This window comes from Solea senegalensis, linkage group LG3, assembly GCF_019176455.1.
Source record: "Solea senegalensis isolate Sse05_10M linkage group LG3, IFAPA_SoseM_1, whole genome shotgun sequence".
NCBI classification, from domain to species: domain Eukaryota; kingdom Metazoa; phylum Chordata; class Actinopteri; order Pleuronectiformes; family Soleidae; genus Solea; species Solea senegalensis.
In genome coordinates, this window is record NC_058023.1 from 27,687,009 (window position 1) to 27,820,654 (window position 133,646).

The window sequence follows — 133,646 nt, forward strand, 5'->3', positions numbered from 1 at the left end:
TCACTTCATGACTTGGAGTCATTTGAAGTCTCAAAGGGGACAGTTTCGATTAAATGTGTGGCTTTATATTTTATATGCATGTTGTTAAAGCAAACAGTATGAGTAATCCTATACTTTAAAAAATGAATCAGCAGATACTTTCAGGAACAAGGGTCTACAGCGGGAATCACCAACCTTTTTGAGAATAATATGGACACGTTTTATGCGATTTTAACATTTATTATGCATTAAATTGCATACACATTAATTCCAGCGCTTACTCCTAACGATTATCACAGTTTTTCTAAACGATATCAATGGTATGGTGTGATCATATGGAGACATGCACAATTTTTGTTTTATTCAACCAATGGTCTACAGCTATGCTAATGGTTCTTTGGAGCAGTTCGCACAAAAAAGAGTAGATTCTCATTCGTCCACGTCATAATTATCCAAAACACAGTGAATTGGTGGCAACTCTCATTCAAGAGGCTTCTAAGTTTTGGATCAGGATTGGTGGATTGGTGCCAGAGTAATGGTACAATACTGTATGGGTGGAGCTAGACCCACGACAGTCAGCTGATACAATACATTCTCATACAAAGCTAGACGTCTTGTTGAGAAGAACGGCCAACAAATCGAGCAGAGAAAAAAAAAAAAGAGCTGCTGGATTCCCTCCTTTGTTGTCTGTTGTGACACGTTCAACGTCATCGCAGCAGTATCACGCCGCGCTACGTGTCTCGCCTTACCCCGCCTACCAAGTAAAGGTACTGTTCCCTGTCGAAACGCAAGCCTGACCGAGGGCTTTACCCCTCCAAACCGTACCAAACCGATCTGTACCATGATAGAAATGAGGCTAAATGGCCAGAAGTCCAAATAACTAAAGCAACTGGTATGACTGGTATTTGCCAGCAGCAAAACAACAACATTATTTCATGAATGCGTCAGGTTTCACAGCAAAGCTTTCTGATTCATGCTTTACAGAATAATATAATCGTACTGCTGCGCTAAGGTTTCTTGAGAAATATCCATAGACAATGATTATAGGCAACCTGAGGTTTGTGTGTGTTGTTTTGTTTTAAATGAATCCACTAAGGAGCAGTGAATTAGCAGTAACATATTAGCAGTAACCAGTTTGCAGTTTGTTTAAGTCAGTATCGATACGTAAATACATGTTTATCTTTAGCTGTTGTTATGATAATGCTCATTTTTTTAAAGGTCGTCAGAAATAATAAACCAAACCTTATCTAACCCTTTCATTTACCGCTGTGTGGACCGGACTGTCACCGGATTTATCATTCCCTTACATTCACATTCTCCTGCAGTGGTGGGGGGAATTATATACTTGACGGAACACTCCGTGATGTGCTGGGTCGGGGACCTGAAGAGTCTCGGGTGTAAGAAGCCCGTCGTGTTTTTGTGATTAAAGATTTGTTGGGCTGCAGATTTTTTTTCTTCCCGAACCTGTGTCCTTACGTTCGGTTCCTGAAACCCTTTTACTTCTTCTTCCTCTCCGACACGCCCTCCCATGTCTCCCCGGACAGTGCGAATCAATCTTTTGAGCGAGATAATCACGAGTTTTCCCCAATTATATCCTTTCCCCCGTGTTCCTTTCGTTAGGACACCTCGTTAGTCCCGATGCTATCAGTGATTGATCGCAACCCATCAGCCTCATATCCTGCCTCACATCCTCCACCCGGACCATCAGGAGCACTGAGCCAGATAAACGTCACTGATGAACTCCGAATGCGTCGGAGACTCGGTCCTCTGCCTTGATGGATCACCATTTAATTGCTGTACATTTGCCTCACTGACATAATTCGGCGACAGCGGCTCATCCTCTGTATTGTCTGTTCGGATTTTACCTGGGGAAACACTGACGCTATAAATAGATTGTGAGACAATGAGGTTTTCCACTTCATAATCACCGTGTTTGTGTTTGTTTTGTTTTGTGTGTGTGTGTGTGTGTGTGCCCCTTTGGCAATTTTCACACTTTAACCTGTCCATCACGCGACATCACCGGCGCGTAAAAGGGGGCTTTAATTAACAGCGTCGATCTTTATTGTCATGGGAACAGATGTGATAGCGTGTTACTGATGTGTTCCGCCACCGTGAGAGGTTTGAGAATTACACGGTGTGAAACGGGCACGTGTACGTGCACACACACCCGCGCACGTGCACATGCACACTCCCATCAATTTGTAGCAGACATTTTGCCGTGTCTTAACAGAGCTTTAGAGCCTAACATACAGTATGTGTCCAGGCAGATCAATAGGAGCTCACTAGAAAATGGACGCAGGCGTAAATGAACACACCAGGGAGCTTCCAGAAAAAGACATACGGTACGTTATTGTGTGGGTGTTGTTCTATTTTCACGTTAAAGAGAGGCAGTCAATATTTAGTTGCTATTTACTGTTTTTCCTGCCACACTATTATATTTTTTTGTTATACATTAAGTTATTTAGAGTTATCAGCGAGGCTGCTGCTCTATGCTGTTGGTCAGAAGTGAAGCACCGGGACATTTCCCGGTGGCCTGGGGGTCGTTTCGGGGCGGTGCACATGTCAAGTAACTGGTTATTATTTGACATGTGCCCGATCCCGGTGAACTGCTACAGCTCGCAGGCTTCACACGTGTCCGCATCGCCCCCCCCCGCGCTGCTGCTAGAGAATGGCAATCGATAATAAAAGTGTACTGTGGCTGCAAAGCAGTCATGTGATGTGTTTTTAAATTAATTTGATGGTCGTAGGAAAACCTGAGACAAAACCAATCCGAGTTGAATGAGAAAGGAAAAATTCACACACACACACACACACAACTCTGATGTCCCACTGGCATTCAATAGATACCATCCACACACACTGGCAATAGAAGACAGATATTATGATGATAAACATGAATTCAAATAAAAAGCAACCTTATAAAAACTCCCTCCATCACTGTCACTGAATATGAATGTGTGATATTGCTCGATATTATTACTTGCTTGATATTAAAAATGCCACACACACACACACATAGGTGCTCTTGCATTTCATACAAACACACACACACGCTGAGCACACGGTACACAAACACACATCACGCTTTCAGACAATAGCCTGCAACTCCCCTGCAGCCTTGACAGCCAACTGCTGGAAGTGAGGGGACAGAAACTTGTACAATACACAGTGGTACACTGTGCCGGCGTCCAGACAGGCTCTATTCACCGCCATTGTAATTATCTAATTGAAAAACTCGGAGTAACAGAGTGTGGGAGAGCGAGAGAGAGAGTGGAATAAAAGAGGGAACGAGGGGAAAGATAAGCTCTAGGCCTTTTGGAATATGATAAAGCGACACTGAACCCTCACATGACGGCACGTATACTCACATTCTCTCTCTCTCTCGAGCAATTTTTGCCCTCAAGCACACCCAAAATACACGACCATTGGGACCACACACACACACACACACACACACATGATTGAAGGATGGAGTGAAAGAGAGCAAAGTAATGGGAAATCTATTGTTGTGCGATGAGGATGGGACACAGAAAAGAGGAGGAGGGTCAGAGTGAGTTCGGACATAAAGGCAGCAGGGTCACTCCCATTTCTGATGTCAGAGCCCGCTCCGCTCCAGCCTCAAGTATTATGTGGGATCTATAGGAGAGGAGAGGAGAGGAGATTGGGTGTGCGCACGTGCATGCATTTCCTATATGAATGCTAATATTGAGCCCGTGTGCATAGCTGTGTTCATGTCCCATCCAATATTCTGTGGAGGAAATGTACTAGGAAGTGTATAATAAATAGTATAATAGAAAATATAACATGCCGGGAACAACATTTTGCCGTGCATGAAGTTCACTTGTGTTAAAGTTTATTCTGCTTTGTCATATTTTAATCTAATGCCATGGTTCTCAAACTGTGGAGTGTGTACCACCAGTGGTACGCAAGCTTCCTCAGGTGGTACTTGGACATGCTGTTCTACTGAGTGGTGGTGGAGCGGAGGAATTCTGACCGTGGGTGCGTACAATTTCACTTTTATGGTCCTATTTTCTGTTATTATCCACTGTATAGAATCGTTTTATTATATTTTTGCAATCTTCATTGTTTTCCCCTGTCGCCATTTTACCTTCACATGTCGCCGCGTCTCCACTGCTACAATACACAGGACTCCAATTAAAAGTGCCCTTTATGTGTTGGATAGTCATGAATGACATGATGATGATTTATTTTCCTAATCTGTCACTTTTCTGTCATGGTTTTGCCCTGACTTGATCATCAAAATAGGAAAAAAGTGTATTTTGAATAATTCAAAGACGAAAAAAAGCCCTATTTAACCCGGCGTTTGCGGCACGATCGAGAGCTGTCGTATGCGCTTGCAACCCACTGACGAGCAGCGTCACTTAGGGACCGTGGACAAGTTACATAAATATCTTTTAACAAATATGTCGATATCACGCAAAGTTACACTACAAATGGAACAAATTATTTTTTTAATGTTTTAAGACTTATTTAAATATGTTGGGTTGCGTGCGGAGAAAACAGTAATTTGTCGATGGTCCCTAAGTAAGCAGCTATGTTGGAGGTGGAGCGAATGTCTGTTAGCGAATATCAGACTTGAAACTAATTCCACCGCAGTGTATAAATCTCGTATTCAGTGTTTTCGATAGATCCCTCCCTCAACGCTTAAAGAAAAAAAGTATACATCCACCAAAACGTCAAACTTTGACAATGAACCAGAAATCAGAAGACAAAGTAATCTCTCCGCGGAGAAGCACGGAGCCGTTGGCGCAGCTTTTATTGAGCAAATCCCATGTGCTCAAACCAATAAAACCCCCACAGAACAAACCAATTTGTTGCGCGCAGCCGCTGCTGTAGACGTCGAAGACGGTATCTCCTTACTGTCCTTGGACGTGTTCGTCTTACTGTAGACGGCCTTGTTTTTGCTCTTATGTGTGTCTGCACTCTAGCACAAAGGAAAGCTCATATTCCCAAGGTTGGAACATGCTCATATATGCCAACACATGAACTTTGGTGAGGTGAGAACTTCCAAGTACACTTGGGTGTTTACGTATTCACACTGGGGTTTGTTTTTTTTTAGAAGATAATGTGCCATTGGAAGAGAGCAGGGAATTATAACTGGGTCACAAGCTGACGTGAATTCAGGAATTCTCTTTGAAAACAGGGATGGGTAAAAATGAAAACATGAAATGGAAGAAGGAAACAAAGTGATGAGGAGGGAAAAACAAGGTCGATTTGAAGGCCACATTTGGCAGACAGCCTGAAAATGGTGTATTCCTGAGTGCGATCTCCTTTCAAAGTAGAGCGGTTCGTGCCCTTTTATGGCGTTTCGCGCGCGTTCAGTCTGGAAAATGTGGCGGACAGAAAACATACAACAATTCGCCCGAAAAAGTACAATATCGACGACAGACACGCGCTGTCTCTTGTTGCTTGAACTCCGGTGTCAGTCTGAGGGGGAAGAAGTCATATTCCATCTCATTGGACATCAAACACACCCCGGAGTCACATGCATATAAATAAAAAGAACATGACATTCTGTTTGTGGGGAACATTCAGGCCTGTACGTGTCTCTCTCTCTGTCTCTCTCTCATCCTCCACCAGTGACATGTTAACCCTATTACAACATGTAAATGACCCCCCCGCTGTGCAATCTGGGAGTGCGACGTGACATATAGCCCGCGCTCAAATGTGCAGAGCAACAAGTCACATATAGCATTAAATATGTGAGTGTGTGTGTGTGTGGTGCCACTGGCTGTGGATATACTGTATCCCTTTGAACATATGTGTGCATTACACATCCATATGCTGCATGTGTGTTAGATTGAAGCTGTCAAAACAGACGTGGCAGCATCTGAGGCAAACCTTACAGACGAGTGTGCCTTTAGATCAAAGTGTACTCGCTATAAATGGCACAAATAAAGCCCCATGTACTGTAGAACAGAGCCTAATATAATAAGACATCCTCATGGAGGGGTTTTTTGTTTTTATTCATACTGCAAGGAGTAAGTAAAGTAGTAGTTTTACAGGCCAATTTTTGTCAATAGAAGCTACAATTCATCCTGAGCACAATTCCTTTTTCAAAGCAACAGTAATCAATATGTCAATATGACCATGAGGTTATTGTCCAGCTCTGCAGTTTGACTGAGGATGTATTCATGTTTAAGTGTCCTTAAGCTTGCTTGGACAAGTGGAAAGGGAATTTGGCTAGTAATCGGAGGGTTGCCGTTCGCTAGCTAGGTCAATGGCTGGGTTACCCCTAAGCAAGGTACACAATCTTAATTGACCCCACATGGGAGGGCCACATCCAGTGTACTAGACATACACATCCAGACCCAGGGTATGCCGTAAAACTCCCTGCCAAATCGAATATGTGGATCATCCACTGTGGTGACCCCTAGAAAGGGAGAAGCTGAAAGACCTGGGGGCCAATGAGTATCTACTCTGGCCTGTAGGGGGTCGGTCAAGTGAAAATAAATCAAAACTTTTGGGGGGAAAAACTGTTCAGGAGCAGTGGTTTTTGCGTGTGGACCGATATGTAGTTCAAAATAAAAATGTTTCTATGATGCAAAATGAATATATTACAAAGAAAGCACACAGAAATAAGTTATTATAACTTGATATTAAGGGGTGGGCCGCATGAAATTGTTTGGAGGGCCGCATATGGCCCTAGGGCCATGAGTTTGAGACCTCTGATCGAGACTAGCAAACGGGGGACTCCTCAGGACTAGCTTTCCCAAGTGGTTTGGGGAACCATTGAATACCCGAAACCCTGTGTTTACATGCATGTTAAAAGTCCGATTTTAGTCAGACTAAGACAATAATTTGGTTTTCTTAATGTAAACACATTAGTCTAGACTAACATATCCGGATAATGCGATTCATAGTCCGTTTACTCCCGTATGTAGACGCTTAGTCGGACTGGAGTTGGACTGGAATCGGACTTGGCGTATGCACCAACATTTCCAAGAAACTGCAGTACTGTTGCCGGGAAAAAAGAAACGACACGATGGCATTACGATGAAGGAGACGGAGGAGACCTACTTTTGGGCGGATGTACAGCAGGTACCACACAGCACGATCCATCTTGCCGCTCGCTGTCAGACGTACGTGTACGTACAAGTAATCGATTTCCTCCATAAATGATTTAATACCTGCAAATAAGCCCTCCTCCTATGCATGTCTCACACTGAAGTTTTAAATCCACCCCACTTCATCTGCAGAGGAATAGCAGCTAAAGACGGCTGCTGCCACTCATATAACGAGGACTCTCAACCAGCTAACAGCTGTCAGCGGGAGTGTGGCGTGCGTAGGTGCCATATTTTGACAAAGAAAAGGAATATGTGGTCACGAATCAGTGGGTATAACAAACTATCTAACCTTTTTTTCTTTTTTTTTTACATTTAACACACTTAATGCTGCGGCATTTAGAGTATCGGTGCCAGTGTTACATTAGCACGAACTGACACGTCGTGATAAACAATATTTATCCTGTAAAAGGTGGCGTTCACATGCCGCACTTAACAGGTTTAGGTTCTTCTAAAGCGTCAGTGTATGAATTTTTTTTATATATGACGGCGCTTATACCAGGTATGCTTGTTTTAGTAAAAAAAAAAAACTCTGTTTGCTTTTAGTGGGACAGTCTTGAGTGCAACACTGTTTTCAGGCAAGCAATATTCCAAAAGAGAGAGCTCTGAAGCCGCACAGTGCCTTAATTGCTATACCGCCTGTGACAGCCTTGTTCTTTTCTTTCATCACTAACGCACTCCATCAGCCTTTTCTCTGTCCTCCCACTTTGCACTCATCTCTCCTCTTCAACATTTTGTCCTGTTAGAATGGGAGGGGAAAATGGCCAACCTCACCTCGGTATTTCTTTTTACCCGCGTTATTGTCCATCAAATATACCGTCTCTCACACTGAAGTACACTTAATTATTCGTTGATGTCCCTATTTTCACTCAGCCACTCAAAATGCTAGGGGATGTAGGGGGTTGGGTCACATATCTATTTTAAATAGTTTCTCTTTTACAGACGTGTTGGCACAAAAGGAATAAAATCCCCGAGTTATTTATGACAACATAAAAACATTTCATTTCGGAAAGATGAAACCACGGAGGATGGACGATATTGAATTTTCGACATGGTGCTCAATTCAAAGCCGTTGTGTGTCTCGCTCTCCCCCACCGGGGACCCTGGTCTGTTGCATGTTGCATTTAAGGCACACAGGTCAATAAAGTTAATTGATAAGCTCTCATAACGATATATGGTGATGAATGAAGGCTATTTCTGGCACGGTAAATCAACCTTGCTTCAGAGCCATAAATGGACAGTTATATCCACCATCTAATGGGGATAAGCATAAACTCATTCTCCGCAGTCAATGCCGCAACAACCCCACAGACGGGCATGTGCACGGCAGCGTTATTGGTCCATCACTTACACTTTATGAGCACGCGGGGCCGAGGCAGAGATGGCGCAGCATCTCGGGTGACGTGGTCATAGATTATTGGCAAGTTCATTGATCTGCCCCTGTGTGCGTGATAGAAACATGGCATCAGTCTTTTAAGTTGGATGCTTCTAGAAGAAGCTCACAAAACAAATGAGAGAAAAAAAAAAAGCTTTCTATTGTTTAAAAAGAACAACAATAGTATGCATTTTAAACGGCCCACATTTATTGGTTCCTCCAAGTACTTTTCCTTCCTCAAAACAGTCACATAAAAGAGAAAGACGAGCGGTCACATGAAAAAATGCTACCCTCTAGTGGTTAGACAGGACTCACTGCTGGAGAAAACACTACATAAATGAAATGATCTTTAATATATATATGTATAAAAATTCAGCACTGACAAGTAAACAGCATAGAAATGTGATAATGGACGTCCTCGCTTAACACCCACGCCACTGACACTCGTAACATTCACAACATTCAAAATACATTCACCGGTGCCCGTAATTACAGTAATAAAACAAAGACTTTGGCATCAAGAGGGAACTTGTAGCTTATTCATATGTGCAAAAGCATTTTAGATGCTAATGTATTCCCGTTATAGAACTTTTGTCATTTCTGCATTTACCTTTTAAAAATTCGGCAGCAAAGTGAATCAAACATGAGAAAAAGATAGAAAACAAAACAAATAAACAACTATGCGGAATCACAATCGTAAAAAAGAGAGACTGCAAAACATTTGCATTGTACCACAAGAAAACCTTCCTTTTTTTTGCTACTCATTCCACTCGATTACTTTCCTCTACAGAGTGGTTTTTGGAGGCTACAAAAGTGGTCCAGTGCGTCCCTTAAAAAAATATAAAACAGGTCCAGCAAAAAAAGCCTTTTAACAGTTCTGATATGGTCCCTTTTTTTTTACAAAAGGCTGAATAAATTCTCCAATATGGAAAGTCAAGAAATCATCTTCTGAATACAGATATCTCCAATCTTCACTCACGTCGCCAAAGGCCGTGTTTTTTTTGCTCTCACGCTACATTTACAGTAGATTTCACATATTTACATAACGCTCTTATCCAGAGCAACATACGCAACAGTTCACTCCAACTGTCACCCATTCAATGTGCAGTTTCACGTTTTCACAACGCGCAGGGGTCCACTAACTCCACACTTCCACCGTGAAAGAGGTATGTCGGGGTTTTTTCAGTGTAATGGCTAAAAAAATAGTGGTAGCAACTAAAAAAGCACTCCGTCACTCAATCGGCTTCAAAAAAATCAATAACGGAAAGTTCAACTTCCTGTTCAAGAACACCACATTTAGGTTGTTAGCCTCAGTGAGCATTGTTGCTTATCTTAGCGCCTTAACGTGGCATCTGTCCAACGTTGGATTTCATTCTGTCACCGTCCACCGGGAGACTTCCTGTTGGCGTTTGCCAGGCTGCTTGCCAGGTTCTTTGTGAAGAGTGCGTGGGATTTACCACAATAAGTGTGCGTCGTCTTCAACAGTTCCTCTTCTAGAGGATCCAACAGAGAAGTCACTGGGTCTGTACCGAAGGAGAACTGCAAAGACACGACAATGCAGGTGGTTAGATTTGACGAGATTGTGGACACGGTCGAAAGGTGGGAGCACACACGCAATTACAACGTCTGTTGGATGCACATTCTGGCTCATTTGTGTTTTCTGGCTGTGAAAGAAAAAATAAAGCAAAGCCCTTGCCTAAAAAGACTTGTTATAAGTCTTTTTACAGCTTTTATTTTAAAGCCAATACTTTTAAGACCTTTTAAAGCTAAGTTTTATGTGATAAATGCTTGGCTTTAAACAGATTTGATTTGGACGTTTATTTTTACGACAAACTGATGACAAGCTCCAAAAAGCAGCGCTGTCACGAGCCTTTTCATGTGGAGTTACAAAGGTTTGATGGATTAAAGTGTTGCTCAGGCCATTGTCCTTGCTGCAAAGAAACATTTAAACCTCCATTACCGCTCACAGTTTCTCGGTCACCTCCTTGACCAAGGCTATTGTTGCCCGTTTGTTCAGTGTGGCCAGCTCATGTGAAAGACTTCCTGGCGGTGTCACACTTCTTCGCTGACACGTACTGAGACAGCTGTGTTTGTGGGAACGCGCGGAAACCTCCAAAACAATTCTTTATTATATATATATATATATATATATATATATATATATATATATATATATATCTATACATATATATATGTGTGTATATATATATATATATACACATTAATAACCCATTAATATTATATTATATTATATTATATTATATTATATATATATATATAAATATATATATATACATATATATATATATACATACATATATATATATATACATATATATATATATATATATACATACATATATATATATACATATATATATATATATATATACATACATATATATATATATACATATATATATATATATACATACATATATATATATATAAACAAGTCTTTATTGTTGCCTTTAGTCTGTCTTACGTCACAGTTGTATTGCAGTGGCCTGTGCGTGACCTTCTGAACACAGGTGTGTGTCATTGTGTGCAATCATGGTTCTGCAGGTTAACACATCAAGGACACTTCTGTGGCGTGCCACAGGGGGAAAAAAAGGGTCTTCATTCGGTTGTAAATTAGATATTTCAGCTTTTACAGAACCCACTTTTATTTGTGTTTCTATAAATGAAAGCTTAAAAAAGCATGAGGAAGTCTGTTTGGGTTCATGGTTCCAGGTATAATGTGCCACTAAAGAAATGACAGTTCCTGAAGAAAGCTGGAAAAATAGTGTAGTAGAGCAGTGGTGACTTAAGAGTGACAATAATATGATTCCTGGAAATGAACATGTCCCCAAACTACACTACTGTCAAAACTCCCCTCCTGCAGACGTCCAGAAGTGGAATTGATCAGAAGTGCTGCTCTGGGCGGGGCAGCGTTTGACCTCGGACGAGCCCCTTCCTTGGATAAATTAAAAACTTAATCCACGAGGCACTCTACTCTGAACGTGGATGACGCCCTGAATCTAATCTGATCACTCAGCCTCGTGAAACGTTTATTGCTGGAGTCTGTTTTTTACGCTATAGGCTTATCGTCCGATAACCGGGGATTATGGGCGAAATTTCATGTCTTCCCAGTAATGAAGGAGCCTTTACAATGCTCCGAGGAAATCAAAGGGGAATTATCATTTTTTATGCCGGCTCATTTGCTTGTGGTTCGGTCCCTGATATTGGGTCACAAAGAGAGTGTTTTTATGAGCACAAACACACACACACACGCGCCCCCCGCCAGTCATAAAGCTGCATTTACAGTTGCCGTATTGATTTTGTGCGGCTGATGGGGCGCTGTGTGGTGTGCAGACTCTGACTCTAAATGTACCGTCGGCTGTAAAATTTAACTGCTGCTTCCTGGGCTCCGTGTTTTGTAGCGGAGGGAGGGGATGCCTCATAATGGACAGACTGCTGTGGTCGGATTGAGACGGACAGGCGGACAGACAGGGAGGAGTCCTCTCACCCGTTTCTTTGTGTGAGGACACAGAACAATAGCGGTGATTTACGTTAGTCGCCACTTTTAAAAAAAAAAGTTACAACTTTGCCATAAACAACAGTTACTTATTTTCTATTTTGTGAGTTTGGTGTTCAATTTGAACGACAGTAATAAAGTCTAAGGCTAAAGCCTGACCCACATTAGAGGATTTTCTAATCTGACTTGATTTAAAAACATGGGAGACCACAGATTAGGCTTTTGATCAAACGACTCCAGGGAGGAGATTCTGGGGATTTTTGGATCTCACATTTAACGTGACGTCAGAATACAAAACAGATACGGAGGTGGACTGGAGAAGACGGAATCAACTTGGCTTGTACAAGTTATGACATCTAAACAAAAGTACGGAACATCTGTTTCCCCAGTTTCCCTCGCTCTCGTTGGTTATTGAGGAGTTCTTGTTCAGTCGATTGGGACCAAAATGAGGCTATTTATGCTCTAGCGTGGGCCAGGCTTAGGTCTAAAAACTCGATAAATTACTCTGAATCACAAATGTTTGCTTGCTGAATATTTTTTTGTAACAAAAGAAGCAAACTGATAACACGACTTAGCGTTGTTGTAGTCAAAAGGTGGCCACTACCAGCTCAAAGAATACAAGGTAACACAAATGAAGGTGATTTCCTGGTGAGAACTCGCCACCACTGGGATGGAATATGAGATTGATTAAGCACGCGAGGGACGCTAGACTCTGCCCCTCCTTAGAGCTATGGCAAACGGCTACTTTGTTCTTTAGTAATGAAATCTTCAATCAAAAATGTGTAGAAAATCACTTACATACAAAATGAGTTTATTGTGTTGTCTTGCTCTCGATATTTTTGATAAAACTCAGTTAAATGTTTTTCCATTGACAGTAGGTTGGTGTTAACTTCGATATAACTTAGCTAAAGTAACTCATAGAACAACACGTGTAAACATGAGAAAACAGACTAAACTGATTGTTTAATGTTGCGTAGATGCACTCGAAATGCTTCGGGATAAGAGGATGAAACAATAAAAACTAGCGGGGAGAACAAAATACACTTCCTGCTCCCGACTGACACAGTGGTGGCTTACTCACACTCAACACTTTCAGCGACACCTGTGCAAAAACAATCAAGACAAGTCAAAACACCTGCTGTCAGTCCCCGCCTCTGCTAGAGCGGCCACACCCGATTGGTCACCTGACAGCACACCTGCTCTGCATTCACCAGCCTCAGTATAAGTGTGCTTTCCAGGCAGCAGTCGCACTTTTGCCAGGCTGTCAGAGCGAACACAGCTCTGCAGAAGCCTCCAATTTTAGCATGTGTGACCTTTTTGTACTTGTCTGTGTTCTTGGGGGACGTTTCACATTAAGTAGAAGGGTACGAAACAGCTCTTTAACGCCGGTGTGTGAATTCCCCACTTGATTTCTGAGCCATTTTCCTGAGCTGCCAGTGCAGTGCAGTGCTGTGCTGTGTTGTTAGGTATTCACACCATTACACTTCACAGATAGCCTGAGGTTCTGCTGCAGATGAACACGCTCAAATAGATGAAATGGTCTGGCCAGTGAGATTAAACACATGGAAATCAATCTTTACTCCTGCCTCCTACAGGCAAACCAGACTTAATCACACATGTATGAAAGAATAAATGCATATAAACAGTGTTTGTATGCATGCTGTTGCTATTATAATGGGATTTAATGGTCTTTGTGCCAGCCTATTCAGTTATGGGCACGTGCGTTGACTGCCGTAATTGACATTGGCAAATAAAACCCAATCTAAACTGCGGGCCAGTAGATACAGTATGGATCGGCCATCGCTGTGATCTATGCTCAATAGTTTGTTAATAGGAAAGCAATGAGACAGTCAGCGTTGATGGCTTCATTAAGCAAATGCCACTCCTGCCGTCAATATCATTACACTGCTGGTAAACAACACATAAAGATCCTCACGGGGGAAATTAGCGCTCACTCCCAATTGTCTGCCAGCGGATTGAGATTTGTGTCTTTCCACAGCGAGACAATCTGATGTTCTCAAAATCTCATCTGGGAGGGTAAAGAAATGGGGGGCCACGGAGGTCATAAGAGGTCGACTCCCATCAGATGTCCCATCAGACTCAACATACCCAATTTAACCCGCGTGCACCAGAGAGACATTCAGACGAGCCAGAGTGTTTCTTCCATTTGCTGCTCTTGAAGTGTCGGGGGAAACGCGCAAACTTAAAACTTGTGAGGCAAAGTGAAATCATAGTTAAAAAGTCACGTCCTCTATTCGTGATGGATTGCACGATTAAATTTCCTTTGCTCTTTCATTTCCGCCATCAATATCGCCGTGTTTTAACTGCTGTGGGTTGTTAAAGCATAAAAGTCAGGGTCAAAGCCTCCTGAGGGCGTAAATCCAGAGAGGCCGACAGTAAAAGCGGACTTTTAATTCTTCCAGTTAATATTTTAGGCAATTGACATCTGTGGTCATTAAGTTTAAACAGACACGCTGTACATTTCATCGTATAATGTCTTCATTTCGTCTCTCATAATAATACCCCAAATGATGGGAAACACAAGCATATTAACAGCTACTCTTTTGACAGTGTGGACAAACATGTGACCTGAGTTGAACTGCAGTTAATTATATAACCAGAGGGGAACATATGAGCCAATGTACTGCAGAGTTCTGTCGTTTAGTGTTAATTTGTGTAGCACACTCAGTGTTAAATCTATAACATGATAGAATGTATGGGAGGAAATGAAGACGAGGCTTATTAGGTGTGTCGAACACTCTTAAATGTGGAATTGAGGACCGCCACAAACGCCACAAAGCACACCCACCTTTTGTATGGCCTCGTAAACGGCTCTGAAGGCCGGCTGCTTGTGGTCGTGGTAAACTCCTCGGTTTCCGTGCAGTATGTAAACACCGTCCTCCTCGGCTGAGGCGCAGTTGCTGCCGTAGATGCAGTGATCTGGGCGATAATTCCACCGGCACGGAAACTCCAGCAACGTCTCTGACAATGACAATGAACACGGAAGAAAATGAGAAAAATCTATACTTGTTGCTGCTTTTTAAAATGTTGAAGAATACGTGATCCAGACCTGGGTTGTGGTGGAAAATAATATTCAGGAGGTCTTGGTCGCCCCAGGTTATGTTAAGTTTGTATTTCTGCAATAACGGCATCAGCAGCTCCTCCCAACGCAGCCCCACAGACGTCATGTCATTCTGTAAACACACGTTTATGTTCGTCATCATAAAAGTGGTTGATATTAGTGTGTGTTCATCAGAAGATTCACTTTACAACTGCTCTACTGACTTCTTATCAGCTGTAGCAGAAGGAGGCCATCTTGTGGCCATTAACGGTGGTACAGTAACAACACTAAACCAACACATCAACTCTCATCTCTCTCTAGTGGGCGTCGTGTTTTCGCTGTTCAGACCGACCTTAAAGAACACGCTCCTCATCCTTGTCATGTTCATGAGCATGACGCCCGAGTTGATGCCCGTCCTGCCGTAGAAGGGGTGGCGGGCGAAGCGGTTGTACCAGGCGATGCGGGGCTCCTCGTGCTCGGGGGCCATGGCCGCCAGCTGAGAGGAATTAAACCGAGACAGGAACGCCCACAGGCGGTCGACGGGCTGCAGGAACAGGATGTCTGAATCCACGTAAACGAGCGAATCCACGTCCTTCAGGATTAGCTGCGTTGATTAAAAGAGAAAAAGGCACATTTGTCACTTTAATGGAGTAAATACGTGATTTGGAAATGGTTTAACGAGTATTTTTAATATAATTTGCAGTGACTAATGTCAATTTTATGTGAACCATCCAAAAACGTAATTATAATTATGCAAAGCTCAATGGGTTTCATGGTATACCATGTAGTAATAGAAACAAACATATTATTCTATTATGATGTGTCAGATTATGTTATTTCCTCGTTGGTTTATCTCAAACTCACAGGTAAAAAGAGTCTTTGAGATGCACAGGGTTTGAAGAGTTTCTTCCACTCGGCCGCGTTCTCACTGGGGAAGCTGATGGGGTAGACTGTGTACTTGAACCGGGAGCGAATAAAGCCAGGCCACGACTCCAACTGAAACAAAAACTAGCATGTTTAATTCCTACAAGGGAAACACAATAATAAAAGACACAGTCAAGACAAACGTGGGGTAATTCGCAGTCGAGAGTAATCGACATGCAGATGAGTTGTGATGGAGAATTTATTGACAAAAAGTGACTCAACTAAAATGAACACAGCGTGCGTTTACGCAACAAGAAGAATGACATCCTTTTTGGTATGTACAGGCCACTGTAGTTCGCTGAGGCACACGGGAAGGGGAGGGATGAGTGGAGTCTTCCATTTGTAACGATCTACACTCTCACCATTAGATGTGACTAATTCTTACACACTGGACCTCAACTATGATGGCAAAACAGAACTGAACACGTGCAATAACAACACCACACAACATCACGTTATTTATGTGTAATTGATGGTGTATCACCATCTGTGAAACAGATTTATTTATGTTACACAACCCTCAGATTCATGTGCAATACTCACAAAACCCCCTTGTTTTTAGTGCTTTAAAAACTGAGTATGTATCCAACCTCTCTGTATAGTGTTTTGTATTCTATATCTCTTGTACTCTTTTTATTGTAATATTGTTTATTATACTGTTCTTTGCTTTTCCTTTAAAAACATGTGCCTGTACTGTAAGTTTATGCACAAATGGCATATAAAAAACCTTGAACTACTGTATATCAAATATCTCATACTCACAGCCTCAATGAAGCTGGCGTGCAGCTGATCTTCAGCAAAGATGTGCAAGTCGAGGCGTTTAACGCTGAAGAGCACAGCAGACTTGATCATAACGAGAGTCTCCTCCAGCCGGTCACCGCAGGCCACCACGGCCAGGTGCATGGGAGGCTCGGGTCCACTCTGAACGCTGCCACCTCCACCACCAGCCTCCGCCTGACCCCGCTGGCGCATGATGTACCTGTGTAGGGAAGACGGAGATGCAGTGTCACACAGATCGCAAAGGAGATGCTTAACAACAATGTTTTCAACCCTAACCAAGTCCAAGATAATAGGAGTGCTGAACACAATACACTTGTAATACTTGTGACACTTTGTATTAAGAAGAAAAGTTCCCTTTTTCTACTGGCAATGTAATGAATCATGCTGCATGTTTAAACCCAGCATTGTCACTGTAAGTAAAACAAAAAACAAAAGGTTTCTTACTAGTCTGTTAAACTTTGCTATATTAACTTTTGCTCTAAAAGTTCAGCTGTGACACAAATATCATCATCCACGATGAGGCAATATTATACATTCCTTTATCTTATGTCCTGTAAATTGATTGTTTATGACATCATTTCAGACAAAGTATACAGGACATTAAGTATTAATTCTGCTTTTGCTTGATTTTCAGATTGTAACAATTAAAATTGTGCTATATAAATGTTATAACCTCTGAAACATTGTTGATACCAGTGTTAATCTGACTCTGAGTGGAATTATGGCAAATCAGAATTAAATTGTGGACAATCATAATTTAGCTGCTGTAGACATTCACATCTACATTATTATGACACCTACTATTGAAATAAAGGTGTATGTGTAATGAGAAACCCCATACACATGAATAGGAAAGCGTGACATCATTCTTCCGAAGACGTGTGTCATTGTGGATATCTGAAACACTCTTTTTGAAAAGGAAGAATCAAATTACAGATATTAAATGGGTTGCCATACACGTAAACTCGCACTCGTTTCCGAGTTGTATCATTAAAAACCTACAGCTAACTGACTTGTAGTCACGTACACTTACAGTTTACGTCCCGACCGTTTCACTGCAGACCTGAATATCCAGATTTACCTGTTGTACCAGCGAATGTTTTTGGGCCCCGTTTTGTCCGCGGCCCCTCGGCTGGCTCCGGCCGGAATGAAACTCCTCTTCGGTCCGTGGTTCCCTCCGAGCGACGCGTCCGAGTTCAGCAGTTTACTGTAAACATAAAAGCCGGAAAACACGGCAAACACCGTGCACAACATTAGTGCACGACTGTAACGCCGCATTCTCGTGTTTGAAAACGCAACTCGGGGCTACAGTCATGACACAGAAACCAGTGTTTAATAATAACTCGGAGCAGGAGCAGTGGGGACGCACTTCCGGTACGGTTTAGAAAATAAAAGTCCGGTGCAGGATGAGCAACTACGCCCTCTGGCGAGCAAATAATGGTTCTACAATCCTTTTTATTAAAATTATGTGCTTGTTTAATTCGCTGTGTTATTAGACTAACAGTTTATTTTTGTTTGTCTCTTTTTTAACAAACTCAATAGAATTCGTTTTATTTGCACACACACCATTTAGTGATTAGTCTGTGGGCTGCACTTATCTCCATGAGGGAAGCAATAGTGGTTGGGTACCTTGCTCAGGGACACCCCAGCCGTTGATCTTTCCTGGGATTTGAACCTACGACCCTCCAATTAGAAGCCCATTTCCATTCTACTTGTTCATGGGCTGCCATAACACTGTGTTAACACCTGCTTGAAATGTGCTTTATTGTCAATACAATTACTACTACTGTTACTATATTGATGATTTCATACATTTAAATCTTGTTTTAGTATCTTAGATGTCACATAGCACAGTTTGTGATATTGATAGTTGTATTCACTGTCAACATATTTGACTTTACTATTATTGTCCATGACGATTTTTCTCAGCCTTTTCTCTGTGCACCCACTTCCCCTCATCCCAGGTTCACGTGCTTTTATGTTGAAGGCAAGAACAAACATCCGGTTCTTGTCTTTCTTTAAAGCGTTTCTCTTGACACTCTTCATGCAACAGAGGCAGGAGGTCGAGACCCCTTAACATGGGGGAAGGGTGGGATCCATCAGCAAAGTTTGACCCCTCACCCCGTCCCCCCCAAGTCTCTCTCAGCAACAACTTTGCTTTGAATTGATTCCACCTCTGAAAAGACTCATTCAGCCTGGCTTCAAGTGACTGGTCGTCTTTATTGAGGTGGCTGCATTAGACAAACAGCAGAACGTCAATTGTATTTTCATTTAGTGAGGGGGGAAAACAAGGTTATTAACTGATGTTGTGGTTAATCCATTCATGTGTAAACCATACCCTATATGTTAATAGCTACTCCTTCATATATATGTAAGTCGTGAATATTTATGCCTCAACTATTGCATGGCTAAGCAAAAAAACTGTAAAAAAAAATTAAATGAAAAGGTGGGCATGCTGAGCTGCCTGATGGGCCCCATCTGTTATGTAAACTCTGAACATTCATGCACAGCTGAAGATGAGCAGCAAGTTATGAGTCATTCACCAGGTGGAGCTATAATGCACAATAAAATAAAAAGTACCCTGCTTTAAAAGGGGGGCAAACAGACATTTAAAGAGTGTGTGTGCGCATCTGCGTGTAAAGAAAAGTGACAAAAAATAAAATAAAAATAAAACCGTGAGCATAAGAACAGGACTTTTTTTTTTTCGTATTTTCTTATTCAGACAACAAACAGTTCACACATTGAGCATGGCAAAGCAAACCAAACCAAAAGAAAAGAAAAAAAAACATATCAATGCATGACACTCACACACATTTTTAGTGTCCTCCATTTTCGGTGACAACCAAATAACAAATGTCTGTCTGAACAATTCTCACAAGCCCACACACCTAGTCCCAGCTAGTGTAGTGCACCTACGAGAGTACATCTGACACATTAAACGATAACTAACAAACTAAGAGACATTACCTGTCCCACAATATACAGAGACTGTAGTATTATCATGCTTTGACAGCTCTCCCCATGTGTGCTAAAGTGTTTTTTTAAGGGAAAAAAAACAAAAGTCAATAACACTGATATGATGGATAATACAGCCACGTCAAGACATTGTAGTACAATATTTTTTTTAATTTTTTTTTTTAGAAATATTCATTTTATTTGTGTAGTTAATCTACAGGTTTTTATAAGTTATTGTGACGTTAGGTTGATCTATAGTTCTGCTGGGAGTTTAGTATACTCTAAAGTTTCCTCTACTTTGTATCATCAAAACGGAGGAAGTCAAAACAGTTTGTGACGTCCCATCACACCATAGGATGTCCTCTATATAGCTCATAAATATGTCCAGAGCTCAAAGAACCCCTTTTCAGTTGTACAAGCACCCTCCTGGGTCCAAAACTGGGTCCTCCGTGGCAGCAGAACAGTGTGAGCGCACTGTGGTTTTTCCACTGGGACAGTGAGCAGCTGCAGTTCCATTTGTGCAGCAGAGATTAAAGGGACAATACCGGTGCCATTCGCAGCTTCCACGTCTTCCGCAGTTAGCCGACGGTTGCTCCTTCACCGTTTCTTAGACAAAATTTACAGCAGTGAACGGAAAATGGACTCAAAAATTGGCTCCTATTTATAGAAAATAAAAGCAGGGATCCAATGGTGTGAATTTGGAAGGCTGTGAAAATGCTGAAATCATGCCATCAACAATAAACGTGGTTGGTAAAAGGTTCTGTGGACATAGTGTATTTTCAGTAAAATGGGTAAAAGCATGACCCAAGTCCTTATATGTAAGTCTCTTTATGAAGCAGCCATCTTGGCAATACCCCTGGGTGGTTATTACAGGCTAACTAGACCAGGCTCCCATCTAAGGGAATGGGAAGAAAGCCAAAAGTGCACTTTCAGAAGTCACTAGGGCTTAAAAAGTGTGTATAGAATGTATTGAATTTGGCCCAAAACAGGATACAAGTTACAGAGTTGTGTACTTGCCATCAAGGGATTCCTCAAGAGGGGTCACACAGTTGCCTCACAGCAAGAAGCCAGTTCAAATCCTGGTTTTACCATGGGCCTCTGGGTGGAGTTTGCATGTTTTTTCCCATGTGTGCGGGGGTTCTCTCCGGCTACATCCTACAGTTGGGTTACATGGACACTCTAAATTGACCGTAGGTGTGAATGTGAGGGTGAAAGGTTGTTTGTCTCTGTGTGTGCTTGCCCTGCGAGGAATGACTGGCGACCTGTCCAGGCTGTATCCCACCTTGGATGTCTTTTTAACTGTAAACCAGTTAAGAAGACTTAAAAAATATGCGTTAATCTCCAACATTTAGCAAGGAAATTTCTAAAATCTCATTATTTAACAGAGGATTCTGGTGTATTTAGCGACAGCGCTGCTGAAAACTGGCGATTCTTTGAGTGGTTTGTCTCTTTGTTGGCTCGGCCACATAAGTTGTTCACATTGAGTTGTTCTATGTTGGGCAGCATTGGTTTATAGGCAGAATAACAGCTTGACAAAATACCTTGCTAGTTATCTAGTATCTGGTAAAGACTTTCTCTATTAGCTGCTCGCTAATTGCAATTGTGCCGTTTCATGCTAGACAGGAAGTAAAAGCAGACTCTCTGAAATGGTTTGCCGGACATGAAGGATCGAGCTACAAGTACGTGGAGGTCTGGAAACTAAAAACAATTAGCTAGCCAGTTCTCTGTTATGTCTTGGCCACATCAGTTGTCCACATGGAGTGTAATGCGCTGCAACTCTTTCTAGTTCTATGTTGGGCAGAATAACAGCTTGACAAAATACCTTGCTAGTTATCTAATATCTGGTAAAGACTTTCTCTATTAGCTGCTCGCTAATTGCAAATGTGCCGTTTCATGCTAGACAGGAAGTAAAAGCCTCTAAGGCTGCTTTTTTTGATATATTTTTTTCCAAAATCGCAATTTCTTCCTATGTTTTATATCAAAAATATCACCTAACGCAGGAATGCGGGCCTTGCACATAAATGAATGGTCAGAACATTCAAGCCCTTGCTAAGGTAACGCAAACTATGAGCTCCAGATTAATGTGATTTTGAAATATAAGGTGACAGCCTTAGCGATATGGAATTCTATAGCTACTAGCGGTAGCATCCAAGATACGTTTCTGCTGCTCTGTTTTAAAAAAACAAAAAGAAGAAAAGAAATTCAGCATTCAGAGAGAACTTGATCAAAGGCATGGGCATGCTGTACAGCTTAAGAGCACAACAGTGTTTGTGTCATTACCTTAACTGCGAGAGGAGGTGATTAAAGTTCCGCACTGCGAGTTTGCTAGTGATCGTAAAGATAATGAACACATCGAATGGCGGCCAAGTTAGAAAAATAACCGTCTCGCAGTGACCGTGGCACAAATTTGAACAAGAAAAATGAGACCGGTATTAACCTTTTAAAAATCATCTGCTGTACTTTATCTGTCCCATTACGTACGACATAAGCATGACTGAACGAAACGAGCTGCTCCAAACATGACGTGAATCAACGACTGGTGCCGGAGGTGTGGCAACTACGCCGTGTTGGGAAAAAAAGTCACTCATCGGGAGACACAGTTCAGAAGTAAAAGCTTGGGAGCATCAAGATCAGGAGTGGAGGTACACTGTCGGAGTGAAAGTTCAGTGAAAGGACACTGTGTACTGGAGGCTTCAGGTTTGTGACAGGTAGGTAAAGAATCCAGACAGAGGCTGAGAATTCCACAGGGGGGAGAAAAGGTCATTCTGCCTGCCACTGAAGATGATACCATGGGTGGGGGCTGCACATTTGGTCTGACAAAATATGGAAAAACGATGAAATCTCAGAAAGGCAGGTGCAGCTGGAGTCGAACCGAGCGTCCCCAGCACACGGTCGAAACGCTGACTTGTGATGTCGGCTACTGCAACTTTTTAAGATGAAGCTTGGGACATTTCATATTGCTTTCTAAATGTGGAGAATCTATTTCAAATGATTTAAACCTGTGGAATCTGACGGGTTGGCACCTCCCTCTGTCACAAATCCAGAAGGAAGTGAACATAAAAAGTGTTGTGCAGCTCAAACATGAAAGTAAGGATTCCTTTCCAGTGACTTGCGGATGAGACTGTGGATGGGGGGAGGGGGGGATTTGAAGGGGGGGTGACTCAGTGGGATTCGCCGTTGACTGAGCTCCCCTCGCCCCGGGGTGAGGAAGAACGGGAAAGCCCCTTCTCTGTGTTTTCTGAGCTGGAGCCATTTTGGCTGTGGTGATCGACCACCGACGACGCGGCACTGGAGGAAGTTGCCGAGGTGGACGAGGGCTTGACCTTCTCCTTAAAGTCTGTTATGATGACCGTCAGGTCCCCAACTGTCACCTCCAGGTGCTGGGCGCTGCTCCTGTCAATGTTTTTTAATCTTGGCCTGATGAGAGACAATAAAAAAAGGTGTTTAAAGTGTTTTCAATTTAACATATATAGGTTCTAGTGTTTTACCCCTTCATCCCTTTTGGTATCAGGTTCCTGCTGATGCCCCAAAATGGTGTCAGTTTGCTTACCTCATCTTCTTGTGACTGTTCTTCTTGAGCGCCGGCTCTCTGTCGCTCTTTTCCCTCTCCACCCGTTCCTTTTTTTCCTTCTTGGGCTGCGAGGGTAACACAAACTGCTGCGTTACCTGCTGCTGCGAGACAAGCTGGGAGACGGGACGAGGTTTCCTGATCCGGGGGGGGAGAGAGAGGAAGGGAGGGTAAAGCGAGAGAGAGACATAAAGAGGAGGACAGACAGAGTGTGGCAGATTAATGAGAGGGAAAATCACAGTGAACACATGGCTTCATGCTAACGTTCCACCATCATCAAGACCAATAATTGCTGCCAGTGCTGGTTAGGCTGGCGTGGCTGAAGTGTTCTTCACACTGGCAGCAAGTGGCACCGCACACAGGGTGCATCCACAATAAACCTCAGGATTCAGCCATCTGAGAGATATGTAGACCTGCAGAGGCTTGCGTTTGCACCCACAGGGATGCACGTTGACAAGAACGAGATCTGCTCCGCTGAGAACAAAGATGTGATCGGAATTTCAAATGTGATGAATAATACACTGATCTCAGAATACATAACAAGTACGCGCCATTTCACGGCTGCATGCTCCTTCTTCTTCTTTCTTCCAAAAACCAAAGGCAAACTGGCCAAGAAATGCATAAAACTGAGGATGGGAGGTCAGCCTTCACTGTCACATTTTGACTGAAGGTCACATCCTAGGCCGTTCTTTTCAAATGGGAAACATTAAAGTCCAAGTGCAGACAGCCTCGACTGGTATCTCCTGACACGTTTGTTCATTACTGCTGCAACAATCCCCACTTCCTGCTTTTCAACAATGGCTCGTGTTGTGTTCATGGCTTCAGTCCACTTACGCACTTGCCAAGTGAGGAGGATGTGCCTTCAAATAGAGGCTCCACACAACATTGATCTGATATCAAGTAATAGCGATTCGGAACATACCGAACTCAATGTTCCCCCTTCCAGTCATATTTCCATTCTCCAGGAGTATCGGTGTCAAAAAAAAATTATACATTATTCAATTGCTCTTGCAATAGTTTGCACGAGTTGTGCGATCGTGTTGCTGTGAGAGTGAGTGTGTGTGTGTGCTTTGAATCCCAGCCAAAAGGTGAGGGTGTTGACAAAGGATATCTGTAGAGTGAGTCAAGGCAACCTGGGGCCAACCTTTGCATGCACACACACTCAGTTATGTCGTTCTGCACCTTTGCACGTCACAGCATGCAAATACTGACCGAAAAAACAAGTGTGCATACAAAAGAAGAAAAAAAAACCATGTGCAACCAGCACACATGTGCACGAAAGCACATTGAGGCACATGACTGTGCACAGACACACACGGCCGTGTGATCGTCACAGGGAATGATGAGTTTCCATGTTCTAAGCTCTGAGCTGTTATTTCATGCAGGGCTGCATGCTAACGATTCTTTTTTGTTGTTGTTTAATCTGCCTTTCTTTGTTATATGAAGTAAATAAAGCAGGAAATATTCACTTTTAAGATTTTAATAGTTAATAAAATAGTTAACCTATTGCCGAGAAGACATCAACAGTTGGTATTAATGGTAAGAGGTCGACTGTGCGGCCTCCGCTGATGAAATAACAGTTTATTAATAACAAATGACATTGACTGGCACAACACTTAAAGTCTTTCTCTCCAAACTGCATTTCGTATCTGCACGTGCAGTATTTTAAATAAAAGTACTATATAACATTATCATAACGTCAAATGCATGATCTGCTTATGAAGTAAATGGTACTTGACGGATGCCAAAATAATACTGGAATTCTAAAAACACTCGCGGTCGCTCCGTGAAAAAACCTCTCTGCACTTGCCTGAAGCAATTCGAGGAGTGTAACACAGCACAAGTACACGCTGTACAAATGTACTGGACTTAACAGGATCCATTCAGAGAATTAGTCTGAACACTTAGCCAAGTGTTGCAGACACTGCGGCACATTTCTGCCCAAATAAGAGTCTCTTGGCCAACATGACTGTCTGTCTGATGTGGAGGAGATGTAGAGATCCTCTTATATGTCAGTCCCGTCAGCAGAAAGAGGCAGAACTGCTGACGAGCCTTTTTCTTTAAATATAAAAAAGCATCACTAAGTCCTTGTTTTCAGCGCAAGTAATTTGCCGCTCTCCTTGACATCCTTTACACCGCGGCACTCCTCCTGCAGCAACACTGTCTGGGGTTTGTGAATTCTGCCGGAGCTCGTACACAGAGCAGCGGCTGTCTCAACACAATCGACCGTCCTGCCCTCGGGACAAATGTTAGCAGCTTCCAAAAAAACAAAAAACAAAAAAAAAAAAACCAAGCCTGCGTCTGCCTCATTCATAACCATGCGTTTGGTCTGGGATTGTTTTGGTGACTCCAGCTGAAGACGTGGCGCCTGTGTGATGTTCCTGTCATGAATTAGTGCTGCCTATTAACGCAACAGATGAGCACTGTATCTTTTTGGAGGTAATGTCATCTGAACCTAATAATCTTTTTTTATGTGAAACTGAAAGGCCGTGCCTCGGAGCAAACGGCGGGCCAAATATAAACATATTTGGGTACATCCTATCCTCCCAGTGCATAACAATGAAGTCGATTCTCACCAACGGAGCCAGTTCAATAACCCGGAGGTTAAAGAGGAGACAAACTAATATTACGGCCAAGGCAGCAGCAGACCTAAACAGAGCTGCCTCTGTTAACCCAATCAAACAGTTATTAGCTTAGCACTTAGGCCTTCACTGCATGCCTCACAAGCGGACTGCCTGCGTTTTTGTGTGAGTCCGTCTATTGATTCCAACAGGAATTTCTGTGCCTAATGTAACGGCCTATTCCCTCTGACGTTTATAGTGCGCGTTGGAGCCGTTGTGCCAAATCGATACTTGCTCCACTCATGCCATCTGTTTTACAGCAGCTAATGGAGTCCCACGCTGAGAAATTAGGACATTATGAGGACGGCTTGAAGGCATCCGAAAAAGGCGAGGTTGAAGGCAACAATGGACGTCTGTCAGCCAATCTTTTCTTTTCCATGGAATGTGATCAGGAAATCAGATATATAGGTATTGTCGGTATCGGTCTAATACTAATCAGAATCACTGGATTGGATATTGGAAAATGCAAAAATGTAAAATCCAATAATATTGGAAAACCCTACATTTCATATAACTGCTTCACTGAGCACAATCTATACAAATGTGGGCCGTTTATTTCTTCTCTAAGATTACGACTTCCACTAAAATACGAGCCAACTCCAACTTTGGGTCTTGGACTTGGACTGGTAATGTTGGTTGTTTAAATAAAATTGGATGCGGTCTTTGAGTAGCTGGGATTCCACATGGCCTAAAATGAAACTGTAAATTGATAATGTTTAATTTTCAGCGTCTTGAGGGGGGGGGATCTGTGCACAACAAACGATTATTTTCATTGAGTACTCGTTTGGTCCGAAAAATGTCACAAAAGTTTGAAAAAAGTCATGAATGGACCAAACCTATTCAGTTTGAATGATTTCTTTGTTTTATGGAGCAAAGAAAAAACCCAGAAAATTCACATTAAAGAAGCTGGGAAATCAGTGAGTTTGTCTTGGTTAATGAAAAACACTCAAAATAGTTGACTGTTAATTTGGTAATCAAATAATCGTCGCAGCGCTACTCTTAGTAACCTCTGCAGGCGCTGACGGCGTACTGGAATGAGGCAGGCGCATTATGTTTTTAAAATGGCTGGTTATGGTTTCAAAAAAATGTGAAACTGTCCTTTTCCGGCTTTAAACCTAAAGCTAAAGATGAACTCGTCTCACCCCGTGAGCTGGAAAGGCTGGCAAGTACAAGCGCTGTCACTGATCCCTCAGCGTTTTCTCCAACGAGGAAACTCTGGCTGACTCTTTCCCGAGCACATCACACACGGACCTATCTCCCTTCTTTATCCTTTTGGAACTCGTCTCCTTGCGACGCACCCGCTGACCTTACATTTCTCTCTTCCTCTGGCCTGTGCTTGTGAACAGACAAATAACCGCAGCTCCCTGTGGTCCAACAGTGCAAGAAAATATTAATAACCTCTCCAGTTTTTGAATGTGTCACAGATGGAAAATGTTTCTCCGAGACAGATTTTCCGGAGGAGTTCAAGTGATGAGATATGTCCTGTTTCTGCCACAGTGGACACACGGGGTCAACACCACTGCTTGATGCAATTCAGCAATTTGAACAGATGGGATGCCGACCGCTGTACGAGCCAATGTTCCTTTTTTTAATCTAAACAAACAGGATTATAATGGACTACATATTAAAAAACGAGTCCGCAAACTTCCTGCCGCTTCAGATTTGATCCCTGTGCAACGCGGACGCGACACCAAAGTGCATCTGCCAAATGATTTATCGAGTTTTATTACACATGCTGGCGGATGGGCCACAATAAACCTGAACACATGTGCTGTAATAACTCCACCGTCTCCACTGCAAGGGCTGCATCAGCAGGTGAAACGTCCGTACAAGGACATCAAGGTCTACAGACGAGGTGCGCCGAAGTGGGTGCGGTGTTGGCGCTACAAATCAAGCTTAATTTGCTTTGAAGGTTGGAGCCAGTTTGGAATTTCACTTAAAATAAAGTTGTTATTTGGAGCATTTGCTCTATAAACTGTTTAAAAAAAGTCACGCGTTACATCCAAGAGCTTTCCGCAAAGATGAAATGCGCCGTGGCCACAACTGGTTGTGACTATTCTATGATAAACGCTTTGCTTAATTTAATTCTTGCATAGTTAATGGATTTTCTGACCCAATTACAAACATGAAAATGATTACTGTAAAGGTAAATTAGACCTTGTGTGTTTTAGTGCACCGTCTGTAAAACAACTATTAAAATATGTAGAAAAAAACGGTAGTAAGTGCTGGAAATCCTTGAAAAGTGCTTGAATTTGATGTTGGGAAAAGGTACATGAACCATGTAAGGAATTATTTACATTCTAAAACGCGTTTCTGTCCAAATTTCAGAGTGATTTATTTGATCTAATAAACAAACTGTTAAGCCAAATAGTTTGTGCCAATTTGTTGTGAAAGAAATACAGTTGCAATTTCAGCCTTTTTTTTTAGCACTTGCAAATTCTGAGAATTTGTGCAGTACATGTGGACATGAATGAATTATTTAGCTAATATTTGGAAGTATCCATTCTGCAGCACAGGACATAACCTCTCAACTAACTGAGAGAGGCGCTGGGCAAATCGTCATGCTCGTATTTCAGTTTACGCACACAGCAAACATTTAATCAAAGCGATTGTTATGAGAATGAAGACCAAACAGACACAAGATGGCCGACCGAAAGAAAGCTCTGATTACTGCATCCAAAGTCAGCAGCACGGGACTCTGCCGATGTTTGTACTGCCTGCTAACATTTGTCAAGTACATTGTGTGATGAGCAAACAGACTACACGACACCTGATGGACTGCAAATACACACTCGTGTGTGTGTGTGTGTGTGTGTGCGCCCGATGCGATAAACAAACCTTCCTGCTCTGTGATGATTATAAGATCGTTGTGAAATAGCTGATTTTATGCCCTGTTGAACAGTCTCCATTCAGGTGGAGGTGCTTTGTGTGTGTAAGGTTTTCTATCAGCGGGTTGTAGGACCGCTCCTGGGAGCTCCTCCAGCCCAGTGATTAATGTCTTTCCCTGCCCATACATGCTTTCGTGTGTGTGTGTGTGTGTGTGTGTGTGTAAAAGACAGAGAGACAGATGGCTCTCCACGTCCTGTGGTTTATGACACCTTCTACAGCCTGCTAGCCACACTCTACCACACCGACACTCTAACACAAACGCCCACCTGCCCTGACACACACACACACACATACATACAGGGTAGTATGTCATGCATCAGTGTCACCATAGTAATTACAGGCTTATCATGTCGCCATAATCTCGAGCCGCACTGACGTGATAACAGGCAGCTTCATTGTCCCCGGTGTACTCTCGGTTTTGTAGGCTGCGTGAGCGAGCGCCAACACTAGTAACCCACACATCCCACATGCACTGTGCGTGCGACATACAGAGGATGTAATAATTCAGATGGGATAATAAAAACGCAGTTCGCTTCTTCTTCTTTTCTTTTTTTTTTTTCACATGCAGCACACTTGTTTATAGTGCTGTTATTTTACCCTTTTCTTTTTTTTTAATTGGTTGCGATAATAATCCGAGTTTATCGCTGCTGCAATTTGTAAAAAAAACCAAAACAAAACAAAACATTGCTGCACTCTTCCCTCCCCACGCACACATCCTGTGTAGCTGCAATAAAAATGCTCCTGCAACAAATGCAAAATTAACTCTACCATTAAAAAAAAACAGGCAGCAAAACACCAGCAATGTCTGGTAAATTGGCTTTTTCCCCACACAGTTACGCTACAACGTGCATTACCAAGTCGCCACTGAGGGCCCATTTATACTAATATTATATACAACACCATCAAGTAAAATTCCCAGACTTAAATTTAGTGTTATTGCATTCCACCGACACGGAAATCGCTTGCGTTTCAGTCTATTCCGAATTAAAAAACAATAAAAATTAACCCATTTTACTGGACGCTATGTTGCTGCCTGGCCTGCAACTTGGTGCTCGGAACTGCCCTCTATAGGAAGTATTGTGCAAACGCTCATAGCAGTGCAAAAGACGCAGGTATGTAGGGAAGTGATGGAGATCATGTTTGTAACAAACGGATGTAAGACAGCTAAAAATGGAGTATAAATGGACCTTAATATAGAGGGCACGATGCGATAGAGTGTTATTTTGTATCCTCGGGGGTGTTTACGTTTCAAGACTACCATCAAAGCATTTGCTGCCACATCCAAAGTGGATATTCTGCCCATATCACAGCCCTGATTTTAAAACATCCGCCATTCACATCGTAATCTCAAATTATTGCTGAGATTGAAGGAGTGACTGAAGGGAAGATGTAAATTCAAGTCATTAAACACGACTTGAATGTTTTCAAAAACCTGCATGTTCATCTGCTTTGTTGTTAAAGCGGGAAAACGGATGGAGTAACTGCTTTTTATTGCCAAATAAACCTCTTCATTCCAGTATTCACGTCTCGTGTACACATGGTTCTGGAACAATGCAGCACACACGCAGACTTTCCTTCTATAAATTTCAATTGCAGAAATGTTTCTCCAGGCAGCGTTTAATGGCATGCACATACAGCGGCATTGTAGCGTGCATTACTTTTCACCGCAATCGCGCTTTTCTCCGGTAATGCAGCTCTTCTGGGAACAGAATATTAAACGTTACGCAAAGATAATTACTCCTCTCTGCATTTGAAGCGAGTCTAATGCCAAATTTCACAACCCTCTGTCTGATACGGCTCCAAACCGTCATTTGACATGAGTCAGGCAACACCAGCAGGCTGATCACTATCTTATGTTTATGATGATATCTACTAAAACTAATCACTGGCTAGTTTCATGGGGGGAAAAGGCTTTGAGAAGGCATTAGTTTTATTGTCAGTATCTGTGTGCGATTCTTCTACTGTGCTTTTTTAAGATAGGCAATAAAATTGAATTCAACTTATCTCGTTCACAAGCATACGGTGATATTTTTGAGCTGTGCTGAGACGTTTACCGACGACGGACACATAAATGCGTCATATCTCATATAACGATTGCTCAGAACTACTTTTATGTTATCACAACCGTGTTATCGTAACGTGACTGCTCATTAAACCCTTGTGCCGACGCAGCGATAACCAGCCATTTCAAAAACATAATGTTCCAGACATTTGTAGCTCCTCCCTCACGTCATAGTTGATGGACATCTCTCTTAACAGCAGGTCCCTGACCCAGTACTTTTAGTGAGTATCAACCCCAGGTTTCAATCGTTTCGTTGCCATTTCCTGTGTTGCCTTTAATATTTTGGACTGTCGAGGCGACACAACAAGACATTTGAGGACATAACCTTGGACATTGGCATACGTATACATTTGTTTTCTACTTTCAGTCTAATTCATGCTGCTAAAAGGACATCCTCGAAGCCCTTTGATTAGACATTGGCTCAAATCCATTGCTTAAATAACATTTTTTATTCATATGTTACACCACTATTTCAGACTGTCGCACGAAAACCGGCTGGTGTTGAGCCAAATGCACAGTTACAGGTCAATTCTGGGTGTGTACACTGCATATGAGCTTGTGCAGAGGATGATTTTTTAAAAAAAAAAAACATCTTTGCAAGCCAAATGCTCCCAGCCAGTCAGAGAAAAGGGGTCTGTGCTTGTTTGTTTTAGGTGGAGCCGATGAAGCCGTTGCACATCAGTCAATCTGTCACCGAGTGGACTGTCTGTAAGTTAAGTTCGGTGCTCGAAGGCGGAGGGGGTGAGATGGAGAGATTGCAGAGGGGAAGGGTTCAGGCTCGGGAGAAAGAGGTTCAAACATAAACACGAGGAGACGGAGGCGAGAAAACACAGTAGAAACATGATCGAGCTCGCTGTTCTGAGATGTGGAAATATAATGCTGCTAAACAAGTTCTCCACTGGAGATTGCGCACACACAAACACACACACACACACATGCACAAGCACGTGTTTCCCTGGTGGACCTGACCTGTCACAGCTCGGCTCAGTGAACAGATACAGAGGGTGGAGGTGAGAGAGACACACACACACACACACACACACACGCACAGAGATTAGATTTGGATTTAACTGTGCGTCTGTCAGCGCCGCTTCACTTGGCATTCTCGCCAGTTGCATTCACATCTTTGTCTTTAATCATCAGCATGACACCCTAATCCGGGACGCGCAGTAATGGCCGAACCATGTTTTGCTCAAGGGCAGTTCCTGTCCGCGGATGATGCAGGGAATCAAACCTGTGACCTTGCGCTGATCAAACTGCCACTTTTTTTTTAAGTACCACACACACATTTTGATCTACCGCGCCCGGATTGCAAAAGCTGGGACTGGGGCCAAAGAGTCACTGAAGATCAAATAGGAAAGTCTTAAGGTAATGAGGCTGGAGTGTGTGTGTGTGTGTGTGTGCGATCGCCGAGCTCATCTCCGGTGGTTTTTTAATTCAACACTCGCAGCTCAATGTCACAGAGCAAAAACTATTTCTTCACATGAATCGGCACAAACGACTCGAGTGTAGAGAGAATATTAAAACCTTGTTTCTCTTTCATGCCGTGCTCCACTTGTGTTTTGGTTTCCCGGCTGCAGAAGTTTCCCGAAGCCGCGCACAGAATTAGCAGGACATTGGCCAGTTCCCTCTTTGTCTCAAATCTCTTCCATTACACCTCACACCTCAGCTTCACGAAGCATTCATCTTCATATACTGGTGGCTACACACACACACACATACAAACTCTCTTCCTCTTCAAAGCCCTCTCTACTCTGTCCTAAAAATGTCCCCGTTTTTTTAGCTTCCATCGCGTCTCGCACTTGCTCGGAACACACCGATCCTGACAGGAAAGGAGACATTTTATGCGTTCGATTAATTCTCGACGAGCATTTCATTGACTTTTAAGCCACTTCCCACTGAAGCCAACCTCGCCGTCCGACCTGTGACCTTCAGGACATCCCCGCTGGTCAACCAAGCCGTTAAAATCTGTGTTTTAACAGCTTTTTGACCGGTGAGAATGTTTTTAATTGACATTCACTCCCGGGTCAAATGACTGCAATAAAAAAGCAGGTTTTTATTGGCGCTAGCTCCCGGAGGTATTAATGGAACTGCAAGACCTGTGTGAGCATGTGTGTTTCTTCATTGTCTGCTTTATTTTTTTTTTGATGTGGCGTCGTTTCTGGCACAGCGTTAAAGATGCAAACTCATCTTCTAGCTGTTTCCAGTCAATCTTACTTTTTTTTTTTTACATCTTAACTCAACTCATTAGAGCCGCAAGTAACGATTATTTTCATAATCGATTCATCGTTTGGTCCATAAAATACCAGAAAACCTTAAAAAATGTTGATCGATTTCTTTCTTTGATTTCTTTGTTATCCAGAGCAAAGAAATGAAGAAAATACTCACATTTAAGAAGCTTAAAGAATAGGAAATCTTGTTCTAATCATGACAAAAGCTTCAAACCGATTCATCAATTACCAAAATAGCTGTCAATTAATTTAGTAATCGATTAATTGTTTCAGGGCAACGGTGTTTAAGGGATAGAGTGAGTCGTCTTTCAAATGTAAAGGTCAGGGGTTCTAATTCCAGCTAGTGCTTCTCATGTACATGCCGTTTGTGTCTCCAGGCAAGACACTTAACCTCAAGTTGCTCGTGACGGCGTGTGGATGAGTATGAAAGGAAACGCTGTACACGATGCAATTAGTGTAGTGTAGTGTAGTGTAGTGTAAAGCAGTTTTGAGTGGTACACTTTTACTTTCTGTTCAGTTTGACTGAAACTGAACACAAGACACAAAATAGTGCCGGTGTTCTTCCAACTTGTTATGTTTCCATTGCTTTTGCTACATGACATTTCATGCAAAAGTGACACAGAGATGATGGGGGACGGGGGGGGACTAGAGACCACAGGGCAGACCAACCACTGGAAATAGGAATGACAACTATTCCCACTTTTTAGTGGGCTGACCCAGGTTCAACAACCCCTGCGTGTACACACTGGTGTTAGTGTGAGCGAGGCTTCACTCTGTCCAGCGGATGCTCCTAATGGCAGCACTGGGCCGTGTATGAATACATTACTTCACAGTTCCAGTTTAGTCATGCTTGTTTACTCGGCGGCGAGAAAATGTTGCCATGTCCCCGCATTAATATTCTGCATGTTCTTTTGCCCTTTGGCGCTTTCACCTCGCCCACTGAGAAAACCCACTTGTCTGTTGTGTTTGCTCATTAACAGCAGCGACCACCTGTGTGGCCATTTTGCTGCCGCAGCATTAGCCCCCGTGTTTGAGTGCTTGCGTAGGATCTGTACAACTGTACTACCTTCTCCTACTACTACTACTACTACTACTACTACTTCACTTCTGTGGCACTGCAGCAGGAAAGATGGGGGAGCTATTAACATTAAATAAGACTTCCTCATGCACACTGGCACCGGGTGTCAAGGGTGTAGCGGGGAAATTCATGGGCCTCCCCGTGTCCTTGCAGTTTTACCTCCCCGAGAAAAATGTCCAGATGGGGAGGACAAAGCTTTCGGTGGATGTTTGGACAGTTTGTTGGCAAAGCTGCCGGCTGCTTGTTTGTTATGGAAACACAGCACGGCGCAAGCGAGTGAAGCATCGTCGGCAATCACCACTCGCAAACGCAAGAAAGCCAGACCCGGTGACAACAGTTTGTCTGAAGCGCTTTCTCTTTTGTCAGCGTGTGCAGCAACTCCGCTCGAGTGTTTTTATGTGTAAAATATGCATGTTCAGTGCATCCGTACATCTGTGTGTGTGTGTGTGTGTGAGTCACAGAGGGCTGATTAAGCTGTTGCATAGTAATGAGCTATGGCTGTCTGTCTGGCAGCTGCTGTGACAACCTCTTTTCACAACTTGGCCCTCCCACACACACACACACGCACAAACACACACACACACACTGTGCAGTTTGCACTTGTGCCGACATGACGCAACAGTCCTGAAAACCGACGTGTTGTGGTTGTTGTTGTCTTTTTTGTAGAGTTAAATCACTGGGAAAGGGAAGTTGTGCTAATGCGGAAGAGGGTCATTAGTGGAGCATTAAAGGCGGAGATCATATAACAACACAACAGTTCGTTAATAACAGGAGGAAACGGCCTTGATCCTTCTACGTCTGCTTGTTTTTTCATCCTGATCTTGAACTCCTCTCAGGAATAGGTCATTTCCTGCTCAAAAAAGACACCTCATGTGCAGAGGGCACCGTGTGTGTGTGTGTGTGTGTGTGTGTGTGAGCACATAGATTCTGTGTATTTGTATGCTTGAGTACCCGTGTAGCCCCCACACACACACACACACACACTCTCCCCACGGCGCCACCTCCCTCTTGCGAATATCTCCAGGGCAACAAGATTGATGTGTGTGCTTAAAGAGAGCACCACGCCTGTCCCTCATCTCACTGAGGTCAGTGTTAGCACTTGGGCACGGCACATGGAGACTAATGCGCAGCCGAGAGGAGATGTGAGCCGACAAGGACTAACAAATAAACATGTTGCCTGTAAGAGGGGAAACATCAATATAGGAGAAATAAATGTAGAAAAACACAGTCACCATGGTTATGTTTATGTTTGAACTGCATTTGGAGCATTCGAATATATGACGATACACTCACTGGCCAATTTACACTTGCTGACCTACTTGTCATTGCAAATATCTAATTAGCCAATCATTTAGGCATGTAGGCAGCGTGAAGAAGACCTGCTGCTGTTAGGTATTTCATAAACTGCCGATCTACTGGGATTCTCACACACACACAAGCCACTCTTGAGTTTACAGAAAATGAAAAATATAAAAAAAATATCCAGGAAGTGACAGTTTCGCAAGGAATAAAATACCTTGTTTGAGGCCAGAGGTCAGAGGAGAATGAACAGACTGGTGAAAATGGTAGAAAGTAGGGATGAGGCAATGCAATATTAAGTATCTGTATCAGTCCTAAATATTACATAAATGCTTCCCTGAGCACAGGCTATAAAGAGACATGTGCCACCATTATCATGAGACCTGAATGCAAGATAGAAATGCACATTTCTGCAGCGATCATGTGTTTTTATGTGGACTTATTTTGGGAAAGAATGAAAAAAGCTAAACAAGTGAGTTCTTTAAAAAAAGCACAGTACCACATTGGTATCAGTAGATACGCAATCATTCGTCTCCTCACCCATGGAACTCTGAACTCAAGTTTGAGGCCTCAAGCTTCGCGGTTCGGTTAGCATCGTATTGATGATCTACAACCAGAAATTCGGACATTACCTGCAACCAGGCTCCTATTGGACAATACCAGCTGTCAATCACACATGATGTCCACTCAGTGGTGCAGTCCTCATCTATTGTCTTCTAAATGGGAACACAACTTACAAAATCGACACCGCGTTCTACTGAAGAAGACCTGAAACTCACAGTTGAGACCATAAACTCCCCAGGAAAATGTCTACTGACGTTATAAATTGAGTGGGAAGTAGGATCACTTCCATATAGACTTCCATTCAAAGGAGTTCTTTGTGCAAACAGCAGAGTCGCCCCCTAGCGGCTGTTCAATAATTCGTATTTCCTGGTTAGCTTCAAGGAGGAAACCAACCATCAGTCAGTACGTTTACAAGCGCAGTTTAAGTGGGCTAAGGCGGTAGTCCGACTAAGACAGGCAACCGGACAACATGCCGAGTCCGAGTATACATGCGGAGTAGAAGTAGTAGGTGGCGCTGTATCTCTCTACAAGCTAGAGCGATTTGAAACAGTCACAGAAAAACAAACGGCAAACGGTGAGCTGGACCGTGCTGTGGTTCTGTAGATTTTGTACCTGCTGTATTAATCGTGATACAAATTAGATCGAGCATGGCTCTCGTGGTTGCTGTGTTGTCCGAAAGAAAGATGCCGCTGTATGATTTCCAGCAACAGTACTGTTGTTTATACGAACATCATCTCCTTTTACTTCCTGGCAGAACATTTCGGTGCATGTACAGAACACCAAGTCCGACTCCAGTCCGACTAAGATTATACGTGCAAGAGTAATCGGACTGTGAATCGCGTCATCCAAGTATGTTAGTTCTACTAAGACGAGCTCGATTTTAGTCGGATTAACGTGTTAAAATGACATTAACAGAAAAAAACATTTTATTGTTATAGTCCCGGTCAAATCTGACTTTTAATAGGGCTGAATAAATATCAATAATTGCGATTGATTTGACTGAAAATGCTATTGCGATATGAGAGGGACTGGCACTATTCTCATTTTCATTTGAATAACACATTTAAAACGATTACCGTGCGATATCTTGGCAAATGTGTAAGAAACAACAGTGTCCTCTTTCTACCGTGTTGCGGTTTCGATAACATTTTGACTAATTGTTCAGCCCTAACTTTTAACATGCACGTAAGCGCACTGAGTGTTTTATATATGGTCTGTGGTACTGAGCCATCTCTAAGAGAGAGTCAGCAGTAACTCAACTAACCACTCATAAGCACTAAGGTATGCAGAAGACCATTTCTGACCAACACACAACACCTCAAACCTTAAAGCAGATGTGTTACAACAGCAGTAGACACTGGTCACTTTATTAGGTACACACAATTTCTTAAAGAAGTGGCCGGTGAGTGCATACATGTGCTACGTTAAGCCCATTTTCTTAAGGAACAGGTAGAACAGTTTGTTTAAGTGGAGTTATAAGAGGAGCAACTCGGTCCCCGAGGACCCCTCCCACCCAAACATACACAACTGGAAGTCACTAAAAATGCGAGGAAGCTCAGAGGTAATTTCCATCCATCGTCTTACCTTGTTGAAGTGCCCTTCCTCACATCACACATCATGCACTTGAAAGCCTCGGCCGTGTTCTTGTATGTGCACACGCTGCAGTCCCAAAACCCCTCGTCGGAGGAGGGCTTCGGTTGACGCTTCGGCCTTTAAAACAGTAAAATGTAAATAAGATTAATGAGGAGGAGGAGGAGGAGTAAGATTAGAATGTTGTAGGGGAGAAATGGAGACAAGAGGAGTGAGTTGAGATCGCTTCCATGTCAGACAATCGATAGAAAACATCTGGGTAAATCAGCCTTGTAGGATTTAGGAAATCATCTGCGAGCGCGCTGAGATCCGACACTGTAATTGGCGATGAGGTTTTAACACCCCCGCGCGTGCATCTCGCACGCGCGCACACACTCAAAAGCAGAGAGCGAGCGAGGGAGAGAGAGAGACACGGTGAAGAAAAACCCTTTTTTTTCCAGTGCGCTCGCCGATTACCGCTCCCTCTCCTAGCTTGAATATTCGGGACACAGCGAGTGGGTGTTTCATTTTTTTTTACCTTGTGGGACTCCTCTTGTCGCCCATGCCAGACCAGGGTTCCTGAGAAGGCGCTGAGACGAGCACAAAGTCGCGTTATTTCCGACAATTTCAGCAAAAGAAGACGCGATGCGCCTGTGCCGCTCGGCTTCCAGCTGTCGTGGAAACTCCGCTTGGGAAATGGTCACGTGACGCACCGCGGCCAATCAGAGGCCGGGTTACTTCCCGAGGCTGACGTTCATCTTGATGAATCGTTGTTGCCTTCACGTTCCCTCTGTGAGCTGGTATTTTTGTGTTATTGGGCTCATAACCGTGTTGTTATTTGGTAATAACCAGTAATTCTCTGTTATTCCATCAAAGCTCCACGAAGGAGGGGCTGTGCTCCACATCTGCATATATGTTAATACAACTGCAGCTGTATATACATTCTAATCCATTACTGCAGCACTGTTTTAATATAATATATTAATGACTTTCATCGCGAAAGTAAAAAGACAAAAGGCATGTAGGTAACGATAATGACCGACAATAACATGCTCAAAATGTAAATAAAATGTATTATTATATTTAAACAGGCATACTGATAAGGACAACGACCTGTTTAATGTAAACGTTTAACGTTTTTAAACATTATTGACTCACTTTGGGTACTTAATTATCCCGGAAGTGAAAAATACGGGAATGAAAATGACACGAATGTAACCGCAGCAGTTGACAATAACAAATGCATTTCATTAATAATAATGAGTACTAGTCGTCGCTTTCTTTTATTTATGTGTTATACATTTTATTTGCATGTCATTCTTTTCTTTTCTATGTGTGTGTGCGTGTGTTTGCACACGTTTCTACTGGCAATAAAAAGCAATCTTTGAATCATGAATTGTCATTGCCACGAGCTCCAAACCTTTTAATGTCCATTTCCGACAGCGTCTGCAGCAGCAGCAGCCTGGCGTGAACACGAGCCCACTCACATCCGTTCACTGTGCTTTCATCATCACACCCCTCCATCTTTGTGTTGGCCTCGCTCACTGCAGACATGCCGCACAGACGCGTTAAAGACATCAGGGAATCCCTCGCTTTGTCTGCGGGTTGACGCAAGCCGACTCCAAAGACCATGATCCCAAGCGAACATGGAGAGACGGGGAGAGCAGGAAGCTCGGGGTTCCCGCAACTCTTCATTTCAAGGACAGCACAGCACTAATGCCTGGATTGTGGCATGATGGCTGTTCCAATATGTTGGTCTTTATTACAGGAGTAATTCGTTTACACTCCTATTAGAATGTTTATATCATGCATGCGAGGAAAGCGATGCACAATTCAGTCAAATGTACTATAATCATCATTTGGCTTTCTATATACAGACGTATTCATAACCTAATAAGTCAGTAATTAACAAATGCACATCCTTCTCTGCAGTGATTGACAGATTAACTGCGATTTGCTTATTTAGTTTTTATTAATTTATTCTAGTGTTGGTACAGTGGCCCTAACATGTATTTATTATGTATTTTAAATGTTAATATTCAGTGTAGCCTGGACCACTTTTATTTCACATATTATGTTTGTCATAAGATGTCAAAGGATGCCACTGTTCTACAACTAAAACACTACATCTACTACACTGAACTAAAAGTAGTGACCTTTTCTTAACGATTTTTGCATGAGTAACCAAGAGTGGTTTGTCATAATAAAGACTCATTGTTTTAATAAATGTTATTATTTTTAAAATCTCACACACAATCACCATTCTTACAGTACAACAAATGTCTCAGCGCTCGAAGGACAAATAATGTAACACAACAAACCACAAAAAACCGAACCCATATTTACAAAACAATTAGGTGCTGATTAGATGTTAGTCATCATAATTATTAGTCACTGAGCTCCTCTTCATCACTGAAGTATGCGCTCTTCTTAATCCTTGGTTTTTTAGAATCTGGGTCTGTTGAAGCGTGTGCTTCTTGAGACAAAGCAGGTGCCGGCTTCCTTTGTGTCTCCTCTTCCTCAATACGAGCTTGCTGGAAGGAAACAAAGAAAAGAGGACATATTACCTTTTTCCATAGGTCACTGTCTCGTGCAAAAACCTTGAATCACATGTCAACACTGTCTTTCTTTGGTACCTGCACACTCACCTGAAAAGCTATAGCTTGACTCAGACTATCTAACGCTGGGTCCTCTCCCTCTTCTTCACTTTCTTCTTCTTCTTCTTCCTCACTACAAGGGGAAAGATGCAGGAATTACAAAAGCAACACACCATTATACAACACCTCACAATGGGAGCCATTAAAAACGTACACATGCTCAGGTTTTTTAGGCTTTTTCTTTTTCTTTTCTTTCTTCTTCGGGGGTTCCCTTTCTCCGAGCATGTTACTGGGGCAAGCGTAGCTCAGATGACCTGTATCCTGTAATTTTTAATGAAAAACAAACCATTTCTTTAAGACCTCATACAAATATGCCAGGTTTTTTCCTGCACATTAGAATTTAAAACAGAAAACTGATTTGGAATTAATATTTAACAAGGATAAAAATGCCACAACATTTTCACTAACCCCACATTCATAACATTTAGTCTTGTCTGTGTAGTTACGCCTTCTTATAAACTCAGTTGCCCGTCCGTTGTCGATTGCAATGCTCGCCTTGACTGTCCTGCCAAACAACTGAGAGACAAACACATTTATAAATCTGACAAGTGACTAACCAACGCTAACAAGGAGACGACAACACCATCAGTACTTAACATGTTAAAACCAATAGTTTCCATATGAAATAGTCTCACCTGCTTGTTGTTCACTGCTCGTGCACAGTTATGAGCTGATTCTCTGTCGAGGAAGAGAACAAACGCCACCCCTTTACTCTGTCGAGAGACCTTATCTTTGACAATTGTGACCCTGGAAAAGATTTCAATAACCATCAATGCATATTTTAAAATGTTGAAAGGTATTAAAGAGACACGTGTAGGATTTCAACCTCCAAATACTGTCAAGATTATTTTGAGAATACATGAACTCATGAACAGGGTGAATGTCACCTCTGTCAAAGCCTGAGCAGGTCTGCATTGCTTGAGTGATGGTGACCTGGTCCTGTTACTGTTGGACTAGAAAGTGTAAATAGTTTGCTTGTCCTCTGTATCTAGAGCAGTTCAGCCTGCTGTGTGTGAGGACTTGTTATTGAAGTAATCTCGCCCTGTTGTCCATCTCATTCATAAATCAAGTTATTCAAACAATGTGCATACAATGAGCAAAAGGTTATACAAGCCAAGCTGAAAATGTAAAATAAAGTACTATTGTTGTTTTGTGGGGAGTTAGTTTTTGTGTCTATCTTGAAAAATAAAACAATGTAATCATCTTTGTATAAAATATCATAACATAGGCAACTGTACTTGGTCTGAAGACAAGGTTGTTTGTACATTTGAAAAAACTGGCACCTCCATTCTGTTTATTTTGCACAATGTGCAAACATTTTGTTTCTATTCTTAACATGTTTATGTATCCCTTATAAGACATTACTACTACCATTTGTGCTGTGGTGTCAATTTGAATTAGTGGAGAAGCATCTTATTTTATCATATTATCTTATTTATCCATAATAACATAAAGTGGCAGAGCCATGACTTACTTGACAACTTTTCCATACTTGGTGAAGAGCTAAAATGAGACGGTGATCTTTTTTAGTATGCAAGTTGACTAATTAAAAAAAAGAAACATCTTTCTTTCACTTTCACATGGAAACAAACTACCTTGTGAAGATCGTTGTTGGTAAGAGAGAAAGGCAGGTTAGACACATACACTGTGCTTTTGCTTGGTGCTAAACCCCCGCTCATACTGGACGCATAAGACGGACTGTATGGACAAAGAATAGGACAGGACAAAGTCAGTGTTCCAAAATATCTACTAAATGAACTGTTAACTATTAGCTAACCGCTTTCATATTAAGAGTATCGTTAAACGTTTAGTCACCTGAGTACTAGTAATTTGAAATAGTTAGTACCAATTGTATTAACTAAACTACTCACCAACACCACCTCCAACAATATCACAATTCGTCCAAAACGCAGTATATCGTGTATTTACTTGTGGCAGACGAAAACAAACACATCACATTTGCACGTCGCAATGTGATGACGTACAAATAGCTCTCGTCCAATCGAAAATGTCGATGTCCCACCGGGAGAGGCTATGCTAGGCTAACTAGCCGAGAGAAGAAGGCAAGATTGTTTTGCTATTCTGTGTGGACTACCGTGCGTTTTGGCCGGAGGTTATTCCACGTTTATTTATCACACAAGACCGTAATTTATCCCACATATTTATCTGTCATTTTTGTTTTGCAGTAACGCTAAGCTAACCTCATAATACATTGAACGTGCAAAGTGTTGCTATAGACATGGATGATAGCTAGTTAGCCAGGCTAGTTGTTCGCTGCCACTGTAGATAGCGGTTCAATCAGCCACAGAAAATGTTGTATTGGTTTTTGTGACTCGTCGGTGTAGTGTTGTGTCCTTAAATATAAGCGCCGTTGGTTAAAAGGATGTTAGTCTATCGGTCAATGTAGTTTGCAGGGATGAACCACATCCGGCTCTCAGTCATACACTGCTACCTATGTTATGTTTTTTCCCCCAATGTACTTTTTACACGATGCATTCATGTACTTTTTTGAGTAGAGCACTTTTCAAATTATGCACACGATTTGGAAAATACTTTTGCTAAAGACCACAGTCTCTCATTTTATGCCTAAACTGAGTCTGCAAATACTATATTGTGTGGTCAGTATTTACAAGACTACTACTACTACATAACACATTTCTGTGTATCCACTGTCCTATATGTTAGCCAAGTCCTATTTACTTTTCTGCTTCCTGTTTGCTTAGAGCTCATCCAATTGTTGTTGAAATTGTCACATCACTATTGGCTAGAGTGCGCTTATCTCAAACCTTTTCCCCTGTCTGTGTTCCAGGTTGTGCCTAAAATCCTAAATAACGCACAGAAACATCCTCCTTAAATCAAAAAGTGAGTTTCTAATTTATTTATTTTTTGGGGGGGAGTCAGCATTGTGAAATTGTAAATAGTTGTCCTGGTTTTATTTTATCATTATGATATCACTGTCTCCACCTACAGCGGGGTAATGGTGGAGAAACCTGTCAAGGATGCCCCATCATACATGACTTTATGCACATTGTTCTCTGTTGTGAATATTTAGATTGATATCGTGATGTATTGCGATATCATTGTCTTGCAATATAGTGATTATCACAGGATCGTTGTATCACATATCATATTGTGAGGTACCCTGTGATTCCCACTCCTGCACATCTTTCACTCTGCTTTTTTCAGTGACATACAGGAGAGACCGCAACATACGGGAGGTGTATGAGGACCGGTTCTTAAATGAGAGACCAGTGAGTGTGAACCGAGTCCATTATCCTGATAACACTTTTGACCGTCGCTTATCATATTCTAGTGCATGCACATGAGAAAACAATAAGGATCTGTATCTGTTTTTCAAGAAGCCAGTATGTGTCATTAAGAGGAGGTTCACAATGTCCTAAACTATTAGAACAGTTAAAGTTTAAGTCGACCAAGTTAAAGTTTAAGTACATGATGACGGTATTTTAAGAGCCTTTTGGCCAATAGGTTTATAATCCTAATGCAATTAAATTCACTTGAACAGTGGTCAACAATAATAAGTCAAATCCATTGTTCTAGGGGCCATCATATCCACGAGCTGGTGGAGCAGTGGACAGGAGGGGCCCCTTTGGCAGGCCAGAAGATGACTACAACCGATACGATTACGAAGGAGGGCCCCGCTTTTTCCCTAATGGTGGTGGCCCCCGAAATTACCATGAAGATCAGAGGGGCTTCCACGGCGACAACGCTCATTTCCCTGGCGAACGCCGAGCCGCCCCTCCACCTTCAAGAAGGGTGAGGGCAATATATGACTCGCATACAGCTTCTTATAAGCAATTGTGAAGATGGCAAAACAATTAACATTTGATTGACTTGTTAACTGAAGAGGTTGTTAAACTGTATTCCGTTCATTGTCATTCTGTTGCATTTGTTTTTATAACTGAAGATTTAAAGTAACTTAAAGCTGACATGGATTGATGTAAGTTAAATGTTAGTTTTTACTTAAGGACGCATCAACTCATGTAGAAAAACCTGCACTTTAAAGCACCTTGGACATATTTGTTGCAGGAGGAGTTTCCTTACAGAGGACCCAGGGAGGAGCCTCACACAGGAGGAAGGCCTATGGAGTTTAGGTAAACTTCTCCTTCTCCCAATGTTTGCCACAAATCCCCTGCTTCAGCTGAGGAGGCAGGATCTCTGCAGGAGTCTTGTTTTCACACCACCCCTGTTTTTAAATGCATGTTTACATAGCAGCAGCCATAAATCACTGTCTGCTCGAACCCATATTCGCCCGTCGCACCTTATACACATTTCTTTCAGTCTCGTGTCTCGCCCAGCCCATTAGACAAGTGTTCAGACGAGCAATGTCAGGGTGTTTAGAAATTCAGGCAAGAGATTTAAGTTGACAGATTTACAGGCGTCTTTTCGCCAGGGTTGAACCTTCAGTGCCAGTAAATCATGCTTTGCATGACCTGTTAAATCTAAAAATATACATAGAATAGACCAGCAAGTGCATACTTTTGATGGTGACTTCTTGACTTTCTTTTCATAACTTACTGGCCTTCAGTTATTAGCAAGCTAATAACTCATTTTCACACGTGATATCGGTGTTTTCATTTGTGAGTTTGGTATAAGTAGAGGTCCTTTTGACACTCTGGTCCAAGTGTAACTTATGTTATTATGTTATGTTAGTTAGTTTCTCTCTTTCTTCAGCATGAATGACATGAGAAAAAGGCCCTCTTTAACTTTGGCTGCATGCATGTTTCAAGTTTGCTTAAAACTTCACAAACAGAGACTAAAGAGATTTAATCTCTGTTGCTGAGGGCGTTGGGGATGAGTTCCACCAACACGTGTGGACATAAATTCTGTTTTCGGTCATAAATGTTCATATTTAAATGATTTATCACTGCACGAGATGGCACTTGTTTGATGTGTTTTTATCTCCTTAGTGCCCGAGCTCCACCTCCTCATAACATACGAAATCAGGGCATCTACCCAGCACCTAGATCGCTTCCAGAGAGCGGAGAAGACACACTAGTGCAGGCCATTCTCAACCTGGATAGAGGGTATGAGTGAATACATCTACACATGTGTAATCCATGTGCCATAATTGTTAACAGCATTTTGTTCATTTCAGCGAATGTCTGTAACTGGTTTATTATTTGGATGAAATGAAAAACTTGCAATGTTTTTCATGCATGTAACAGTATAGGGGCAGAAATGTTATTTATATACAGTAGAATATACTGAATCTGATGCTTGATGTGTTTTGTGCAGTGAACATTATAAACACTAGAGGGCAGCATTGTTCTTTGTCAGCACAGAAAGGGCTCAGGTTGAAAGTCACAGAACAATATCAGTAGTGGTGGATAGGGGGGAAATACATGTTGTCATCAACTGAAACACTAGATGTAATTCAGATTATGTCAGATTACATGTTCCTGTGCATTTGCAGAGAGGAGAGAGACCATTACAGAAGAAAAGCTGCTCCCTTCCCTCCACTCAGAGAACGCTCTCCGGTTCGCCGTGAGGCGGCCCGCTCCCCTCACAGCCGCTCAGGCTCCAGCGTCAGTAGCAGAGGCTACTCACCCGACAGAGCCAAGGGCCTGCCATTTCCCTCACAGCAAGGCAAGAGTATGTAGAATTGTTAGTTTCCCCATCGTCCTATGGAGCCTTTTCAGTTCAGTACAACCACCCGCATAAGTGTCTGCCCCACTCCCTGATTCCCCCACCTTTCATTTATTTGTTTCTTACTTCACTGTCTGTCCGTAACTGATGATTTGGCTCACTGGCTTTTTAGGTTCAGATGGTCCAGAGGGTCACGCGGGTGCTACTGAGCACCTCTGGGGGTCGCTCTTTACTCAACAGAGTGGACATGACACTTTGGGTCTGTACATGAAGCCATGAGCACATGATCTTAGACCTGGGTGAAGAGGAGATTGTCTCTCGCATGCTTTTTTTCGGCTTTCTAAATTTTAAAGCTGCAAAGACAGAGGACAAAATGTCTGAAGATACTTAATGACTAACTACGTTCAAATTGAATCCTATATAAAATATTAAAGCAAAAATAATAATGTCCTACAATTATTTCACCCAGGTCTGAAGTTAGTTGCTTCACCAATTTTGTTTTAATTTGAAAAATGTGGTACTTTTGCTGTTGTGTGTTCTATTTAGGAAACGTTTTCTACTTCCTGTTAGGGAGATACATTAGCACTTTTTACGATTATTCTCCGTTCACTTAACAACGCACTAAATCATTTATAATCTGATCTGATCTGAAAATTACTGTCTCCCAGTATGTTTTACAGTCGATATAAAAGCGGTCAAAGTATTTGGAAAAGTGGGAAATATCTAATTAGCAGTATTGATCAGTGGCAGACTGATATACGTATATTATTGATCTGACTGACACTGGACTGTAAAGTATAAAAGTGCTTAAGTATCTCCCTGTTCACTGCATGTTCTTTGTACATTGTGTTGCTTCATCTTCCAACCTCCTCGTTTCCACAAGCGTTGAAACCTTCTCCCATCTTCAGTGTTAGCCATTTCTTCTTTTTAACTTTCCATTTGTTTGGTTTCGTTTTGCCTGTGAAGTGTAGTCGACCATGGAACAGATTCCCGCTAGATGACCGGTGTTTTAAAACGCTTTGGAATGCTCTACTCTTGGAGGTCCATCCATCGATCATATTTTTTTTTACCGGTCTGTCCGAGCAGTTGGCATGATTGCAAGTTTGCTGTGGGATCAATGAGTGTAGTTGTCATGTGCACAGGCAGTGACCTGTTATGGTTTGGTCTTCCTACAGGATATGAAGAGTCTTATTCTCAGAGCAAGATGACCGGTGAGTACAGTCGAGTGGTTGGGGTGGAAAAGCTGCATCAGTCACAGTCCTGCAGTCGTCTACCATTTTCTGGCCTTTTTTCTGTTTTTTTTTTCTTTTCAATAGAAAGTCATGACGACAGTATGAGAGGACACGCAGAGGATTTGTTGTGCAAAAAAAAATATACAAAGGTTAAAATCGTTAAACTTAACCTAGTCTCGCTCTGCGTAACCTGAGCGAGACGGAGAGCGTTTCTAATCTGTCCAGCAGCCGTCCTTCCTCTCCGTTCTGTCTGTCACTTTGTCAAGCCTAATAAAGATGCCACCGGGTCGTGTGTGGATGAGGAGAGGAGAGAGGGTATAGGGTGACTGATGGATATTCCTGAAGTCATCCTTTCCACCCCGGGGGTTTTTGGTTTTATTGCTAGGTGCTAGGAGTTCATGTTTGCTGGAAGGACTCGGCTATCAAAATTACTCTTCTTTGTTGGTACTGGAGTGACTAGAGAGGAGGCAGTGTCCATAATGTTTTACAGTGAATCCACCACTTTATTCTTCCAGATGTTCTAGCCGTAGGTGCTTGTCTGGATCCCGAAACCAAACTTCAGCATGTTTACAGACCGTGCCGCCAAAAAGTCCTAACCCCGTCACTTTCTAGACTCACTAATCTTCCACTTTATTTCGCTAATTTCTGCCTCTTGCTGGTATCTTTTTAGTTTTTTTTGTCATCCACTCTCGTCTCACCCTAATAAACCTTTTCGTGTCACTCTCATTTTCCTCAGACAAAATTCCTGGTCTGTCAAGAGAAGGCTCGCCACACAGTGCGGTATCAATCAAGGTGAGATGATGATCTTTTACTCACAAGTATTGGTTTCTCGACAGTGCGGTACGGGTGTTATTGTACTTGCAATGTTACGTTTACTTGACTGAACAAAAAAAAGACAAGAACGCTTTGTTTCTTTTCATGAATATAAATCTCTGAACTCCACACTATAAATTACAGCTGTCACGTACTCCGACAACTGAGTTGAAACAAATATTACGTGACATTGTTTTCCTCTGAAGACGTATGGATATTTCCCCCCGGCCACATGTGACTTCATTATTTATCATTAATCTTACCGTTGATTGATCTCTTGTTATGTTGCCTCCGCTGCCTCGCTTAGGTGGCTAAGTGAAAGCTAAGTGAGCATGCGAGTCCACAGATTTGTTCGTTACTTTAGTTTTCATGTTCAAAGTGGATCTAAGACCACTTTTCACAGCCCCTGCTGGACAATGTGGTAATTACTTCATATGGTCTGGTGTGGTTCTGTGCTTTATAATTTTAACTGACCAAGGTCTAAAGGGTCAACTTTTAACGTAGTCCCTCAAGTTCAAACGGCTATCTGAATTTCAGATAAAAAGTGACAGCCCTACTATAAATCCAGCCAACTACTTTTTGGTGTGTGTGTGTACCACCGACTCTGTCTGTCGATGTACAGCAGGATGCACCTGGAACTTCTTAAATTCCATCCCTTTAATAAACATGGAGTCCCATTGAAGTGTGTTAATGGGTTTTAAAGTGGTACTCGCACCGAGCATGAAAGCCAAGTCCCCGAGCTTTGTTTACCTGTGGTGTAAGCAGACCTCAATCACACAAAGAAAGTAATGGCGGCGGGAAAGAGGGCTCGCGTGACGACGACATTTTGTTCCTCTTCTGCTATTAGAAAGAAAAGACTTTCACTGTTTGGGCGAAAGTGTTGAGTGCAGGTATCCACTGCTTGTTTGTTGATAACCAATGCCGAGGAGTAAATAGTATCAGATGTGATTAGGCTTAGCGTGGTGCATCTGGCACTGGCCACCCAGAAGTGACGAGGCTAGTAACTTACTAGCCCAAGTAAAACTTTATCACATGATCTTAGTCCCAGAGGAACTCATTGAGATGTGTTTTGGCTAACTGCGCGTCTCAGACCGTATTCTTGTCACACGTGATGGATGGATGGAAGAGAAGAGAAAGTATAGATGGCAAGCATTTGCATCATCTGACGACTTTTAAAAAGGTTGTGTGTGATTACAGGGTTCTTTTTCAGAGACAGTATTAAGTGCTCAATTGGATCACTTGAATCCTTTGCAGTCGACTTTTAAACGTTGTGAATTAAGCCCAAGACAAGCAATCCAAAATCTATCTTAAAACCAAACACTCTTGACTAATTATGACCAAATATGTGCATTTATCTCCCTCTTGATATAACACACAGTTTTGTTCAAGCAGAAATTCCATGAGTTTGATGAACAAACCTGATTAGTCAGTGCATTCTATGTTGCTGTTAGAATATCAAATGATATTACAAAGAAAGGTGAAGCTTAGCAGAATTGTATTTAATACTGTATACTAAATAACAAGGTAAACAAGGTAATTTCTTGAACTACTGACAATATAAACTAGACTTTTTTGCATTTTCACAATATGGCAATTTAAAATTGACAGTATTATTCAAAATAACTTAAGTAACAGTTGCTTCACGAGTGATTGTTGCTGGTTAAAAGCAATTTTGAGTCAAAAAGGGATAAAATGACAGCTCGGTCTTTGCTGATGGACTGTTTTTGCCCTCCCCCTTTTTTTAAGCTATGCTCCTTTTTGTAGCCACTGCAGTAAATGTCTAAAATGATATAGGTTCACATGCATAGCAAAACCACTTAACATTCTCATAATGTGCCTGAGTTGTAACATTTTTTACAAGTTATATCGTCACTTTGATCACAAAGCCTATAAAACTTTATGGTGAAATGTTGCTTTAATGTCCACAATGTGTCGTTACTTATCCCATTAGCAGCCCATAGATCTTCTAAAGGGCGGCGTGCTGGTCATTTGAAAGTTGACCCTTTTTCTGTTTTTGTTTCTAATGAACGAGCGTGAGCTCATGGACGTCCCGCGATGCATCCGAAATTACACGTTGCTCCGGAGAAAACGGTCCTTTCCTCTTCTTCTCCTCAATGTGCGTTTTTTTTTGTAAGAGCCACCTTCCTCCACCCCGTCAACTGCTGTGATCAAAGTTTTCCGCGAAATCCTCCTCCCCTCCACACACACACACACACACACACGGACACTTGATGTAGCCCGTGGTGCATTGTTGTTCCTCTGTTCTGAGGGCACAAACCTATAACCTTGGCCGAGATGAAAGCCCTGTTTCTGTGCCCCCAGTAAAGCTCGCACTAATGGCCCTGGCCTCTCTCTCTGCCTGCTGCGGTGTTTCAACAAACACATGCAGGCTTTCTGGAGCCACCCCAGACAGAAGAAGACTAAAAAGAGGAATGAAAAAGCAGCCTGGACTCTGGCTGTGACCCCAGGGTGGTCCAGTGTGGGTGAAGAGAGCATGGGCTAGAACTGGGAAAAGGTCACTGGAAGATTGCAACTTTACACAAAGCGACATTCCTGTCAATTGACAGTGTAACAATATTTGTGCAGGATTTTTCATCTCAAGCCACCAACAGGAAAGATGTGTCTCAGATGTCTAATTTCCCTGTGGCGCTGGTTTTGATCTGGAAAAGGAATTGCCTTAAAACAAATGTTCTTTACCGTGGAAAATCAAAATGTGAAATGCAGTACAAGTCCAATTTTTTACATTGAAATTAAATTACTCCTCACCTACCGCCACTTTCATCTAAATGTACATTTCATCTGCCAAGCTATAAATATAGACTAAAACATCTCTCCCAGGTAGGTCTGAGTCCTGTCAACTGACAAGGACGCACACACGGATTATTATTTTCATTGAGGTGAAGGAGGGATTGAGGCCGACGAGCAGAATTGTACATGTACATAAAGCAGTTTGGCTTCAGGGGAGGAATTTGATGGAGGAATAATTAGATGCCGCTTTTTACGAGTTGTGCCTTTTGTATTTAAGACCGCACTCAGCTTTGTGATGTACCGTCGCCTGTAATTTCTCTCCCCTGCCGTCACACAGAGATTTAAAACGTTTCCCTTAACGTTGAGTGGACTTTAGTCACGGCCCGGCAGTTCTGCTCCCTGGCCTTCATCTAGTAATAGTATCGGGGAAATGAGAAAAGAAAAAAAACTGAGTGTGGTAAACCAATGTTGGGCTCATTTATCCTCTTTGCTCTTTCTTTTGGCGTTCACACTGCTACTTATGGGTAGTCTAGTTTCCAGTCTTCCCATTAGAAGGCCCACCATGGCTTATCTGGCTAGACTTTTGATTCTCTTAAGATACAAAAAGTGCTCCCGTGTCTGTTTCATTGACAACATTCGCTCGATGACTAAGCCAGGCTCTTGTCATAATCTGCTAAGTAATAACAGTGCGCTGTGCGGAGGTCGTGTCACGTAATACGCCGTCGGTCTCGGTGCCGCAAATGATACGAATCCCCCGATTTTTCAATTTGCAGTAGATGTAACTCGACATCTATTCTGCACTCAACTTCCAAAGAGTGTGCTTTGACTTTTGCAGCGATTGCTATCCGCTCCAGTATTCCCACGCGACACGCTTCATCGACCGCGTCTTTTCTGTAGTCCGTCGGTCAGATCATGGCGCTGCGTCGATGATCTGTGGCTGTACGGTCAAGTTGCTAACCTACATTTTTTCTCTGCTCTCATTGTGTCTCTTCTGCCTTCTTGATTGGAGTTTTATTCAGTCATAAAAACTCTATCTTTAACCTCTTTCAGGAGGAGAACCACCCGCCAGAAGCGGAAAAGGAGGAGCTGCCCGTAGTAGCTCCTTTTGTGGAGGAGGAGTCTAGCCAGAAGCCGACAGAAAGTTTCCAAGAGAGACGAGCCCTGGCCATTGCAGCTAAAGCCCTGGAGATTGAGAAGGTGCCTTACTAACACTTGACACAGTACATTTGACTGGAGAAAGGGTTAAAATAACTGTTGAAATAACACTTCAGCAACTGGCGTGTGACCATATTATGTTCCCTTAAAGGTTTGACCACTCATTCATCATGACATGACATATACAGTGCCTTGTTGTACTGATTATGAGCTGATGAAAAGTGATGCATTTTATTCAGTCTGGTGGTGTTATGGGATTTTTACAATTGTTTGTAAAACGTCTCCATAAACGTCAACATCGCGGTCCGCGCATGAGACGAACTCCACCTCCGGCGTGCGATGCTGCTGCACATACGATGGCCTTGGGTTTTCTGAGTCACGCGTGTGGGATTTTACTGGACAGGCGTGAACAGAAGAGTCGCCGAACAAGGCAGGAAATGACCTTTTTCCGTTCACTAGCCACAGTGGTGGGCACGTCCTGAAATTTCGCCAGCCATTTTTTACAGATACCGGGTTTTTGTACAGTGTGGATTTCAAATTCTTCCAGCATCTTCCCTGGTGGCTCTTGTTAATCTCCCATCATTATACTTTACATGTGTGCACAGACAGTACACACACAAACATTTGGAGCCCTGTACACAAGGACACGTAAACAGAAACACAAGTGCAGCTGAGACAGACTACGCGTTTGCACATTCAATAAATTGGGAGGCGAACCATTTAACTGAGCCAAAACCACCCCGAGGCTCAGCGTTCCAGCTCTGCTCGGCTATCTAATGAAGGCAATTCCTGCACCAGTGAGCGTTACCGCTGCTTTACTGGGGCCATTAAACCTGAGCCTGCTCTGCCCCGGAGCGCTCGCTGTGCTCACACATGGAGCTGCACCACAGAGCCCACAGGCTGTTCTAACACCGCCGCTGACGCTGCAGCCTATAGCGCGTTTTATGGCCTGTCTATTTCTCCGCCATCTGTGCCTCCTTGTTCGGTACGAACGAACCTTTTGAGCTCGGTTGTTTTTGACTTTTCAGTCACATTATCAGGTATTCGTTTGTGATCGCCTTATTCATTTATGTAATCTTCACTGCTATAGCCCTCAATTCCAGCGAGACCATAACAGTTTTAAACTGATAAGCCGGGGAGGGAGAACAGTGTGTTCCACGTTCACAGGCGTCTGGAGTTTCAGGTTTTCATTCCACTGTTCCTGATTTGTTTAGATAAATATCCATTTTTCGACGACCCACAGTCTCGGCAGTTTTCCTTTGGAGACTTGCGTGAGCAGTGTGTGACTTGGCAGTTTTCTCTCGGAATTCTGAAATGCTGGATTGTCCAGTCGAGAGTGCGGACAATCCAGCATTGCACTGATTAGAAAAAGAAGTTATCAGATTTAGAATGTGGCCCGGTATCTGCTTTTTCTCTGGGTCTTTTTTCCCCACTAGATTTGTACATAGACCTTCAGTCAAAAACCTGAGAGACTTCAAACTGTCATGGTTGGTTAGTGGTCAAAGTGTTTCACAAACGTGCTTGTGTGTCGTGGCTGGCGTGATTAAATCGTCATCTCGCTCAGAATGCACTTTTCTTTTGGAGTCTGAAACGGCGCTTTCACGTTGTGCTCTGCCAAGTCATTGCACCCAGCGCTTTGCCCGCTTCACAAGTGTCAGCCAGATGTTTAGCTCCGCGCACCCAATCAGGTCTAGCCATCTCGTCCACACACACACACACACACACACACGGGGGCACAAACACAGTTCTGTCCGGTGGTTCCTCCTCTCGGTGTCTCCAGAATTTTCACAGATCGCAAGCTGGGCTTCGGATCATTGGCCGGGCAGTGCAATACCATTGCCTCAGAGTGTGTGTGTGTGTGTGTGCAACTCTTCAGCTGAAATTCAACCTGAATCCGCTCTCATTGTCGACGTTGACTTTGGCTGCCGCACAGACTAACTGCTTGAAGTGTCACAAGGCATGAGAGGCAATAAAGGGTATTATGTTTTTACTCCTCATACCTTAGGCCCGAGATACAAAGGGCGTTTTATTTCATTTATTGTGGAATTTAAACGCATTTGGCAGCAGTGAGTGAAGTCAGACGGTCCCTGTCTCACCGAGGACTTAATTTTAATGCACGCGGTTCTTTTCATTCTTTTGTTCCTTGTATCTCTGATGCCAGACAAGATCGCTCTCATTTTTTTCACAGTATGCACGTTGAACAGCTTATGGGAAATTAAAGTTTCTAAAGGTCTAGCGTGTAAAAGGTCTTTTAAGGCCATGAAAACGAGAGGGATTTTATTTTTAATGCACAATTTCACAACATTTATCAGTGAAAGTTGCATGTTGCAGCTGGATATTCCTCATATGTTTAGTTTTGTCCATTGTGGGCCACTGTAAAATCAAAGTGGACCCAAAGGGCGGCCTCTGTACAGCTGCCCCAGCTCCTGATTAGGAATATATAACACGCTCATTCTGGATTAACGAAAAGCAATTCCCCCGCCTTTGCATTTCGAAAACATTTTTAGAGGGGGGCGTTTTCAATCGACCCCGCCCATAGCTCAAGAACCGGTCCTTTCCTTCCTGATTGGATAACAAGGGTGGTACTTCAGGAAGCGTGCTCAAATACAGGATATACATTTTCAGCACTCTGTTATCTAAGAACAACTCTCCCTCGCATCCTCAGAAGTTGTTGTCGGCACGTTTGATTAGATGCTTCCTTTTATGAGAACTGATAATTGACCAAATTCACTGTAATCAGCTGTTGGAGGTGACGGAGGGACACCGACGAGATTAGAAGGACTTTGTTTATGAAACACAGCGGGGGGAGATGACAAGAACGTGACGTCTGTACTTAGTCCGACTGTTGTGACCATTCATTGTACACGAGGAATGTATAGAAACGCCCAGAAGAGGGGCTGCTGTCTGCGTTGATTCCTGTAATTGTTTTGGTCTTTGACAGTTTCGCTGAGCTATCAGCCAGCGAGGTAGAACGAGGTGGTTTGTATCCAGTGACTGAAACTCTGCCTCACATGGTGGAGATACAAATAGTTTCATTCCCAGACAAACAGAGGAGACGGTCCAGAGATTGTTAGTGTTGTATAGGTTTTTTCCCTATTCCTGAAGAGAAATGGAAATTTGCACTTTCCAGAGAGGTTTTTAAAGAAGGTCCTTGTGTGTCATGCGTGTTTGTTTTAGATATGTGGAGCAATTTTGGTTTCCATCTGAAAAATGCACCATAGTCATATGTGTTTTGATTGTTTAATAGAAATTATCATCGCAACCATTTTGATCATTATTATAACTAGAGCTGCAACTGCCGATTATTTTCTCGGTTAAATCGATTCACCGCTTGGTCCGTAAAATAATGGAAAACCTTACAAAATGTGGATCGGTGTTCGTCACACCTGGAAATGAGGATGTTCTCAAATGTCCTGTTTTGTCCACAAACCAAAGTGATTCACTTTTAATGATTTCTTTGTTATCCAGAGCAAAGAAATGAAGAAAATATTCACATTTAAGAAGCTCAAACCATCGGAAATCTTGTTTTAATCATGAAAAGAAAGCTTCAAACCGATGAGTCGATTATCAAAATAGTTGATGTTAATTGTTTCAGCTACTAATTATGACATCATTTTCTAAGGTTTTTTTAAGTACACTGCAGAACCTCTTGTCCATTGGAAAATAAATAGTTGTGGATTTGAAGGAGAAAAGTCCTCGAGGGCTTAACCAATAATGAAAACAGTTATCAGCTGCAGTCCTGTCTCGCGAAGTCTGTTTATAATTACTTTGAAAGTTGCTTTTATTCCTTATAATCCACACCAGTGGATTATAAGTGGTGCTTTGTGGTGTGGATTTGTTTTTCTGTGCGTAGGAGTTTACACACCGTGTTTTAAAGAGGTTCGAGTTGCCCTAGAAAACGGAAGCATTTACCGTCCCTTTGAAATGACTCTGGTTTCTCTCTCTGTGATTTCATTGCCAGCTCATGTGTGGGAATATGAGATTGAAACAAGCCTATTTTAGTATTTTTGCAAAACCAAACTGAGGAAGCAGCAGACTCCCTCCATTTCTTTGGAGGGGGGGATATTTGGTGTGAAATAGCAGCTTCCTATCAAGACACCCAACACCTCTTCCTCATTGTCCCTCAGACACCTATTATGCGCCTCTGAGCTTCTCCTGAAGAAAGGTTTTATTGCATCTTGGGCTACCCTGTCCTATATAAAGGGCCTCGTTAAACTTGAGAGGATGGGTGTTTATCGTTTGACACCAGATGATGCGTGTTAACACCAGCGTGATCTGCCCGGGCTCGGCGACACTCGAGTATTGACACCTAGGCGACAGGTGAAACAGGAAGGGAGCAACTTTTCATCTCCTCAGTTAAAGCCTCTCCTCCTGCAGCTCATAACCTACTGCCCGTCGACACCTTCTAGACCTAAATCAACATGCAAATGGTTGTAAATGTGTTTTTTTTTTTTTTTACATGGAATTTTCACACTATTTGTCCATATCCTGTTTACGCCCCAGATGTACCGCCAGGACTGCGACACGTTTGGCATTGTGGTGAAGATGCTGGTCGCGAAAGACCCCAACCTGGAGAAGCAGCTGCAGGTTCCCCTCAGGGAGAACCTCGGAGAGATCCGCGAGCGCTGCCTCGAGGACCTCAAACTCTTCATTTGCGAGCTGGACGACGTGGTCCGGCAGACGGAGCCCTCCGTCTGTGACTCAACCACTGCGTCCACATCCTTGGCAGGTCATAAACTCTCAAAGACGACAGTGAACCACAGCTCCTCTTACTGACACGTTTGGCCCGTCCCACTCCCGTCAACACAAGACTGAAGGTGGTAGAACCGCCGGACTTAACAGCCGGACATCTTTTGATAAACTTAAGAAACGCTGGACTGTGAAGGCAATTCGACGGCACGGCAATTTGAAGAAAATCTCGGCATGAAGAGAATTATCTGTGGGAATTATCAGTGTTAGTTTTGATCAGAGCATTTTTTCACTGTCAGGTTCTCCGTGTAAAGGTGTTCAATGTTAAAATAAGTCAACAATACATTTTGTTTATTTAAAAAGTGACTTTTCTCATGGCACAGTGGTTAAAAATGGTTAATATGGGTATGATGTTCTTTCATCGGATTTTTTTTTTCTCTTTTGTTTGTAAGAAAATCCAGACGAGATTGATTTGTTTTGTAATATATGTGTTTTTCTCAAACAAATATGACTTGATGCTGCTAACTTTGCAACAGTTCAACATCCTTGTATAAATTCGTACTGTCAAGAAACGCCAGGTTGTCTCAGTTTGCTTTTCACAGTTTATATCCTTCATAAAAAAAACGTGCACAAAGCTTTTTTTAATATTATTATTATTTTTGATTACATGGAGACCGAGCTTTGCACAAATAAATGTCTCTGAAGGTTTTAGTACACATCATTTTGGTTACTTTGTTTTTGTCGCTAACTCGAGATGCATGTTTAAATATTATTATGACAGCTCTTATTTATAAATAGTTTGGAGGTTTTTTTAACGTGGTCCAACTCATGATAGTTGTGAATAATAATAATAATAACACACACAAAAAAGAAATGAGTCAAAACGATCATTGTTTTAGCTTTGGGGAAGAATATTTATTACATCACAAAGCATTCAGCTGGTTATGTCTGAGCGAGGGTAGTGAACAGCTGGTGTAGAAAATAAAGACGGTGGCAGCAGCTGCAGCATTTTTCATATACAGACCAACAGTGAGCATTGTGGAATATACATTAAACTAGACTGTTACCGGGTATAATGGCACTTTATTGTGGCGAACACAGCTCACAAAGTGGCATCTTCTTTTATTTCTCAAAATATTAAAGGAGGTCTGTTTGTTCCACATATAACTGCTATTTTATTTTATATACCTCAAAACACTTCAAAAGGAAACAGTTTTCAAAACGTGTATATAAAAATACCAGTATTAAAATCTTAACTTAGTATATACATTATCATTTTTTACTAATATGCATTAAATAATTATTTTGGTTAGTTTCTATTTTCTACCGTATCAACCTGTCTATACAGCGTTGCTACTTCAATGCACAATGCAATGCAAAATATTGACGTGGACATTTAGAACTGTTATGACAGATGCTGATATGAAAAAAGTAAAATGTCTCAAAACGGCCGAATATCCATCAACACTGACTAATGAAGGGTTTCCAAACGTACCAGTCCATGCGTCATATTAGTGCTAAAATTCAAATAGACTTTATACAAAATGTGGTCATTTTTGTTATTTTCACTTAACGTCTTAACACTCAACAGTTATCTCTTCATTCAGTAGATCGACCCTTGTCATGTCGCTGTGCTCCGATACATGGCTGATGCAGATGCTATGTTTGAACCGCCTTTCCAAAACCTAAGATTTAACATGTAAACCATCAGAAAATATGACATTCCTTTTTTTGTAGTGCAGGTTACTAGGTAATTTACACTCCAACTGTTAGGAGATGATGCAGTTTTTGGAGCGGTGGCCCCGTCTGCGACCAGTCTTTGAGCCGTGATAGTGGGGAGGAAGGGCTGTGACTCTTGTCGGGAAATCGTCAGCGTAGTATCGGCCGGCCGGTCGAGGCTGAGGGATTGGCTGTCCTAAGAAATAGCCCTCCTCCTCTGAGTCCGACGATGACGAGGAGCAAGTAGAGCACCAGTCGTCGTCTTCTTTACAGAGACCCATGAAATGCTCCACCTGAGGGTCTCTTTGTGTTGCACCCTGAAGCATATAGTCAGATCGAGTTTGGGAGATGGTCTGGGGCAGTCTTTGCGGGGGATGCTGTAAGAGCATTGGACCGCGTTGAGGGTTTACCAGACCCTGCTGCTGGTGCTCATATGGCCTCTGCGCTTTGTCCAGAGGAACCATGTGAAGGTTGTTGTCTGAGCGGGTTTTGCGACTTCTGTGGTGTCGCCCCTGCTTCTGTTGGTGCCGCCTGCTGCGCCCATGGTGGCTCGACGGGCGGCTTCTCTCTTGGCCCCCCCTGTCGTCCGGACAGTACGCCCTCCGCTGTGGCCGCTCGCTCATGGGAGGCTTTCTAATACTGACGTCAAACCCATCATTATATCCATTGTCCACAGTGTCGTCTGAGAACTTGACCACCTGAGGAGGCCTGGATTGGGACTTGCTTCTCTTCAGAGCTGGCGCGTGGGCAAAGGAGGTCAGGAGACCTTCAGAATGTGGGGGCAATGAGATAAGACCCCCTGGCATGCCTCCCCTTATTGCCATTGCCATCTCATTTTCGTCTCCCTTCTCCATATTAAGGTTCAAAGAGTTAGTGCTGTGGTGACAGTGAGATGAATTAAATGTCCCCATGTTGCTCATCTTCTCAGAGTCATCTACCACAGAAGGATCCTGCATCGCAAGGGTGTAGACTAAGGGTCTGTCCCGGCCATCTCCATCCACTGATGCACCTGGAAAGAGTGAGTGAAGAAAAAGAACATTTTGAAATTACCCGACACGTTAAAAGCACCTTTTTAAATGAATTCATCAGAACGGGTCTCCTTACCGGTGATATTTGAGAGTGCTAGGGAGTCCATTGAGTCTCCAACACCTTGCTCTGCCTTTCTAAGCTCATCGGCGATACACTCAAGGGAGTCTTCATACCACTGCCTGGTGTCTGGCCAGAAGGCCTGTCCTCCAGTGCCAGATTGGTCCTGATCCAGCTCCAGCTCTTGGATCTTTCTGGCACTTGCGGGACCTGGATGACTCCCATAGGCAGAGTCTCCCAACCCATCCTGGGACTGGGCCCAGTACATTTCAGGCAGGTGCTTCTTACTCATCAGTCCAGGACTATGGCTGTTTCCTCTGGATTGATTGGAAGTCTGGCTCTGAGTGGGACTGGCAGGAGTGGGAGAGGAGGCAGTAACCCCAATGGATGTGGTATCGGGCTTTAGCCAGGGATCAGAGACGCTAATGAGACCATTTCGATCACTGCTGGGGCTGGGGGATTTCAGAGATGGCTGCGGTAGTTGATGTAACATCCCACGGTCGCCAAACTTGAGCAGGAGCTGAGTCATGTAGTCCTCATGCTGGGCCCACTCCTCCGGGTCCTCATCTCCACAGGCGTCCTGCTCCTCCCGCTCCCTCCAGAACCTCTCCTCTATGCCAAGATGAGCCAGCTTACGTCCTACGATATCAACATCGCCGTCACCGTCTCTCTCACTGCCGCCGTTCCCGAACTTGTAGTCAAACGCTGGCGCGGTCGGAGGGGGATTAAACAGCTGCGATTGTCTCCACTGTTCGGCAGGCCTGCTGCTCTTCCCCATACGGACGCTGCGCCGCGATTCACGCGAGCGCGCTGACTGGAAGGCCGAATCCGACGAGTCGGAGGCATGGATGTCCTCTCCCTGGCTGCAGGCCTTTGAGCAGTAGATGTGACCCTGCTTTGGAAGGAACGGACAACCCAGCAAGGAGGTCTTGCATTGGGCACAACAGAAGCACTGGTCTGTGGCATGCCAATGCACACCTTCATAGGTCATCTGGGCATGATCGACACCTAGAGGACGATGATGTGAAAAGAAAGGGACGATACCATTAGTTATAGATCGAGACCCAAGAAAAACCCAAGATATATCTTGTCCTCCTTAGCTTACCAATGTTTTCGCCACAGGCCTCACAGTACTCTGCGTATAGCGACTCGAAGCAGCCACAGCAATATGGTCGGCCGTCTTTCATGATGTAGCGCTGACCACCGAGCATTATTTCACACTCGAAGCAGGCAAAGTGCTTCATGTGCCAGTGACGACCCTCGGCTTCTGTGCACTCGTCTGCAAAGATGATCTGAGGGTTGAAAACACAGCTTCTGTTAGTTCTGTAACCAACATCTTGCCATTGCTGCGGGTTTAGTTCATCATCCGTGGGTTCGTGCTACTACGACGACGACTACGACTAACTCACCTCGTCACAGGAAGAGCAGCGCGGTTTGACAAGTTCAGCGTGGTGCCTTCCGCAGTGGACTTTGCCATTGTGGTGGAAATAGATCAGGTCCACCAGTAGTTCTTGACAGGTGGTGCACACAAAGCACGCTGGGTGCCAACAGGGGCTTGGCCCTGCTCTGGAGGCAAAAATCGCCATCTCCCCTCCATTGATGCCTCCGACACACTGACAATCAAACACAAACAAAATAGTATGACCTATGTGACCTATGACCCATGTGATTTATCATTCTGACATCTTGTTGCGCCAATTTGTGGTGGCTTTTAATAAACAGGGGAATTCGTACAGGCTGGACACGTTCATCACTGAGCATTACCGCCTTGCTTTTGTCAATAATAACGATGCCACTTTGAGACCAACAAATATAGAAATGACACTTCGTGATAGAAGGCACACATAGACAAAAGACGGCTTAAGAAGATGGATATCGCCAAATTCTCATGGCTTGGGGGATTCCGTTGGGTGTTGCTGTGGAAATCCAGTGGTATTTTTGTCCACTAAATACCCCCGAATACACTGGCCTTGGACTCGCAAGATTGCAGATTCAAAATGCGCCTAAACGTGCAATCATGAGTCTTTATATAACCCAGTGCACCTATGAGACACCCCGTAGGCAGCAACGGGATCGCATGCCCAGCTGTTAAGCATTATTACCAGCGCGGACAGACTGGAGCCTCGCGTTCGAGGGGTGTTGTGTGTCACTGGGATTTACAGCACCGGGGAAACTAGAGTCTGACAAAAGGCCGTGTGAATGTATGTAAATATCTGTGGCTGCTCGTGATGTATCCTTTTCAGAACAGGAGCATGTGCAGAATGTTTGCACAGGAGACATGAACATGTGTGTGCGTGTTCCTATTTGTGCAGTCTCGCATCCCTGTGTTTGCGTCTGTGTTTGAGTGACGACAGACTTGCTGTGGATCCCCTGGTGGAGGATACGGTTGACTCTCTGGTCAGTGGGGGTGAATTTGCCCGGAAGCCACAACACAATAACATTTATTGTAATGTTTGTAGCATTGAAAGGAAGCTTTTCAGAAATATGACAGACATATTGAATACATGCTTTGTTTAGAACACCATCACCGCAACACCAAGAAACAAAAAGTTCCGCTTTTTCGGTGTTGTTTCCAGTGTGGTTTGTATATTCCTCACAATATGTCAAAAGATGCCCAAACTCCCAGAAATAAAATATTTACACATGTCATCCATAGAACCATCTGCACTGCACATACAGTGATTTGTTACGACTTCCGCACAAGGTTTACTGATTAACCTGTCCATTACTGTGACTCGCGCTGAGCTATAAATTGGTGGCAGGAAATTGGCCGAATTCCTCCATTAGGAGCTGGCTTCACTGCGCGGCGCGGGCATCTGCCTCCCCAATTTCCCCCACTTCCTCTCTCACCCTAATGACTCCGTTTATGTCTGTGATTAAAACCGTCGTATTAGCCAATCAGGGGCTGCGCCTCGGGCTTCCATGCACTGGGACGGAACAGTGGGTGTTAGCCGCGCGGGATATAAATAACTTCAGACCCTCGCCATTTGGTTTCCGAGCTTACTTTACGGTTATATGAGCTCTAAATGACGCAGGTGGTCCCGGTGTGTGTGTGTGTGTGTGTGTGTATATGCTTGTGCCCCGCTTACTGTCCATGTGTGGCACTTACATTTTCACAGCGGGTGTGTTGGAGAGCTCGAGGCAGGATCTTGGGTGTTCCTCTTCCCAGTGCCTCCCTCTTCCTCTGGGCACTGAACATGTGAAGCTCCCGCTTTTCCTCCTCTGTCAGAGTGTGGCAATAACGCACCTGGTTAAAAAAAAAAAAAGGACAGAGGTCAATGTACAGAGAAGGAATAGATAGTAATATACTGTATTGCTTTAAACCAGCTAGTCAATATAAGGCTGCAGAGGGGTTTCGGGCTGATTCCCCTCAAGGCTGCATAGAGAGCATGGCGTGAGCAACACACAAACCCCCCCCCTCTGTTTTGAGAGAAGGTGACGAGGGTCTCAGATAAAACACAAAGCCAATCCCCACAGCAACCCGCACTAAACGATTATTCCTCCTAACCGCTGTTATGCCAGGAATCCCGAGGGCAGTTTACGTCTTCAACCACCGACGTCTGCCAACAAACATCGTAAAAAAACAGTTTAACGGTATGTGTGCGCGCGCACAAGTGCATGCGTGTGTGTGTGTGTTAAGTGTACCCATTGTGTATCTAGTACGTCTGACAGAGGAGGCCTCTTCTCTTGTGATAACCCCACGGCCCATATCTCCTAATGTAAACTCTATTAACACAGATGTGAGAGGAGTGCTGGTTTACACACCATAAAGCTATAATTGTCACAGGAGAGGGTTTTTTTTGTTTTTTTTTTTGTCAGACACTTGAGAGAATGTGACCATTGTTTCAGTTTTACTAGGCGAAGGCTGGCGAGATTGTCTCAGCTTTACTCAGCTGCTGGCTTTAGCTCAGTTGGTGCTAATTATGGTTAATTTTTTTTTTTTGACTTGCCATTATAATCCAATTATGGCTCCAAAACTATACTTCTTTTTTTTTTTTTACGCCCGCTTTCCATTTACGTTCAATTTAATGCGGCAGCAGCTTTTAAGTATAGTGCTGCCATTTGTTATGGCTACAAGGGCATTTTTGTCCCCGAGACATCTTAAGAAACAAACAACTTTCTTTTTCTTGTATTCACTACCAAAGATGGCTGCTGTATTTACAGCTAAATACTGTTTTGGCGGTTACATAAATATTGTACTCGCCAATACTGTTGCCATTCTGTTTTTTTTTTTAAAAAGCAGCAACTCGTCCGCAGACTGTGCTCGTCACCGTCTCAGCCTCATTATCCCTTACCTCGTTGTCATGTGGCGGCAGCTGGTAGAGAAGCTGTCGAATCCTGTGCTTCTCGCCGGGACTGTTGACGTACGGCACCCTGTCCTCTGGCAGACAGGCAAAGTACATCTGGACCTGCAGATAGAGACGTTTGAATGGACTTGTGTGAGTAATGAAATCTTTGTTCGTGTCAGGCATAATATACATTTAATGCCAAGGAGGATGTTTCTTAGGGTGTATTGTCAAGTACTGTGGTACTATAGAATAAACCAGTCAATCTCCATCCAGGGTCTGACAGTTAAATATCTGCATACAAGAGACTAAGGGATTGGAAATGCTGATATGTTTTATATAACCTTTTTTTATCTGATGTGAGATAATGTGCCAAGGTCCTAACCTGCTCAGGTCTGAGTCCCGGTGGCACCCAGGCATACTCCTCTAGTGCACACCCGGAGTCGTCATCTGAGGTGGAGCTCCTCTGGAAGCCAACTGATACCTTCCCCATCATCCCCCCAGGTCGGGCTTCCATGTCCTGGCCTCGAGGAGAAGGACACTCCCCTCTTTCGCTGCGCTCTAGATTCATCACACACGGGCGCTGTGAGGAAAGAAAAAAAGAAAAAGGTTCCGGATTTAGGGATCACGGTTGCATAACATAGCTCTCTCTTAGTTCTCCTTGTAATTGCACCGCCAAAAGCTGTGGGCTGGGCCGCAGGAGTTTCTCGCACTCACTGTAAATTCCTCAGCAGTTCCCTTTTAATCTGTGTTTCTTAACAAGTCAAGTGCTATGATCCTCGCAAACACTTAAACACGTCAGCTGCAGGGGGGGGGGAGGTGAAACAGAGGGACCAGAGAGGCAGCAGAAAAGACAACATCATCATCTTTTGCACAATGCCAACACGTAACGTTTATTTCTACGCCATTAGGGCTCTGCACCATACTTCCTTTTGTTGCTCCACCACAAAATTGCACTTGATTAGGTTCCCAAAATAGTTTGTCCCCATTACAGGAGTCTGCAAACGAGCTTGGACGATAAATACTGGAAAAAAACACGCGAGGCTTGGCCGACTCTCAGCTCATTGAATGACACGTGAACACTGACAGTTTAAAGAGTCGGTCTTTAACCCTTTTTTATTGAGATTGAGGTCAAATTAGTGAACATACTTGCGGCGGATTACATTTATGAGGGTACATTGAGTACTTCCAGACGAAACATCTGTTGCTCTTATCCGCGGTGCTGCCGAGAACTGATGGGTGGTGTAATGCAGGTAACGTTGCGATTTGCGAGCTGTGCTAGCTGTGACAGTTACGGGACTGTTACATAAGTAGGGATTCATCGGCCTCGTCGCCGTGAGCGGTAGCCTTTCTCTTCTTATCTCTCCAGCCATGTTCTTCTGAGCCTTGTCTGACTGATAACGCAGTGCTCAAGGTGTTGAAAGAGCCACTTTTCTTTTCTTTTGTGCTTCGTCCCGATCTTTTGACGTGTAAATTCGGAGCCGAAAGGAACTTGTTTGGGTGGAAACGGTCAGGAAGCTTCACGCCGACTGTTCACACTGTGTCCGACGGTCTGAATAGCAAAGCTATCAGGTACAATTAAGGCCTTAATTACTTTCTGTTAACCCCCCATTATGTCGGCGTTACGTCCACAACTTTAGAGCCGTTAAATTAGTTTCTGAAATTGCTTGTGCCAGGTAATGACCAGTTATGTGGGGGTCTGAATAACAGTGTGTGTGTGTGTGTGGTTATTAAGCCCGAGGTAATGAACAAATAAGATAATTAACGGATATAAACTGTAGCATTATTTGACAACAAAATACATGACCGCCACCAACCAAACGGAAGCTTTCTTTACACAAACTTAAGAGGCAAACAAAGTGAAAGTAAACAAACTTTAATGCGACTATTCAATCTCCCTGATGGCAATATTAGGGCACTCTTTTCTCCTGATGCCACTCTCCGCTAAATTATTTCGGAGCAGTCACTGATAGGATAAATTAAGCTCTAAATCTTTTTTAAAACTGTGATTATGCGTTACAGTGGCTGAGTGCTAGTTTTGTGGCTAGCACAGTGCTAGGTTTGTGGCTAGCACAGTGCTAGGTTTGTTGCTAGCACAGAAGACAACAGCCCGCCGAAACCAAACTCACAACCCAAACACCTCAGAGGGGTGAAACCCCATCCTTGACAAAAACGTCAGCTGTGTCTGTTAAAAAAAACACTTACCCTGCAGGCTTCCCACACCTCGTACAGTCAGACCACAGTGACGAGAAATGAGGAAATATTAGCATTGCGATTAGCATACAGTTGAATGAAGCCCAGGGGCTTCAAAACACCACATTTACAGATGAGAAATGCTGTTAAAAGTCAAGCGAACGTCCTTATCACGGGGGGATAAAAGGGTATTTGACTGTTGCTTTGTTCCTTCGGTGACTAATCTATCAGGTTTTATGGTGGGAGAGATAATGTTATCACTCAGAAGCTTTTCTTTGCCTCTCCTGTGTTATCTCGCCCAGTTAAGACCAGTAAGTGGTGCAATTGGATGCTTTTTTTTTTAGAAATCTAAGAAGTCAAATTGGCTATTGTAAGACGTGTTATTAAACAAATCATCCATAATACACATCTTTTCTTTGGTTCAGCCAACAAGGAAAAAAAGAGACTTAAACTGATACAGAATCATCCATTGAATTGATTATCGCGGCAACCTTTAATTCACCACGCTTGAGGATTTCTATCAACCTCCCTCTGGCCCGGCAGATCTCCTGTCTCTCATGCGCACAAGTCACAGAGCCTGCGAAATTCCTGAGCCAACATACACACAGCAACTCACATTTCACCATGTCACCTCTTGGCAATTACACAATGCCTTCTTTGTGGCAAAACAAACAAGAAAGACGTCCACTTATTATTACCCGTCTAAACGTCGGGGCCATCGTGGAGATATGACGGGGCGGAAAAAGAAAAGAAACATTTCAAGACACATACAAGTCTTTATGAAGACTGGACAGAGCTCAGCTGACACGTAGAAAAGGCCTGTCCCTCTGAGGAAGAAGTCAGTTCAAACTACATGGACTTCCTCATTTACTGAGGAGATTACACCAAAAGCAAATGAAGAAAAACCATTTAATTGTGTAGTTCAAAGGCCGAGGTCATTGCTCCCTGTGTTATTTTAAGGCCAAATGGGTGTCAGGGGTGCACCCAAGACTTAACACAGCTGGCATGAGACCACCTGGACACACATACACACGACTCACTGTTGTCTGTGCACACAAACACAAGATGCAACCGGTATAAAAACCAAATCTTAAGCCTCTTCTGAAGATCTCCCACAATCCCTCAAAGTATCTGTGTTTCCTCTTACCTCTAGGAAAAGCATCTCCATTTTCCGGCCACCACACCAACTCTCATCCACCCTTCCACAGCCTCCTCGGTTACATGTCTGCAGCATGAGGCTCAGCCCGCTCCGGCCTCTAATCACATCCAGGTCGCACTCAAGTCAAGTCTGAAAAAGTCAGCAGTGACGAGTGGAGCGGCCGGTCATTCACCGGTCCAGAATTTGCAAAGGTCCAAAGAGCAAGGAGTTGTGGGGGGCGGAGGGGGACGACAGAGAGGTGATGTCTCTGTCTGTGAGTGTCTCTGATCCCTGTGAGTGTGTGGGAGTAAGTGGATATGTGTGGACGCATGTGTGTGTCTGAACTCTGAGGGCAGCCAAACTGTTGGCCCCTCCCTCATTCCTCCCCTCCAGAGAAAATCACCCTGCACCTCAATCACAAACACACACAAACACCCCCTCCCCCACGCCTCTCTCTCTCCATCTTGCCCCTTCCTCCACCAGAGTGACACCTAGCCCTCCACCCACTCTTTCCGCCCTCAACTTGGCTGCACGGCCACGGAGAGCCAGATGACATGCCCCACTCTTCTATCCCACTTTCCCTCTCTTTGTTATTATTGCCATATGTGTTTGTCTTTCTTCCTCAACACGTTTGCTCCTTCTTCTTCTTTTTAATCCAGATTCTATGGATCGAGCTGCCGGCCAAGAAACAAACCAACCAAAAAAAGAGAAGAAAAGAGTTGGCATTTGTTTTGGAGGCAGTGTTATTTCTGATCCTCTTTTATCTCCCACCGAGACAAACTGTCTATTTATAACACAATTATAACACAAATAAGTGGCTGCATACTCGCACGTACTCTTCACACAGCAAATTGCATGTGCATGTGCTTCATGATATAAATGTAACTCAAGGATTTGATCATAACGCAGGGAAATGACACCTCGTCATGTATTTAGATCTAATAACATACCTTTTGTGGCCACTTGAGGGCAGCAGAAATATGATTTTTTTTCTCACCACATCACTCTTTAACATTGTCATAAGTGAAAGGCCTTATTACTTTAACATGTGTGCCTACAGTGTAAAGAGTCCCTGGAGGGGTTGCCAGTTCAAACTTGGGTACAGGTCAAGGTACCCAACCCCCCCACATTATGTGTGTGTGCAATACTGGTGTGTGAAATAGCGTGGGTGAAATGCAGAGGTCAAATTCACTGCCACTTATTACTGAGTGTGTGTCAATAAAACTCTGAGAAAATGTTGAAAAACAGGCACAAAGCGACACTACAAAGCTCTGCTCAGTGTTGAACACGACTAACACATGGATCCGTGCAACTCTAACTTTAACTGGACTCCACATGTTGTGCGTATTGACTCATTCATAGGCTGCTAATGATTTATCGTTTCCAAAAAAAACCAAACTCCACACGTCTTGTTGGCGTTTGTCTGGTTAAATATTGACCGAAGCGTCTTCCTGAATCAACCTCATCCATCTCAGGGAATTCTCACGCAGAGGAGACCTGTCCTCTCAGCCCCGTCACTCATGCCCTCCTTCCTGTTTTGGACATCTGAATAAGGACATCTCATCAGGACACTCCTGACGACGTGGCGGAACAAATATGAATTGGGTTTTTGTGCAGAATTGGACGTCGTGTGCAGAAAAACGACGAAAAACTAACTCGCTACTATGGCGGGGAGGTCCGCCCGTGATTTATTTGGAGAAGTGGTGCGTCATCTGTCACCGTGAAAGGCTGAAAGGCCGCAATGGCTTCATTTAAAGCGTCTAAAATGACAAATGAGTTTGCTCAATTGTCCCGCAGACAAAGCCGCCTCCTCCCCTGACAACCCCACAAAGTGACTTGCAGAAAGGGCAGCGGCGCTGCTTGTCACATGCCAAATGACCAGTTTACGGAATGAGTTATGAGACGGTGAGAGTCCTGCGCGTTCGCGGAGATCGGACGAATCGACGCGCTCCGCCGCCGCGGCCGTCTCTCCTGGCATGCGTGTTTGTTTGAAATGGGAGAGAAAGGAGCTCTGACGGTCCGGTCCAGTCAGACAGTAAACCTTTCAGAGGAGCTCTCAGGTTTTCCAGGGGTCTTGGCACCGCTCTGCAAAAGCCACTTTGCGTTTAACCCTCCCGAAGATATGCATTTAGCTTCCTGAGATATCTATCTCGGATATACATTTCAAAAGCTGCGGAACTGCTGCGGTGGGCGGACCGGTTCTCGTGACAGACGAGTGCTTCATTCAAATAACAAAAACAGACAATGGGTCGGGTGAGGAATGCTCTTCTGTGAATGGAGGACAAGGCCGAGGATGAGTGGCTTTACTGCAGACAATAGACAGATACGGGCCCTTCAGACTGGGCTTGTGGCCATAGAAGCCACCTTTTTTTTTTCTGTTAAACACGGGAGGACAGCTGACCTTGCTGTCTCTTATGCTTCCTCTCAGAAAAAAGGGAATGAGTGTGTGATGGGGCAAAATAAAAATTTTTAGTCTCATTTCTAGTATCGTTCCTCAGCGGCTCTCGCGGTGTCCGCCGCATTTCAAATGGATCTTCGGGCGATGATAAAAGCGGAAAGACTTGATGTATCAGAACCCTGACAAGCGCTGAATAGATGGCTGCTCTGGTCTCATTCACGTGTCCGGGGCTAATGTGCAGCGGGAACTAATGGCAGGTTTATGCGGTGACCTTTAACGCCGCTCATATTCAGAGGCACAATGCACACGGCGTCAATGCGAGCAGATGCGCGGGTTGCACGAGCAGCTAGAGTAAAGATTTCAACGACGGAAAACTTTTTTCCGTCGTTGTTGAAGGACAAGGAGACGCCAAAAAACATTCTAGTGTTAAATAAAAGGACAATTCCAGACCCGGTGCACTTCAGTTCAGTCACAAGTGATTGAGTTTGAAACCCTTTGCCCTCAAAAGACTTTCTCGGCAGAGTTTTCTTTCCATGCGAGTAAAAGCTTCGGATTGTGCCGCAGACAAGATCTGATAGCCTTTTCTTTACCTGAAATCCAAGACCGAGTCTGGACGACGCACACTCACGCCTGTCTGCCACACATACTCACTTCTGGCTGCACATTCTCATTCATCCCATGGAACAGGGATTTGACCTTTCCTCAACCTTTGCGACGAGCTTCATTTTCATTTCTAAGAGCCGTTCACACCTGGACTCAACTAACCAGCACTGTGTTTCATCCCCAGGAGGTAAAAAAAGGGGGTTTATTCGATGCAAATATCGGGGAACGTCCCTCTGGTTATTCGCAGCCGAAATCAACAAGGACACTGACATGTCTCCACTTGTCGCCAGGCAGTTTCTGTCATAAAACGCCACAGTCAAACAGACCTGTAAAAGTGGGAGAAGTCAACAATAGTTTAGGCTGCAACTAACGATTATTTTCTCGATTCATCGTTTGGTCCCTAAAATATCTTAAAAACCTGAAAAAAAAGTTGATCGGTGTTCGTCAGACCTGGAAATGAGGATGTTCTCAAATGTCCTGTTTTGTGCACAAAGCAAAGAAATGAAGGAAATATTCACATTTGAGAAGCAAAAAAAACAGTCGGAAATCTCGTTTTAATCATGAAAAAAAGCTTCAAACTGAGGAATCGATCATCAAAATAGTTGTAGTGATTCATTAAGTAATCGATTAATAATCGACTAATTGTTTCTGATCTTCTAAAGGTCACAGTCAGACTGAGTGCCTGCGATAGTGACGCTTGTCTGCATATGTCAGGCTGTTGCTCTCTGAGAGCTGACGATGACAAATGAAGCCAGGAAATTCACCGCTAGTCTTAGTGTTTATATCGTTATATATTGTACATGTTTTGGTCATGAATGTTTATTGTTTATTATCTTATCTCTTTGCTGCTGTAACAATGTAAATGTCCCCACTGTGGGACAAATAAAGGACTTATCTTATCTTATCTTAAGCTGACAAGCCCAGACAAATAATCGCAGAGGGGAACAGACTTGTAGACATTACTTATTTAGTTTTCTCTTCCAGGCATTTGTCTTATTCATTCATTGACTGTATATACACAGCAGCACCTACAGGACAATGTGTCCCGTGTCTGATTGGAATCAGGTGCCATGTCCCACCTGCATAGTCCATATGCGCACCGGGCCGACAAACCGGCTTCCACACATTCACAGAAAATCCCTTAGATCCACATCTCAATTCACACCCATTATGCTCCCCACCATTCAGGCCAGTTCACACCGACAGACGCCTCTCAGCAGCTTTTCACACCGCGAGAAATGGATCTTTAGCCACTGCCCACAAGGCCCACAAGCTCCACTGGCTGGAAGTCGCGATCCGCGCTCGCACGCTCCCTTTAGATGAGTGTGATTTAAGCCTGGAGTCATAAAACCCCTGGGCCGAGATTTGCTAAGCACCTCTGGGTGTTACCTACACACCTCCGGGACAATGGAAGTGGCAATAAAAGTGCTATAAAGTTCAGGAAGTTGTCAGGTAACTGGGGATGTGAGTTCTTGTAACCATTTAGTGGCTTTAAATGGGTCTAACCGTTTTCCAAAAATGGATGATTCCCGCTGATTCGCAAAAGTGTCACATTTCTACTTGTACTTCGTTGCCGGGGAGATCTATTCCCCGTCTTCCAAAGGCGGTCGGTATTTAATTGTGGATAAATGATTGCAAGATGAGAAATAATTGCAGCTACTGTTCAGCCTTACATGTGTATCTGTCAGTCTTCATTACGCCTCTTGACAGGACTTTATCCCCGCACATGCAGCCAATTATTCTGACATTCAAGAGGATTTAATGAAAATCCCCTCACTTCTCACAGGCTGATTAGACTCGGTCGAGGAATTACGCTGTTTTGCGGCTAAGTGGGATTTCGAAACAACAGCATCGCTCCCTTTCCCTTATGTCCAGAGGTAAGTCGCTCATTATTATTATTATTACCATCATTCACTCCTTTTATTTTATTTGGCAGAGTCAACCTTATTTTCCCTGCATGAGACGTGTCATTACCTGACTCCTTTCACGTCCCGCTATAGCCCCTGTAGGCAGCGGCGCTTCGCCAGGCCCAAGTATTTTATCGCATACAAACTGTTCATATTCTGCATTTAAAAAAAAAAACCAACGGTCTCACATGTCTCCCTCATTTGTTGCTCTCTACATCCTTAATCCAATACACGACGATCCCTGCCTATGGGGAATTTTGTTATCATTTATTTCATGGTGTCTCTCTTGAGTGTTATTAATACTGCAGTGGGTGACGCACTCTTCTTGGGTACTTTATCTCGAGAATGCGCTGCTAATAATAACACGTGTGGCGAGCGCCACGCACAGTGCGCGCAGTGTTCTTTCCACCGTGTTTACATTCTCTATCCTTCACGTTCGACGACTGCGGATTCATGCTCCGTGTTTATTTTTAGTTCTATTTTTGCCAGGGCCACATTGGTGAGCCCCTCCCCAGTCTCCCCAGCGACTGCTCTTAATAACGTGAAGGGTTTGCTGTGCTTTCCGTGTGGAAGACTCCGTGTATGCAGATCGCTGTGTGCCATCCCTCTTTCCCCATTGGTGCCTCCTGGTTCCTGCTTCCTGGAAGAGAGGCAGGAAGCAGGAAGCGTGAAAGCACCAATGGGGAAGGAGGGATGGCACACGGCACTCTGCATACACAGACAGTCGTCCACACAGAAAGCACAGCGACGTGATTGGTTTGCCCTCACTTCCTGCTCACCTGCCCTTCATTTCCTCATCATCAGCACACCTGTATATAAACCAGCAGTTGGGACCCACTCAGTGGGCTGTGGGGTTTCATGGGAGTAGTTTGGTACTGTGTTGTTCATGTATTTTGACTGACTTAGCTGAAGACTAGTATTGGGGATTAGTGCTAGTTATTAGCCCTTTTGCTTGTGCAATGTATTTGTTGTGATCTGTTTAGTTAGTTATTCAGTGACTAGTCAGGCCACACTTGGGGTTGCTTTTGTTTTGTTTGACTCTTGTTTCCTGTACCCTTTTATTTTGAATAGCATCCTCCTCCCTTAGTTCCTTCCTGTTCTTTTGTGTCATGTTTAATACAAAAAATGAAATTACCTCTTCATTAAAATACTTTTTCATTTATAAATTGCCTTCCTATGTCTGGTTATTTATGTTGCCGGGGTCATAACGGCGTATTCTTTGCCACGTTGCTGAGAAACTGGAGGAACCGACGCCAACTAAATAAATACGTAAATGTTACCTATCTGAAAGAATAAGATCATTTAGGTCATTAGTGTGTGTGTGTGTGTGTGTGTGTGTGGAAGAACAGAGGGGGGAAAAAAGGAATGTCTTATGCATGCCGTCCAACACTAATTTGATATTGTTAAGTGATGCATTCCTTCTTTAATAAAAAGCAAAGGTCATCGCAACCACCTCTGTGAAATATGCGCGTGTGTGTGTGTTTGAAGCATCTTAATAAAAACCCAGCCTGCTGCAAACAATGTGTGGTTCAAAACGGTCTCGCACAGAAGAGAATGAAATTCACGACTTGAATAATGGAACAGACGTCGACTGTGTGTGTGTGTGTGTGTGACCGTGGGTGACGACGGAAAATGTCAAGAACCGGACTGTCTTGTTCTTATTGACGGGGACAATTTTATGCATCGCTGTGGTTTCATTGGAAAGTTAATATAAGCACGGGGGGCACAATTAGGCTGCTGCAAGGCTGATAAAGTGAAGCTGCTAAACACAAGGAAAAGAGTGAAATACTGCACTCACGTGTTATTATTTGACGACACATGTTGTCCTTGTTGTCCTACTGGCACAGTAACTGTCATTATGCCTCCATTAATCTAGGTACCATATGTGGCTGAAGTACACTTTAATCGAGGCTAAGGCCATAGTCTGACTAAGACAGGCAATCGGATAACTTGCCGAGTCCGAGTATATTGGCTGTGAAGGTGGCACTGCATCACTATAAACTAGTCCGTATTTAATCAGTTTCCTGTTGACCTTTTATGTCGCAGAACAGCAACTCACACGGTCGCTATGAAAAAGTATGTTAGTCTGATTAAGACTAGCCTCGAATAATTGTCTTAGTCCGACTAAAACCGGACTTTTCACATGCATGTGCACCCTCCGAGTGAAGAGAAACCAGAATATGATACTTCATGTGAGCATTACTGTGTCTCTGAAAGACATGACCATAAAAACAAACTGAAGACAGACACCTGTAAAAACAGTCAAACGTGACGGCGTGATCAGGCAAGATGAGCGAGAGTGTTGCATCGCATTGACATGGGAAAATGTGTGTTTGAATGGGGAATTTCTGAATAAGAGCAAAAAACAAATGTAGGCCAGGGATTGGGGCTGTGTACACAGCGGCTTAATGACAGGATCCTGCAAGGATTGGCACATTAGTCAAGCCGAGCAGACGAGACAAGTGCACACTCACACGCGTACAAAGTGGCTGTGCATTTCACATCCAGCAGCCTCACTCTCTCATAACTCACCACAGGAAACACAACAGTAACTGGGAACGGCACGTCTGACCAAATTTGCCGCCGCAGGCGCTGTGTCACACTCCGGCTACAGTTTGGCCTCCATGGACCGGCACAGTCCTGGAACCGCGTTGCTTTTCATTACATGGCACATTCGAATGACGTCCGCTAACAAAACAGCTGAGCGATATCCGCCTTGGCTCAGCACTCACATTTTGGTGACGGGTTTGGATGCCACGAGGGCGACAGATGTCGAGGCTGCGTGTTATAGGAAAGTCGCTTTGACTTCCGCCGCTTAAATAAACTCACTATCACAGGGGAGAGTGGTGTGGCTGGCCATTTTGTGGCCTGTTTGTCCTCCTCCTGCTCCTCCTCCTCCTCCTCCTCTCAGGGACTGCGGCTGAATCTGACCAGGCAGCCGCTGTTTGGCATTCCACACTGACCCTCGAGTAGCGGGCCTGAGGTTCACGGGTAAACAGACAAACCGTTTGGTGGGTGTGCAGGGCTGAAGGCCTGTATCACCCTCTGTCCTTCCTTGGCCTCCCCTCTTAATTCCGACCTGCCTTACAGTTCTGACTGAAACCTCCTGGGTTTACTGTCAGTCCCGCTCCAAACACTTGAACACTAATCTACAACAGATGGGGAGGAAGCAGTATAAAAGGATACACGGTGTATTTATTCTCCTCTGAACCAAACAATCGGGGTTTCGGTGAGGATTTGAGCAAAGCCAAAGAAGGGCTGTAATGATGTGCACCACCACAGCAGCTCTCAAGGGCTTAACTGGACATATTACTGTCCATCCACAAGCAGATGTCTTTCATTTCCTGAGGGTCATTCCTTCCAGAAAGGCAGCAAACACTCATACAGAACATGTACGTGAAACATCCATTAAATAAAAACCACGTGCGAACACAACAACAACAACAACAACTCCACACATGTTGGATTTTCACGGGTGGCTGGTCCCAGATAATGAGCGCCTTAGCCGTCCGTTTACTGTCTAGTTTTCGAGGTCATTAGTATAAACACAAAAGACATTGATGCACACCCTCATTAATGCAAGTGGCAATTTTGGCTCCCTTTCACAGGCAGGAAGAAAAAAGGGAACGGGCAAATCTCACAACACCGAAACCCAGACAACTCTCTAATCACTGTTTGTATTGGTTTTTGCAAAGAGCACTCGGGAAGCCCCGAGCTTTCATCAGCTAATCACTATGGGCGCGTATCTGTTACATTCTCCCTCTCTCGGTGATGGACTTTTCCCGGAGGAAACACTTGACTGCTGCCGCTCAAATCAGGAGCTTGTTCAAGGACGGGGGGGGTTCATGCGAAAAGTGGAATACCTTTCTAATAAGAAAGGAATAGAAAGCACTGTTAGCCAGTGGTGGATCGAGGGAGATATGGACACAATAATATTTACATATTACGTCATATTTGAAGCTGATATGTCTCCACATTTCCGCCAAAGAGGTCGCGTCTGTCGCGGCGTTTTTTTGGCCTGGTTGCGAGAAGCATAAAGGACGCTGTAGGATGACATTTTCTCAGGATGTAGGTGATGACTCGAGGAGGAAATGATGAGATAATGGTGGTGGTGGTGATCCTATGAGATTGTGGAATGTGTTGAGACCTCGCCTTGGCGGGGGTCTGTACTCTCAGGATCCTTTTCCTTACACGCAGTAAACAAACAAAACTGTGAGAACAAACAAAATGAGCTAAAAGATGGGAGGAACGACAAAGTCCAGATCATTTCAGCAGTTATAACAACCAGCTCATGCTTGAGCAAAATGTGCAACTTTTGGTGAATTTGGTGAAAATCCTGTAATCGTCCACACCCTCATTTATACCGTATTTATCGCAGCAACAGGCAATTTCCTGCCTCCGGGTGGCATCAGATTGGATGGAGCCATTTCCCCTCTGGAAGAATTAAGAGGCTGGGTATTCCTCTGGGAGGCCGTGTAGAGATGCAGCGACAGATAACGCTGGGATGTCCTCGGAGACGGAGACAGACGACCACCCAGCTGCTCGGGCTTACGCTGTATTTCAAACGTCAGACATTTCTTCCTGAGGCGGGAATGTTATTATTACACCTCCCAGTTCCATATAAAAAGGTACAATATATGAAAAGTGAGGCGTTTTATTGGCGGGTTCTGCCTCTACGCCAGTAGCTGAGTTGGGCAACTAGTTTCAGTCAATACGCTTCCATGCAGAGTTTAACTAGACTAGTCTCCTCATCCCTGAAAACAAACACTAGCAGGGAACATGTGATAAGTTAGTTAATTCATATTAGGCATTTTCCGGTTGACCTATAAAATCACAGACCAAAACAACTTTAGCTGGTGATTCCTTGGTACCGTGTCTTTCTACCATTCATTAACTTAGCAGAGGAGAGCACCAAGGCCAATCTGGATCCAGTTGAACGAATACATGCAGTCGTAATACGACTCCCCATTTGCATTAGTCTGACTTTAAGAAATGGGATTCATGACCATTACAGTCACTCACTTACGTGTGTTTGAACTGTAAAGCTAGCAGGAACACAACATCCAACACGTGAGTCCACGTGAGACCGATTTAGGGCTGTGTTTTTCTGCCAAACACTGATCCCACGATCACACATAAAAGTGTTTCTTATTTTACTTCATTATTCTGGAACAATTACACAATTGCATCGGTTCTGGAGCTATTTTATTTCTTACTGGGCCTGTCAGAAAGAGTGACTGTTGCTTACACTTCAGAGGAGCATTTCTCAAAACATTTCTAAAACGGCGGCGAGCGCACAGGGACTGACGGCGCGACGGCCGCACACTCACGCGCCCAAATGTCAAGCTTTTCACTCTCCGCGTGACAAATCTGTCCGATAATGGCAGCGACGCCGATTGAATTACCAGAATTTTGACTTTTTTTTACACATCACAACAGCGTGCACTGTGATGTATAACCTCCCACCCTCCCCCCTTTACACACACACACACACACAAAAAGTCCCAGAATGTGTTGTGGAGACCTTTTTATGTTTTTCCATATCAAAAACAAAGCGGGAAAGCTATCATTTGTGTCGTGCCTGGGGGTGGTCATTTCACCGCGAATAATTATGTGGTTTGTTGCACGGTGATCCTGTCTTCCTATACGAGACGCTGCGTCTATCTATACTGTTTACCTTTTACTCCAGCTTGAAAGCCTTCTAATTATTATTATCATCTAATAATCGTCACTCTTAATGTCTCCGTAGCAACCGTCACTGGAGACTGGCAGTGTCTGGGCAGGTGTGTGTGTGTGTGTGTGTGTGTGTGTGAGAGGGGGGCTTTAATCATCATCAAATAGAGCTGTGTGTATGGGTAATTAAGTTGGTGCCAAATCGACTCTCACTTGCAGGCACGAGTCAGGAACTCTCACCAACACCTTGGATTTTTTTTTTTGCATCACTCGAGTAAACGCTGCAGGCAACTTTATTTCATGTGCAAGTTTTGACACAGAGAGGAGCGCAACTCCCTCTCGGAGGCCATTACTCAACGTCTGATATTCTCCTAAGCCCCCGTATTACTCTTCCTGCCCACAAGTTGACCATAATACCAGGCTTGTGGAGCCAGTGCGGCCTGCAGGGTTTGCTCTGAAACCACTCGGCGAGCACGAGGATCATGATTAGTGTTCGTAACACCAAGGATCGGCCGCTCTGCACGCTTACACACACTCACACACGCTGCACCCTTCGCCTCCCCGTTGCCAGAGAAATGCTCCGAGGTTACCGTAAGCCAACACACGCAACGTAAGCTCCTCTTTCACCGTTTACAGTGTAATATTTCCTTTCGAAAAAGAACTCACTCTTTCATGACGCGACAAAACGGAGCAACAGCAGCAAACAGGGCTGCAGCCAGTGATACTCTGATTAAGAGTATCTGCTCAAAGCGGCTCACAACCATTGTGCCTGGTGTCTAATTGCACTTTAAGACGGATGAAGCCCGGCTCCAGCTCTATTTACATATGAGCCCCCCACTGCATAAGTGATAATACAGCTGATGGAGTCTGGAGCTGGGTGGTTCCACTATTAAATTCGGAGAATTACCTCCAGGCTTCTTATATTTCTGCTCTTCTGAGAAATGTCTGTTTTTCATTGTTCACTGTTCTGCATCTTCTGTTCACTGACTGGCCCTTCACACACACAACTACAGGGGGATGGCTGCTTGGCAAGCAAGTGTGTGTGTGTGTGAGAGAGAGAGAGAGAGAGAGAGAGAGAGGGTGTGTTTTCTGAGGTTTGGAACGACTTACACAACCCCACACACTCGATTAATTTCTGTATGACAGCACAAACTTGCCTGTGTGTACACATGTTGGTCTGAGGTTTTAAGCCTACAGAAGTGCACAGACATCGGTGTTGATTTACGAGAAGATGGAGGCTTCTATATGTGTGTGTGCATACTCGTGTTTATGTTTCTTATTGGTTCCATTTATTTAATCTGCAGCCAATCTGTGCTCCAACTCAAACACAGGGACAGACATGTGTGAATACTCCACAACACCCTGAACCAGTAAACTACTCTAAATGTAGACAACATTAATGTGATTTAATGTACTGTAAACAGCATTAAACACAATATTTTTCTTTAACTTAGGAGCCATTCAATTGAGCTAACACTTCTGCACAAAAGTTGTCCGTATGTGATGTAAAATCATGATAATCTGCTTCTCCTCCTTGATCCTTGAGGGTCTTCAAACTGTTTTACTGCTGCGATCAGATGAGGTGTTTAACTACACAGGCCAGCGGCTCTAAATCCAGAACACCACTGGTTGCAGAGTGAAAAAGAAGAGGGGGGAAAAAAAAAAAAGGTTTTCCAGGAGAATGTCCAACAATATCAAAACAATCTCCAGGCTGGATTTCCTCTCTGGCACTCAAACCCCACTTGAGAAGAAAAATCTGGGCTGCACATGAGAAAACGAAGAAACGGTGATGTGAGGATGCTGAAAAATGAGTCTGTCAGGTTCTAAAATCGACCACAAGAAAAAAAATCCCAAAGGTTGACAGCGTTTTTCTTTTTTAATAATCCATCCATGTCTCCTGCAGCTCTCGGCCCGGGACCGTGTTCGACTTCACACGTCTCGTCGCTCTGTGCTGAAACTCAAAAGGTCATCTCTTCGAGATCAGCTTCGCATTCCAACTCGGCTCAAGCATTTTCCCAGTCACTTTGACCTTTTTAAACAAAAATCCACATTAATGTTGAGCAACGCTCTGATTTCACCATTTAAAAGAAATGTTCTCTTCTTCTGCTTCTCTGGCATCAATTAAAAGACTCTGGGTTTGTCCTATAATAAAAGTCAAACACACTGGTCGTTGTGGTCCGAATAGCTGACCAATTAACAGCAGCTCCACTTCCTGAGCTTTTAAAAACACCCCTTCTCTTCTGCACATAAATGCATAAAAAGGGCATCAGCAATGTAAGATAAACACACCTGCCTTGTTCCATCCAAAACAAAAATATCAAATTCATGTCGGAAGTCTGTCATCAGGACCCGATTCCTACTACCGGGTAGTTTCCTGTCAGTGTGTGTGTGCACAAACGCGAGGTAACAGATATGCAGTTTCCGCTCGCGCTCGGTACCACACACACAGATATATACTCATTAACAAGGGCTTAGCGGTTGCAGCTCACATACCCCCAGCAAAGTGCAGCAGAGTCAGGCTGACTTGACCTCCCACAGAGGCAGAATACACCTCACGGTCACCTGATCCTCAACTGCACTGATCCTGGATCAGCTTTGCAGCCTCCCTCCCTCCCTCCCCACTAGATTGTAAGCAGTAATAAAAATGTGAGTAAGGTTATGTTTTGAGGGTGAAGAAACATGGAAGAATGGAGCTTTGAGGTGACGCGAGAGAGGAAAACAACCACTGCACAACTGTCTCTCTCCAACATCTCTCCAACCACTAGGTGCCACCACTGGCTTCAATTCAGCTCACAGAGTAACACACGCCATTACAGGACTCACACTCACAATCGCACTTTTTAAGGCTTTACCAGAAATTCTCTTGGAGGAACAGAACAGGAGCCAGAACAGTGAATAAAACACTAAAAGAAAACTATTTGAACATTTAACAGGGCTGAGTTTTAGTTCTTCTCTTCTTTTTTTACACCTGTTTTAAATTGTAGATTTATGACTGAATGTGAGAAAAAAAATCTGCTCCGTGTGGCTCTGTGAGTACGTCATGTTTCTATGTCTGTGGGTCTGGGCTGTGGTCTGTCAGCGCCTAAAGTGATCTCGAGGACTTCAAGAGAAGCTCGTAAAGAGAAGGAAATAATGACAGTGTGGAGAGAGAGAGACACACACACACACACAGAGAGAGAGAGAGACCACCTGAGTGACAAGCAACAGCTGACTTCACACATCTGGACACCAAAATGCGAAACCCTTCATTTCGTGCGTATTTACGCACAAACACGCACACACTTATTGTCACAGATCCACTTTCCGTCCGTGCCGCACATCATCAGCTTTAACTTTCGTGTGTCTGGCCATGAAGTCATACAGAGACAAATCATTCCCATATTTGCCTGACGCACGAATATCACCCCCCCCTCCCAAAAAGCTTGTTTTTTTCTGGATCACAAACAGCTTTGTGCGATTTAAAGTTGCACCATTTCAGACGTAAATCAAATGAAACTTCTCACTCACCTCCCAACAAACGCGACAATGTGGTCCGGGCTCAGGTTGAATATTCCCCTTTTTTTTTTTATGTTTTTGGTTTTGTGGAAAATGGACAAATAATAATCACGCCGGTGGAGGAGACATCCGGGCTGACTGCGGATGTCGGGAGTCCTGATTCAGCAGCAGCTCAGTGGATGAAGAGTGGAGCAGAGTGTGATTCAGAGCATGGTCGTGTGCAAAGTTAAACAGAGAGAGAGAGAGAGAGAAAGAGAGAGGGAAGGAAAACGCACACCAGGCTGAGCGCTGCACAGCTCTGGCACAGGACTAAAGCGTCGAGGAATGACATTAGTTCTGCTCTGCGCCTATTGGCTCAAACATAGCGCCCCCCCACCCCTCCATCTCCCTCCTCTCCAATAATGGGTTCCTCTCTCTTCTCATGTACAGCAGCACATTCTATACGTTCACATTTCTTGATTTCGTTTATAAATATCCAAGAAAGAAAACTAAAATACATGACCAACACCCAAACATCACGTCACGTGAGCTCATCAGTAGCTATGTTTACATTCAAATGTGCTAGAAATATCTGTTTTAAAGCCAATATCGGGAGTTTGTTCAAGAACTACGGTATTTACAAAATGGACATTGGAGAAGACCTGGAACTAGCAGCGGAGACAATAAACTCTGCGGGAAAATGTTGAGGAAACATTGTAAATCAAGTGAGAGGCTCATTTTCCCATATGTCGCTTTTCCATTGTACAGTTCTAGCGCGACTCGCCAGAGAGTGTCGTCACCGCAAGAACCATGAGTCCAGGAATCAAACCGAACAAGCGTTGTAGATCAGTTAAAAATCCTGAAAACATGCGTTAATCTACATTTACAGTTAATCTACATCCAAACATTTAAAAAGGAAATTCCTAAAATCTCAATATTTCACAGAGGAGTCTGGTGTATTTAGCAACTGTGAGCCGCATCACAACCTCTTCGGTCGTCACACGGGAAGCACTCAAGTCATCTTTTTAACGAACTGATTCTAATGATTCAGTACGCTGGAAAACAACGTGCCTGGTACCCAAACCGCTAGAAGTGTGTAGTGGAAAAGCAGCAACAGACTTTGATTCTTTTAGCAACCCGGCAGTGGTGCCCCCTGGTGGTTATTCACTATATTCTTACTTCCTGGTTGGCCTCAAAGAAGACAACACCCACGTACAGTCTATGGTGTCAACACAGGCACAACTTGCTGACTTGGATAAACAAGATTTTCTTTCTGGTTCTGTGATTGGAGCAATATTTCACTGTTGCACATTTTATGTTTACATTAGATGTTTATAGTATTTTTTTGTATTGCTGCTATGTTGAAACAGTTTCCCCTTTGGGATGAATAAAGTATTTCTATTCTATTTTGTTTCATACTGTGGTTTCCTCATCATGTGTGTGTGCCATGTCTACCTTTTTAAACCTTTACCTCCCTCAGGTGTAATATTTGAAAGACTTTTTTTTGAATTTCACGCGTTTCCACTCCGGTGCTTGTGTGCGCAAATTTGCATAAAAGCCAACTGACGGGAACCCGGCCTTGTGAGCAATTATGCCGTAAAAAGCCGCTCACCTTCATAAATAAAGCAGAAATAGTTTAGCAGCAGCCATTTGATCTGATTTATGGAGTCTCATGAAGGTCGCTCGGTGAACATACCGGTTTCTCTTCCTGCCTGTGACCCGTGTGACACTGCACAGTAGCCTCCTGAAACTCGAAGCTGACGCTCGGTCGTGATGTGTGTGTTATTTATTCTAAGCCCGGGCCTGACACACAAAACCGTGTCGCTATGTCCAGCATTTCAATAATCGCGAGTGGCTTCCTTCCCTCGCCAGACTCGGCCCATTCATCAGCGTTAAAGTGTCGGACGACCCTCTGCCGCTTTCGTGGAAAGTGAATGACACAGAGGTCTTATCGTCACCACACACTCGAGACACTGACTGAGAGATTACACTGTTCCAACAGGTGAACGTTTGAGCCTCAATCACGTCCTCGGCGCTCTCTGTTTGGTCACTGTTGTGACACGTGAAAACTCCAGTAAGGATGCAGGTACTTTTTCCTTCGAGCTGTTTAGTCATAATAAGCCAACCTGCATGAAGGACACAGTTGACCCCCCCGGGAAAAGCTGTCCTCTCCTATTTGTTTTGGTAACTGAATACTGCAGATCCCTTTGTGCTATAAATTGAGTCATTTTTTTCCCCCACAAAGGAAAACACGGCGAGAGCAAGACTTGCAGGAAATCGAGCAGCGTTCTTTCTATCTATTACACTGTGTTACACTGTGCAATCAGGTTTAAAATGTCCAGGGTGTGACATTTAGTTCACTGACAGAAGTCAAATATACATGTGTATTAGTGTATAATTACGAAATAATTTAGTTTAAAGCCCACATAGACCGGAAGCTCCAATTAACGCTGCGTTTGTGTGTGTGTGTATGTGCGTCATTACCTCGTTTATGAAACCCTAAAGTTTCAGAACAAACAGTTCAGCCACTGCTGAGAAAATAGTGTTGTATTGTTTTCCTGGGCTCTGCGAAGCGGATCGACACTTCCTTAATTTGATGTCGTCATCAGAAATCCTCACCACTCGTCTCACCACTGTAGCGCCTCCTGGTGCAGGCACTAGTCCGGGCACATCCGGTTGCGTACATTCAACCGCAGAAGAAGAAGAACTACTCTCGTTGTAGCTGCTGAGATGCAGAGCACCCACCGTGCCAGAGGGGGAGCTGTGTATCTGAGAGCTGGCCTATCTATTACGTCACTTCCAGGTACCTGGCCAATCACAGGACAGTGGGAAAGCTCTCGTTGGCTGGCCAATCACAACACAGTCCACGTTCTGGGGGTGTGGTTTTGGTCTGAAACAGCGCGGCTGGCGAGAGCGTCAGTGAGGAGATATTTTGATCGGCTCGTTTGCAGCGATTAGGAGGTTTTTAACCATGAAAACAAGTTAATATATGTAAGTAGACCTCCATAACTAACATATATGTGTGATACAAGCATTCTATGTCACCTTTAAGCCTTTTATGAAGCACTTTAGGCAAGGACCTTGCTACCTTGATCCATTTGTTGCATTCTGCTGTCTCACCATTAGATGTCACTAATTCTGACACACTCAATGTTTAAGCCCGCCCCACACTAGAGGATCTTCAAATCTGACTTGATTTTAAAAAAACGTCCGAGACCACAGTTTTTAAACCCGGGAAAGCACGGACGAGGCGATCCAGTCGGGACGCCGGACCACACGCGTGTTTTTAAATCGTTTATTCAAACCATTTCAGGGAGGAGATTCCCAGGATTTTGGAATCTCACAGAAAGAGACTTGGCTTGTACAAGTTAGGGTTCTAAACCAAAGTGCGCAACATCCGTTTACTGGTCAACTCGCTCTCATTGGTTGTTGCGGGGTTCCGCTCGCGCCCCAATCGCTGTTCAGTCGTAAATATTGTCGCAATGTTGAGGAAATCGGGGCGACTACGCTGCGCTACAGGATAATCTGGCCGAATAATCTAGGCTTTAAATCAGCCTAAAATCGGCTAATCGGAAAGCACTCGCGATCGTCGGAAGGGCCAGATCGGGACCGAAATCTGGCCAATTATTTGCTCATAGAGCAAAGAAACACGAGGTTTCAAAATGCAGCAGCAGCAGGTCCCTGGTGTGTGGAGCAGAGTGTTTGGATTCAATTTGGAGTTTGAGCTGTGAAGTCAGGGGAGGGAGGCGAGGGGGGGAGGGGAGGGAAGAGACGTTTGAATGTCTGTGAACCTGGCAGCGGGACAGACGGAGCAGGTCAAACAGTATGGCTTATTGTCCCTTTAAGCTGCCAGCGAGCCAGTCAGGCAGCCCACACAGCGAGGGACCCACGGACGCCCTCGTTCACCCGCCTCACTGCTGCGCTCAACAGCGGCTGACAGCTTGATTTACAACCCCCGCATTTCAGCCTTTCAGCCGCTCTCTTATCCAGAGGCACTTGCGCTGTACTGTAAGTCGGGAGTGGAAATAGCGTCAGCTCGTTGGCGTACAGTAAAGAAATGAGCAAAGGAATCTCGAGCCACGCGTGTACGACGCCAACGAGTGTGCGGAACGCTTTCTTTCAGCTCACCTGAAAAACACACATAGCTGCTGGACTTTTTAATAGGAAATCCGATCCACGGTCAGCGTCTCTTTCCACCTGTTCCCCCTCTGCCTCGGTGCAGAACACAACCGCTCTCTGTGCTTGTGCCTCGGCTCTTTTGTGACATCTGTAACGCTGAGCCCTATTTACAGCAGACACAGGCAGCGCGAGAGCGAGGGGCAATAAAGGGTAAACCTATAGGCCCGCACATGCAGCCGGGAGAGGAAGCGCGAGGGTCAGCGCGGCATGGCGAGCACAAAAGGAAGGGCCAAAAAAAAAAGAAAACGAGGCACGTCGTACGTCTCTGATCCGTCCCCTCTTTATCTCCGCTGTTTCTCCTCCTCCTCCTCTGTTTCTTTTTGGGAACCCTGCTTTGCAAACAATCCCGACTGGTATGGGAACGCGTGCTTTGTGGCGACGGCTGAGATAACGCGGACAATGAGAGGCAAAAAATGATCTTCCTTATCAAGAAGGGGCATCTCGCCCGAACTGCGCCACGCTCAGCCGTCAAGGAGCAGTCCTTGGTGATGAACTTTTAATAGTGAAATGTTAAAGGGTCTGGGATTTGACAGCAGTGAGGACTTCAGGACTAATCTGAAGGTCGTCAGCGCGTTTAATGAATTTGTGCATTTGGGTGACCTTTAACCCTGAGCAATGATGTTCAGCAGGAGTTGTTCTTGCACCTCAACCATGAAGGGAAACTGTGAATGTGGATATGTGTACCCACGAGTAGCCCGATGAGACTGAGCTCATGGTTAAATAGTTTGACATCATGAAGCAATAGTCACAAAAAAAATTGTCTTCAATTACCCACAGCCCCCTTCTTACTTTGACCTGGTATAACCCATCTCTCAAAAAACCTCCCACCCCCTCTAAGAATGGAGGAAAGTGGTTCCAGATTTGGCCTAAAGGAAAAGTGTCAATCAAGTCTGGGGTGTTTTTTTGTTTTTTTGCAGCGATCCACTTCTCCAAGGACACATCACGAGGAGGAGACTGTAAATTGAATCATCCTCGTCCTCGTGACTGTCTCAGTAAAATAAACATCCCCTTATTATTTCTTTTTTTTCCCAGGGAGAAAGACAAATATTTTTTAATAAATCATGTGTCATATTGTTTTTTTTATCTTGGGAAGAAAAACAAACAAACTACACTGTCACTCGTCAAGTTTATCTACCTGTGTCATCTCTGTTACCACAGGCAGAGCGGGGGGTTCACTGTTATCACTGTTATCACTGTGCTGTCATCAGACGCATCAGTGCACTCGAGTCAAGGAAGGTTCGGTTACACTTACTGGAAGAATCTCCAGCAGCTAAACAGCACATTCTTCAAATTCTATTGTGGCCATAAATGCACGATATTATATATATATTGTACTGTTGTTTTCGTTGGCAGCGAGACTTGGGTTCAAACGCGGAAGAAAGACACTTTACACGAAACCAGGGATTCAATCGTCGCAGAAATGGTGTGTTGTGTCTATTGGAACTTTCTTAATAAAGCTGCTGCCAGCTATGAGTTTGCCAAAAAGGTCGAAGAACTTACATGTGATTTAGATTTTCTGTTGTTTTCATCATCAATGCGGTTTGGCTGTTTTTCCTTGTGTTGCCGCACCCTGATGTGATTCACCTGTGTCTCAGGAGTGTCGCCCGTGTTCAATTATCTCCCCGGTGTATTTAGTTTCTGTGCTACCTACATCTTTGTCAGTTCATCTGTTCTGTCCAGGTTTGCTCTGTTCCCACTCCTTGTGTTCCTCGTTTCCTCATGCTCTGTTCCCATGGTAGTGTTTCTTAACCTGATCTACTGATTGAGTTTGTTTCACCTCATTTGTTAAGTTTCTAAAAGGCTCTTTTGTGTCTTTCGCTTTGGTCTCTCTTTTAATTGATCTGATTGACAAACTAAAAATATCTAAAGTTTGCAGCAAACATTTAACACTGATGGCTACATCCAATATGCGAGAGGAATTTGTGATATTTTGAGAACCTGAACATCACACCTGATGAAAACTTCAAAAATTGGAAGTGGGAGGGGCTAATAATGGCCGCAAAAACTTCTATTAGGTCTTCTGATGTCAGGTTTAACGTACATGAACGAAACTTGGTACACACGTTCATTAGGTCGGGTTGGTCAAAAAAGTCGATGACGACTTCCCCGTGACTCCTACAGGAAGTCCGCCATTTTGGATTGAACGCCAACGAGGGGGTCATTTTGACCGTCTGTTGAAAATGTGTGCATAATTTAAATTTTATGTTATATTATTAAAAAGTTCTGGTAATTTCTACCTGTCCACTGACCCCAATCGTTAAATGATGTAAGAACATCTTTCTCGTAGGTAGGACATACTTTCCGGTAGTTTGATAAATTTGACGATATACAAGAGGGTTAAATGTTTTTTGGAGATGAATGTTGACATGTTTTATGTGTCAGATAATGAGTTGGAATAAACACAGATAGTTTGGCGATAGCTCTATAAACAGTCAAACCAGACGGGCCCATTTTTGACCCCAGCATTTTTGACCCCTACAGCATGACGAAGGGTTAAAAGACAGTAAATGCAATAAAACACGTGTCAATCTCAGCAAAGATGTCAAGTTTGAAACACGTTTGGCAAGAGGAGCATTTATCCCTATTTTATGGGGGAAGGCTCTGAATGAGTGAATGGACTGGAACACACTGTCTTTCCTCATTTCTGAAATTCCTGCCACCTCTGAGTTGTGACTGGTGAATGAGGTAAATCAACAGTGTGTGCATGCTCCCCTACAGACACACACACACACATATAAAGCCTTCTGTGACTCACTGGTGCGCTGTTTTCTTAGACAGGTGTGCGACAGCGAGCGAGTGCGCTGGTTAAAAGTTAATCCCGCTAAGTAGATGCCGCTGGTCATTGCTGAAGACACGCCTTCGTCCCTCCGACCTGCGTAGGACCTCCAGCAGTGAAGCGACCATAGCTGGCATACCTGAGCACTTGGTCAGGGGATCTGAACCACCGGGAGTCTGGCTGTTGAACTCTTGAGTGATTGACCATATTAGGTCAGGTGGTCATTGAGATGGACTCAAGGAGACTGCCTGCAGCTTCCTGCTGTGTCCCCCACTCCTGAACACAATTAGTGGCCAAGAGACTCGCACTTGACTGCCACGACGGATTTATTGGCAGCTTTTTTTGAGAAAGTTTGTGGAGAAATGGAGCGTAAAACTGCAAAGTCTGCAACATTCTTAATGTGAATAGATTGTACTTTCTGATTTTAGGTTTTCCAACATCTGGTTCTGGATATGTGTCTTTTGACAAATCATCTGGTGCGACAGAAAAAGAACTGGATGGATTTTTTAACATGTACTACTGATTAGCTGGAAACATTTTGCGGAGCCATAATTTCTTTCATATTTTAGACATGTGGTTAATGATTTTTTTTTTTATTCTCGGAGAATAAATTCCTTTTGCCTCCTTTCCTTGTAAAGGTTGTAGAGCCAAATTTGTGGCTTTTTGGACAATGTGAGTAAAAGTGACTTTAAATGTTCTACTGTGGAAACAAGGCTTCCCATCAAAGACAAAAACTCGTGTTTTCAGTCCACAATCCAGACCCTAAAGTCAAATATTCATGTAAATCCAAGTCAGGGTAAACACATAAACTATTGATTGGTGAGAAACAAAAACAACAGCAAACGTATCACCTCACAGAGTCAGTGGAGTGGAGTTTCCCCCTCGGGCCTTCTTTGTAAGACACTGAAATCCCAAACTCAGGATCTTGTAACACAAGGTTTAGACTTTGGATCGTCACAGTGGGTAATAGCGTCTTCACTTGTTGCCAGTGACTTTTGTTTCTGACTCTTAATCAACTCGGGGAAAGCCGTGTTATTAACAGTAAATATTAACTTGAAGTTGTTCTGAGTTCTTCGTTTTCAAATGTTCCTTCTCTCACATCATGGTTTGGCTTCACTAATCATTTTGCTATGGAGGATTAAACACAAAGCCTCGCTGTTATTTATTAAAAACAATCAAGTGTTCTTTTTGGACGGGGCTATACACAGGATGCAGCAGTTTTTTTGTTTTTGTTTTGGTGAAACATTCGCTCATGGCACAGTGATTTCCCTGCACCTTATAAAGATGTTGACTATGCCACCGTGCTGTTAGGGGGGAGACTTGCACGATACGCAGTGGAGACATAAACTCTGCAAACTGCATGTAGTAGATGCCTGAAGCACCAAGCATCACACTCATGCCCACCATCAAGTGTTGAAGCTACATACACGTGTGAGTCCTCCATAATTGGAAGTAAAATTGACTTCCAGTGACCGGCTTTTATCTATTGCCGCTTTTCCACTACATAGTCCCGGCCCGGCACGGCTCAACACAATGTGGTTTGGTATGGTTTTCCATCACTAGCCTATCTCATCAATGTGGGCGGAGTCATCACAGTACGGCTACATGAAACTGCTGTGACTTTTGTTTCACATGTGACACAAACTAGTGACTTGTAAAGCAGTTGTTTTCCGTGTACTGAATCGTTAGAATCAGTTCATTAAAAGACTAGTCACACAAACTAGTGACTAGTGACTTGTAAAGCAGTTGTTTTCGTGTACTGAATCATTAGAATCAGTTAATTAAAAGACTAGTCACACAAACTAGTGACTAGTGACTTGTAAAGCAGTTGTTTTCCGTGTACTGAATAGCTAGAATCAGTTCATTAAAAGACTAGTCACACAAAGTAGTGACTAGTGACTTGTAAGGCAGTTGTTTTCCGTGTATTGAATCATTAGAATCAGTTAATTAAAAGATTGGTTCAGTACTTCCTGCATGACCGGAGCACAGACTCCATCTGACACAGTCACTGAAGTGAAATACGGTGGAAAGGGGTTGTGATGCGGCTCTTTGGAGATTAACGCATGTTTTCAGGACTTGTTTAACTCGTCTACAGTTTGCCGTTGTTCGGTTTGATTCTTGAGTCGGACGCCGCGCTCATGACTCTTCCAGCCATGTCACTCTGGCCAATCAGTGGACGGCAGTCTGACGACGTCACGCACAGTGTCGGCTCAGCTCGCTTGGAACCTTGCAAGAGCAGGCACTAAAAACAAGGACCAGGTACTATCGCTAATGGAAAAGCAATAAAAAAACGACATCCCGCCGTGCCAGGACTGGGTAGTGGAAAAGCGCCACATGACTCTGTGAGCATATACAGGACGACTCTTCTCCTCCTCTGCATCCTGAATTGAGCACCTCATTCTTTGAGTTAATGCACAACCGCTCTTCTATGACACTGTGTAAATCTTTAAGCCTCTGTTGACCCAAAGACCACCGTACATGATCAACTCCACGGGCGGTAAAAAAAGAGCGTATGTTAATTGGAGGCAGCTCACTGAATATCACTGGACTTCAGCTCAACTTTGTGTCGCGGCTGCTCAGAGAGTCGAGCACACGACGTGGCACGAGGTGTGTTTGGTCCGGGGACTGAGAGGAGTGAGGGCTCGTCGTTCCAAATGCAAACGCACTCCTGTGACAGTTGTGTCATTTATTTGATTCAACACGCTTTTACGAGAAGGAGTTCCAACAAATACAAACTAGAGTCTGTTAGTGAGCGGGGGCTCTCTCTTGGCTCAGCGCTTACTGAGGCGAGCTAAAAAGCAAACATCAGACACACACACACACACATGCAGATAGAATGACGGTAGATGTGGGAACTGCTTTCTTCCACCATGAACATCTTTACCATTAGTCAGTTCTGGTCGGATGACGCATGAACATGTTTTACACAAATGTGTGTGTGAACCCTTTTGTGCATTTTTCTTCTGAAAAAATATTTCAAATAACTCACTCCTCCCCCTCCTCCCGAAGGGTTTGGCCTCAGGGAGGAAGTTTGTGACAGCACGTAGCTCCTGGACCATACTGAGGAATTCCTCTCCGACACACACACACACACACACACACACAGACACATGTAATATTCAAGGGACATGTCAGCCGAAGAAGAAGAAGAATAAGAATAAGAAGATGAGGAAAGGAAAGGAAAAGAAAGAAGAGGAGAAGAAAGACCTCGAGCTGCCCTCTCGCCTTGGGAGGCCAGAGAAAACAAATGTCTCTGACAGTCCAGAAATGAATTTTCCTGCCTGAATTTCCCCCTTTGTTGCATGTAGAGCCAAATATGTCGAATCCTCCCCGCAGCCCCCAGACTGCAGTTAGTCAAAGACAGATAAAAATATTCAATTTGCGAACTCTTTGAAGGTCCCTTTAACCGAGGCATCTCGGAAGATGCTGCCGTTAATTTGCCTGTGTATCCATTTAGACTCGGCCGTGCAATTTTATCCATCCACGTTGCTGACTTTTCTCTCTTTCTTTTAACGTTGTGATAAGTTGATGAGGAGTAGCCGTGTAATGGCCCCGCCAGGTGACATTTTTGGTCATTCAAACAGTGTTTAACTTTGTGCAGCCAATCCCGATGACTCTGTCTCCTCGTGGCACTTTGGGGCTGCAAACGGGAAGTGATTTACTGGCAATCGCAAACACTTAAAACACAAAGAAAAACTCTAATTCTCCTCCTCAAAAACCTCCGTGTTGAGCAGTTTGATTTTTCTTGCCTCCAGCTGCTGCTGCTGTATACACACAAATGCTCCCCCCCAGGTCTGATCGTAGGGAGTTGCACTACAATAGCATTTTTGTCCAAGATAACGACGATACTACGTAGGACGATATAATTCAAGCTATATCATGATGTATGTGTAACAGAACGGGGAAACAAACGTATTTCTTCACAGTAGTTCAAAAACAAACAAACTGAGCTCCGAGAACAATACCTTGCAAAGTGCACAGCATTGACTTAACTGCCAGAGAGCAGAGCATTTCTGGACTCCTGCAGAGTCAGTGCCAATAAAAAAAAATGAATAAAGCTGCATCGTATCAAGTTAAATGTACGTCTATTTGAAAGTCTGTCTGTGTTATTTCTGCTCTCTCCTCGCGGCATCTCTCAGGATTTTGCTTGTTGCCAAGGAACCTCTGGTACATGTCTGTGTGACACAAACTTGGAGTCATTTGACCATTCCGAATTAACCCTTGGATGCAGGACCTACCAATACCTACACTCTTCCATGAGTGGGGTCATTTTTGACTAATAGAATCAGTGCGTTTCTGCAATAAACTTGGGTGAAATGTCTTTTGGGTAAAGATTATGATTTTAGTTGGAATTGCACTGGAATGCAGCCGGACAACAATCTGGATTTATTGACATACAATCACCCTGTCTGATAGTAACGCCTGTTTCCAGATGGCAAACACACAAAATGAATTCATATAAGTTAATAAGTAAATAATAACAACAACAAAAGTTACACACTGCAGCTTTAACTTACACATTTCTTTTGCTTGAACCTTTTATGAACAGATTGTCTTCCCCTCATGCAGAGCCAGACTACTTTTACTGTCTAAGCAGCAGAATGGGGAAAATATAGAGTGATAATGATGACTAAAAATGATGGCTTGCAGAGCTGTTGGCTCTCATTCATTCAGACACGTGTGTTCAGAAGTGTTATGCCTCTCTTTGCTTCGGCCGGATCGTGCAACCTTAGACAACTCTATTTTTTTTCCACGTTTGCACATAAACCCCGGCAGGATTTAGAGGTGAGAAGCTGGCTCGGATTGGCAATTGAAGCGCAACGAAACCCCGATGAGAAACACATGTCCGACACATGGACGTTCTCTCTCTCATGTACGACGGACCGACTCCTCGAGGTGTTCCGTTTCACGTGATGTACGCACGGGAATATTTATACACCGAGCAGAACCTCATACATGGATAAATCCGGTGATGATGTAATTCTGTGTTTTACGCCTTCCTCATCAAACTACGCCCAGGGAAACATGTACTCGGAGCCTTGTTCAGCAGAAAAACCATGCAGGCTCCCACGGGCTTGAGAAGGAAAACAAGTGCAGATTTTGGCCAGATAATGCGGCCATTATTTTCTTTGAGAAGAAACAAAACACTTTCTGGCAACAAAGAGACGTCTGCAGAATCCTGCACCAAATCATGTTGATTTAGTGTGTGTAGTTTGGAGTTCACCGAGTCAGTTTGATGCATCTTTTTCTGCATGATGTCTGGTACTCACCAGTGTAAATGACTAGAAAATGCTTTAACAGTATTTGCATATGCAGTATCAGTTGCTTGTTGAAAGTCCAGGACTTTCCAGTGGCTTTGTGGTGCCGTGGCGCAACAGTCCTGACTTTTTATGTGTCATTGCTGCCAGAGAACAACATAATCCAGATAGAAAAGGGGGGGAAAAAAAAGGAATATTTCTCTCATCTGTACGGTCATCTCGACACACGGGGACCAATTGCATCAATCATTAAAAAGTCAAGAAGGTAGAAACAAGCCAGAAGAAGGTATTTGGATCATTTTGCTTGGATTTATTAGTGGTTCTAAACCTTTTTTTTTTTTTATTACTGGAATGTTTGTTTTCCTGCGCTTTACTGGAAAAGAGGGGAAAAAACGATCAATGATTACAGCGTCGTGGTGACCTAAGGCAGAATCGCAGATCATTAGATGGACATTTGCAGCGCCGTGTCAACACAAAGGAATCACTCAGCGGCTGCCAAGTCGGCCTTTTAGCTACAGGAGAGTTAACGTAGCATTTAAAAACCTTCTGTAAATATTTAAGAAGTTAGGAACACGGATAATGATTAGATGATGTTCGCTCGGAAGTACAGTCATTACCTTAATAACAGAGTGGTGACACAGTACAACAATGTTCAGTCGCACACAGGAATGTGGACGGTCCTGATTTATGAGTGGAACCTTGAAGTTTCATCATGTAAAGTGTGTTCCAAATGACTCGGGAACCACTTCTCCTCCACGCCTCAATATCTCCACAGCTCACAGCACGTCATGTTTAATCTCGAAATCAAATTTACAAGAGCTCGGTGTCAATGTCCTTGTTTTGTTCTCACCAAAAAGCTTTTATCTCTCGCTTTAGGGACAAGAGAGGAAGCGATTCATTCAATGTCACAAAATGTCCGATCGCTCCCATTCCCACCGGTCACAAAAAAAACAGTTTAATCCCAGGTTAGAACGAAGAAAAGGTTTTTCATCAGTGTTAAACCTCTTGTGACCATCAGACCGCCTGGATTTATTATGATTTTACCGCTGTAGAATTTAAATGAGGCAGTTCTTCAATATTCCAGTGTGTTTTCACTGAGCAATAACAGTTTTAATCAGCATTCACCCAAGTGTAGAATAAACATGGGGTTAAAGAGCTAGATTATACCCGGGGTATATTATGGCCTTGGCTGCTTTAACCCCGGAGTATAAATTAGCCTATAGGCCAGACTATTCCCCGCTTGTGTAAATTGGTTTTGATTTCAAGAACATGCTTTATTTTCAGCTAAAATAGAGATTATTCCAGAGTTAACCCATGTTCCTGTTCCTGTAAATAAATATATATACACTGGCCTGGGCCAAACTATACTCAGGTTTATTCTGGGCTGTTATACTGGCTCAAATGGTTTTCTCCTTATTTTTTATAATAGGGATGCGATGATACCGCTTTTTGTGACCAGTATATGAAATATGAAGCAGTTAACAACACAACACAACAAAACTTCATTCTCCAGCTGTGTAACGAATATTGTTCTCCCCATCAAAAAGAAATGAACAGCCCAAACATGACATCTTTTTATTGACATTATTACAGTCGATTAAATAGGATTTAAATCTAGACACCAATCCCTACATTTTAACACTTTGTTTTATGATTCACATCATTTAAAACATCAATGTTGAGAGACACTGAAGTAAAATAGAAACCACTGAAGTCATTTCCGGTGCATCTGTGAAGTTACATTTCACGCACAGGTGACACACGTGACACAGAGGTGCAAAGGCAATAAGGTTGAATGGCCTTTTTTAACAGCTTCACCTGCTAGTTTCAGTACAAAAGAGGTATATAAGATATTCTGGACTCCACTGAACTGAACTGTGTGTTCCATTGCCATCTCCTCTACTTAGGTGAATATGTAGAATTAATCCATTCAACATGTGCTATGCGCCTGTGCATAGCTGAGTGTGTGTGCGTGTGTGCGTGTGTGTGTGTGTGTGTGTCGAAGCTCTGGAGGTTCGTCTGTGCAACACATGCCCGGGATGTTCTGTCATCACCTCTGTGCGGAGGGCAGGAGCGAGGGAGAGGAGCAGCAAGAGAGAAGAGAAGAGACAGATGGAGGAGTATCAAGGGAGGGGTGGAGATATAAAAAGAGAGGGAACATGGGGGAATATGAAGGATGGCGGAGACTTACTCAGTCCTGAGGAGGGGCTGGAAGTCTCCAGAGGAGGATCTCAGAAAGCTCCCCCTTCAGTTGCCCCTTCAGCGTCCACTGAATATGTCTCCTCTGTGCCTGGTCCATCTATCATTCTGTCTCAAACACTTTCCCCAACCTCCGTCGTCTCTCATTTGTGTCCGAGAGGTTTTGAAAGCAGCCGCTGAGCCAAGTCCGGACACCGTCATCATCGGACTCTGAATCACTCCGTTTGTACGTGTCATAAATGGGGCAGGATTTTGTTTTGCTTCGGAGACCAATGGAGAGTCATATCAACAAACACTGGCCTGAAAAAAGAGCAAACACTGGAACTCTTGGCAGAGTTGCATACATATATAAAACACATAGGAAGGTATGTTGTAACACAAGGGGATTCACACTAAAATTATATATAAATTTCAGAGGAAATATTCTTTCCCCCCCCCCACACTTTTGAGTTATAATAAAAACAATTACATTCCCATGTGGTTCCCTTACATTAAATTAAGAATTCATGTATTTGTAACGTTATTACCATGTGATTTAGTGTGTGCAACTATAAAAACGGTTGTAACAGCACGATGGGAGAATTCTTGGCAGTGCACGCGACAACTTCATATAAATTTTGGCGCATACGGCGATACCTGATAGGACAAATGTGTCTGCAGACCTCGCTCCCACTGAGGATCGTTGGGATGTGCTGGAGAAAAGAAGTACTGAAATCCATATTTCTACTCAAAGTCATGGACCCTTTCATACTTTGGTAAAAGTTACCGCCAAGAAAAAGGCTGATGCAGAGCGATGCAAGACCAGCGTGATGGATGCTGCGTTTGAACGGTGGCGACGACTGAACTTTATGTCTTTGTGAGTCTTGAATATTTGCTGAATCCAAGTATCCCAAAAAACTCGGCGTCACCAAAAAAGTACGAATCTGTGAATCTGTGTTCGTCGCGTGCTCCTGTGCTCAGGAGGCGGAGCTTCGGAGGGAAAGTCTGAAGAAAGGAAACCTTAACCCTGCTCTAACTGTTTTTCCAGGAGCTCCAACCCTACCTTTTAACAAGTTGGCAAAAATTCAAGCAACCATGAAATAAAACAAATGTTGTGTCATTGCATAATTGACAAAGTGTATGCCGTAATCTGGACTACAGGCGGTCCTGTAGCGTATAACCTGAGCAAGTGTTCTCTTGCTTTCTTTCCCCTACAGACGTGGGTTATATTGTCTATGATGGATATAGGATTAAAAAGGCCAAAAGAGGTTTATTCAGATTTATTGCCCACAGTTCTCCAGTTCCCTCAACACTTGACATTATCGTAGCACAGTTTTACAAGTCAACAACACTGGCGGCTCGACTTTCAGTTGAAGCAATAACAGCTCGGGCTGAGTGAGAGCAGGACTTCTCAAACAGTGATTAGTGTGTGGAGAGGCGCCGGCTTACTCTAATGAGCTGTGGCTAATGGGAAAGTGTGTCAGCGATGTAATGTGACACCTGCCTGAGCTCTCCTGGGGCTGCTGCTGGGGGTAGAATAACACAGTCACAGGTGGGCTCAGGTGAATGTGTGGGAGCTGGAGCCTTTTATTCACCCACATTCCCACAGCACATCTCCTGACAAAGCACCTGTAAGTAAAGATGCCCCCCGTATGTTGTTCATGAGCAGCGCGAGCCACATTAATGAGTTATGACTCGTTGGATCCTAACATCCTGCAAACACGTCCATTACAGTGATTTATGGCCGATTTAGCAGAGCAGCCAAAGTACTTCACTTACTCGACTCTGTGCGACAACAACAGGGGAGCTGTGGAAAGTGACCTTCTGACAGGAAAGCTGGGCTTGTTCATGTACATCCATGATTTTTTCATTTGAAGAACGAAATTAGTGCGCTTGATTTATAACGGACATTTTGTGTAGCAGCCATTGTGATAGCTCGCACAAGTAATGAAATTAATGACGTCTGTTTATCGTCTTCATTTTCGTCACTGTCCCGTTGTCCGGAATCACATGAACTGGACATGAGTCATGAATGTGATCAGTAACACGTGTGCTTTCCCTGCTAAAACATGTCAAAATGGCTGCTGTGCAAAGGGAGCCTGAAGTGACTGATGGTTAGCGTTAGTTTCTACTTATCCTCAGGATTTAAGTACAAACAGTTTGGAATCAAGGTTCTGTCCTGAGAATCTCCTACCAAATGAGCACCGACTGGACTATGTTTAAGCAGCCAATAAGAGCATCCTCTCTCTTTAAACTGCCATGTGATTGGTTCAAGTCTCACTTGATTCACTGAATTGAATCATTGATTAAAAAAAAGCACCAAAATATGTTGCCTACCCCAGCTTTACAGGGTAATTCATGCAAGACTAATCCTTTCAAATGTTTTTCATCTGTGTTTTGTGCTATTTCTGTCTTGTTATTAATTATCTACAATCCTGATAACTATTACATTATCTTCTTATTAATATGAAATGACACTCATTCAAATCAACCTTGCTTCCCATATTTGTTATGTCTCATTTTTCTTTTTTTTCTGTTTTATTTTGAAATGTACTTGTTGCCTTTAGGTGTCTTCACTTCCAGCCCTGCTGTGTGTCCCGCCCCTTTGATTAGCTGCACCTGCCCCAATGAGTTTCACCTGTGTCTGATTGCCTCCCCTCACATATATACCTGCCCTTCCCTCATGCTCTCTGCCAGTTCATATTGGTCCTTAGAGTGAAGTGTGTCAGCATTAATGTTCATTGTGATATTTCCCTGTGTATTTACACCTATTTTCTACCCTTTGACTTAAAAGTGTGCCTCCTGTTTTCTGATACTGAGTCTCTGCCACAGTTTGCCTTATTAAACCTTGAGACTTACTAGTGATTTGGGCTTTTCGGGGTTCAACCTGTTCTTTGTCATTGGTAGCATTACTACCAATGACAAGGTGCTAAACCTGCAGTGCTCTGCTATGTGGGTCAGCTGTTCACAGGTTGTACTAATGAGCCGTATCGGATGTCTTCATCGCTAATGGGGGCATTTAATGCAATCGGCAAACACTGACGTGTGCGTGCAGTCGCTCAGGTGTAAACGCAACGCGCTCGCGTCTACGCATGTGGCGCGCCACCATGGATTTCTGCACCCAAGCGCGGCGTACCTACCATCGTCGAAGAATGCAAACAAAAGACGGCACCAGAGTTTAGGTTTTTGTTTGTTGATTGTGTGCGCGTTGGCTCTTAAGGCTGCAGTACTTCAGTGCGTTTGGATTCCTGGAAATTGACGAAGAAGAAATAAACACAGACAAAAAGATTCTGGACACACACACACACACACACACACACACACACTCATCCGACCTGAGTCAGAGAAACTTCTGCAGCTGCACTTGCACCTGGTTTCTTCTCGGGACTCCTGTGGCTTGTGTACGTACATGCGTTACACGTGTGCTGTTAATGAGCGGGTGCCATGGCTCCTTCCTGTGTTCTCATCGAGCTGTGACTCACAGTCGCTGCTGCACCAGGCTGCTGCCTTGGCATCACACACAATGAGGCAACATGGCAGCCAACTCCCATAGAGTCTGTGCATGTGTGTGCGTGTGCGTGTGCGTGTGTGTGTGTGTGTGTTCTGAGGCAAAGAGAGAAAGACACATACAGTGAAAGAACAATAAGGAACTGATAAGGAAATATGCTTTTGCGAAAGCTCAAATCTCCCACCCTCGTAAAAGAGAGCTTTTTAAAATGGCGTTATTATTATTATTATTATTATTATTAAGCTATTTGAAGAAACTCAACCATCTGCGTGCAGCAGCAGGGAGGACAGGAAGTGAGATAAAACCTGCCGCTGAGATCAATGAGTCCCCCAGGACCGAAGCCATCAGAAGATGCCCCTGTGGATATGCTCTTAATTGTGTCCCAAATAGGAGTCACTGTTTCATTTTGGTAATTTATCTCTGAGAGCTATTTAAATGTCTCACGGTGAGAACAAAATGCAGCAGAATCAGATATTTTTAGATTGAGGAATTATAAATAACCATACTGTATAGTGATTGGTGCTTTTGTGCAAAGCAGAACATTTCAGCTGGTTTTCATTTTTCTGGATCTTATGAGTGATAATCGCAAAAAACACAATTGGGACTATCGCAAAAAGAAGACAAGATGCAGCACAGTTGCTGTCATATGGTGTCACCCCGTATTATTGGGTGCGTGTGGACTGAATTTCCACCCCACCGATGGGTGAAGTATTAAGCCCCACTTACCAAGCAGAAAAAACAGAAGAAGTAGTCGTTAAGGATCCGAGACCCGACCTGTCGAACCTCGAACCGGCTGACACCCTCGGATCTTTCCGCTGCTTTTTAGCCCTTCAAACCAGACGTGTCCGAGGGAGCTGTAGCATCGCTCTCTTCTTCTTTTAGTAGGAATGCGTCCCGTTCCCTGCGTTCCCAGACTTGCACCGCTACCCGATGGTGAAGGCGTACACGACAGGACCCTGACGTGCGAGTACACCAGGGTCCGCGATGCGATGCAACGCACACTTCTGCGTGTGCAGCATGTACGCAGAAGTATACCGGGGGCCCTGAAGCTACAGTATGTGCAAGGCTTGGTAAGTTATCAACCCACTGCAAGCCCATAACCATGAACCAGCAGCCTGCAGCTAGGGTGTGTGCGTGTGTGTGTGTGTGTGTGTGTGTAAAAAAAAACCCAAAACATAATGAGGCAGAGGTTTCCCATGAGAAACATTGAGTGCTATTAATGTCATGACAGATGCCCCCACTTTTATTTGGCGTTGGAAGGATGAAAGAACAGGCCGGAAAAGCGAGAGAGCGGTGGTTGCGTGTGAGACGTGTGCTGATGAAACCAAATACAGTAACCCTGATGATAGAGAGAGAGAGAGAGAGAGAGAGAGAGTGAGGAAAAACAAAGCAAATCAAAAAATAAAAAGTACACACACAAGCGTGGATATCATGCTGCCACAACACAGACACCACTCTCACACACACACACACACACTCATTCCTAATGAAAGCGTTCATTATGTATATATGGCCACTACTTAGAGCGTCTCACACACTAATGATACCTATTTGCACAACTCTAAGCCCTGACACCAAAGACTCGGGTCATAAATCATTTGCCTCTCTTTGAGCTAATTAATAAAGCCGTGCCAGACTTTGTGACTCTGGGGAAATTTAATCACATTCTCGAAAAACCTTCAAACGTCCAACTTGATTATTTAACTTTTTTTTTCTTTTTTTTTTTGCTGACTGTAGTGGCAGAGTGTGGTATTTAAAACATGTTTTTCTGCCTGTGAATGTGCGCGCATGTGTTTGTGTTTGTGGTCACGGGGGTTGCAGGGCCTTCCACCCTCTCTCATTGGGAATGCACCCTTGTAACTGCTGGGGTCAATGGGTGACGAACTCAAGGCTACCGCGGAGTCAAAGGTCACCTGCTCTCAAGAGAACCGGTGGCGACAGACCAGACCGACAAGGCTTGACTCAACGGCATCGAACTTGACAGCGCAACCCAAGGAAGAGAGAGGGGAAATAGTCTTCCAATTCACCTCCACAGATTTATTCATTGTACAAAAAACCAGTTCTGCTAATTAATCAGCTCAGAGTCTCCCCAGGTGCACTGTTGCCCTTCTGTCAGCCCGAGGACGTGACAGAAGTGACCTCAGTCCACCGCCAGCGAAACAAAGGCTTTCACGAGGTCATGCCTGCGATATTAAACGCTTGTGAAATGTTTTTGGAGCCGCAGCAGAAGTGACAGAAACACTGAGGTCACACTTTCCTGTTTTCGAGCCAAGAGAGTTCTAAGAAAAAGGTGGAGATTTAGCAGTTTCACTCCAACGCTTAAAGCCGCAGTGCGTAACAATATAAGACTGTGTGTGGGTCGTGTCCTACGTTTGAAAATGGGTTCTGTCAAGTGGCAGCGCAGGGGCAGATGGGGGCAAGGATTGAGCGCTAACCCTAGTTTTAATTTAACATTTAAGCATTTAGCAGAGGCTTTTATCCAAGCGAGGAATAAGCTGCTTAGAAGTAGTCTTGCAAAGAACTCCACTTGGACTGATCCAAGTGCAGAAGGCAATCAGGGGTAAGGTAAGGGCTAGCACAGAAGATGCTCTTGGAAGAGCATTAGCATTTTCATGTATGCTCAGTGAGTATCTGTTTATATAATAATTTTACATTGGTGGACGTTTCCAAGGCGACCTGTCCTCGCCCCATGTCAGCTGGGATTGGCACAAAAAATAGCCTATCCTCATGAAACGTAGCAGTGTTTGCTAGCGTAAACGCTAGCAACTCAACCACGACAGCTATATAGTATATACTATACCAACCTGAAAAAACAATATGACCTTCAAATGTCAAAATGCAGAGACACAAAAGAGGGCGACTTAATAGGCCATCGTTCCAAATTTGATTTGGAAATGCCCAATCAAATTAACTACAGCTTAAAGTGTTCGGTCAGACACTAAAGATGTAAACCGTTGGTTTGATGGATGAGTGCTTCCTGCCGACCGGCCCCCGGTCCAGCAGAAAACCATACATCATGTTCAATTATGTCTCGCTAGCCCGTGCCCTACAACTCGTACACCTCGGCTACTTAAACAAATTGCTACCAAGAAGCGCCACAGTCCTTTTTACGTCCTTTTTAAAGTCACATTTACGTGCCCGAGCCACGCCGCTAATCGCATCAGGGCCTTCTAATGTTGTTACCGCGCTGCCTCCAAATCTGGTTTTCAAGTTTCGTGCATATCTAATCTTGTCCTTTTTCTAAATGAAAATACAGGTTTTTGGGTCAGTAATTCACTTCTGCTGCGCTCTTGCTCCCGATCTGCGACCACCCTAGGAGATGTTTTTTGAGTAGAAGCTGCAGTGATCCAAGTGGGATAAAGACACTATTCATTGAACTTTCTGGCCCAATTAATGTTGACTTAGGCAGCGGAGGAAGAAAACAACCCAAACATGTGCTGATTTAAACGTCCTGCACTCCTGACTGAATGGATTTAAATGTCCCGAGCGAGCAAAAATAATACAACACTCGTGAAAGCGATCAATTTGATGGCACGTAGAGAACATAATCTCGTCTTTGACCTGCCCTCTGTGCTCTGTGATGGTTTTAAACGCTCTCCAGTCCGCCCTTCACACACTCTGATCCTTTGTTTACCGCAGATCATCACTTAATGCTCGGCTGTGTCCGTGCTCGTCGTTTACACCCCATTGATTCACAATGAATCGAATGTTCGGGCCAAACGTGCACAGTACATGAAGCAGCACAGCCACTCTCCAGGCCCAGAAGGTAACGGAAAGAGGAAGAAGGGGGGGGGTGGTGACCATAAGGTACGGCCTGTGCCCTTTTTTATTTTATTTATTTTCTTTTTTACTTTGGCTCTGATTGGCATGATTGGGAACAAGCCAGTTTCTTCTTTTTCTTCTTCTTGCTTTATTTTTGGCACATAAACAACACTTCTGGCACAACTCTGCTCAGTATTTTCACATTTTCTTTGACTTCTTTTTAATTTTCTTTTTAATAAAGTTTGGATGAGGGGCCGTAAGTAAAACATACAAAACAGTAACAAATACTTTTGTTTTTGAGTACAAAAAAACACCTCAGGGCAGAATGTAGGAATGTTTTTGCTGATTCTGCTGGTTCAAAAATCCAAAACTTGCACATTTTCTGTCAAAGAGGCTTTGATAGAGGCTGCGGAAAAGCACCCTGGATGTACAAGGTTTGCCTGTGATAATAATCTGCCAATACTAAATAGGCATTGTCATTATAATAATTTAATAAATCCTTTCCTCATTACAGGAATTGTTAGTCAAGGTTTGGAGAATTGGTAATATCTGCAGAGTATATGAAATGAATTCATGTTTAATTTATGAACTTATGAATGTGATCAACCTTTTTTTTTTGCTTTAGAGGTTTTTATCCACACAGAATTGACATTTGAGGTTTTCTTTTGCCCTTGCATTCACTGTCGCTTCTTTCCTCTTCTCCAGTTGAGAGATTGTTTGTTCTATTTATAATAACATTTATTTTCCTCTCCTGAGTCACCCTTGCTGCTTTCTTTGTGGGCGGGGCGTGTAACAAAGAAAAGAATTAAGATATTTCCCAACGAAGGGGAAACTGAGGTTGGGAAGCACAATTTTTGAAAAATACTACCCCTATTCTAGTAATACAACGCTAAATGCAAAATGGTGTAAAGTATTCTTTACAGCGTTTCACTACTCCACACACCCGCTGCTTTTTGGAAAAAGCAGAAACGGACAGATGACGAAATTTACGTCAGATGGATCCTAGATAGATAGAACACACACACACACACACACACACACACACGTTACAGTCGTTGCCCTGAAGCGCGATACAGAAAAGAGAAGCTGAAACCACACATCCATCACATCATGCAACATCTAACTGATTTAAAAAAAAGCACTTTTAAAAGAAACAGGTTAATAACAAGGGGGCTGACTCCAGTTTGTCAGCCTGCGTCAACCACATTAAGAGAGTCACTGTTAGTAATGTGGCTAAAGCCTGGCACCGAGCTGAGAGAGTCTTGTATAGCGAGCTCATTAACAGAAGGAAAAAAAAAACAAAACAGTGTGTTGCTCCAAATTCTGCAGGGCCCGGATTAGTCAGCCCTTTGTGTTCAAGATTGGGGGTGAGGTGATTATTCAAAGAGCAAGAACAAACAAAGATTTTAAACTGTTATGATGCTCTTATTTTTTAAGCGTGTGCGCAGTTTTCCCACCATTAATCAATCATCGCCATAACTTCTGCAGTGAAACCATTTGTGTCAAAGCCGCTGATGTTTAAATACTTTTAATTTAAACATCCCTGTACACAAAGCCTTTACGTGTGAGTTTCGAGGATCTCGGCGATGTCAAATTAGCGCATCGCCGTCCGATGAGTCCATCCAGTCACATGCTCGTCCCTCGTATCGCTGTGAACGCGACACGGCCAATCCACTCTCTTACATAATCGGCACATTAACACCCCTTGTGTGTGTGTGTTACAATAGTTTGTCAGTATCTCACGACCTTGATCATGTTGTAAAGAACTGTGGTTAATTCCTTAACCTAAAGTTCTCTTTCAACATTTGTTTCACCTCATGTTTCAAAGAACCGGGGATGACTTCTTGACCTTATGTTTGCTGCCATCTCGCAATCACGCGCCTGACCTTTCTTCCATCATGCCGCGATGTACAATGCATCGCCCTGTGTCACCACAGACGCAACAACAGCGCACTAAACTGATCGTTTGGATGTAATGGACACACTGCAGCTTTAACAAATGCATACAAGGAAGTTGTTATTCGTTTACCGGAAATATCTGGTGAACGGACGTGAAAATAATCCGAAAAAACTTTCTTTTGTCAGGATTTACAGTGTGAATCGTGTCATAGTTAATGTCAATCTGTTGTTAAGGTCACTAGATCTGACCTCTGACCTCCGATAACATTATCATACACGGAAGGCGACACCCAGAAGAGTTGTTTTGGCAGTTTTGTCTACGTCCTCGTGACGCATGCGGAGATGTCCCGTGCTTTGCTCCATGTGTTTACACGCTGTGGTTTTCCAAAAGTCACGGCAAATGCCAAATATTTCCACACCGGTGATTTCAGAGAAGCGGGAGGCGGGTTCGAGTCAGCAGTTGCCGTGGTTGTTGTTAGTTGGCAGCAGTTCCATGTTCGTGGGAGGAGGAAACTTGTGGTCGCGCTACAACCACAACCTCTGGCACGTCTGCGGGACGCCGCTCTTCGATTCCACCCTTTGATTTCAAAGGTCGTTTCGATCAATATTGGATTTACATTCAGAGACTGTGACACCCCTGCATGTGCTTTACATTCTGCTCAGTTTCCCCTTTGACCTTTTAAACCTCAAATGGACAAAATCTCTCCCACACGCTGAGCTGAGGGTACAAACCTCGCGCGCTCGCTTCCATCGGTGGCCTTGTCTGTGTCAGACAGACAGAGACGGACAGACAGACAGACAGATGTGTCTGAACTCTGGCTGACTGTTTCATTCGTCCCGAAGCGAAAGCCCATCAATCCCAGCCTGTCGTTTGTCAAGGTGCCACGTCGCTCAACCCACGAGCCGTTAAAACACACGCGCACCTGTGGCAAAACGACATACTTTAACCCGTGACACAGTTTTACCCTGCTGGCCATAGATACACTTTACAGATATAGTGTGATTTATGCCGCTGTTATTATTATGATTTATACACGTCGGGAGGTTGAGGATGTTTTCTCTTGTTCTCGGTGCTCGACGTTGCCAGCTATGCATCGATGGGACAGAGGTATTTTTATTTAGTGTAAAAATTAGCATTTTTTCCAAACTTCTGTATCAAAATCTGCTAATGAATTTCCTTTTTAAATGACTTCATCACATTTGAATTGCTTTCTATGTGCCTGTATGGAAGCATGTCTTTAAGGGGGCCGCCGAGTCTACATTCAAGCGTCTCACTTAATTAATGTCCACTGATGCCGACGAATGAAGACAACAACCCTGCTTTGTTTCCCACATGCTGGAGTCTTGGCTGGACTGTTGCCCCTCAAAACCATTCAAACCCCGCCTTCTATTTAACTGTACACTGCCCATCCCCCCCAGCCTCAATATATAGATTCTAATTGTGATGCTCTGTCCAACTACAACTGGAAGATTCTGTTTTTCTTCCATCATCTCAATGTTATATTTTCACTTGTACTTTGTAATCTAACAATGGCAACATGTCCAATATACTGGATATACCGTACATTAAGACATTTTATACGATCACTGGACGGCCCACATACCTCCAGCATGATCTGCCCTCGTCCTAATAATAATGATAATAATGATGATAATACAGAGCGGGTCTTAGCCTTGATTTGACCCCATTTGGTTCCCAGCCATCTGTAGGTCCAGATGATGTGGGTCAGCTCGGGAAACAAAAGGGACATTTCCCCTTTTGTTTCCCATAAGAAAAAGACAATGCTGCTGTGCACTCGTGGCTTTATACTTCTTCTTCTTCTTCTTCTTCTTCTCGTCAGGTCTACATATGTAAAAAAAAAGTATTGTTTTACCATATCATGTTCCGTCTCCTCCACACTTACATTACTCCGTGTAGGACGGTGATGTATGTTTGTGGGTTAGATGCAGCACAGACACATGTATCTCGTGGACTCTCTCAGGACCCCGGGAGATTCATGAGGCGCGAGGTGGAGCTGGAGAGGCTTTTGGTGACAGTGCTCTCAGTCTCTGTGTCTCTGCACTCAACCCCCCACCCGGAGTCTCACAAAACTCCGAAAAAGGGCCCCGCGGTTGGGGAAGCGAGTGTCCCTGCGTGAAGCCATCCCGCACACATGACTCAGGCGTCACAGACAAAAACGCTCCCCTTGAGGAAAGTACATAAAACATTTAATTGCACGCTCTCGACGCAGGGGGATCATCCTTGAACGTATACCTGCAAGACAAGGACACATTTAGTGGACAGCTGGAGGATGAATCACTTCAGAGAGACAAATGACACGACAAGAGCAGTACAGACACAAAGCCTTTACGTGGGTTGTCGCCTAACTACGCGGTTTAATTTGAACTACTGTCCTTTTACTGGATCGTTCGATTTAAGGTAGTTTCTGGTTTAACTGGTTGGTTAAGGTGTTTAATTCTTTAAGCTGACAGAGGCTTTTTTTTTTTTGGTTGTTTTCCACGTTGAGATTTCGCCATGTTTTCCCCCGGGACATGGCAGGAAGATGAACGTGTTTTAAAATTCCAATATCTGTGGAACTAATACAATAATCGAGCCTCCCTGGAGACCTGAGAGCCGCAGAACATGTTCATATTTGTTTTTAAAAACCAACTTAAAGGCGGGTCGCCTTTTTAATCTGACTTTTAGCTGAGATTTGCTATTAATTTGTACTCTCTTCTTCAATTTGAAGGTGTGACACATTATTTTAGCTCTACCCTTTAGTGTCCTTTAACATTCTTACCTCTTTAATTCATTAAATCTCTTTTAGCATCTTTTATCTCCTGCGTAGATCAGCCATTATTAGTATTTTTATCTCCAGGGTTTTTCCATGAGAGCACTTTCTCCCTTCTTACTTTTTTTTTTTAAACAAAACACCTGTTTCTAACACTGAAACATGCTACATGAACGTTTTATTTCTAGCGTCACGTAAAGGCATTCGTTTTGCGGAGGGATAAAGAAGAGCTGAACGCGATCCTCTCGTCCGCTGTTATCACGGAACAGAAGATCTGATTTCAGCTGGACTGGAGGGCAGCTTTGTCCTGGTCAGCCAAAGAGAAATCAGTCACACGTGTGGAACATTTGTAGCCTAATACCCCAGTGATCCATTACAAATTTGTAATATATGGTTTTAATTGATCCCATGCAACAGCCTTTCTTTTTATGTCCGTTGTATGATACCAAGGCAATAATGTGTGTTGTTCTTGTTACAATCTTTAGACCTTGACTCTTCATGGATGGATTAGTGCATGCAGAGTCCTGAAAAGGAAGACGTGTCACTGACTTTCCCTCCTACTCTACAGGATTATATTCTGAATAAAACTGTGGATGGATTTGGATTAAATCCGGTTCAGACATTTATTGTTCCCAGAGGACCGAATATAAAACCCCCCCCTTATTTCCTAAAAATGTCATACTCTGACAAGTTCCTTCATCACAAATTAACACCTGCGAACCAGAGGGGAGCCTCGCTCGTCGTGAGCGCGGCGAACACTTGACTGTTTACACAGGACACCTCGTAAAGTTTGTCTTTCGCAAACTGTAGCTCATGCACTTTAGGATTTGACACGCCGTGTGTGTGTGTGTGTGCATTTCCACTCGGGACGCAGTTTTTTTTTTTCCCCTCTCTCGGAGAACTGCCACTTAGTGGATATTTCCTCTTCTTCAGACCATTCTCTTGTAAAAAAAACCCTCGGGATTGTTGTGTGTGTGTGTGTGTGTGTGTGTGAAAATCCCAGTCAAGTAATCCCTGTAAATCCCAGTAAATCAGCAGTTGCTGTAACACTCCAACGGCACCAACAACCACGGCTCATGTTCAAGGTCACTGAAGTCAGCTGTGATGCTCGGTTTGAAACGGAGAGGTGAGTTTGCCCACGTATTAGCAGGTATACAGTATGTCCTGCACTTATAGTACTATTTGTATATATATATATATATATATATATATGTAAGTGCTCGGGTACAGAGGAGAGGCTGTTCTCAGGCCGCTGTTCCTCCCCATTCCTCTACAAGTCCACATGTGTTTTATTAGCAGGCAGGCCCATCGGACTGTAAATTCCAAAGGTGGGCTGGCCTGAGGATATTCACAGCCCGGAGTTGAGAAGGAAAGACTGCAGGGAAAAAATGACAGGCATGGGGAGGGAACCATCGCTCTCTCTCTCTCTCTCTTGTCTTCACTTTTCATTTGTCTCGCCGCATCTTTTCCTCTTTACTGTGCCTCAATTCTTAATTTCTGTCTGTCATTGCACGCAGCATCACCCCCCTCCTCCGTTTGTCCTTTTTTTCTCATATCTGTCTTTTGTTTATTTTATGTCCAACTCTCTGGTTTGGAGGCAAATTCTTTCTGGCTCTTTGTCTTTATGTTACTCATTGTGGGACATGTTATTCTCATATTGTCTCATTGTTTTTTGTTTTTTTTTCTCACTACACCTCCAACTCTCCCTCTCCTCCTCCTCCTCCTCCTCCTCCTCCTCCTCACTCTGTGTTTCTGCTGGTGTCAAACTGTGTCCTGTGACTTCAGCATTCCACCCACAACAGCAAAAACACTTAAGAGACAAGAGCTGTGGCTGGAACAATGTTTCCGTTTGCCCCGGGACAAAATAACTCACTCTCCTCCACTCCCGCCCTTATGCACACAAAACAGGCGTGCGCACACACACATACACGCACACACACACACATATCCCTGTACATCCCAGTACCTATCGTTAAAATTTATGTTAGCTTGCTAATTTTCCAGTCTCTTTCCTCTCCATCAACATGACAATCACAATTAGAGCGTGACATCGCAGGTCATGACCCTGCACCCCTCTGATGCCCCCTGAACCCTGACACCCTCCTTAGGGTGATTGGCTTACACACACACACACACATAGAGCCTTTGGGTTCTTATGTTGTCTGCGAGTGAGAAGAAGAAGAAGAAGAAAAGTGCAAGTGATAAAGTTTTATGACTTAACTGGATGCTGTTTCATTTTGACATACATGCACAGAGTATATCATTTAAAAACAGTCATTTAAGACCTAGTTTGATGATGCGTTTGCATTTTACAGGGGAGAGCTTCAGATTGTAATTTTGTTCTACTTCATCTTCTCTACTTACTTTACTCAAACAAGAACTGACATGAGATTCATTTAGTCGTCCCTCCATGTGTGTACACACACACACATCACCTGCCAGATGTTGGATTAATGTATTTACAGTACACTATAACTTTATTGCTCACCGTGGAATTTTTATTGTAAAACAAAAGACGTTAAAGCTGCATCCATTGATTTCTCATCCCCCACCTCCCTCCCACGAGATTCAACAAGTTTTACAGCGTACAGTGATGTGCAAAAACTCGGGTTCCGTTCCTTTGTCACTTTCAATCGAAACGGTTAAAAAGTTAGTACGCTGTTATCACCCGACATTGATTTTTCTGAATAGAGGGTTTGCGCGGTGGTGGTGTGGTGGGGTGGGTCGGGGGGGGACCCTAAGTCTTTTGGACAACCAGAGTGCTGCAGGAAGCGTCATTGAACACAGCTGCCACTTGAACTGCAAACCTAACTTCACAAGACATCCATTTACTGGATTAAACTTGGCAAACCTTAACCTGAACAGTCTGCCTCCAAAAACTAAATTACAAACAGAGGAATAAAAAAAAAAAATAAAAAAAAAAAGAGAAGACATTTGTGAGGTTTTCTAACTGGTAAATACGAAAAACAGGAACATGTTGGCAGATCTTGCTCCCCTGCAAAATGAAATTCTTCAGTGGATGTGACCTTTTTATATATATATAAATACACATAAACGCACGCTTTAACTTGCAGTTTACACGTTTTAAATGGGGACAAGAAACGTGGAGAAAAGAAATGAAAACAGCAGCGGTCCAAACACTAGCGTTGCATATTTTGTGTTAAATCCACACATGAGTTCCGTCACCACATTCAGTTGAATTCAGTTTTACAGATTTTCGGGAATTGATTGGAGAAGAAGGAAGATTTGGGAGGTAAAAAAACCAAAAAAAAAAACCTCTCTTGAAGACTTTACAAGTGGTGACGCCATTGTGCTGTGCAGTTTAATTACCTCTCTACCAGCAGGTCTGGTTCCCATTAAGTCTGCTAACAGCTAGCTCTCCTCTGTGCTGCTCTCCTCCCCGCTGCCTTGTCCTCACTTGGCATCTCCTCTGCCACAGAAAACGCACGCGCTTCGCTCTGGCATCACTTACGTACAGCGCTAATGTAAAATGTCAGTCACGGCGGGATACCTGCGCCCCACGCTGTGCCATAAACAACATTCATCGGAACCACGATGCTGCCTCACGAGCGCTTTTCCATAAGGCAAAACTTGGCAGGAGAGAAGGCATTTCATACCTTGATGATGTGTTTTTGAAGCTTTCATTTTGACAAGCCACTGGCTCCGACCCAGAGCACAGTTGGGATGGACAATGTCTGGCTCCGGGATACGTACATGCACGTGAACCAAACAACATAAGCATGTTCTTCTCCGTGTTTCTTTCTCTCTCTCTCAGCTTCAAAGACAGGATGTGGAGTGTTATACCACTAAGCTAAAGACAAACAGCATCGGGGAGAGAAATCAGACCGAGGGGATTTAAAACAAGACTCCTCTGAAAGAGAAGGATGTGGTTGCTACATAACCTCTCCGAAACAAAATAGCGTTATCCCGTTCAATATCGAGTGACGTGCGCATTGACGTTTTTGAAAAGGACGCTTATTTGGAATTATGTGCGATTTGCGGACATTCGTGTTTTGTGGCCGGGTGTTTTGTGTGCACTCGTTGATTATTGTCAGTTGCAAGCGTGCACCCAAAATGAAAATATCAACTCACTGGGTCTTTTAATGCTGAAGCCAAAGAGGCCGGTTCAACTGTTCTTTGTTGAATCTGAAATCAAAAGTCTGAAGCTTCCATCCTCACAGACACAGCTCCTGAATTAGTTGATTGTCTTTGGTTTGATTTTTCCTTAATGCAGTCAACTCCAGTCATACTGAATCATTAGAAAATATTAGTTCAGTACTTCCTGCCACTAAACCATCTGACACTAAAAATACTAAAACAGGGTGCGATTCGGCTCATGATTAGCCTGCTTTCGGCTGTGCTAATGCTAAATACACCAGACTCCTCTGTTGGATATAGAGATTTTACAAATGTCTTTGCTAAATGTTGGAGATTAACACAGATTTTCAGGTTTTTTTTGAGTCTTTTTAACTGATCTGCAGTTCGGCATTGTTTGGCACTTGTTTGACCTCTGACCAATCAGTTTTGCCTCAAAGAAGTACCAGGTACTATCGCTGATGGAAAAGCAAAAGAAACCTGAGTCCAGTCAATCCGAGCCGAGTTGTGCTCGAACTTTATGGTAGAATATCCAGGTTGAGTCCAACGCTGGTCTGACTGAAGGTGGTGATTTGACTCCCAGTGCATTATTGCGGTGTGATTTACATGCACTGATCTTACAGACGTCGCTGGCGGTCAGTGGTCAGAAAGGTCAGAAACAGATCTGTGTCAGTGATGGGTGTATTTTCTATTCACTTCCAATACCGAGTTTGATGACAGCGGGTTTTCGACGATCCATTCAACATCTGTTGTAACACACACGGCGCATTCCTGTTTCTCATTTCACAAGCAGCTGGGAGCGTTCTCACCAAACATCGACGATAAAACACTGTAATAGAAAGTTTTTTTTTCTCTATAAAACTTTCCCATTGGTTAAACCGGGTTAATGAACTCAAATAAAGCTGCAGGTTAATACGCTCCGTGATAAAAACGCGTTACAGACGTTAAAGTGATTCCTCTTGTTTGCCTGCAGGTGATAAGAAGAAGGCGAAATGCTTGGCAGTGAATCTTGTTTGTCATCTCCTGCTGCCCCTTCCAGAGGTAGCACCACCTCTGTCTCATTACCTGCAGGGCTTTAGGGTGAAAAGGATGTGGTGTGGTGTGGTGGTGTCCCCCGAACATAGTGTGAAGACTCCAGCTGTGGACACAGACACACAAGCATGTATGTGCATATGCACACGTACACACACTGGATTCATCATCATCAGGAATCCCCCACATGGAGTAAGATTGTCCGCAGAGTTCATTTAGGCACACTTCGGTGACTAACGAGGGTCACTGGCAAGACGGACAGATAAAGGAGGCGGGGCAATCGCCGTCAATCGAACACATCCCCTGTGAATGGGTGTTTACGTTTCTTTGCACTGAAAGGAAGGTCATAGCAGGGTCATTAAGGAACGCGTGGGCAGACACAAGGACATAATTCATATGCCCACATTAATGGCCGGCCCCTATAACAAGAGATACTCTGTGGATTGGTGTGAGACTGTTCTTTCTCAGCCGAACCACGACTGAGAGAATGACACACAACTCCTTGAAGGAGGTAAAAAAGAAAACATTCGGGGAAAAAAAGGGGGAACAAGACACCGACGTGATTGGTGTGAAGCCTTTAGCTCTCTTTGTATCTCGTCTCGGCCGCTTTTTTCCTTATCTGTGTTATTGGTGCCACATTCCAGGCGAATGCGGCGTCACGTCTCCTCTCTGCAAATGTCAACACTGACTCTCTCCAAGCGACTCTTACTCTGGTAAATTACAGGATACTCCAGGTCAGTCAGGTCATGGGTGTCAGGAAAAAAAAGTGGGATCTCTAAATGGAAACACTTTACTTTAAGGTCCTGGTCATAAGCTTGAATTGACTATTCATAAGTCCTAAATAAGTACACATAAGTGTTAATAAAAGCATAATTAACACTATATATACTAATGAACTAAGACCAGGACTAAGTGCTTGTGCATGTCTTAAAATCAATAATGAATGTATTAATCAGGGGTGTCAAACATACGGCCCGGGGGCCAGAACCGGCCCGCCAGAGGGTCCAATCGGCCAATGTCAAATGCTCCAGATACCCGTGACTAAATGTTTGTGCCTGTATAGATCCAGTGTGCTGTGTAAATAGTAAATTTAGGCATGATATTGTTGAAATTGCACTTCATGTTTTGTTAAATTATCCTTCAGTAAATATAAAACAAAGGAGAAAAAACAAAGGGGTTCTTGTTGTTCATAGGTTATTGTGCTATTATTTTACTATTTTTACTGGTCCGGCCCCCTTGAGATCAAATTGTGCTGTATGTGGCCCCTGAACAAAAATGAGTTTGACACCCCTGGTGTTAATTATGCCTTGATGTGACTTCTATGTATATAAGCGTCTTATAAGGTCTATTACGTGGCTTATTATTAGTTGATTACAACTTTAAAGTGTTTCAGAAAATAAATAAAGAGCAAAAATGGGATAAAAGTCCCAGTAAAGGGGCCATTCATTCGTTAATTCATTCTTCTACTACTTTATCCTCCACATGAGGGTCACATAGAGACAAACAACCATCCACTCTCGTAATATGGTCAATGTAGAGTGTCCAATTTGCCTAATCCTCAAATCTGCATGTTTTTTTTGACTGTGGCTGGAGGAAACCGGGGAACCAGAAGAAAACCTGTGTCCTGGTCCCAGTTCATTTAAAAAAAACAAAAACAAAATTACAGACTTACTGCAATAAAATCTGTAGGTGTGAGTGATGATAAGTCCTCAACAGTATTAAAACATGACATAACCTTTTGAAATAATTGAGAAGTAGGAAATGACGGCCACCGCCAACAACACCGGCGTCGGAGTAATCGCCCGGAGCGAGAAACGTCTTGATGTGATACATGAGGGGGAATGAAGGAGACGCAGTCAGAAAGGTGCCGGCGCACAAATGATCCACCACATAAACATGATGAATGTTACAGCGAGAGAGAAGGATGATGGACTAATGGACTGGGATGGGCTGCAGGTAAAGAGCTGATACGATCTCTCTCTGGCAGGTATTTTCCTCACCTCAATATATCACGGATGCCTCGGGACGTTGGCCCTTCACAAACACCGAATCTCACGACGGCGCGTACAGTACAGTAACTGTAAAGTTTGGAGAAGCCAGACTTTGATTTTTCTGTTCACATTATTATTATTATTACAGTATTAGAAGAAGATTGTTGGAAATTGGGTCAGAAGTGTGTCGCCATGTGTTGAGCTTGCTGTGAATTTTATGGTTTTGCTGTTTGCTCACACGGATCATTAGGACCAGGGTTCTGGCCCGTCCAGTCTGGAAAGTAGCTACTCTTTTAATTTCACTTGTCTTTGAACTGTTAATTCACATCAGCTGCTGATTAAAAGAACGTCAGCTAACAAGCTTGTTAATGGCCCACACATTGCCTGAGATTACATGTTGGCTCACTGAAAGGAAAGTGACGAGACGTTCACTGAATTACTGATGGCCGTTTCCTCACATATGTGTCGATAAAGTTTGGTTTTGTCCATTTTGTCCCGCTCAAAAAACCAATCGTCCTTTGAATACTTAGCCGATTAGCATTTAGCTTTGTATTACTGGAATAGGGGTGGACTAGTATAGTATATTAATAGAAAAATTGTGCTTCCCAACCTCAGTTTCCCCTGAGTCGAGCAATATCTTCATTCCTGTTAGCGTAACTGTTAGCAAAGATGGCGGACACTGTTTACATTCTGGGAATGACGTCCCGTGCTCCTACGAGTGCGTCTAAAAAGTGCGGAATTGAAGATATGAAGATATTTTATATTATATTCTATATATATATATTTATATATATATATATTATATATTATATTTATATTTTATATTCTAGTCATACAAAGCTAAATGCAAATGGGACAAGTATTCTTTAAATATGACTTGTTGGAAGCGCTAATGAACAAACGTGACTACTGGAAATGGGTCTCACACGTATGACCTCATGTTTTTTAAAGCACTCTAGAGTTTTTTTTTGTTGCGACCCCACGACCCTAACTTTTCTTTGCAGAAAATGGGGGGGGAAAAAAACTGCAGAGCACTGTATGGACTCACGGGGGTCATCCCACCACCACAGGACTCTGGCACCAGACTCACGGTGTAACGGTGTAACCCAGTAAAGTGCCCAATGTGTGTGTTTTTGTTTTTTCACGACTTTCAGGGAAATGCTTTTCACATTGGCCCAGGCGTCCTGCTGGTTCCCTGAGTAAGTGTGGAGAGGACTCAGTGCAGAACACTTTGGAAGGCAGTATTTCTTCCTTTCACTCAGCTGTGAAAGCTCAGCCTCTGCCCAGAAACTTCCAGCTCGGGTGCAAAATTAATTTAAAAAAAAGAAGCAAAAAACAGGGAGGGAGGGAGGTAGACAATGACAGGGTGATTTAGAGCAACGGACGAGGGGAACGTTGATGAGAGAGACAACAATTTAAGTGGAAAATACAAGAAAACAAGACTTTTTCCTTTATCGCTTTGATTTAAGACACCGTTGCGGGAGGAGGATGTCGTATTTATAAGACAGAGCAGTTAAAAACAGGCCGAATACCTCGGAGCGCTTTAAATTAATAAAGAGATGTTTGTTGCCAAGTACCAAAGATGCAGATGAGAGATACGGCAGCGGACACGAACCTGCTGGATCTTGAAAGCAAAAACTGCCCGATATCGGATCAGAGTTGACACGGCTCTCATTTCCTACAAGATAAAAACGACAAGAAAAAGTTAAGCTTTTTGAACTTGTGTGGGTTTTACCGTCTGACTGAAGGTCAAGTCGGAGAGGAAATGAGCCAAGGAGAAGACCAACCATAAACACGGTGCGTTCATGTGCACTGATACTGGTACAACCTCTGAGTCATGTAACAGGGCAGCAGGCACGTAGCAAAGCTGGGTACAACGCACAGTGTCAGCTGAGCTTCGTCTGTGTCTCTCCGTTTTTATGGCTTCACCGTTCATCTTCCCATTCACACAACTATGCACGAGCATTTGCCTGTGTTGTGTTGGAGGATGTAATAAATCTGACCGCGGAGCCTGAGCCAGTGTGTGTGTGTGTGTGCGTGCGTGCATCTCTGGTTTAAGTTACAAAACAGACATGATACGGCGAACCGCGATTTCTCGGGTGTTTTGGGAATCCTGTCGTCTCCACTTACATTAGGGCTGTCGTGGGTTGCCTGGCAACGCCTTGCACAGGATTGTGCTCATTTGTCAGTTCACACACAGACGTTTGTGAGTTCATGGCCCACGACTGTTTTTCAGATGCACTTTCCAGAGGCTGAACAACAAATAACCAGCATGATTTAGAGCAGAGGTTCTCAAACCTGTGGTCCGTGGACCACATGTGGGCCCCCCAAACAGGTTATATGTGACCACTTCAAAGTGTGTTTTTCTTATATTTATAGAGATTCATTTTGCATCATAAGTGTTTGTTCATTATTATATGTCATTATGAGTTAGTATTGCACACCCCTACTGAATGGTTGGTTTTTCCCACACAGTTTTTGACCTTTAGTTTTTTAGTTGCCCCCTCCTGACCAGACTTGAAGCTCATGTGGCCTCGAGGTCATTTGAGTTTGAGACCCCTGATTTAGGGAATGAGAATGAAAGAGCCACAAAATAAAGTGGTAACAGATCAAATCAATTGGTAATTTGTAGCATGTGGCATTTTTGACAGAAGTGCAGAACCTCAGTGGATCTTATATTTGAGATTGGGGAAAAAACAACCTGGTTAACTGGAGCTATTGAGCTAACTGCTAACATGCTGGAAAGCCACAGATTGCTTTTCATTTTCTTTACACTGCAATTTCTTCATTCAAGCGTTTTTACAGAGGAGGACCAAACGTTCTCCAAAGAAAACGAACCGAACCAAAGGACGAGCCAAAAGACAGCTGAGTCGTTCATTTGCTGAAGTTGAATCAGTTCCTCATCAAAACAGTTTTTTAGTGCAAGGCCCACGTCCATAGACTTTATATATGCAAAGGTATGGTTGTCTTATGTTTCACTTAAATCCGTTTGCAACCAGTGGAGAAAGTTATGTCCATTATTTCTATAAATCCTATGCCCAGGACACACAAACAATGACAACCAATACACTCACACACACAACGCATTGACGACAGCTGATTACTTTTCTTACCAGCAGGTGGCAATAGTTTGTTTTTGTTTATCCCGTGGCTGCTCGCTGTATTCCGTCTTTTGCGTACACTATTTTCAATGTCACTTATAAGTATCTGATCATTTATCGTGCTGCTTTTATTTCCTGTCCAGTGATGACCTCTGTTACATTTGCAGAAATGCTTATTAATGTACACTCTCCCTGCCAAATAAACCAATTTAAAGTTACATTTATTCACCTATCTCTTTCTAAGTCTCACTCATGTGTCCCCTCAAACGTCTGGGTTTGCTGATTTGATGTCAACACCTTTGTATCACACGTTTTTCTCTTACATTTGCTTCTTTTCCCCTCTAACAGCACAAGAAACATGATAGGATTGACTCACTAACTTGTGACTTCTCTCCCCTCTCTGTTGTTTTATTACCTCTCTCTCTCTCTCTGTGTCTCCTGATCTGCGTGATTGTCTGGTATGGCAGGAATGTCCCACATCTCACACACACACACACACACACACATGCGGCGGCCGTCACTGTGACCACACTCTCTTGAGTATACTGTCAGTTGACAAGTGGATTATCGGACCTTGAGGTACTGGGACACCAGGCACACACACACACACATTCTTGTACACTCATAGAAGCCCCTTACCTTAACCAGCCCAACTAAACGTAAAGGCCGTGGTAAAAGACGTATTATCTCACGGGCCAAATACAACTGCATGGTGGGCCGGACGTGGGACGTGGTTACTTACTTGAGTTTGACACCTATGCCTTAACCTAACTTTAAAACCAGGTCTTAACCTTGAGAGAAGCCCTTTAAAGTTGTCTTCCTATGAGTTTTGGTTGGTCCTTTCTCACACACACACACACGGAATATGAGCTGGGAGGAAAAAAAAATCACCTTCTTCACATTTGCTACCGTGACCAAACTCTTCTCCAGACACTTCACATGATAACGATCTTACTGTCAGTTTTGCTCGCTGGCTCACTGTTACACGCCACACACGCAGCTCCTGGAGCAGGTCAGCAGAGAGGGGTCAGAGGTCAGTCTGTGCACCTAATGAGACACAAGGACGGATAGAGTTACCGCAGCAGAGTGAGATAATCCGCGTCGGTATGACATGGCGATGTTTTGAACGCTGATCGTTGGACGTCGGACACGTTTGTCAACATTTGTCTGAAAACATGGACTTTTTGAAGTCTATCACGTATATTTGTCTTCCATTGGACAGTGTCTTCGTGGAAAAGGGGGCCACACAGCAAGAAGACGGATGTCTCCAGTGCTGACATGCAGTTTATACCTTTGACATCATGGAGACGATGTCCGGATTCCGTCGGAGGAAATGTCATCCATTAGGCTGATTAAATTTCAAGAGCTGCCTCAATAATACGGGTGTGGACAGAGGAGACGCCGTCGCGACATAGTCAGAGCCGGAGAAAGTGGACGAGAAAGACATGAGAGGATAAACAGATGTGAACACAAAAGGTGCTCAAAGCAAAAGTGGAGAGGAAGAGAAGACGGACGACAAAAGGAAGTGGGGAAATAATGAGAGCGACTTCACTCAGACAGGATGACAAGCTGTGGCTAAAGCCACGGTGTGACATTTAAATGAGGCCGTGAAAAGGTTTTCCCCCGTTCAAAGCTGACTTTGTATAATACTGAAGTGCATATTTCCAAACTGCCCTTTTTTTTTTTTTCCGCCGCTCGCAAACGACTTCATGTTTTTCACATCAGATATATTCCTTGTCGCTATGGAAACATCATCATCTGCAGTCCCTCGTTTTTTCTTCCGTCGTTGATTTAGAGGAAAATGACTGAATGTCAATAAAGCAAACACATGCAGTGGCAGCATTTTTCAGCCCTAAGCAAAGTGCCACCCACTGGTGACAGTGATAACTATGAGTGCATGAAATCCAGTCACATGACCGTAAACTTATTTCCTGAAATGTTCTAAACAATTTTCTTTGGCCCCGTGAGCTTCACATTACATTTCTGAGTAATTATAGGATGAATGATTATGAATTCTGTGATCCATTATTTTGCACAATCATCCTTGATAGATGACTATACAAGACAAGAATTCTGTTTTCTTAAATGTCATGTAAATACGACTAAAATCGATTAGTCCGATTACTCCTGCATGTATACGCTTAGTCGGACTGGAGTCGGACTTGGCGTTCTGTGCAAGCGCCAAAATTCCCTCCCAGGTCTTTGACCCAGAAGTAAAAGGAGACGACATATACTGTATATATATACGCCGGCGTCTTTCTTCTCAAGAGCCAGACTCGATCTAATTTGTATCGCGATAAACATGGACTGTACAGCAGGTACAAAACCTGCAGAACCACAGCACGATCCATCTCGTGACGTAAAAGGTCCACAGGAAACTGAGTCATTATGCAATCACTTATAGAGAGATACAGCGCCACCTACGGAGGTGGAGTCAGGCGTGCGCAGCCAATAAATTGATTATTTTTTTCCTCCGCATGTATGTGGAGGAACTCAGCAAGTTGTCCAGTTGCCGGTCTTAGTCAGACTATGGCCTTAGCTTGATTAAAGTGCACATGTCTTTAGGAAAATTGAGCATGCTTATACTATACTAGTGGTCAAATCGTCTTCAATGTAAAGCCAAAGCTTGTGACCCATGAACCCTCTGTACTGTCTACAAGCAACAATGTCAAAAAGGCAGAAGCATGTTAGTCATGTTGTTTTTGGCTATTTTAAGTGTCGAAACCTCAAAATAAAAGGCTAATCGGCTGTCTGTTGGCCAATACGCACAGGTACAGTGAGAGGAAAGGCAAAGGTGTTCCATCTTCTGCTCCTAAACAGCTGTGGATGATCAGTTCTTGCTCCCTCCACACGACAACGGATGACCGACAAAGCTTGAATTCTTAAAATTGGGCTAAAATCGCACAGCGTGTGCCCACCATCGCCAGGTTTTCGTCAGGTTTGTCACTATGAGCAAATAAGCTCGCCGACGTCACCGTTTACGTACGCAGCCCATCCACACAGTCTCTGTGGGATTCTTTGGATTTGTTTTTCTTAATCTTGCTTCGGCGTCTCTTTAATAATGTTTGTGTCAGATATAAATCTCGTGTACAAGTTAACTGCTCGTGACAAATGAAAAGCATTTTCTTTTTCCACAAATGTTGCTCGGATTTATCGTCTGGCTGGAAAATACTGCAGAATTCCTCTTTACTAAAATTAAAAGAGACGTCTTTGGAAATAGTTTTTTCTCGCTAAACACAAGCAAGGTTTTTTTTTTCTTTTAAACTCATATCAGCCAAAAGAAACCAGCTTAATTTAGACTTATAGGTATGGTGTGTATAAATAAGTACCCATTTTTCTCATCTTTCTGTCCTTGTGAAGCCCATCAGTCGTCATAAGTGATGACCAAACACTGCACGTGCACACAGAGAGCTGATTTATCACAGTAAACGTTTGAGAACGGGGAAACATTTTCATTAAGCACAACCATTAACATTAGCAACAATATCCGTCGTTCTTCGGGGCGCAGTCCTGCTGCTTCACGGCCATTGTGTTTGCCAGCGGCGTCATATTCGGCGTCTCACTTTGTGGTGGATTTATGACGTTGGAGGGAAATCGTAGTTCACCAGGATATGAGGGGGGAGAGCGTATCGTATACGCTTGTCTAACACAAATATATACATACGCTCGGGCCTCTTTTGGGGAGATCCCTGCAGTGTGTCTGTCATAAAGGAATGAGTTCAGACTGATGAAAGAGGAAGAGAAGGTCACATTAGACGGCTTATCATTATATCACTGGAGAGAAGACGAGTAGTCACGGAGAAAGTGTGTGTGTGTGTGTGCACTGGAGGGCACGGAGAGGTGAGACTGAAAAGGCCACGGGCATTACTTCAACATTTATCAAGGCAGCAACTTATGATTCATGGTATTGCCATTAAGAATTTCCCCAACTTTAAATGAAACCCCCCAGCAGCTGCGATGGTTAGACGAGCCAAAACCAGTCTCTGTCTGTCTGTCTGTCTGTCTGTCAACACAGAAAAAAAGAACAGCAATAAGTGTTGATTTTTAAGGAGGCAGCAAAAAAGAGTGGAGAGCGTTGGGAAGTGGTGTTTACATCCTTTCTGGCATGTGAAGGCCACCGTAGTTCCCTGCCGTGTTTGAGAAATGGAGGGGGGAGAGGGGAGGGTTCCTTTCAGTCAAATACACAGCTATACTCAACCCATGGTTGCTGGTTCAAGTCCCAGGGAGGACCAAGGGCTGGGGTGCCCCTGAGCAAAGCACCCAATGCCTGATTGCCCACAATAAATGTTGCCCACTGCTCCTGCGCCTGGCTCGTGTCTGTGTGTGTGTGTGTGTGTGTGTGTGTTGAATACTGGTGTGTAATTCAAATGTGAAAAAGATACACAATTCATTCATTTATTATCTAACTGTCATCTCTTTTAATGTTGTGACATAGAGTGAAAATGCAGGGCAAAGTCCATGGTTAAATAACTAAATAAAAGCATTGTACAAAGTCTTAAAATGTGACTTAATATGTGTTGCTTTGAACCACTGGAGTCTTTAGAATATAGACTTAGCCTTTTGTGTGTATGGAGTGTCTCTATGGAGTGGCTTTGACCGTCGCATGAGCTGTGCGCGCCATAAAAGGATTACGAATCGGTTCTGCGAAAGTTCTCCAAGGAGGACCTGGACCGCGAACTTGCAACCAGATGATCCTCAGTTTAGTTTTGAAAACAAAATCTTGATAAATCTTTAAACACTCACACGCAAAAAGGAAACAAAATCTGAATGTATGAAAATAAAAAGGAGAATCTTGTGAACTCTTGCCAGCTTCTTCATGATGCCTTACTTTTTTTAAAAGGGTATAAATATTTAAATCTTAAGCGTCTCCCTGACGCTCTCATCCAAAGTGATCATCAAAGAAGTAAGCATCGTTTCTCAGCCAGGAAGTCGATAGAATAAATATTTCTTTCTTCTTTCTTTTTTTGGGCCTAACCAGTGATCAAAGCGATCACAGCTGAGCGAGAAACAAGTTCAGTGGACAAAGTAGGAGACGCTAAAAAACGGTGATTCAGCGCGAAAAGCAACGAAAGAAACACAAGACGGGGGGAAAGTGAAGCCACAGTCAACACGACCATGTTGAAATGATCAGATAGACCTCGCAGCAGACATCTTATCAATCAGGGACAGAAGACCACAGAGTGTGTGTGTGTGGCTGAGAGAGAGACCATGTGATGTGATCTGCCAAGAGATGTTTGTCTTAAGGCTGAGTACAAAGAAATGCTAACAAATGCTGTGGCAGAGGTCCGAAGTTGAGTGAACACAGACCGAGTTTCAACACACACACACACACACAAATGCTTGCACAGCATTCGCAGTGAGGACACTCATCGCGCATTCCCTAACCCCTTACCCTAACCTTAACCGATACAGCTAAATGCCTTAAACCTAACCCTTACAATCCCTTTTAACGTGAGGAGCGGCCCAAAACATCCTAGTTTTGAAGTTGTTTGGAGCTCACAATGACACCCATACAAGAACACACACACACACACATGCGCAGTCACAGTCACACTGCGAAATTGCCCTCTGAAGTCTGTAAATTTGATAGAGATCTTGCAGATTCAGGGCACTTAGCCTTGGCAACTGAACAGAGATGTGTGTGTGTGTGTGAGAGAGATTTTCTTGTATTCGTTATCTCTTGAGGACCTTCTCTGGCATAAACACTGACCTTGACCCCATGTAGGCCAACACTGGTCCTAATAGGGCTAAGATTTTAATTTAAGGATTCACTGGTTATGGTGATTTAGCTGCACAAAATCGGTGTGTGTGGTCTTCCTGTTGAAGACACTCCTCATATTAGTACATTTAAAAATGCTCCCAATGATCTAAGCACTCAAAATCTAGAGCCAAGGATTTAAGTTCCTTCAACTGCTCCAACGTCTGCCCTGCAGAAACAGGCATACATCCCTCAGTGAGGTGAGCACAGTGAAAGGATTTGTCGTCTGCCAGATCCAGCCCGAAAACACTCTCTCTGCCACTTTGGGAATCAATCACTCTGACGCAGCAAGAGGAGAGATATTTAATCCTGGGATTTGGGTTTTTAACTCGCAATCCATGGCTTTAATTTAGTGCGGAGCCACACTTGGCCAGGCCTCTCAACAAGGAGTCCATTCTTCAAGGACAGGGAATAGTTGTATAATCGAGTGGATGTCTGAAAACCGAACGTGCGTGAAACTCATCCACCAACATTTCATCACTCAAATCAAAAGAGCTCGTCTCGCCATTTGTGAGGCCATTGTTCAAACGCTGTAATCCTCTGGAAGCAAGTTGCTGTCACAGTCGCTTTTTCAAGCAGGTGAACATGTTCCGAGTTGTAAAGCAGACGCAGAAGTAACAACGTGTTGCAAGAGGACCTTTTGTTTGCATAAAACCACTTGGAGTCAGGCTTTGTGGCGACACATTTACTCAACGTGTCAATTAATATTTCCTTCGTTGAAATGTTGCCAGTAAGTGTAAAGCGAGTTCTTATTCTGGCACGGTCTTGCATGGTTTCAAGAGATAATTATCACATTTCTACTTCACTAAGGCCGTGCTGTACTTCCCCCTTAAAAATATGGCTCTTTTTTTTTTCAAATGCAGGCAACATCAGGAGAGGTTTGGCAAGAATGGTCAAACACTAACAACTGTCAAAGTCGTGGCAGTTCTGCAAACATTTTGTAAATGTGAACATAATCTGTGTAATTCAGTCACAATTCTTCCACCGAAGAATGACAGGCGGGCACTTTTATTCACACACACACACACAGACATTTCTGAAACCTCTGCCTATACTTCTATAAAGTTACATTCCGAAAGTTTTTGGCGAACTTAAGAACCAATTTCACACACAGAATCCAAGATTTCAAAAATCAGACCTCAGACAGGACTTTAAAACAAATTGGTGCCAGACTGAGCCAAGTTTGACAATATTTCATGTGGAATATAACAAATATGAGTCTAAGAAAGTATGGAAATGCCCTCTTATGTGAGTTTATATACACTCTTATCATATATACTCAAATTCAAGAAAGTAAAGTATGGTAATTCTGCTTCAGTTATGTTTGTCTGAAGTTGAATTTCCTTGTTTCTACACTTTAGTTTCTAAACATAAAGTGAATTCACAGCAGAGACATTGACGTGGCAAGTCAAGGAAAGCACAGGTGCAACTGATGAGGTTAATCAGTGGCAGGGGAACAGAGGCGTCGTTAATGGTCATGAGGAGCACCTGCGTTAAATGTCATGTTTTCTACACACTATAATCCATGGCTGCTGATATGAAATGAGGAATCATTCAGAGGAAACACAAAAAGGGCCCATGAACTGATATAAAATGCCAAAACAGGAAAATACATATTTAAGAGTGCAGTAAACCCTTCAGAATTGAACATTTTCAAAAATCAGACATCAACTTTTCAGCTTTAGCGACAAAAAAACACTCTTCAGACGTCATCTGATGCCAGATTGAGCCGAGGATGTCAGCGAATCACAGTATAAATGAATAAATGTCAGATATGATAAGAGGAATTGGCTTTTTTAAAACACTTTTCTACACATGAAGTCAATTCTCAGCAGACGCACAGGAAGAAAAGCACAGGTGCAACTGATGAAGTTAATCAGTGGCACTGCTGAGAGGAACAGAGAAATCCTGAATTATTCCGATCAAATACGAAAAGGCCCATGCACTGATATCAAGTGCCAAAATAGAAAAATATATTTATGTGAGCGTGTGTGTGTGTGTATACAAAAGCCTGTTTTGCAGCACATTTGTTTTGACATGTCATCATGGAGAAAACATTACAAGGAGTACAAGCAAGTGTACCATAAATAAAGTGTGACAACGTGGTCTATAGCTTTAAAAAAAAGTCCCTTTATTCACATTTTTCATTCATTAATCCCTGAGGACTTTGTCCACTTAACGACTTCATTAAAAACACCTTGTGCCTCTGACCAGCGCCCTCCTGATTGGCTGGTTCTCGTTCCATGACAGCTTACTTAAGTCTGCAGAGCCAGTTTGTCTGTAAGCTGTGCTGAGGCTGGTCCTCTGTCAGAGCAGCACCCAATTTTAGCATCTGAAAAACAAATGAATGTTCTGTGTTTGTTGCAAAATGTCTCGTGATTCTTTAGGAAGTGACTGTTTTCACATCAGTGAAACAGATCTGATACCACTTTCTGGGACAAGAGCAAACATTTCCTTGAACAATGAATGAATGCAGTACTATCAGACCTGAGTGAGGGAGCATTTGTGTGAATACAAGCGCAGCAACAAGCTTTTATTTCATGAAACTGGGGTTTTTAAGTAGTAGAATTCACTTCTAAAACTTTTTTTTGTGGGTACTTCTTTGTGTTTTCAGTTGTGTGCTGCGCTCGTAGCCCAGTGGTTTTCTATTATTTTCTGTCATGCCCCCCCAGAGGACAGAAATGTTTTCATGCCCCCCCAAATTGAAATACTATTGAGAACCTGATCATTTTCATTTATTTATCTGTATAAACCACTGCATGAGTTGTCCTGCCCTGCCTCACCTCACCGTGTCCCCCCAGGGGGACCCGCCCCACTATTTGAGAAGTACTGTCGTATCCTCTATTTGTCTTGATGTAAAATGTATCACTTCCTGTGTGCAGTGTTGATATGTCACCGTGGGCAACATGAGATCTAAACACCACATACTGATAGTGGAGCCTTAATCTCATTTGACAAAAGTTTCAATGCAACATACGTTGATTTTTATTTAGAAGTTACACACTAAAGCTGTAACTTTTACTAAATATTGCTATAGTAGTATTTTATAATCTGTATAATCCAGATTGTAGAGTGTTTTATCTTGATCACTTTAAGATGATTTGTTCATTTGACATGTCGGGCTAATTAAAACAATTTTCTCTCACTCAGCATATTTTGTCTGCATGTTGGACCATGTCCTGTTAGCGCTGCAGTCAGTGCTCTCATTTCTTTGTACATGACCTGTCATCGTGGCATCCATATTAAGTAGATGCACTTAAATATATAATATGGCGCATATTCTGCATCAAAAGAGCTAAAAACAGTGAGGTTCTGTTGTGTCCTTTGTTGGGCAGTGTACCTACACTTGCCAAAACGATTCCTAGACTCTTTAAATCCATTAAATTCTGTATCTTTATTGAAGGTAACAGACCATTTCATTTTTGTCACCTAGTATATAAAACAAGTTTCAATACAGTTTTAAACCTCTTCCATATCACCACAACAACCACACTATCCTACTGCACCATCTTAAAAGGGTGTCTGTATTAATGCTGTTGCACTGAAATGGTTCCAGTCCTACCTGGCAGATTCTGTGTTCTCTATTAGTTGGGGTGTACCCCAGGGCTCTGTTTTAGGTCCCATCCTATTTTCTTTGTACATGTATTCTTCTATTGCTTTGCTGATTATGTGCAAATGTATCTGCCCCTTGAGTGGAGAAACAGGACAGGGACTCTCTCCAGCCCTTTCTTGAACTAAACAAGACAACAATTCCCATGATTCCACCCTGCTTCCAGATGTCATCAAACTAGGTGTTTTGTTGTTTAGGCCCCTAATAGCAGACATTACATACTGTGCACGGTATGTTCCTCAATTTGGAGGCAGTTGGCTGTTAAGGAGGAATGGAATAATAATGACCTTAAAGAAAAACTTACAAGGACACAAGCACAGACAAAAAACAACACCATTTGTCTGTTTGTTCTGAGCTATAAATGTTTGAACTCCAGCCAGGATGCCACATTTTACTGAGGCCCAAGCGGTTGACAAAATGCAGATCAGACCGTCCTTATTTACCAGCATGTGGATCCAGCGATTCTCCACACAGCTAAATGCATTCTTATGGCAAAAAAAGGGAAACCCCACCATGCTGTCTCAGCCCCTCCTTCCCTGTCTGTGTGTTGCTTGTTCCCCTACATTTTAAAAATTGCAGCCACATGTCTGAGAGGGGACCCCAAGTTCAAACGCACACCTTGAGAAAAACACTATTATCTACAATTGACTTTAAAGTTGGAGAGGGAGCAATCTTTCAGGGAGAGGAAAGGTGACAGAGGGTGGAAGGAGATAGAGAGATTAAAAAAGAGCCGGACGAGGTTAAGAGGGGTGATCTTTGCATGTGTATTTGTGTGTGTGTTAGCCCCCTCTTGCAGTCGTCCAAATCCTGGGGAAGATTGATTGCCTTCCAAGGATAATCTGTCCCAGACACTTGAAAGCAGCCCCCCCTCCTCTTTTTTTCCTCCCCACCTCCCATCCAATCCATACTCCTCTACTCTTTCTCACTGTCGTCTACCTTCCGTGCCCTTTGCTCTCCCAGTTTCTGGAACCTCTCCATGCTGTCTGAGCACCCCCAAAACCTCCTGCTCTCCATGTAATACTCATCTTGCCTCCCTTAATTTCTGGGAAGGACATCCACCTAAATCTTTACATGAAGTAAAGATTTGGGTGACGGGCCATATGCCTTTCCTCAACTCTGTCTGTTGCGCTGTCTCAAAGAAAAAGATCTCTCTCTTTCCACGGTCGTGTCTTCAGTAACTGTCAATTTCCTTCTTTCCATGCCCAGCTCTGAACCTATGTCTGAAGAATTTGTACGACAGGCTGCGTAACAAAGCTCTTCCATCTGGATGTAAGACAGGGAATGAATAAAACATCTGACAGACAGAGAGGCACCTTGACGCCTCTGTGTCCTCTTCACCCTGCCGCCAATAAAGAAATAAAGACAAGACAACACAGCATAAATGCATAAATTTAAGAGAGCAACTAAATCTCTGAGGAGAACAACCCTCGTTCTCCATTGACACTTGACATTTCAAATGTCCGGAATCTGGAAAAAAGGAAATTGAATGTGATTTGTTGGTCACAAATCTGATTGCAGTCTGCATTCAAATAATCCGAGTCATCCCTCAAGAAGAAGGATGAAGCCCCAAATGTATATATTCATACTCGCACTGTTTTTTAAACTGTCACCAAATCTATGCTCCAACGAAACTTTTCAGTCATCGGGTATAACCACAAACCTCCAGCTGCCTTTCAGTTGCCAGTGTACTATGCATCATTCAGATTGGTAGTGTCAGCTTGTTTATTTGTATTTATATATGTGCCATTTTTTGTTTTGATAATCACTGAGTGGACAGTGGGAGCACAGGAAACCAAGGTGGTCTATATAAATATGACGGCATATGCAACACAAGAAAATTCTACAGATATGCCACATGAGAGATTTCTGTCCAGTTCTATCATGACAGAGTATAAATGTTGTCATAGTTGTCTTCTGCTTTTCGTGGTCGCAGGGGGAGCAGCCTTAGCAAGGAAGCCCAGACAGCCCTCTCCTCAGCCACTTCTGCCAGCCCCTACGCAGGGATCCTGAGGCGTTCCCAGGTCAGCCAAGAGATATAATCCCTCCAGCGTGTCCTGGGTCGGCCCCGAGGTCTCCTCCCTAAAGGACATGCCCGAAACACCTCCCCAGGGAAGCATCCAGGAGGCATCTTAACCAGATGCCTGAACCACCTCAGCTGGCTCCTCTTGACGTGGAGGAGCAGCGGTTCCGGAATGGGCAATTCACCCTGAGAACCATGGCCTTAGATTTGTAGGTGCTGATCCTCATCCCAACCGCTTCATGCTTGGCTGCAAACATCCCCAGCAAGAGCTGAAGGGCGTAGTTTGACCACATCTGCAGAAAGAGACAAGATCCTCCCGCCACTAAACTCGATACACTCCACAGAGTATAAATGGCTTCGGTTATTCAGTCGTCACCCACGCAGACTGGTTAGCCATCATGGATCAAATTGTTTGTGGCTTGCAAATGATAGTATGCTGTAAATCATTTAATTGAGGCTGCTTTTTCTTGTTGCTTAAATAAGACGGACGACAACCACACACTATCCGACTGTCCTGTCTGGACAAGTATGTCGGTATTAAGGGTGTTGCACTGAAATGGTTCCAGTCCAACCTGGCAGATCAGAGCGTCTGTGTTCACATTATTCCTCTGAGAGGCCCCCACTTACTTGTGGTGTACCCCAGGGCTCTCTTTTAGGTCCCATCCTCTTTTCTTTGTACATGCTACCTTTGGGATCAATTTCAAAGGTGTATCCATTGTTTTGCTAATGATGTGCAAATGTATCTGCCACTTAAATGGGCAAACGGGGACTCTCTCTAGCCCTTACTTGAATGTATTAATGACATTAGAACATGGATGACTCTAAACTTTGGTAACCTAAAGGAGAAAAAAACAGAAGTCGTAGTGTTTGGTCACCCTGATCAAGTGAATGTGGGTGCATTGAGCCGTCTATCCCCAAAAATAGACTCAGTCTTCTGTTAAAAGCCTTGGCGTCCATTTTGACAGTGCTTTTAAATTTGATTTAAGCAAATCTCTTAAGTTGATAAATGACGTTCTCAGGTGAAGGCCTATCACCCTCTTAAAGTTGTAGAGACAGTGGTCCATGCTTTTAAAACATCTCGGCTGGATTATTGTAACTATCTGTATGTGGGATTAGACCAACTAACAACTCCAACTAGTCCAGAAGAGTGAGATAGAGTTCTGTTGCGCTCCCTTCACTGGCTTCCTATTCATTTTAGGATTGATTTTCAAATGTTATTGTTGGTTTTTAAAGTAAATGGGTTGGCACCATCTTACCTCTCTGAATTCCTTCATCTTCACGCCCCATCCCTAGCTCTGAGGTCTAATAACAGGTTGCTTTTAGAAACCCCAGGGCGATCAAGACTTTACTGTGGCTGCCCCCCCAAACTACGGAACACTACTTATGTTTTATACCTTGGTGTACTTCGTAAAGCACTTTTGTTCACCCTGGTTAAATGTGCTCTAGAAATAAAGTTGACTTGACACAGTTGACTATTTTCTGGACACGCAGAAATATAGACCTTTGGAAAAGACGACACAGTTTGCCACTGTCTTAGATGTATTAGTATTACTTCTGGTACAGAGCTAAAACACTTTGGAAAAATAAATGTATGGCCTAGAATAGGACGTTACCATGCTAGCTCTTGCAAATTAGCGCTAAACACAAAGTACTGATGCAGTTACATCATTACATTTAAGCTCCTGGGAACCATGGATGTCTGCACAAAATTGCATAGCAATCAATTCAACTGTAGTTCAGAGATTCTCATTATGCAGCACAGACCATTTTACTGCCCAGCATTGCTCGGATGAAAGCAAGATGATGAAAGTGCACAGTGAATTCATGATATAATTAAATGACATAATTTCTGTTTCTAAACACCCTAATCGACTCTTGACTCAAGTTAACACATACAGACATGTAAGCACACCTATCACCTGAGGACAGAAACAAAAAATTAAACAGGAACTGGTCAAACCAGATTTGATTCTGGCCTAATGGAGCTAATAAACTCAGAGTTCAAAAGTCTCAATCATGGCAAAGGCCCTCAGCAGTTTATTGAAAGGGCTAATTATGGAAATGATGCCCCTCTTCCCCTGAACTACGTGTGAACCTGCTCACAGCTATCAAATGATGCCCTCATGTTTATGAGCCTTGTGTGGAAATAACTCCGCAGTTGTCCTTGGGAAAATTGCAGGGTTGGCCCACAAGTGGAGCGAGCCCCTGAGCGCATATGGCGATCGGCTGCAGAGGCGTCTTGCAGGGAGATTAAAAAAAACACATTGTTGCCATTAGTTTGCGACTCCGACTTTAAGAAAAGGCTGATCTGTTGTGACATGCTCTTCCTTTCCCCCTGTAGTTGTGTGACATCAGTGCTGCAGCGATAGGCCGCTGTTGGCTCGGCACGGCAAGCCACAAACTTGCATGTTTCAGCTTTTGTGTGATGGAAATGCAGCCAATAATATCCACTTTTTTTTATTGGAAGAACTCATTCGAGCATGTTGCCTTTTAAACAATGGCATTTTAGATGCCAAGATTTGTCATATTTTGAAATAAAATTTTCCTTTCCAGCTACACTGGAGACAGTGAAGATACATGTGTGAGTTTCTTTCTGCATACATGTCTGATGTGCAAATCTGAAAAGGGAATACATACATACACTCCTTTTGCTCTCAGTGCATTAAACTCCACATACCAGGTGTGCAAGATATGACGCATGGAATGTATCTGTTGTTGATTTAACTCCAAGATGAAAAAATTATCCATCACTTGGGGGGAAAAAACAGTGACAGCTGCGCTAAGAAACTGATTTATACCAAAGCACAAAATGAAAGCACACTGAGGTGACTAGAGTTGGTAAACTAGGAGTCTTTATTGACCCATGATCAACTTATTGACAAAGGTTTCCTTCACAGGAATGTTAGCGTACACATGTGTTTCCAATCCCAATGGAGATGCAGGAACGTTAGCGTTAGATTTAATTACGCTGATGGATGTTTCCGCCCTTATCTCATGTGTCAGGTGCCTTCAGCTGCACAGTTGGCTAATTCTATTACAGCAACTACTTTAATTCCGCAAAGTATTTTCAAGTCTAAGTGTCACTCTTGTCAGATGAAGGGATATCCTGTGGTATGTTGGCATGAACCTGGGTTTTGTCTAAAGTTATAGCTTTGAGGCGGGAGTCGGATCTCAAGATAAAGCTTTGTTTTGGCGTCGGAATGAGAAGCCTCCAGATACACTGTAAAAAATAAGTGTTTATTCAATTCATCCAATTTGTGTCTTTTACACCTTTGCAGTGTGCAATATCGTTTCTCTTGTGGCCGACATTTGCACCTGTGAAACAACTACTTAATATAACTACTATTTATTTGAACACTTATTTTTTAAGGGAGACTTTATTGCACTTTGAATTTACTGAAACTTGATGGCATGATATCAGCATTTCATGTCAGTGAAGGCTAAAAAAAAACTTAATATGACTTTTTATTTCATAATGACGAACACTACCATGAAACAGTGGTTCCCTTTTTTTTGTAACACTAAAAAGTAACATGTAAAATACCTTTTAAGGCAGGTATACAGTGACAAGCATTTGCACATCCCACATCGCTAACACATGACAGAGCTTGGCAGCAAATTCTCATATTACTGAACAATAACATCCATTAGTGACGGAACTATTAACATGATCCAGTTTGTATTGGCTGGCTGTACCTTTCACATGGCCTAGGTATAAAAAAAAAAATGCTAAAGGGAAGAAAAGGGCATTAAGGCACTACCACACGCTAATTTAGACACATTTCACTAAATCCTGTCGTATGGAGTTTAGTCTGGGACATTGCTCAGGCTCTTTAAGGAGATTTAATCCACGCTGAGAGTGATGGTTTGTGACACTAATAACAAGCCACCCAGTGACATGGACCACTTAATTTGAAGAAAGAAGAAAAAAAAAATGTCCTTACACTCTTTACCTTAAAAATTCAGACTGGATTATTTTTCACCAGTAATGTTTTTTGCCAGAGAATGAGATCATTTGATTTGTTTTTCATTCCCAAACAGTGGTTGTCCTCAATGGACACGAGGGTTAATCGGCAACTTAAGACCACCGTCTGACTGTTTTGAGATTGGAGTCAGGGCCAGAGGTGTCACAGTCCCGCTGGATTAAGCAAAAAAGAAATATTCTTGAAGAGTTTCCATCTATGTCCCCTGTGTTTTTGCCTCGCCAATATAGATTCCTCGCCTCAGGACAATACAGTCAAAGATGTATCAGTGACATACAAAATAACCGGCTACTTCCCCCCCCACACACACAAAAACCACAAGCTTTGTGCTTTTTAACAACTATGCGGTTGCTCTTTTTTTCCTCTGGTCTATTGTTACAACCAGATCCGTCTATAATCAACACTGCTCCGGTGGGGGTGGTTCGACGGTGCACTTTTCATGGCGAAACTAAAAAGAAACCCTCAAGCCAGAAACAATAAACATCACAAACATGTCTGTTTACTTGCCAGCCATCGCTGAGCATGTGGATGTGGTGTCGTAAAAACCGGTGGTACCGAGATGCTTGTGGGAAATGGATTACATACAGATTTAGTGAAAGTCCTCGCGCTCACTCACACGTACGCGCATGCAGTGAAAAGGAGTCTCTAAAATCTGCCCTCAAAGGCATGTGTGATTCTTTCCGACTGTAAAATGTCCTTTTGTCAGTCCGTTCACATGACGGGGTCGAACTTTCACGCTAACCCTTTTCTGTTGACCTGTGGAATGAGTCTCATGGGGCTGTTGTAAAAG

General features: G+C 43.4%; 5 protein-coding genes across 11 annotated transcripts; 1 reads left to right on the top strand and 4 right to left on the bottom strand.

Moving 5' to 3' along the window:
• Positions 1-8,625: 8,625 nt before the first annotated feature.
• On the bottom strand, positions 8,626-20,898 carry gxylt1b (glucoside xylosyltransferase 1b). The gene is made up of 7 exons (XM_044020978.1): positions 17,803-20,898; positions 16,704-16,920; positions 15,882-16,013; positions 15,370-15,621; positions 15,027-15,150; positions 14,766-14,938; positions 8,626-9,978 (listed from the first exon to the last, which is right to left on the bottom strand). Exons 1-7 carry the CDS (start codon positions 17,997-17,999, stop codon positions 9,817-9,819), a joined length of 1,257 nt encoding a protein of 418 aa, XP_043876913.1. The 5' UTR covers positions 18,000-20,898; the 3' UTR covers positions 8,626-9,816.
• Positions 20,899-21,208: 310 nt separating this feature from the next.
• On the bottom strand, positions 21,209-39,135 carry yaf2 (YY1 associated factor 2). Of its 2 annotated transcripts, none has more exons than XM_044020984.1 (4): positions 38,978-39,135; positions 37,573-37,698; positions 23,227-23,382; positions 21,209-23,093 (listed from the first exon to the last, which is right to left on the bottom strand). In XM_044020984.1, the coding sequence occupies exons 1-4, from the start codon at positions 39,133-39,135 to the stop codon at positions 22,838-22,840; spliced, it is 696 nt and encodes a 231-aa protein (XP_043876919.1). In that variant the 3' UTR covers positions 21,209-22,837. The 2 variants fall into 2 exon arrangements, with proteins under 2 accessions (XP_043876919.1, XP_043876920.1); XM_044020985.1 differs by lacking the exon at positions 38,978-39,135 and adding an exon at positions 38,096-38,854.
• A 639-nt stretch (positions 39,136-39,774) lies between these two features.
• Positions 39,775-42,195, bottom strand: zcrb1 (zinc finger CCHC-type and RNA binding motif 1). The gene is made up of 8 exons (XM_044020986.1): positions 42,086-42,195; positions 41,810-41,912; positions 41,689-41,717; positions 40,850-40,961; positions 40,623-40,730; positions 40,369-40,475; positions 40,206-40,287; positions 39,775-40,091 (listed from the first exon to the last, which is right to left on the bottom strand). Exons 2-8 carry the CDS (start codon positions 41,891-41,893, stop codon positions 39,945-39,947), a joined length of 669 nt encoding a protein of 222 aa, XP_043876921.1. The 5' UTR covers positions 41,894-41,912; positions 42,086-42,195; the 3' UTR covers positions 39,775-39,944.
• A 64-nt stretch (positions 42,196-42,259) lies between these two features.
• pphln1 (periphilin 1) lies at positions 42,260-57,176 on the top strand. Of its 4 annotated transcripts, none has more exons than XM_044020981.1 (12): positions 42,260-42,358; positions 43,024-43,076; positions 43,401-43,465; positions 43,773-43,988; positions 44,262-44,326; positions 45,143-45,259; positions 45,649-45,827; positions 45,994-46,080; positions 46,997-47,032; positions 47,790-47,845; positions 51,665-51,811; positions 56,273-57,176. In XM_044020981.1, coding segments are annotated over exons 2-12 (1,242 nt in total). In that variant the 5' UTR covers positions 42,260-42,358; positions 43,024-43,075; the 3' UTR covers positions 56,546-57,176. The 4 variants fall into 4 exon arrangements, with proteins under 4 accessions (XP_043876916.1, XP_043876914.1, XP_043876917.1 ...); XM_044020979.1 differs by having other exon boundaries at positions 42,260-42,327; XM_044020982.1 differs by having other exon boundaries at positions 42,260-42,327; positions 45,649-45,821.
• A 175-nt stretch (positions 57,177-57,351) lies between these two features.
• LOC122766263 (prickle-like protein 1) lies at positions 57,352-81,264 on the bottom strand. 3 transcript variants are annotated; one of them, XM_044020977.1, is made up of 8 exons: positions 80,969-81,264; positions 63,935-64,132; positions 63,559-63,672; positions 62,373-62,510; positions 60,673-60,876; positions 60,369-60,555; positions 59,282-60,271; positions 57,352-59,186 (listed from the first exon to the last, which is right to left on the bottom strand). In XM_044020977.1, the coding sequence occupies exons 2-8, from the start codon at positions 64,118-64,120 to the stop codon at positions 58,228-58,230; spliced, it is 2,778 nt and encodes a 925-aa protein (XP_043876912.1). In that variant the 5' UTR covers positions 64,121-64,132; positions 80,969-81,264; the 3' UTR covers positions 57,352-58,227. The 3 variants fall into 3 exon arrangements, with proteins under 3 accessions (XP_043876912.1, XP_043876911.1, XP_043876910.1); XM_044020976.1 differs by lacking the exon at positions 80,969-81,264 and adding an exon at positions 76,153-77,982; XM_044020975.1 differs by lacking the exon at positions 80,969-81,264 and adding an exon at positions 66,890-70,099.
• Between the last annotated feature and the right edge of the window lie 52,382 nt (positions 81,265-133,646).

What these genes read in the sequence shown, in the direction of transcription:
- gxylt1b (XM_044020978.1), bottom strand. Translation starts at nt 17,999, where the DNA reads ATGCGGCGTTACAGTCGTGCACTAATGTTGTGCACGGTGTTTGCCGTG. An exon ending in AACATTCGCTGGTACAACAG is followed by an intron (nt 16,921 to 17,802) that starts GTAAATCTGGAT and finishes TTCCCTACACAG; the next exon opens with GTACATCATGCGCCAGCGGG. An exon ending in TATTTTCCACCACAACCCAG is followed by an intron (nt 14,939 to 15,026) that starts GTCTGGATCACG and finishes TGTCATTGTCAG; the next exon opens with AGACGTTGCTGGAGTTTCCG.
- yaf2 (XM_044020984.1), bottom strand. Translation starts at nt 39,135, where the DNA reads ATGTCTTTAACGCGTCTGTGCGGCATGTCTGCAGTGAGCGAGGCCAAC. An exon ending in TCGGAAATGGACATTAAAAG is followed by an intron (nt 37,699 to 38,977) that starts GTTTGGAGCTCG and finishes ACTGTTTTAAAG; the next exon opens with GCCGAAGCGTCAACCGAAGC. An exon ending in AACAGTCACAAGAAGATGAG is followed by an intron (nt 23,094 to 23,226) that starts GTAAGCAAACTG and finishes GTCTCTCATCAG; the next exon opens with GCCAAGATTAAAAAACATTG.
- zcrb1 (XM_044020986.1), bottom strand. Translation starts at nt 41,893, where the DNA reads ATGAGCGGGGGTTTAGCACCAAGCAAAAGCACAGTGTATGTGTCTAAC. An exon ending in GAGCAGTGAACAACAAGCAG is followed by an intron (nt 40,731 to 40,849) that starts GTGAGACTATTT and finishes TTTGTCTCTCAG; the next exon opens with TTGTTTGGCAGGACAGTCAA. An exon ending in CCTAAAAAACCTGAGCATGT is followed by an intron (nt 40,288 to 40,368) that starts GTACGTTTTTAA and finishes TTCCCCTTGTAG; the next exon opens with TGAGGAAGAAGAAGAAGAAG.
- pphln1 (XM_044020981.1), top strand. An exon ending in GGTTCTTAAATGAGAGACCA is followed by an intron (nt 43,466 to 43,772) that starts GTGAGTGTGAAC and finishes CCATTGTTCTAG; the next exon opens with GGGCCATCATATCCACGAGC. An exon ending in GAGTGGACATGACACTTTGG is followed by an intron (nt 46,081 to 46,996) that starts GTCTGTACATGA and finishes GTCTTCCTACAG; the next exon opens with GATATGAAGAGTCTTATTCT.
- LOC122766263 (XM_044020975.1), bottom strand. Translation starts at nt 66,976, where the DNA reads ATGCTGCAGACATGTAACCGAGGAGGCTGTGGAAGGGTGGATGAGAGT. An exon ending in TGGAGATGCTTTTCCTAGAG is followed by an intron (nt 64,133 to 66,889) that starts GTAAGAGGAAAC and finishes CTTTCCTCACAG; the next exon opens with CGCCCGTGTGTGATGAATCT. An exon ending in GCTGCTCTTCCTGTGACGAG is followed by an intron (nt 60,556 to 60,672) that starts GTGAGTTAGTCG and finishes TTCAACCCTCAG; the next exon opens with ATCATCTTTGCAGACGAGTG.